Here is a 144179-nt window from a genome sequence, read left to right as displayed (position 1 = left end):
TGAATGACATCGCTAAAATTAAATCTATGTTATGTGCTAATGGATAATCCCGGCAGTTTTTTGATAATTCAGCATCTTCACTGAATACTGACGTCATGGATTTCCATAACTCTATACCCACACCTTTCCTAGGGAAGGAATCACTATCTAAATTTTTTAAACGCAAATTTAATATCGACATTGTTCCTCTGTACAAAAGTTTTAAAATAAATATTGGCTGAAATCTTTTGTTCCCCAGTCACTGCGTTCCAACCATAGTCTATAAATTCACTTGTTCGTGTGACACGAACATGGTATAGCCTACATAGGTATGCCCACAAGACACTTGGTTACAAGAGCAACGGAACACCTGAATTTAGCAGACATTAACAAACAGTGCAATCAAAGACCACATTTATGACTGCACAATAAGTTTTATTAAATTTACATTAGATTGATTCAAAATAATTCGAACCTGTCAATTAGAGTTTGAAACTAAAATTCACGAAGTACTCCAAAACTAAAGCAGCACAGCCCCAAGCTGAACAAGCAATTATTCGCTGGAGGGGCATCTTTCTTTTTAAATTTGTACTAAATTGCGTTTGTTTTATGTTTAGTGATTTTCCTTAATTGCCTTTACGTTGTACCGCTCGCCATTTTGTCTTAACAACGCAAAATAAGATTTGCAATGCATGAACGATTGCACGTTCAACGGCATAGTTTGCAGTCACCATTAAAAGAGCGGCAAATATTACATAATTAAATTCCCAGTGAACGGTCGTATTATGTTTGTGACGTTACCAATCAAAATCTGATTAAAACCAAATGATACCTGAGTAGTAATACAATTGTTTGCAGCAAAAATAAACACACCGATTCCTCTCAAATAAATGTGCTTGGCACCCGTCATAAGTTCACTGGTCAAACTCACAAATTGGAAACAGTGCTATGATTAAACTGCTTTCACGAAAAACAAATCAAGTTAAACATAGTCCACTTTAAAACATTCTGACAAGCTTCCGAGAAGAGTCGAGAAATTAGTTACAAACAATAAACCTTTTGTACCACTAATTAACTTAATAGGAAATAGGGTATCGAACCCACATCCAACCACTTAACGTTGTATTGCTCTAACTTCACAATAATTTTTTTCAGACAAGCACAACAAGCGATTTTTTTGTTATTAAGAACAGCACGTACATGACAAACCAAAGCTGATGCATAATCTCGATGCTTATGATGGAGATTGGTGAAATGTAAATGACTTTACATCCAAAGTAAAAAAAATAATTATCGAACACCAAACATGGACAGTAAGTTAAATATGTGTTGAGTTGTTTGAAACGACTTGTCCTTTTCGAATAATTGTAGCGTTGTAATAGCTCACATCCCAAGCAGCAAAACCCGTCATGTTTACTCAGTCAATGTGAAAATGGATTTTGCTGTCTGGGATCAAACTAAGCTGACCTATGGCTGGTGTTAACATTCTGAACTGATATAGGCTGCTATTAACTGATTCATTTAAGTGCTATATTCTAAATTATTGCTGATAACTAGTTTTGTTTTTCTGGTAGCTACAATTAATTTAACTATTTTTAGTACACAGTAAAATATCCCATGTGAGGGTGCCTTGACTTTGATAACCGCATGGTTTTTTTGGATGCCTCCATAGTGTAGCTTCCATATCAATACGTAATACATATTTTCTGCTATTTGTACATTGAAATAAATGTGTAGCTTTACTGAAATAAACTTGATTGATATTAATAGGCGTGTCTGGAATTACTAAAACGAAACATTTTTAAATAATTTTATTATGCTAGAAGTAAAAAATGCACAAACTCACACATACACATGGCCTAACTTTAAAGCATCGTTGACAAACGCATTCTAGTGAGGCTCAGTTGGTAGGCTATTGTGGCATACAACCTCCCCAGACAGCAAATCAATAGCTTTTTGCATTGATTGAACGTCTACAGACGAAAATATAATTAATGTTAAATCTGTCTATGTAAAAAAACATCTAATTTTCTCTCTGTGGTCTAAGAAAAGTTACTCCCATTCTCGATTAAAAATTTTTTTCAAATTTTGTTAACCTGTGTTACAGTTCATGATTTTAGAAACAATAACACATCAATTTCGAAAACTTTGTTTCCATCTGAAAGTCCTTGACAGGATTTTGTTTCGAAGTAAATTCCTTTATAAAGGAAGTTTTATATTATTAACACTTTCTTTATAAAAACGATTTATCGTTGATCGAAAAAACGTCACTCTGTTGCTGCAAAAAAGCTATTTCAAACAACTCACTAACAGTTATTTAATTTTTAGGCTGATAAAATCTTTCCTCTGTGCATTGATCCTTCAACGTCTGCAGAATGTAAAAGCAGGTTAAAGCAAAATTATTGCGTTTCCTGGTAATGTGACATATATTTGTTTTACTTTGAAATCTAAAGTAATTTTGTTTCATAATGATTAGTATTTGTAGCAGAAACGAAACACATAAAACCTCAAAACACAGAAAGCTTTAAAGTTCAAAGTGCCTGTTTTTGTGGCATGTTTTGACGATTGGTTAATTATTGTCGCTTATGATTCAAGAAACAACAACACATCAATTTCAAAAACTTTGTTTCCATCTTAACGTACTTTGACTTAATTTTGTTTCAAAGTAAATTTCTTTTTTAGACTTTATGATTAACTTTCTATATTTCTAAGACAAACAATTTATTGTTTCCAAATGTCATTCATCGAGCAAAACTTCCCTTCGTTGTTACAAAAAAGTCATTTCAAACAGCTCAATAACAGTTTTTCAATTCAGTTTGTTTTTGTCGTAAAAGAAACGCAATCCCTACATTATTCCAAAGAAAACTGGCATAGTGGAACGACTTCAGTAAATGTGGGCCAAATGTTGAACATTCCATTAGGGTCTGTATCATCAGGATGAATCTTCACATGAATTCCCATTTGTGTGCGTCGAGTTTCAGTTACTGGATGTGCAGGATACCACGAAGTGTAACTTCTCATTCCATTGGAAAGTATCACATTCCCATCCTGCAATGTATGGTTATGTAAGTTTTACATACAGAAAAAGAAAATTAAACTAAAAAAACAAATCATTTTATCAAAACTTGTGAAATAAGTTGCAACCATGCTGCTAGAAGCGAAACTCAATCTATTACATAATAAAACTGCAGAATTCTTCTCGATAGCTCATTCGGTTAAGACACGGATTGCGAACGTAGAAACTGCAAGATCACGAAACGACAGTTCAACTCTCGGAGTGTGCGCTTGAGCAATACTCTTCAAAAACAGTTTTCTATTCATTGGCACATAGTGGATGCAATAATTTACAAACAACAAACACTGCAACAAGCTGTTTATTTCGGTAACCAGGTTCACTTCAGTAGTGCAAAGCCTCTACAAGTATGCAAAACTGCCAGTTTCAAGGTTCCACAATACCATTCTCAGTCTGAAGATGAAGATAAACAGAATCAGTTAAAACTGTGTTTATTGTTTACTTTTGTTGTTTACAATGAAATTGTTATCAATCATATGAAAGTTTGTTTAAAACGTTAGATAACGTAATTTTTGTTTTGTGCTTTATTCAGGCCTGGTAGTTGGAAGATTCAAATAGCGAAATGGAGGACAAGAAACTAACTTTTGCTTTCATCTTCAAGCATGTCATTGCACTTGCTCTGAGACATATAGTCTTTGATTCAGCTGCTTTCTTTATTTAAGGTATGCCATTAAGTGTCTTTGCAGGAACACAGACACGTGCTCTTGAGCGAAGTCGAACCATCGTCCTTTGGAACCTCGCGCAGATGTTCTCTCTACTCGGCCACGCTTTCCAACAATTACGTAAGGAAACTCTGTATGACTTCAAAACAATAAATTAAATTTCACCTGATACATTGAACCGAGCCAAACTCGTACAAATCCTCGATCTTTGAAATTCACATCCATTGTAAACGTTGTTTTTACGTAATCATACACAGCATCGTAAGTTTCTTTTGTTGGTGTCTCTGCTAAGACACCACCATGGTACAAACATAGATTGCGTGCTTTATCGTAGACCACTCCCACACCAACACTGTAAAGTAGCCTGTAGCATATGTTGCCAACGATAACCCCGTCTCTGCATTTTAGTTGTCCTGCAAGTGCAAAATTGAAGTAAATATGACAGATGGATAATTTATTCAGAAAAGATTAATCAGACTAATAAACATCTGTGTTGGGGTATGCGTTGATTTTTCCAAAAACAATTCAAATTTTGTACAAACATAGCGCAGCTGATAGATACAGGAAACAAACCCAAATGTCGGTAACCAAACGGTGGTACGCCATCGTGCCAAATTGTTGGAGTAACTAAAACTCAAGCATGCGATTTTTAAATAGGCAATTGCTTTTTGAAAATTAAAAATATTTCATATATAAGTATTAGGCCTACGTTTTATTTCATCCAGTTCGATCCGTAATCTTGAATTGATTTGCTCATAATCCACAACCCCTGGTGGTCCAGCTGGTCCTTGCACGCCCTGCACATTGAACAAAGAAACCACGAAACTTTAATTTTTTGAAAAATATGTTTTGAAAGTTCCTTTACGTATGAAAGTAAAAAAAAACAAAAAAACTTCAAGAATGGCAATCTTTTTTATTCATTTTCACAATCCACAAACCCTGGTGGTCCAAGTGGCCCTTACACGTTGTATTGTAGTACCCTAGTACCCTACAATCAACAGTACATTAAGGTAGTGTCGTGGAGAAAGGTCGAGACCAATGAGCGTATAGGGTCCTATAAGCCACCCCTTTAGTTTTTTAAATAAAAAGTTTTGACACTACGTTTCAGTCGAAATCTTTTCTTCATGCTTGAATGCATTTCCCACAATTCCCAGGACAATCTCGTATGAGAATTCGAAGCGAAAGGAGAGTTTCTTTGTTCTTATGATGAAAAAGTAAATTTTGAGGGGTTCAGAAATTTTACAATAACTTCCTAGTTTTTCAGCAGATATTTAAATGGTTTAAATTGGTGAAAAGTAGTGTCCTTTTTAAAGGAATAATGAAAGAAATGCAGTATTAAAGTTAATAGTTTAGAGCATGGCGATCTGTATACACAGGCCTTGACAACGTACGAACTGGAGACCTGACTGAAGGCCGATGTATTTTCAATTTCGAAGTTTAAGCTAAATTCACTTTATATTCCTTTTAAATGATAATTTAAACAATTTAAATTGCCAAAGTGTGATCACTGAATCCCAAATCACTGCAAAACTCCTAAAATTATGTTGACAAAATGACAATATTTTCCGAAATACCGGTGTTGCCAGACGCTTTTTGGATTTACAGCACAAGTGCCAAAATCTATTCCGTTATTTGAATGGTAAAAACAGCACAAAAGTAACTCAAACTCTCACAAAATATAGACAAAGACTCTATTTATCAACTAATACTCAAACTATCAACTTATACTTGCGATTTTGGCTACTAACAGATCGGCCTTCAGTCAAATTTTAAGCTGCCTTCAGTCAAATTTTAAGCTGCACGTTGCTATGGCCTGTGTGCTGTGTATAAAGGTCGCCATGGTTTAGAGTCAATACATGTGAATTTGTCAATATGGAGAGTTAACACCTATGAGCCACCTTGTGTTTGGGTCCTGTGAGGCCAGCTCATAGGATCCTACTTGGTGGGAATTCACATCACAATTAGTTTATTGTTAGAAAGTTGTTTATTTTCTTCATATTTAAGCTAGTTAAGATGATAGTAAATTGTTTATGTGTATTTTTCAATTATTGTTTAACAGTTTAAGATACATTTGTAGGCTAGCCTATATCTATACATAAGCAATTTCAAAAATTAGTTCACAAAACTGACCATGATGCCTCAAACAACTGCTAAAAAAACTCATCGTGGTAAATGTGGATACGAAGAACGTGGTTGAAGATGTTATGGTGAGGAAAAAATCCATACGATCTGCAGCAACTCATAACAACGTTGATCGGATGACACTGGCAAGATACTTGAAGGAAGTCAAGCAAAACTGTTCTAAAAAACTTAATTCCTCAAAATCTTATTATACAATTCAAGCAGGGCCTGATTAAGGCTCACGGGGGCCCGAGGCACAGCTAAGTTTAGGGGCCCCTGTTGGCAATCGCTTTCAATGCAATGCCCTGTAGTCTCTGCGAATGATGAAATATGGGCTAACAAATAATTCAAGCAAAACTATAACTTCATAAATATTAATTTAGCCAATTTACCAACAACTTTCTAACAGTATGAACACTCTTATACTTGTTGCAAAAATTATTGGATGAAAAATCTCTCTAACAGATAGGAAATTGAGCTCATTTCAATTTTTGAAAATACTAGCAAAATATAGACTACATTTGAATTTGAAATAGCTGAGTTTATTAATGGTTCCTTGAAACCACTGCTGTGTTAAACCCTTTGTGGTCCCCGGGGCCAGAATAATTTTGGGCCCTCTATCGTCAAGCAAACCTATAATATTGTGCATATTTTCACTGCACCGACATGGAAATGTGGTTCATTTCAATAGACTTTCTCACCAGTTTAGAAAACAACACAAGTGTAAGTAACCGCAAACACAGGTCTATCATTTCTTAGCTACACCTTTGCTCGGAATGAAAGCCGAAAGTGTTCACAATTTCTAATAAAAAAATACTGGCAATGGAACATATCGGTCACGATGCGGTAATACCATCGTACCGCACAAAATTTTGACTGTTTGAACTTTGCCGCCCGGTACCGCGCAGATAAAATCTGACGATAAAACCAAAACTGTACAAATTATTAATTTCCATTCAGATTTGGTCATCTGGTAACATTATTGTTTTTCACCATTTTTATGTTTTATCTGGCAACATTACTTGTTCTGTCAACCAAGGTCAAAATAATAAATGTTGTAATTTGTAATAACAAAAGCAGTGTAAAGCGTTTTGAGAATCAGGTGTTCAATTATTTTTATTCAACATTATTTCATTCCAAGGCAAAGCTTTCATAATTTTATGCAGGCATTCAAGTCTAATTAAAATTTTTAGGGTATAGTAGCCTGGGTTAGTGGCAAGAATAAACAGGTCCCTTGTTAAGAATGATTTTTGTTTTGTACCGTACAACATGTGGTATGCCAGGCTTATAAGGTATTTGAAGATAAGAGCAATTTCATGTGCATATATTCAAAAAAGTAAATACAGAAGAACGTTTCTGCTAAAAGTACAGGACAGGTTTTTCCTGCTCGCAACATCACTAGTCAAGGATATTTATAATTACGGTATTGTAAATGTTAAAAATTAAAGGATAGCCTAATTAAACTATCTGAAATGCTATTTTGCTTACAGCTAACAATTTTTTAAAACAAAACACTTTTATTGGTGAAAATAAATTGAATATGTGAATTCACAAAGGGCCCAACCCTATTTTTTTTATTTTACTATTTGTGCTTTCCGATTTCTTTCAATGTCTTCTATATGATGCTTAAAAAAACAGCCAAATTTTTCAAACATATCGGTAAGCACATAAAAAATACCCTATCAATTTTTCCATTGGTTTTGAAATGGGCCCAACTACAGCAATTGCACTTCAACTTCTCTATAGTTTCACCACAGAATCCTCAATGAGTGAACTTTTTAGGTATATATGATGCTTCTTACCAGTATGTTTAAGCATATAATCAGTGCTATATTCGAGGGTATACGGGATACGGCGGTATACGCAGTATACCCTCTGCTTTTTCGAGCAACTATAGTATGCCCTCTAGTTTTCCAAAAAAAAAATTATTTTGCACCTCTCGTCCAATTTTGATGTTGATAATTTATGTTATGGTAGAATAAAGATTAGTATTTTGCAAGTTAGCCTATGTATTATTTATCATTTTGGCAAAGCTGACAGTATACCCTATGCTTTGTTTACGAATACAGCACTGCATATAATCATTATCGAAGCTTCACCACAAAAGTAAATGACTAAAATAATTAAAACAGTTGTGCCGAAAACACTTTGTGGCAATTGTGCCCTTGTTGAATTCATATATTCAATTGCATCCAACCTGTTATATGTTAAATACATTTCTTCAGATCATGTTACTAACGTTATCGCATTTTAACTTTGTGTTTTGATAGTAATGGTGTTTTTAGAGATGTTTCAGTGCATTTAGGGCCCAAATTTGTATCATCGGGCCCAAATTTGAGATGTTTTAGTATAATAAGGGCCTAAATCATTTTCTTAATGGACAAGTACACACAGTGAACTTTAGCAACTCAAAAAACACTTTACTGAAACGCAATGTTATGTTACTGAAATGCAATCTATTATTTGTGGGCCGTTTGAGATGGTGGGCCCGGGGTCCGGGGGTCCCTTGACACGGCACTGCTTGAAACCTATAAAAGTATTGACGCCTACGGTACTAATGTAAAAAAAATTGGGGGCCCCCAAAACCAGGGGGCCTGAGGCCTGTGCCTCGTGTGCCTCATGGTTAATCGGGCCCTGAATTCAAGTAAGGGCCTTTTGTTCTTTCAGTATGATACAGTAGTCCTCCCACATTCTCAATAGAACATCTCTTCCTGTCGTTTCACCAAAATTAATCAATTCCAGTAGGCCTAATTCTAGGTTAACCGTTAAAATGCGTGACTGTCCCGCCAAAAACGTGACGTATGATAACGCTACCTAAGTCTTACCAACACAGCATGTTCAACCAAGCGCGTTCGTATTAATATAGGAGAAGAAATATTTATTGTTGCTTAGCAAGACTACTTTATTTTCTCTATTTCAAAGAGTCAAGATAATTTAGTTATGATATTGTCGTTATAATATATATTTTAGTTATAGCCTATCTATTTTGTGAGTCGTGCAAGGCCTATGGTGCGTTGCGCTTGAAATGGCTTTGCCCGTGGTAGGATTTCTTTGTGGGGTTTTCTTTGCCTGCCTTGCTCTTCTTTGCTATGAGCTAAACACATCAAGACGTGTTCCCCTTACGACCATCAGCACTCTTGATAACGCACCATGGCCGATCTTCATAGCAACTGTCCATACAAATCTTAAAGGGGTGTAGTGTAAACTGTATATCAGCTAAAGCTATGTGGGCTAATAAAGCTATAGCCTAAATTTATTTGTTTTTGTTTTGTAACATTTTCTTTTTTTTTGTTTTCCTTTTATATCTTAAATTTTTCTGAAGGTGTTGCGACCGTGCCAAATTTTTTTTCAACTCAATAACGTACTTCGGTCACAAGCACGTTTTAACGTTCGCGTTTTGTCGCTTCTACCCTTTTCTCGACCTTTGCTATGTTGACGTGTATTGTTTTGATATGATGGTCAGAAATAAAAACAACTGAACTGAACCGAACTGAGTTATAATATCAATTATAAATCTTAGCTGTAGTATTGTCATCCTATAAATTAAGTTACTTTTACGAAAAAAAAAAAACTATTTCAGAACTTTCATACAATAAATAATAAAATTCAAGTCCACCAACCTGAAAGCCTCTGGCTCCTCTTTTCCCTGGACGAGCGTTTGATGAAGAACCACAATTGTTAGCTGGCAACACTGTTTTATTCTGCTGAGGTTCAAATGCGCTGGAAACTGGTTTGCAAAGCAAGTATTGGTCGCTTGTGTGGCTACTTGTAAACAGAACAAAGCATGACATTATCATCAACAACGACAAACACTTCATGCTTTCAGATAAGTTGAATTCAACCACAACTTCAATCCTGAAAACATAAGATTGATAAATCAATGGATTGACAATCAACAAATTTTAATGGTAGATACGCAAGATAGAAATGGTTGTTTTATTTCTCTGCAGACAACAAGAACTAGTCATTATACGTTAATATTGCGTTGTGGTATGGCTGTGTCAACGTTAGTTTTTGGGAAATTGCTGTTTGCTAGTTTTTAACAAAAGGAATTTTGTTAATTTCTATCAACAACATGTTCTTAAACAGTTTTGATTTCATCCGCAGCAGCATGTTCAACGTAAGCTCATCAGCCTGTTAGTTGGTGTTATCTGCAACTCGTCTAGAGCTATTTTCCATCCTCTTGTTTCAAGCTATTAAGTTCACATATGAACAATCTTTTACTTTAACCGACGTGCTTTTTTATTTGTTGCACGTTTGGCCACTAACTACGTATGGTAATGAATTCAACGTGGCAGTGAAAAAGTATTTCTAAATAAAGTATTTAACTTATAGCCCCCATTGTGTGGTGACAAACATCGTAAAAAAGCTCAAAGATTTGCACTTTTTCCTTTTCCCTCAATGCTGTGAGATCTGTGCCATTCATATGGCGATGCACTTGCATCAGTAAATTCTATGTTTCTGCTGAAAATACAAAGAATCACCTTTTGCAACTGTTACACAGTTTATTTTTTGAAGAATTGATTAGTGGCACAAAACTTGTAGATTGCAAGTAAAAGGTTGCTCCTTGTAACTCGAAGCTGTAGGTTTTCGAATGACTTTCTTCAGGAGCTAACGTCAGAATATAATAAGACTAAAACTGGTAAAGTATTTATAGCAGAAGAAAAACGAAATGTAAATTTGGCTGCTCAGTATAATTCAAAATTAAGGAAGAGGTTTTAAGCCTAAGGCATAAACGAATTCTTTTTAGCGGCATAAGATTGGATTGAGAGTCTTTGTAAAGATTGCTGCCACTTCGATTTTGACGTATTTCCGTTTTGGCAAACAGAGCAGTTAACATCTGTTTAAAATGCAAACTAAATTCTGAACTGGATAAAATTCGATTAAATATGAGGCAAAATGGCTACCTGGACTACGTCGTGAACACCACAATCTCTAAAACTATCTTCCAATCCTCGTCATTACCACAGTTTGGTCCACAAACATGCCCAGTTTACATGAAACTGCAGTGGTTAGGCTCTGTTTCCAGAAAATTTGAAACTCATATTTCTAAAACCGTCAACCAATATTTCTTTGCCGTCAAACCATGTATATTTTTTACGAGCAAATAAATTTACTAATTTACTTTCCGTTCTACCAACAAAGACTGCTTCCCTACCATAAAATTCAGTAACGCACTTTACCAATTTAAAAGTGCCACTGAGAGAGTCGGTACGTGGACCCCACATCCCAATGCTTGGAAGAACGAATCAAACAACATGTCCCAAAAATTAATAGAGAAGGAAACAATGCAACAAAAAATCACCCAAATCGAGCTTGCAGAAGTGTAAATGACAAAAACATATCCAGTGACTGCAATAGAGCAGCAGCTGCTGGATAACGAAGAATGTGCTTTGAACTTTAGACTAGAAATCAGAGATTTCTAGAATATGGGGCATGGGCTGTCCAACTACTTGCCAAAAAGAGGTTGTGTTAAATTTCAGCGTTGCCGCATGTTGTTCAAACTTTTCGGCTAAACTTTTTAATTGCTGCCCAAGTCTTACCTATATTGAAAATTATTCCAAAATTAAATAAAAGAAAACTTTCATCATCTTAATCAAATTCATTGAAACATAACAATGTTTGCAAATTTAACCTACAAGCAGAATTGTTGAGAAGGAGCGATCTTCCTGGCATCAGCACGACCTGACTACTACCTAAGCTACCTACAGTCGTGTCTATATTAATTGACTCAAGCAGGAAAAAGCATACAATTTCAGTTATTCAACGTTTTTATTATTTATTTTACACAATACATTTCAAAACCCGGTGTTAAAAATTTGTGTGACCACCTCGATTCTTCAGCACCTCTTTCACACGCTTTGGCATCGATTCAACAAGCTTGTTGCAGTTTTTTTGCTTTTCTGGGTCTCTATACCATACTTGAATAATGGCCTATATGAGTTTGATTTTTGCAGTGCAATCGATTTTTTGCAAACGAGATTTCAAAATTACCCAAAGGTTTTCTATTGGGTTGAGGTCAGGAGAGTTTCCAGGCCAATCTAGAACGTTTATCTTAAGTTGATGAAAACTCTCTTTATTTGCTTGGATGTATGGCATGGAGCAAGATCTTGCTGAAATACCTCCCCCCACCTTCAGGAAATGCCCTTTGCATGTCATGAGTTAAGGTTCGTGTTATCAATTCACTGTGTCAAGCTGAGTTCTTCATTCCTTCAGTTCATCCTCATTGAGGGAATGATGAACTCAGCTCGATACTCTGAATTGATAACACGAACCTTAACTCATGACATGCAAAGGGCATTTCCTGAAGGTGGGGGGAGGTATTTCAGCAAGATCTTGCTTCATGCCATACATCCAAGCAAATGAAGAGAGTTTTTCATCAACTTAAGATAAACGTTTTAGATTGGCCTGGAAACTCTCCTGACCTCAACCCAATAGAAAACCTTTGGTCAATCTTGAAATCTCGTTTGCAAAAAATCGATTACACTACACAAACCAAATTCATATAGGCCATTATTCAAGTATGGTATAGAGACCCAGAAATGCAAAAAAACTGCAAAAAGCTTGTTGAATCGATGCCAAAGCGTGTGAAAGAGGTGCTGAAGAATCGAGGTGATCACACAAGTTATAAACACCGGGTTTTGAAATGTATTGTGTAAAATAAATAATAAAAACGTTGAATAACTGAAATTGTATGCCTTTTCCTGCTTGAGTCAATTAATATGGACACGACTGTACACTACCTACAGGCAGAACTTAGAACCAGAAAGAAATTATGTGATTTGTCACTTGATACGTGAGGCTTCATATCCCTCACGTGCAGTTTTTATTTTTTCAGTTTAAAGGCCTTAGCAAAGTATTTTTTGAATTTGTAGTTTTTTTTATTATTAAGTAATTTTACAAATATCATTGCAGAATGAGTTAATTACAAGTAACTTCGGAACAATTTTGTTTTAGATCAAGTCAGATCAAGTTTAGGCTAATTTTGAACAGACAAGGTTTGGGGGATTACCACTACTTTAGAATAGCTTTTCTGCTAGAAATTAGAAAAATCATCTGGCAGCACTTTGTCTTGACACACCCTCTTCTTAGCAGTTGACATAACCTAGTTGGAAATCCCGTTCCTCTGAATTCTTGCTAGAAATGTTTCCGATTCATGCTAAAGGCCGTTCTTTGTTCCAAATGTTAATGTTTGCAAATGCAATGTCCATGTCAAAGATCTTCATGTCAACAAGATCCCTTGAACTCCCAACTTGAGTCAATTCTCGCTCCAGACGCATGGATCTGCATCACTGATGATCCCAAACAAGAGTGAAACTCGAGTGTGGTGTCTTCCATTTTCGTTCGATCGAGGCCTTAATGACTTTACAAATCCCCACATCCCCATGTTTCTGTTTTATTTTTGTAAATAAGTTCATGTATTTCCGATTGAAAGAAATGCTTCGGTTAAGAAATGAACCGAAAAACTAATCTATCCACTATGTGCTGCTGAATGGAGAGCAGTCCTGAAACCTGATATGGGCTTATCCATGGACTTCTAAATAGTAGAATCTGGACTGGAAACCGACTTTACGAAGTGTACAACAATTGGCCAAAAAGTTACCAGTTCTTATTTTAGTGCTTTTTCAGTTGCTGCCCCCACCCCTTCTCGTACAGTACCAGCACTGTACGAGTTAGGGTTATTCGCTGAGGAAGGTTTTTGGATACCTTAGTAACTAACCCTAAACTTGGCTGTTGGCCCACTGTTGTACCAACCGTTTGGCCAACTGTTGTACACTGCGTAAAGTCGGTTTCCAGTCCAGATTCTACTATTTAGAAGTCTATGGGTTTATCAAACGCACATCCCGAAAACTGAACCAGCGCCGCTTGATCTTGAGTCGGGCACTTAACAAGCAATGAGCTAACAAGGCGGACCAGGGATAGAAAGTACAATTATGTGATGTCTGAATCTGAGGCAATAAAATGGGTAGTTCAGTTTATTAAATGGTGTGATATTTTGTTGGTCAAAACATTTTTTTCAACCAAACGTTGTGCTGTGTGTTTTTATAATTTAAAATTATTTCAATACTAAAGGATTTATTTTTATGAGTTTTTTTTTGCTTTTTTTGACTTATCTCATTTAGCATACAGCACTTTAAAGAGATTGCAACTATGAGGCCTATGTAATAAAAACTTGAAAACAATTCCACAGAAATGCCGGTATACCTAAAAACATTTCGGGCTCGCTTCGCTCGCCTTTTGCGCCATCCCATTTTCAGAAGTCTGCAAGTGCGCCCTGAGGTAACACTGTTTTAGAGAATCGTGTCTGCTGCATAGCCGAGTGGTGAGAGCCCTGGAACGGCAATCGAAAGGGCGCCGGTTCGACACGGGTCAAGAGCATGCGGCTGTATATGGTAGAACACTTAAAGGCACGCCTGAAGGTGAACACGAAGATTGGCTTCCTTGCCTATCCGTCCACTCAATCTAAATCTTCAACCACCGGGTGTAAGCCTGGATACGACAAACAAAACAGAGAATCGTGCGTCGAATGTTGACTCCCAGGCACAAATCAAACATTTTTTGGTGGTTGTGGTTGATTTAATGTCTGGGCTGTTGGTTTAAGTTGTACATCGGTGGTTATCAACCACTTTTGTCTCGAATATGATTGTACAATTACTGCATGTAGTTTTGATAAGGGTTTATTTTGATCTGAATAAAACAATTCACGAAAAACTTAAAGCACAACAAAATGCATGCAACAAATACAGTGCATGACAGTTTTATTACATTTTTTGTGAACATATGCCAACTTCAACGAGCTCCATTTTCAAATGGTTTTATTGAGATATATCTCAAAGGTGCTATCCCAAGCTGAAGTGATATGATTCTTGCTATACCTATACGCGTGAACGTCGCTGTAACAGCATCTGGACTGGAAGCCAAACGCTGCTCTGCAAGATGAGGCCCGAAAGAATTGCCATATTGGCAGTTTTAACGCAACATTTTGTAAATTTAGCGTTAAAACTGCCAATATGGCAATCTTCTCAGGCTTTATCTTGCACGGCAGCGTTGGGCTTCCGGTCCAGATGCAATAGTAGCGACGTCCACGACCTACGTCTGTCTGTTTTTGGAAATAGTGCAAAAACGTACAATTTTCAATCTACAAAAATGACAATCAAGCTTTTCGTCATTCTTTTGAAAATAAAGAACGCTTGAAGAAGAAAATCCATTTTTTTCTACTTTCAACGAAAAATATCGTCGAATCAACATCAAGTTTCACCAACCACCACTGTTTTTGATTAGAAGTTGATAATTCTAATCGACATTAGAATGAAGATATGACATGGGTTATTGGGTTATGCCACTGTCCAAGGTTTGCGCACTTGCAGCCAAAATATTAAAAAAGAATGGAAATCACTTTTTTAAAAACGCTTTGCACGACGTTTGTTATTAACCTATTATATTATCTTCTTGCCAACTAAGCGTCGGCGACTTCCTTCCAAGTTCCGCCAACCCAGGAGTTGGCAATTCTATGGTCGGCTTTAAGATGAAGATATAACGTGGGAAATGCCATCATTCAAAGTTTGCACAATTGCTGCAAAAATATCAGGAACAAGAGAAATTTAAATCACTTAAAAACCGCATTGCACGACGGTTTTTGACGTTATCTTTTTACCAGCCAAGCGTTTGCTATTTTCTTCCGAGTTCTGCCATCCACCAGGAAATCCTGCCGCGTTGGCAGACTTGCTGAGCACAGAACGTTTAGCGATGATTTGTATCATTTCTAAAAGATGGAATTTGGGCATAGCATCTTTTCACAAATTGGGACTAGGTGGGCAAATTGTCAAAACAGGGCACTTTTAGCACGAGAGTTATGTTAAAAAGGGGACTTTTCGCGCGTAAGTGATGGAAAAACGGGCATTTTTTTCCGAGCGTAAAACATGTAAGCTTAAAAATGTAGACGTCTCAGACAAATTGTGGGTAAAAAGGCATATTATACCTGGACTAAACTTTCAAGACCCATAATTGATTCCTATATTCATTCTCGCCCACAACATTTTGTAAATAATAATGTAATAAAATTTAATGTAGCAACATTCAGTTGCAGAGGTCTCTTGCACTAAAGTAAAAAGAAACAACTATGGTAATAGCCTATGAAACACAACTGCTAAGATATTATAATGAGTTGAATCTTTGCAGAATTAGATGATTCTAAAGAGCTGGTATTTTATTTTGATGAAAATCAGGAAACAAACTTCGGTAATTCAAACATTTAGAATCTCACAGAAAATTTGAGTTATCGTACTCACCACACAAATTGATAATTAATCTGCTTGAATGGAACATTAAGGTTATTATAAGTAAGGTCAAAGATAGGCTCATAAGTTCTAAATGTATGCTAAAGCTTTCCATTTAGCTCAGTGCATGGCTACCTAAAGATACGGCCTGATTTGTCACATTTTTCAGAAATTTCCAGATTTTTCTAACTTTGGACGAATGTTTAAATAAACTTTTCTAAAAATTATATTTTTATGCTTTCTTTACTGCTTTCCCCAGATGACACATCAGGTTTTAACATTCTCGGATGTTGAAAAACAAAGAAAATTTGATTTCGAAGAGTTTAGTCAGACTCTTAACTTTTCAATAACAGTCTGATTGAGCGTTTTTCAACTCATTTTTTCTCATTTGCTACTGCTTCCACAAGGCAACAAAAAACTTTTATATCATTAGGAGACAGCAAAAAGTAAAAAAATCTCAGAAAATGTCAGTCAAACACTAGAATTAGCTGTAATCAAAATCTGTAAAATGTAACAAATCAGGCCGCATCTCTAGGTGGCCATGTTGAGTGGTTCCCAACCTGGGGGAAAATTAACTCCGGGGGGTAATTTGCCTATTTTGGGGGGTAACGAGACCCGATTTGGAAACAGTGAAGGTTGTGAACTTTATAAAAGCGAAGGAATTGAACAGCCGTCTTTTCAAGGAGCTGTGCAAGAAGATGGGAGAAAGATACGAAGCATTACTGTACCACACAGAAGTAGGCTACAATGGCTGTCTTGTTGCAAAGTGATAACCCGCCTGGTCGAACTTCGTAAGGCTGTCCATGTTTTTCTGATAGAAAAGAAATCCGACTTGGCTGAATATTTCCTTAACCAACAGTGGATTTCCCAGGTGTGCTACCTGGCTGATATCTTTGGTGAGTTGAAAAAAGGCAATCTTTTAATTCAAGCAGGAATGTAACTGTGATCGACACCAAAGTCGCCGTAGCTGCATTTATCGCGAAGGTTAAATTGTGGAACAAGCGAGTTGGAAGAGGCACAGTGGTCCCGTTTCAGACGCTTGACATGTAGCCTACTTCGAAGGCAATGGACTTGAGTTGACAGCGGCTTTGAAGGAGGACATACCGGTAGCTGACCACTTAAGCCAGCAAGACAAGAAGATGGACATTGGCCAACTACTTTCCGAATTTGGACACGGCTAGTCTCCAATGTTGCACTGAGCCCTTCACATGTGATGACAGCCAGGTGGATGATGACGATTTTCCGGCCAAAGAAGAATTTATCACTCTCCGAATAAACGAAGCGTTGAAACTTGATTTCAAGGAGAAAGGCTTGGAATCCTTCTGGTTTAACAGACTCCAGGACGCACCAACATTAGCGACAATGCATTAAATATCCTGACATCTTTTTCAACAACGTATCGTTGTGAACAAAGGTTTTCAACTGTCTTAGGAATGAAGACAAAGAAGAGCAATCGCCTGGATGTCGAAAGCGACACAAGAATCGCCCTCAGTACCACTAAGCCCAGGATAACAAAGCAGGCGGCTGAAGTCCAGGTCCAATCTTCGCATTGAATGTTTACCACGCATCGTTATCTTGCATTCAGCATTGTATTGCATTTTGATTGTCATAGCTAGCCCTTTGAAATACATAGCAATAAACACTTTGTTTTTGAAAATTGATCGTGGGGGTAATTGGCTCACTTCAGGGTGGAGATTAGGGTAACAGCCAAAAAAAGTTGAGAACCACTGATTTAGCTGTTCATTCTTCAACTTGGATCTAAATTAAACAAAAATTAAGTCTTAAAAATTGCCCACCTAGTTTCAAACTAGGGTGGCAAAGAAAGGGCTAGGGGGGCAAGCAAAGGGACTAGGTGGGCAATTGCCCACCTAGTTTATATGTGAAAAGATGCTATGAATTTGGGGCTAAATTGCTGTACAGTAGAAATCACAGGAACGAAATCTCCCAACTTTTTCCTTCTATATTGTCAAAGATTTCAGAACAAATAAAAAATCATACATAAAAAAAATGTTTATTCATTCTAATTTCTAATAGAATTATTTTCAAGCTAGTAAAACATATTCTTTGTACATCGATTCAACATCTGCAGATGTCATATAAATATAAATTTCATATAAGTCATATGAATTTTATTAACCTACATAATTTGTGTAAGCGCTTTAAGCGCTTTTAGACTGATGCCATTTAGAGCTTATAATATTTCTGTATTCATGTTATCTTTTTCTGCAGCTTTTTTCCATTTCAGATCTTGTATGGCTTTCTCAGCTTCAGCGTGTTCATGACCACCTATTTTGACGTAGGCTATTTGTCTCTTCACTCTTTTTAGCTTTATTTGGACTTTCATAATTATTATAGTTCATGATTTTAGAAACAATAACACATCAATTTTGAAAACTTTGTTTTCATCTGAAAGTCCTTTGACATGATTTTGTTTCGAAGTAAATTCCTATACAAAAAACGTTTTATATTAAAAAAACGATTTATCGTTGATCGAAAAAAAACTTAACTTTGTTGTTGCAAAAAGTTATTTCACACAACTCACCATCAGTTATTTAATTTAATTTGCTTTGTCGAAAAAAAATGCCACCCTTACATTGCTCTAATACAGTAAAAACTGGCATAATGGAACGACTTGGGTGTAAATGGGCCAAATGTTGATCATTCCATATTCGAGTGGATTATCAGGTTTAAACTTTACATGAATTCCCATATGAGTGCGTCGAGCTTCAGCTGCTGGATGTGCAGGATACCACGAAGTGTAGCTTTTCATTCCATTGGAAAGTATCACATTCCCACCCTATTTAAGAAATGTATGATTAGCTATGTTTACGATACAGTAAAAGAACGTTATTTAAAGTTTGGTTCAAACATGTTAAACTAAGACCACAAAATTTACAAATGTAAATGAAACAATCAGTTTCACACTAAAAGGTTTGCTGTGAAAAGCCGCCATTGGCACAGCAAACATGCAGCATAAGACGAAACTCAACCTGTTAGATCAAGGGTGTGCGAACCGTAGCCCAGGGGCCAAGTGTAGCGTGTGAGCTAAATTTCTTGGCACACAAAAAGGTCAATAACACATCAATTTCGAAAACTTTGTTTTCATCTGAAAGTCCTTTGACATGATTTTGTTTCGAAGTAAATTCCTTTGTAAAAGCCTAATAAAGGACGTTTTATATTATTATGACTTTCTTGATAAAAAAACGATTTATCGTTGATCAATAAAACTTCGTTTTGTTGTTACAAAAAAGTTATTTCAAACAACTCACTGACAGTTATTTAATTTAATTTGTTTTGTCGTAAAAAAATGCCACCCCTACAATGCATTACTTTAATACAGTAAAAACTGGCATAATAGAACGACTTCAGTATAAATGGTCGAAATGTTGATTATTCCATAACTGAGTGGATCATCAGGTTTAAACTCACATGAATTCCCATATGAGTGCGTCCCAAAATTTTCAATTAGTTTTATAAAAAAAACACCATTTATTGTTTTAAAGTTTTGTGCCTTTTTTAGGCCTGGTAGGCTAGTTGGAAGACTCAAACAGCGAACGAAAGGACAATAAATTCAATTTGAATCCCACCTTCAAGCATGTCATTGCCTTGTCCCAAGACATGGCTGCGTGTTTTCAATAAGTGTCAAAACAATGTAAAATTTTCAAACAACTCAGTAAAGAAAATCTGTGTATAATTTAAAAATAATGAATTTCACTTCACCTGATACATTGAACCAAGCCAGACTCGGATATGCCCACGATCTTTGAAAGCCAAATCTCTTGTAAACGTTGTTCTTATGTAATCATATACAGCATCGTAAATTTCTTTTGTTGGTGTCTCTGCTAAGACACCACCATGGAACAGACACAACCTACGCGCTTCATCGTAAACCATTCCGCTACCAACACTGTAAAGTAGCCTGTAGCATACGTTGCCAACTACAACCCCGTCTCTGCATTTCAGTTGTCCTGCAAGTACAAGAGTATCACTAATAAATAGTTGAGAATTGAGATTTTGTCCTACAAAAAAACTGACCAGACTAATAAACATCTTTGATGAAGTACGCGCTGGTTTTTCGAAAAGCAATTCAACTTTTTTAAACCATAAACAGACGTAACCCAGCAACAACACTACATTTAACATAATAAAAACAAAAAACAAAAACAATAAGCTAACGTTTTCGGCTACTCATACAGCCCTTTTCAAGCCTATCAGAAAAATATTTTTAAAAGAAATACTAAAGAATAATACACTATCGTTATACACTACACTATGTTTCAAAATATGTGTTGTCAAGCTTTAATTTTACAAGTTTCTTTCCAAACGTTTCCAATTTTCGAAAATCCTTAATCGGTATTCCTTCTCTGTATTCTTTCAATTCAACTTTTGTACATAATGACAGCTGATTGACATCAGAATCGAACCCGAATGTCGGTAACCAAACGGTGGTACGCCATCTTGCCACATTGTTGGAGTACATAAAACGCAAGCACGTGACTTTTAAACAAGCATTTGCTTTTTGAACATTGAAAACATTTCATATTATAGTATTACGTTTTATTTCATCCAGTTCCATCCGCAATCCTGAATTGATTTTCTCACACTCCCCAAACCCTGGTGAGCCAGATGGCATAGGCACGCCCTGCACATTAAATAAAAAACATGAAACTTTAATAAAATTTTATTCTTGAAAAACATCTTTTTCAAGTTCCTTTAAGTAAAAATGTAAAAGAAAAAACTTTTAATATGGTACCGTAGTCATGTTTATAATCCATAAACCCTGGTGGTCCGTGTGGCCCTTACACATTGCATTGTAGAATTACACAATCAATTGCACAACAAGCACTTCGGACTCAATAGAATAACCAATCATGTCCTTTTCTAAGTACGTCTTAACACTACATGGTCAACCAAGTCGTCTTCGTATCAAAATCAGAAAGAAAGTTTTTGTTGTTATTTAGCGAAACTGCTTCAATTTGCACTCTTTCCTTTTCTCAATACTTGTAAGATTTGTGCCATGCATACAGCAATGCACTTGCATAACTAAACTTTATGTTTCTGCTGAAAATATGGAGCAACACCTTTTGCAACTGTTACACTGTTTATTCTTTGGTAAAAGTTATCCCATATCAGAACTATTTTGTCACCACAAAGTACAAAGTCGATGTCTCGAATCCTCATATCAACAAGATAGTAAACATTTCCCATAACTTTCCGCTTCTTCTTGAGTTTGAGGCCGCCGCAGATCACGTTGTTACATCCAGGCGCAGCAGCCAATGGATTGTGTGTTCATCGAGCGTTGTGAGGTCCACACAACTTTCAGCTCAATCCTTATCTCTCTATTACCAAATGATGGAAATCTCACCTGATTTGTTGTAAATTTTCTGGATATTCCAGAAGAGGATCGTCTCGAAATACTTTCTCATCCTGTAGGTCATCGGTAAGTTGATCTTCTATTTTCCTTGTCATAAAAAGGTGCGGTGATTGAAACGTTTCTATTTTACATTTCTAAATGAGATCATGTGTTTCCGATGGAGAGAAATGCTTCGGTCGGGAAATGAACCAGTGACCGCCGAGTGACGACTCAATGCCATTCAGATGGCTGTGTTGTTGTCTCATCTACTGTCTACTGATGATAACATTATCGCTTCAAAGTCCACCACTAATGATTGACATGGATCGTCACAACTAGTGCTTGAGATTAAAGATACTTTTGCCCTGAAAACTTCTTATAAATTGGCAGCAGTATCAGGTATTTGGGGCACAGCGCATTGAAATTACTTTTGAATGAATGATCTAGTTTGTTTAATTAGGTTCGCACCAAAACAGACCGCTGTTGATGTGCGTGTTAAATAATTAAATTGCGTTATATTCCGCAGAATATCAATTAGAAGCTTTATGTTACATGATTTCATCTTATTCACTAATTGTCATGAAAAAATATATTATTCAAAAATCGTCTCCTTGCGTTTGAGCCGCGGCAGGTCACCTTGTTATTTTCAGGCGCAACAGCCTATAATATGGATTGTGTGTTCATCCAGCTATCTATTTTGGGGTCGGTACATTGGACATTGATATAAAATGTGGTATGCCGTCTGAAAGTCTGAGCCACATGTGTAAGATGGTGAGTCGGCGAGGCCCCATTGGAACATGTTGTTGTTGAAACGGCAGACCCCAGTTGGCAGGCGAATGAGCTTCACTCATTCCTTCCGAGGTAGTTCTGTTCCAGGTGGTGTATATTCAAAGTTAAAGGTCAAAGTGTCACTATTTTTTGCATTTTATCTTTAAGCCATAACCACACAGCAAGCAATTTATCCATTGATTCGTTGTTGTAGTGGTAGGCTACTATGTAATCAATCATATGGAGATTTCGCAAAACACTTAATGGCATGCCTGAAAAAAGACACGAAAAGACTTTAACTTCTTCCCACAATTCAAATCGTCAAAGGTCTTGAATTGATGAAACTGATTTGACTCTGTTACTTCCACTTGTCCGCCCCGTTAGCTCAGAGGTTGCGCGCCCGGCACACGATCACGCGGCGCTGGTTTGACTCTCAGGGTGTGCGCTTGAGCAACGCATTTCAGGACTGCTCTTCATTCAGCGACACCTAGTGAATGGAATAATTCCCCGGCAACAAGACTTCAACAATAGAAATCTTCACTCTGCCAATCTCGGTAACCGGCCCGGCGTCAAGAGCCTCTAGATTCTAGAAGTATGCGAAACTACCAGGAATAAACTATCAAGGCTTTATCAGTCCGAGGATAAAGATTCCAAACCAAGCAAAGTGTTCTCACTGGATATAAAATGCAATCTTTCAACCTTGTTATGTCTGGTCAAAGCGGGCAGCAGCTGCAAGTAAGCTTGTCATCAAAAGATGAATATAATTTCTGAAATACAGAACTTACAAAGCAGTCTATGAAAAACTCAGTCGATATTATGGAAACATTTTGGACATATTTTTTCTCACTAATGATTTGTTGCAACGCTGGGCAAGCCAACGCAACACGGCAACTTGTTACATTTTATCTGATTGATTGAATCTTCATTCTCAGAATGAGAAAGTTTCTTTGAGAGCTTAATCCTGGCTGCTTCGCGTGCTTGGAATTTATACAGCCTATAGTATTACATTGTTGTTAGATACCCAATGCCTTTTTCAGGGCGTTCTGAATGTTTGGCGCACACGCGTAAGAAGATGTATATCAATGGCGCCTGATGTTTTGCTGTGAAAAGTGTGTACTAGCATTGTTGAACAGCCACCAACTTAAAAAAAAACTACCTTCAGATAAAATAAATCTTGTTCCTTTGCTGAGAACAGTCAACGTTTCGTGATGATTATTTCATATCTAGGCGGTGTCTAGTCTGTGGCGAGTGGAAACACCACAAGAAGAAACAATCTCTTCAGACTTCATTCCAGAAGAGTTCACCATCGCCTTTTGCCTAGTGAAACCACACAAGTCTCCAAGGCCGGATAAGATCTGCCTGGGCTTGTGATCTATGCTGGCCCTGCCCACAATTCCTGGTTACGCAAAATCCTTTCTTCTGCTTGCACTACCACACAATCCTAAAATTCTAGAGAAGAGTTTTAGTGGCTGCGATCCTTAAGCCTCAAATGCCACTAGAGGACCCAAGGAGTTACCGCCCGATATTCCTCCTTTGTGTTCCTTTCAAAATCCTGGAAAGGCTGATCTATGCCCGCGTCAACCTAATTATCGACCTGCTCCCCCCAAAGGAGCAAGCTGGGTTCCCACGCGGAAAATCCACTGTGGATCAGGTCCCACTCTTGACCCAAACATCGAGGATTGTTTTGAGACGAAAAAGAAGGCCGGCGCTGGCTTTCTAGATCTTACAGCTGCCTACGACACCGTATGGCAAAGCGGTCTTACTTGCAAGCTGCTTCGCCTGCTTCTAGACGACATGCTGTATGGTCCACATGATCATGGAACTTGTCAGAAATCGAAGCTTCACCATCACCACCGGCAACTCACGGCGAAGTAGACTGAGACGCCTGAAAAATGGTGTCCCACAGGAATTGGTCCATGCTCCTCTTCTTTTTATCATCTACACCCATGACCTACCAAGCACGGTCTTCGAAAAATACGCATATGTGGATGACCTGGCAATTCTCCACTCCACAAAGTCATGGAAAAACCTAAAAGACACCCTGAGCCAGGACACAAAAACTCTCTCAACTTATCTCCAGAAATTACGACTGAAACTCAGCGAAACCAAAACTGTGGCAGTAGCTTTCCATCTACACAATCAGGAAGCTGATAGTGAGCTGAATGTCCATAACAATGGAAAACCTTTGTCCTTCTGCCCCGAACCAAAATATCTTGTGGTGACATCAGACACATCGCTCACGTACCACCACCATTTGGTTTCACTGCGCAAGAAACTGTCATCGCGCGCTGCGCTACTCAAGCGCCTGACAGGTTCCAGCTGGGAAGCGAGGGCTGACACTTTGCGTATAGCAGCCCTAGCCCTTGTCTACTCTTCAACAGAGTACTGTGAACTTATCTGGTGCCGCAGTGCTCACTGCCACAACAGCGCTCTTCGCACAATGATCGGATGCCTGTACCCAACACCATTGGACAATCTTCTTATTTTTGCTACCATCAAACCTGCTAAGCTTTGCCGCGAAGACATCCACTCTGTCTCTCGGTCCACTGGCATTGGAGTCCAACCACCTTCTCCACTCCAAGGTCTCTGCTCCTTTAAACGAGTACCACCGTCGATTGAAGTCAAGACACTCATTTGTGCCAGCCGCTCAACTTCTGATCAACGAAGCTGATAAATATGATATCTTTGCGGCTAATTGTGCGGACAATAAATGGAATTCTGAATGGAAGTCAAGCACCGCCAGACTCTACTCATTCACCTCCGATGCCGACAGCCGCCTCACGGGCCTGACGCTACCAAGACACCCGTGGGTCCGCCTCAGTGTAGTCCGGGAACATCTGGAATCTGGTGTAGAAAAAGAATAGACCCTCGCCCCCAGATGCTCATAGGACGACGACGAATTCATATCTTACAGATAGCATTTGGGGAAGAATTAGAAATCACAAGAACGAGATTTTCCAGTTTTTTATTTCACATTCTCTAGGTAGTTATTTTTAAGCTGGCAAAATTTATTCTTTGTATATTCATCTTTCAACATCTGCTGATGTTGAACTAATGTAACAAGGACGAATGTTGCTAGCTGGGTTGAAGCAAAATTATATCCTTTGTTGTTAATGTGACATATATTTGTTTTATTTCAAAATTTAAAGTAATATTGTTTCATTATGATTAATATCTGTGACAAAAACGGAGCACATAAAAACCTCAGCACACAGAAAAATAATCCCAAGGGCTTGTTTTGACGATTGGTTAATTATTATTGATTATGATATAAGAAACAATAACACATTAATTTCGAAAACTTTGTTTCTATCTAAAAGTACTTTGACTTAATTTTGTTTCTAATAGATTTGTTTTTGAGGCTTTATCATTGACTTTCTGTACTTCGAAGGCAAAGATTTTATTGTTTTCACATGTCATTTATCGAGCAAAACTTCCCTTCGTTGTTACAAAAAAGTCATTTCAAACAGCTCAATAACAGTTCTTCAATTCAGTTTGTTTTTGTCGTAAAAGAAACGCAATCCCTACATTACTCTAATGAAAACTGGCATAATGGAACGACTTCAGTATAAGTGGGGTGAATGTTGAACATTCCATGACTGTTTGGATCATCAGGATGAATCTTCACATGAACTGCCATGTGTGTGCGTCGAGTTTCAGCGATTGGAAGTGTAGGATACCACGAAGTGTAACTTCTCATTCCATTGGAAAGTATCACATTCCCACCCTGCAATGTATGGTTATGTAAGTTTTACATAAAGAAAAAAAACGTTAAACTAAAAAAACAAATCGTTTTATCAAAACTTGTGAAATAAGTTGCAATCATGCTGCTAGAAGGGAAATTCAATCTATCACATAATAAGACAACAGAATTCTTCTCGATAGCTAGTTTGGTTAAGCCACCGATTGCGAACAAAGAAATGGCAAGATCTCAAAACGACGGTTCAACTCTCTTTGTGTGCACTTGAGCAATAAACTTCAAGAACAGTTTTCTATTCATCGGCAGATAGTGGATGGATAATTTACAGACAACAAAAGCTGCAACAAGCTGTTTATCTCGGTAACCAGGTCCACTTCAGTAATTCAAAGCCTCTACAAGTAGGCTAAGCAAAACTGTCAGTTTCAAGGTTCCACAAAATCATTCTCAGTCTGAAGATGAAGATAAGCACAACTAGATAAAACTGCGTTTATTGTTTATTTTTGTTGTTGGTCGCAATGGAATTGTTATCAATCATATGAAAATTTGTTTCAAACGTTAGACAACGTAATTTTTGTTTTGTGTTTTATTCAGGCCTGGTATAGTTGGACGATTCAAATAGCGAACTGGGGGACAAGAAACTCAATTTGGTTTTTATCTTCAAGCATGTCATTGTGCATGTTCTATGACACATATAGTTTTTGAGTCAGCTGCTTTCTTTATTTAATGTAGCCATTAAGTGTCTTTGCAGAGACACAGACACGTGCTCTTGAGCGGAGTCGAACCATCGTCCTTTAGAACGTTGCGCAGATGTTTTCGCTACTCAGCCACGCTTTCCGAAAGTTACCTGAGGAAACTCTGTATGACTTCAAAACAATGAATTAAATCTCACCTGATACATTGAACCGAGCCAGACTCGTATAAATCCTCGATCTTTGAAATTTACATCCATTGTAAACGTTGTTCTTACGTAATCATACACAGCATCGTAAGTTTCTTTTGTTGGTGTCTCTGCTAAGACACCACCATGGTACAGACATAGATTGCGTGCTTTATCGTAGACCACTGCCACACCAACACTGTAAAGTAGCCTGTAGCATAAGTTGCCAACGATAACCCCGTCTCTGCATTTCAGTTGTCCTGCAAGTGTAAAATTGAAGTAAATATGACAGATGGATAATTTATTGAGAAGAGATTGACCAGACTAATAAACATCTGTGTTGGAGTATGCGTTGATTTTTCCAAAAACAATTCAACTTTTGTACAAACATAGCGCAGCTGATAGATACAGGAAACGACCCCAAATGTCGGCATAACCAAACCGTGGTACGCCATCGTGCCACATTGTTGAAGTAACAAAACCCAAGCATGCAATTTTTGAATAGACAATTGCTTTTTGATAAGTAAAAATATTTCTTATATAAGCATTACGTTTTATTTCATTCAGTTCGATCCGTAATCTTGAATTGATTTGCTCATAATCCACAACCCCTGATGGTCCAGGTGGTCCTTGCACGCCCTGCACATTGAATAAACAAACCACGAAACTTCAAGATTTTGAAAAGTATGTTTTGAAAGTTTGTTTACGTATGAAAATTAAAAACAAACTTCAAGCTTGGAAGTCATTTTTATTCATTTTCATAATCTACAAATCCTGGCAGTCCAAGCGGCCTTTACACATTGCATTGTAGTACCCCACAATCAACAGTGTACAGGTAGTGTCGTATCTCAGCATCAATAGAGCATCTTTTTTTGCTTTTCACCAAAATCAAACAATTTCAATAAATCTTACCAATGCATGTTCAACCAAGCGCGTTCGTATTAATACCAGAAAATTTTTTTTATTGTTGCTTGGCAAAACTACTTTATTTTTTCTATTTCAAGGAGTGAACACATTTTAGTTATGATATTGTCGTTATAATATAAATTTTGGTCATAATATCCATTATAAATTTTAGCTGTAGTATTGTCATCCTATAAATGAAATTACTCCTATGACAAAAATAAAACTATTTCAGAACTTTCATACAAAAAATAATACAATTGAAGTTAACCTGAAAGCCTCTCGCTCCTCTTTTACCTGGACGAGCGTTTGATGAAGAACCACAATTGTTAACTGGCAGCACTGTTTTATTCTGCTGAGGTTCAAATGCGCTGGAGACTGGTTTGCAAAGCAAGTATTGGTCGCTTGTGTGGCTACTTGCCAATAGAAAAAAGCATGACATTATCAACAACGACAAACACTTCATGCTTTCAGATAAGTTGAATTACAAGCATATAGGTTTAACCCTGAAACGCAACATTAATAAATCGGTTTTAAAGTGTAGATGAGCTTCGAATCGATTTTAATGTTTCAAGCTAAGTTATCACATAAAAAAACGTCATCTTGTACATAAAATAAATTTTTTTTAAAGTAGTCTAACATGTCTACATATCAGCAAGCTCTTACTTTATGCATACATTTCCTACTAATTGCAGCGTTTGACTAAAAAAAAAGCAATGAAAGTATCAATTTAAAATAGCAGTAAATAACGTTTTTCAAAATAAATGATATGATTTAAATAGCCGCTGTGTAAAGATAAAAATTGAAAAAAAAGTTCTTCCGCTGGAGGACTTCACCTTTTCCTCAATGCTACGAGGTTTATGTCTTACAAATGTGACGATGCATAAAATCTTCTTTTGCATTTGCAAGTGTTGATCATCTGGAGTATAATCCTTTACAATACCGTCATATCTTTTCTGGTATACCAGATAAATATTTTCCAGTTGCTTGAACAAGTTTCAAGAAAAAATCAAACCGAGTGAAGCAAACATAAAACCAAAAATATTTCTTGATATGCGCTGCAGACAACCCTAGTTTGCTTGACGGAAATGCGTCTCCAATCCTGCTGGCAATATTGAGCATGACCTGATGCACAACAGGAGGAAGAAAACAGGCTACAGAAATCCTAAAAGGATAGGGCTTGTAGACTAAAAAAATCTTGCCAATATTTAGATAACTCGTTAGCCGTAGAACCTGTATGCAAACAGCGCTGTCATAAAAACTTTCCTCAGCTTATGACAATCCCAGTTAAGGACAACTTGAAAATTGGGAGAAATAGGTTTTTATTGCTCGAAGCTACCTTCTCGTAACTTTCATGTTTTATACTATACTAATCTTTAAGGACAACTGCTGGCATGTTATTTTGACACATCTCTACATGTTCCTCCACGGAAGGCATCGTTTCCTCGTGGGCTCCAGAAAATGAAAAAAAAAACACCGACAAGTGACTAATAAAAGAACGATGTTAATAACACATCATGTAATGTAAAGTAATCACAGTGGTTAAGCTTTGTAGATAAAATTGTATAACTTACTTGTTATTTCTAAAGAGGACGTCATGTGATGTTAAAAGCGTTCATTGTGTAATTTGTTTTAATGCAGTTTTTTGTTTTCTGCAAATGTTTAAAATAAGCGTAAATATGTTGCTATTTTCCTGCTATTAAAAAAAATATTGGAAGTGCTTGTCTGACGTACTTAAATTGGTTTCATGCTGATTGAAAACTGTGCAGTGATGCGTATACAATTTGATTCTTCATGACTCATACGGTTCACTCTCTCCCGCTTTGCTGTTATTTAAGTTTCTTGTTGATTGATAACATTTACACACTCTTTTCTAGTTTCCAAATTTGCGCGCGATAATTTTTGTTTTGAAGTTGAATTTCATTTTGCATGTTTGGTTGGTTTACAGCAACATGGCCCTGTGTTTCACCATGCTAGGCAGGTAGTTACTACCTGACCTAACCCCCTGAAGAAGTCAGTAGTGCCTGATTGACAAAACGTCGAATTAAAAGCAGATTATCACTTTGTACATCTTGTGACAGTTCAGCTTTGTTTGCACCAGAAGAACGCATATCATGTTATTTAACTAAATGCCTGGTGAATAGCCTCATTCGATTTTTATGATCTGGTTATGTTACTCGGCTTCTTATGGTACAACAAGACAAAGTCTCTACCGAAGCAAGTCTAAATGGATAAAGTAAACAAATTTTCAATACAACGCCATTTTAAAAGTAGGCTAAAGATTTTGTCAATGCTGCAACAAGTGTCATGGGTTATTTTGTAAAGATGTTTTCAAACATTTTGGCTTCAAAAAATAAAAGTAACAATTTTTAAACCTTGGTTTTACGTTTTATTTCATCCAGTTCCGCTGACTGCTCGTAATCTTAAATCGATTCCTTCATAATCCACAACCCTTCGTGGTTTAGGTGACACTTTCACGCCAAGCATATTGAATAAAAACTATTCATCTAACAAATACAATGATACAAAATCCATTGTAAAGTTGTTTTTATTGAAAAAGATGTTTGAAAGTTCTGTTTCTCAAGAAATTAAATCAAAGAGAGATGAAAACAGACTGGGGTTTTGCCACCAGAAAATTTTGCCAATTTTACCCTATTTTTGTGAATTTTTTTTACTTTAATGATGTTTTTTGTTAAAATGCACACTTTAATTGTAGCTTATTTAGCTACAGTATAATTCAACAGATCAAAGCAGGGGTTTTGTAAGTTAGAGTTAAAATTCTGTATTAGATTTGCATTAACGTTTAAAATTTTCTGGGAGAGGCTCCCAGACCACTCGCTGTTGGATTCGCCTTTGGCGTACATGCAGCACCCCCATTGCTACAACCAGTGGCTCCGAGAGGGGGGGAAGTCGGGCTACTTTCCACCCTAGCATAACAATGTAAAGGAAAAACGAGTAGTTTTTTGTTTTGTCACTTTTGAGGGGGGCCCATTTTTACTACAAAATAAAAATTTATCCACCTAAAAGTAAACAAACTTTTGAATGAAATGTGTAGTTACAACTTTAAAAGTCGATGATTGTTATGTTGTTCTAACTCGAAAACTAGTGCTGCTTTGGCTAAGCGTGTATTATGTTGGCTTGATCAACTGTACCTTGACATGAAAAACTGCGTTTGCCAGGCATATGATAATGGACCCAACATATTTGGAAAAGTGTCCAAGTAAGATTGAAGAAAGTAAACCCTTCTTGCCTATTTTCTGCTTGTGGGTGTCATTGCTTAAATGCACTAGAGTTGGAGTTCATGGTGTGCAGTGTTGTCCAAATATTATATCATTTTTGATCGACTAAGCTTATGTCATTTTCAATTGCAGCCAAGTCAGATAGAAAATTCTAAAGAAAGTTATAGCCTACCATTTCCAAGCAGCCTACTTGAGCAGTTTCAAACCTGTGCTTCTCTGCATTATGTAGATCACAGTCCTAAGCGAGATTCACTCTAACTTATTTATGCAGCGATAAAGAACTGTTCAATGTTTTTCGGGACCAGAGGAGGCTCGCACGACGACGACGAATGGACAATAAGCTGATGAATTTAATGAAGTTAAAGGAAGATGTAACCAAAGTTACAGAAAGCTGAAAAGTAGGCTACTCGCAAGCTTAAGTTGTTATAGGAACTATAAATTTAAAAAAAAATATTTTTCTGGGGACTGAACGCTCTAACAACTCCGCTTCACCAGCTCAATCTTACAAACGAAATTTATTTTACTGTAGACTACGCTATGTTGCAAAGGATTCGCTAGCTGTGGGTGGTTTATTCACAAATGTATCAACAAACTCAGATATCATCGATAAGTTTGAAGTCCTATAGAAATATCATTGTATGTCTGATGTGTAGTTGTAGGCATGTGAAACAAACTTAAACAAGTTGTACAACAATGACATTTTGGATGAGTTGGTAGGCTACTTTTGAAAGAAAGCTACCCAGCTAACTTGAGCTGCAAACCGGAACACATCACCCCATGATATCTACTCAAGGAAATCATTGATTGCAACTTTCGAAACACTTTTCCAAATATTTTTGTTGCTTTGAAAATTTGTTACCGAAACCAGTATAGCCTACCTCCAACGGTTGCGAGTTGAAAACGTGGTTTTAGCACACAGAAATTTGCAAGATTTGTTTACGCACCATCACGACTCAAAACCGAGTAAACAGTTTATGCTATGTTGTGCATCAAATTAAACCTTGCAAAATCTTTATTATTTGATGCTGTGATCCGTAGCTTTGCATGGCAAAAGGTTCGGAATGGATTGAATGCTTTGTTGAGCTATTTTCATTGCCCGCATTGTGTGTTAACAATTTTTCCTTTAGGCCTATCTACTGTAGGTTATACTAAAATTACTACCTATAGCCAAGGGCGTCCGCACATAGGGGCAAATGGGGTCAGCTGACCCCACTGGAAAATTGTTGGATAAAAAATGAAAAAGCGAGAACATGCAAAATAGGCAATTTTTTGAAGGGGGGGGGGGGGGAGGGGTGAAGGTGATACGAGTGATGACTGGCTGGCCAAGCTTTCCGATTGTGATCATCACCCTTCTTCGGGAGAATCCCACTTCCTCTATTAATTTACGAAGATACCTACGAGCTACCCATAGTCGCAAAATTCGACAACTTGAGCTCTTGTACTCTCAGAACCACATTACTAGTGCGGGCACTGGCTTTATCTCACATAAATCTGAAGAAGGACAATTCACAGTTTCAGATAAAATCATCTCGTATTTCGTGAATTCAATGAAGCTGTTCGTAACATTGAATCATACAGAAAAGAACAATCAGCTTAGTTAGAACTAGTTTAGTTAATCAGCCTTTGAATAAAAAGTGAAGTCGACGTGGGTCTTTGCCGAATTTTTCGATGACTTTTTGGATGAACGAATTTTTGTCCGAGTTTATTCGGCTTCTGTGGACACTCATCATACACAGCCTGGATAGCCTGTCGTCAGACATGGTTGATCTGAGCCATGTTTTGACCCGCCTCATTGTGCTGAATGATCTTTCTACCGTACAAGTAGTGGCAGGGAGGGTCAGTAATGTTATCATCGCTTGACGTACAGCTGAAAAAAGTTCCATATTTTTCACCAAGTCCACAAATTCTAATTCTTCTTGGTCTTCGGACTGAGGAAATTTTCCTTTTATGGTTATGTCATACCACGACATGGCGTCCTGCTAAAAATTGTCAAAGTTGTAGAATTGGTGTATGGTTTTGACCAGGGCTTTGTAGTCTGAACGGTCAATTTTCTCCATCTGTCCTGGATGCAGTCGGTATAACATGAATGCCGGCATGTTCGTCTCTGAGAAGCAGCTTTTCAGAGACTGGATTGAAGAGCCCAGCATGTAAGGAACGTAAATGGAGCGGCGATAGTATTCCTCACTGGTGCCACCAGTATTTGCTCTGAATACTTGACGGACACATTGCTGTGGGACAGATATGGTGACACCGATTTCTTCGGCTGACTTCAATGCTGCTGTATAAATGTTTTCTGCAAAAAGTGTTTCTGCATTTTGCCGATGATCACAAAACAAGTGCATTATTACCCCAAATGTATATATTACACCTTACGCAAGGTTCACTTGAGCACAATAATAAGTTAGTATGCAATAAACCGATTATATAACTCTGATAATTTTTGCTCTGGCCAATTTTGATAAAAATCCGTAGAAATGTAAACACTGATAAAAATGATATATTGTCTGGATGGTGTAATGGTCAAATTTTCAAAAAATTTTTGCATCCGGCCGAAAGGGCAGAGTGAACCCACCTTGACCCCCCCTAACCGAAAACCTGCGGACGTCCTTGCCTATAGCAATTTCGATTCACAACATGACTGGAACCAAGTACCAACGCGACGCAGACTTGTCAAGGGAGGAGACGTTATCACCGACCCAAACGCGGCTCTTGCAGGATTCCACACAACGAACAGACAAGAATTCATCAAAAAACATGCCCGCACTGCCTTAACACTAGAGAGTTTGAACAAACTATACTGCATTCTTTGGATATGGTGCATTTTTCTTGGAAGTGTCTTTATTGGGGGCCGGAAAATCGTTTTGGTACTGGATCTAAATTCTCCTCTCAACGGTCGTGGCCAAAGGCACCATGTATGAGGTGTGCATGTGCACATCGTATAACTTTACTGCAATTCTTTCTTAGAGAAAATATTGAGCAACAATAGCAATTTTGCTGCAAGTGTAGTCGAGTGATTTTTGTTGTTTTTCATAATTATTGAAAGAAGTTTTTTCATATAGATAATATATAGGCTACGTTGTTTAAAATCGAAACTTTAAAGGAATTCAACTTCACGATGAGGAAAGTAGCCAAGTTCGGCTTAAGACACATGATGCAACGCATGATACAAATTCGTTCTACTTGTATTTTTGCTGAAAAATGTTTTTTTGGGATCCACTTTTAGTATTGTTTCCCGACCAGTCATGATTTTTCTCGGAGGCCCTGTCTACAACTCACCAGCAGCTGCCACTGCCTTCCAGGGCATTCTGAATGTTTGGCGTAGACGCATAAGAAAATGTATATCACTGGCACCTGATTTTATGCTATGAAAAGTTTGTACTAGCATTGTTGCACAGCTGCTAACAACTTTCAAAAAACTACTTTCAAAAATCCTGTTCGCTTGCCGAGAACAGTTAACGTTTTGTGATAATTTATCTTATATCTAGAAGGTGTCTAGTCTGTGGCGAGTGGAAACACCACAAGAAGAAACAATGTCTGGAGACTTCATTCCAGAAGAGTTTACCATCGCCTTCTGTCTAGTGAAACCGCACAAGTCTCCAAGGCCGGATAAGATCTGCCCTGAGCTTGTGATCCACGCTGGCCCTGCCCTCAAGTCCTGGTTACAAAGATTCCTTTCTTCCTGCTTGCACCACCTTACAATTCCAAAAATCTGGAGCTTTAGTGGTTGCGATCTCCAAGCCTCAAAAGCCATTAGAGAACCCAAGTTACCGCCTGATACCCACTCCTCCTAAAGGAGCAAGCTGGGTTTCGACGCGAAAAATCTACTGTAGATCAAGTCACACCATTGATCCAAAACATCGAGGATTGCTTTGAAGAAAAAAAGAAGGCCAGGGGTGTCTTTCTAGATCTTAAAGCTGCCTGCGACACCTTATGGCACCGCGGTCTTACTTGCAAACTGCTTCGCCTGCTTCTAGACGACATGCTGTATGGTCCACATGATCATGGAACGTCAGGAATCGAAGCTTCACTATCACCACGTCCTCATCGCGAAGTAGACTGAGACGCCTGAAAAATGGTGTCCCACAGAGATCGGTCCTGCCTCTTCTTCCTTTTAACATCTACACCCATGACCTGACAAGCACGGTCTCGCAAAATACGTATATGCAAATGACCTGGCTATTCTCCATTCCACAAAGTCGTGGGAAAACCTGAAAGACACCCTGAGCCAGGACACAAAAACCCTCTCAACTTATCTCCAAAAATTACGATTGAAACTCAGTGAAACCAAAACTGTGGCAGCTTTCCATCTACACAATCCGGAAGCTGATCGTGAGCTGAATATCCATAATAATGGAAAACCTCAGTCCTTTTGCCCCGATCTCTTGGGCTAATTGGGCGGATATTAAATGGAATTCTGAATGGAAGTCAAGCACCACCAGACTCCACTCGTTCATCCCCGATGCTTACGCCCGTCCCAACAGCATGACGCTATCAAGACAGGCGTGGGTGCGCCTCAACCTTCTCCGTACGGGCGTCGGGCTTTTCCGCTCAACTATGCACCAATGGGGAATAGTCTCTTTCTTCTCTTGTGAGTGTGGTGCTGAGGAACAGACCGCAAACCACATCAACGTCTGCAACATCTTCAGCCCGTCTAATGGAGTGGAAGGTCTGCGTGTCTTGGATGATGAAACCAAAGACTGGCTGCTCTCTAGCAGCCTTCAAGTGTAGTCCGGGAGTATCGTGAATCTGGAGTAGAAAAAAGATAGACTCTCGGCGCAAGATACTCATACGACGACGACGAATTCATATATTACAGATAGCATTTGGGAAAGAATTAGAAATCACAGGAACGGGATTTCCCAGTTTTTTATTTCACATTCTCAACATTTTCCGAATAAAGAAAAAATGGAATTTATACATAAAACAAAACAAAATGTTCATTAGGGTGCCACAGGCGCCCCTCAAAAATTAAAATTGCGTCCGATACACCTGAACTTTTTTTTATATGTGACACTTGGTAAAAAGGCATATGTGAGAAATTTCAATAAGTTTTGATAAAATTTGGACGTGCAGATTCAGTTTAAAGTTTTTAAAGGTAGATTTTCACAATTTCAATAGTAAAATCCTCTCTAGATCATCAAAACTCAGACATTTCTTCTCAGTTACGGTGTATTTGAACTTCGAACACTTTCTGGTGAACTTACTAATTTACAATCGTACAGACCATGTGTCAATTGTATATGTTCAACAATTTATGAAAAATGCCGAAAAATATGAGGTTTCATGCATTATAAAAAAGGATCCATGTAAAGAAAATGCCTATTGAGATGAAATTACTACAGCATTTGAAGAATCAAAAGTAAAATCATTAACTAATCGTTTTTGTTTATTGCAAACTTTTTGGTCTTTGAAGATCAAAATCTCAGCTATGTTTGTATGGAACTTGGACTCAAAAATACACATTTGGATCTTTACGCACTAAACATAGTCAGTAAAAACGTAACACAGAAAGATAAACACAAAGCACAATGCTTAGAGTCCAGACATCCACTACTTAACAACAAAATCACAATAGCGTAAAATTTATGGAGGCCTACATTTATTTTAACCCTTGCAATAATAGTGAAATGGAAAGGTAAAATGGCAATTAATAACACACAACTATCTAGTATCTAATTAAAAAGTAAAATGCAGCATAATAGGCTACTGGTATGCTATGACAGGCTGTTGCAAATAATGCAAATAATGCTGATTGCAACGTTGTGTAAGCTGACAACACTTTATGGAGTTATACAGTCAGTACTTTGACAATTACATGGTTAAAAACCATGTGCCCTCAGACTGTAGTTGTCGAGTACGTTGATTAGGTATAATACCTTCCTCGCATTTTCGATTACTTGGAGAATGTTTTGGTAGCGTTCTTCAAGGTTTGAAGTTGACAAGAACTCATGGGCCAACTTGACGCCTCGCTTAGCGGCATCATTAACGACTCTGAAAGCATCAACTTTTTTTTTCGCCTCAACATATGATTGCTCTTGATGCCACTCATCGGATGACTTAGAAAGAAATGAAGAGTTTCTCTTCATGAGATGAAAAAAGTTCCACGAATCGGGACCGACAAAATCAGGCAGGAAAGCATTTTCACTAAGTTCAGTGACATCTGAAAAAATTGGCTTTCCAAATCCAATTCCAAATCTTTTCAGGAAAATCCCATTATTGTTCTGTTGGTGTTGCAATTTCTGAGAAATTGCATCCTTGTCAGCATTAGAAAGATTGGCACTAAACAGTGATAATGGAATACCACAAATGTTTCTTAAAAGCTTTGAGTGCGCATTGAGAAACTGTTGAATCAATTTCTCTGTATGCAGACAATGCTTGTAATAATTGTAAGTCATTCAGCGAAGCATCACAGCTAATTGGGGATGTAAACCACTATGATACATAGAAATAAACTTACTGTAAATTGTAGAAACTTCTTTAACTTTTCGAGTTGAGATGCTTTCATGATGGCATTTTTTTGGAGCAATTTATGAATTTCGTCTTGTAAGAGCACAATTTTCAGTGAATATATAAGTTTGCTCATCCACCTGGCTCTGTGAAATGCACCAGGTCTTTGGAGAGACATATCCTTACTGGTACGTGGCTCAATGTTCAAGTACAATTGACACAAATTCAAAAGTTCAAAGTAGTCGCTTCTTAAAAATGTGGATGATTCTGGATGGAACTTCATCTGATTTATCAGCTCAGACAATTCTTTCCGCTTGCTGGCAAGCAGATCAATTTCCTCGTGCGATTTTGATGTATGAAAACAACCTGATGCACTATCAGAAAGAGTTTGAAAATTGCTTTTAAAGCGATGAAATAAGGAAATGTTGGGTCCACTGCTGCTTTCTATTTTGAGTTCTTCCCAAACATGCGTCAGTATCATCTTCCCAATATGATGCCTGCATGCTGCCTAAAGTAGGCCTTTTTCAAGATAATCTTGTATTTGGATACAGGCCGGTTTTGTGGCCCGTATTGCTACTTGTGGTGTCAAACACCATTGCAGCAAGACATGCAGTACAGTTCCAATTGTTTAACAATGCCATGCTTGCATTGGCTATTTGCTTTCCTTTTGGATCGGATGTTTGTACAAGCAAATAAGGAACACCAAGCAGTTTTGAGCCTCCAATACCTGATAGTAATATCGGAAGCCTATCAACTTGCTTATTAGGGTTTTTTATTGACTCCATCATTTTACCATCTCAATGAATGGTTCCAACTTCAGGAGGTACCCAACCTTTTTTAACCGCTTCAGAAATATTGAAAATCGTTTCAACTCTATACCTTTGAGCCGTCATGTGGTTTAAGTTTATGCGAATAGTTTCACCAGAACAACTCTTGATTAACGAGTGTAGTGTTGCAGATAATGCAGTTGGTGTTATTCTGTTTCGTAAACTTGTGGCCACTAAACCAGGTGATCGTAAAATGTCGTGTGGTACAAATATTGTGGTACCGGTTTTTACAACTCGACGGTGACTCCTTTTACTTCCTGTGGATGTAGAAGGCTCGGCAGTGTTAACTGCAGTCACTTCATCACTGGTATCATCGCTAGAAGAAAGTGAAATGTTACTTTTGCTGCTGGATTCAGCCTCTTGACGTTTTATTTTTTTTTCTTTCCTTTGCACTTCTGCTTCTTTTCTAGAATGTTTTCGTTTCAACGTCTTACGCAAAGCCTTGTCTCTCCCTGCCATTGACGCCTCTCTGGTAGTTTGCATGCTCCACAAAAATTCTTTATCTTCCTCAATTGATATCTTCTTCATTACATCGCGAGGCCAGAAAGGAAAAGTCAATTGAATTTCTTTTTAAATTCCTTAATCCTTTCCGATTGCTTTCCATCACTCCTATGGAAGTATTCCATCTGAATTTTGAAGATAAGACTCATTTCATCTCGAAAAGATTGAGTTTTTTTGAGCCATTTTTTTTGGATGAATTGTTGGAATATTAGCTTTGTAGTAAAACGTTAAGATGTCCTTCACTGTCTCGTTTGCTGCATCTACTGATATTTGGACTTTCCTTTTCGTGGGATTTTGAGATTCAAGCTCCTGCAGGCAAGAAAGCTTAAAATCACTTGATGATAAGTTGGCAGTTTACTTCCGTTGATTTTCTGATCATCTTTCGTTGGAATAGTAGAAAGAAGAAGATACTGTTTCTCAGCATTCTGGGACTGGCTGTTCATTATTGTAATACTAACTAGACCGATTTGTAAAAGCACTACCGTATCAATTATCATTAATAGAATAACCTAAGAAACAATACAACCATAGGTTTTGCAACATTATTAGCCTTTCCTGCAAGAAGCGAAAGTAACATAACCCTTTCTTACAGTAGGCTACCTGCCTTATCTTTGCTGTCTGCTATATTCTCCCAGATTAAGTCACAACTTGCATGGGTTTAATACTAAGCTTTCCTGGGCGCTGCAACACTGATTCAACAGAAGAAGAAATACTAAAGCCATTATTCCAAGACCCTGAGTGAGGTCAAGCCAGCTATGTTGATTCAATGTTGCAAGATGGTGAATCAATGTAACAGGCGCGGAGCTGTCATGCTTGACCTCAATTGAGATCTTGACATACTGGCACTGGTCTCCTAACCTAATTCTTGAATTTACCTTGTTTCAATGTTGAGAAAAAGATGAGAAATAGCAAAAAAACTGATGTTCAAACTGGGGAAATCCCCTAATTTTATTGTATTTCAGTTTAGACTTTCGTTTTCAATCTGCACATCCAATTTTTGTCCAATTTCAATCAAACTTTGCAAAGTGCCTTAATATGTGAAATGTCACACCAGAAAAAAAGTTCAGGTGATTTCGGCCACATGAGGGCGCCTGTGGCACCCTAATGTTCATTCTTTGCAATCAACGCTAGAGTTATTTTTAAGCAGCCAAATTTTATCCTTTGTACATTGATCCTTTAACATCTACAGATGTTGAATTAATGTAACAAGGACAAATGTTGCTAGCTGGGTTAAAGCGGAATTATTTCGTTTCTTGTTGATGTGACATATATTTATTTATTTCGAAATCTAAAGTAATTTTGTTTCATAATGATTAGTATTTGTAACAGAAACGAAACACATAAAACCTCAGAACACAGAAAGCTTTAAAGTTCAGAGTGCTTGTTTTTGTGGCATATTTTGACGATTGGTAAGTTATTATTGATTATGATTTAAGAAAAAATAACACATCGATTTCGAAAACTTTGTTTCCATCTAAAATTACTTTAACTTAATTTTGTTTCTAAGTAGATTTCTTTATGAGGCTTTATGATTGACTTTCTGTACTTTTAAGACAAAAAATGTATTGTTTTCTCATGTCATTCATCGAGCAAAACTTCCCTTGTTAAAAAATAAGTCATTTCATACAGCTCATTAACATTTCTTCAATTCAGTTTGTTTTTGTCGTAAAAGAAACGCAATCCCTACATTATTCTAATGAAAACTGGCATAGTGGAACCACTTCAGTATAAGTGGGGTGAATGTTGAACATTCCATTATGGTGTGGATCATCAGGATGAATCTTCACATGAATTCCCATGTGTGTACGTCGCGTTTCAGCTATTGGATGTGCAGGATACCACGAAGTGTAACTCCTCATTCCATTGGAAAGTATCACATTCCCATCCTGCAATGTATGGTTATGTATGTTTTACATACCGATACACAAAAAGAAAATTAAACTAAAAAAACAAATCGTTTTATCAAAACCTGCGGAATAAGTTGCAATCATGCTGCTAGAAGGGAAACTCAATCAATTACATAATAAGACAACAAAATTCTTCTCGATAGCTCATTAGGTTAAGCCATCGATTGATAACGAAGAAACGGCAAGATCACGAAACGACAGTTCAACTCTCGGAGTGTGCACTTGAGCAATACACTTCAAGAATAGTTTTCTATTCATCGGCACATAGTGGATGGAACAATTCACAAACAACAAAAACTGCAGCAAGCTGTTTATCTCGGTAACCAGGTCCACTTCAGTAACTCAAAGCCTCTACAAGAATGCAAAACTGTCAGTTTCAAGGTTCCACAAAACTTTTCTCAGTCTGAAGATGAAGATAAACACAATCAGGTAAAACTTGCGTTTATTGTTTACTTTTGTTGTTTACAATGAAATTGTTATCAATCATATGAAAATTTGTTTCAAACGTTAGATAACGTAATTTTTGTTTTGTGCTGTATTCAGGCCTGGTAGTTGGACGATTCAAATAGCGAACTGGGGGACAAGAAACTCAGTTTGGCTTTCATCTTCAAGCATGTCATTTCACTGGTTCTAACACATAGAGTCTTCGAGTCAGCTGCTCTCTTTAATTAATGTATGCCATTAAGTGTCTTTGCAGAGACACAGACACGTGCTCTTGAGCGGAGTCGAACCATCGTCCTTCAGAACGTTTGCAGATGTTTTCGCTACTCAGCCACGCTTTCCGAAAGTTACCTGAGGAAACTCTGTATGACTTCAAAACAATGAATTAAATTTCACCTGATACATTGAACCGAGCCAGACTCGTATAAATCCTCGATCTTTGAAATTCACATCCATTGTAAACGTTGTTCTTACGTAATCATACACAGCATCGTAAGTTTCTTTTGTTGGTGTCTCTGCTAAGACACCACCATGGTACAGACATAGATTGCGTGCTTTATCGTAGACCACTGCCACACCAACACTGTAAAGTAGCCTGTAGCATAAGTTGCCAACGATAACCCCGCCTCTGCATTTCAGTTGTCCTGCAAGTGTAAAATTGAAGTAAATATGACAGATGGATAATTTATTCAAAAGAGATTGACCAGGCTAACAAACATCTGTGTTGAGGTATGCGTTGATTTTTCCAAAAACAATTCAACTTTTGTACAAACATAGTGCAGTTGATAACTACAGGAAACGAACCCAAATGTCGGTAACCAAGCGGTGGTACGCCATCTTGCCACATTGTTGGAGTAAATAAAACCCAAGCATGCGATTTTTAAATAGGCAATCGCTTTTTGATAATCATATTCCTTATATATGTATTACGTTTTATTTCAGCCAGTTCGATCCTTAATCTTGAATTGATTTGCTCATAATGTACAACTCCTGGTGGTCCAGGTGGTCCTTGCACGCCCTGCACGTTGAATAAACAAGACACGAAACTTCAATATTTTGACAAATATGTTTTTAAAGTTCGTTTACGACTTTACGTTTTGAGGGGCGGCACTTTTCTTATCTGCCTAGGGCAGCACTTAAGCTAAATCCGGTTCTGTTTACGTATGAAAATTAAAAACAAACTTCAAGCATGGAAGTCATTTTTATTCATTTTCATAATCTACAAATCCTGGTGGTCCAAGTGACCTTTACACATTGCATTGTAGTACCCCACAATCAACAGTGTACAGGTAGTGTCGTATCTCAGTATTAACAGAGCATCTTTTCTTGCCTTTCACCAAAATCAAACAATTCCAGTAAGTCTAACCAATGCATGTTCAACCAAGCGCGTTCGTATTAATACTAGAAAAAAAATATTTATCGTTGCTTAGCAAAACTACTTTATTTTCTCTGTTTCAAAGAGTCAACTAATTTTAGTTATGATATTGTCATTATAATATAAATTTTAGTTATAATATTATTTATGAATTTCAGCTATAGTATTGTTATCCTATAAATGAAAGTACTCTATGGAAAAAATAAAAACTATTTTAAAACTTTCATACAATAAATAATAAAATTTAAGTCAACCAACCTGCAAGCCTCTCGCTCCTCTTTTCCCTGGACGAGCGTTTGATGAAGAACCACAATTGTTAACTGGCAACACTGTTTTATTCTGCTGAGGTTCAAATGCACTGGAAACTGGTTTGCAAAGCAAATATTGGTCGCTTGTGTGGCTACTTGCAAACAGAACAAAGCATGACATTATCATCAACAACGACAAACACTTCATGCTTTCAGATAAGTTGAATTACAAGCATAGCTTTAACCCTGAAAAAAGCAAGTTTAATAAATCGGTTAGCGTAGATGCTTCAAATCGACTTTAATGTTTCAAGTTTATCAGATAAAAACATTATCTTGTAGGCTACATAAAAAAGTTTTTTCAAAGTAGTCTAACATGTCTACAAATCAGCAAGCTCTTACTTTATGCATACATTTCTTACTAATTTACACTTACAGATAAATATTTTGCAGTTGCTTGAACAGGTTTCAAGAAAAAATCACGTTGAAGCAAACAAAGCATAAAAACCAAAAATATTTCTTGATATGCGCCCCAGCCCGCAGACAGCCCTAGTTTGCGTGACGGAAATGCGTCTCCAATCCTGCTGGCAATATAAAGTATGACCTGAAGCACAACAGGAGGAAGAAAACAGGCTACAGAAATCCTAAAAGGATAGGGCTTGTAGACTAAAAAAATCTTGCCAATGGCAATATTTAGATAACTCGTTAGCCGTAGAACCTGCATGCAAACAGCGCTGTCATAAAAACTTCCTTCAGCTTATGACAATCCCAGTTAAGAACAACTTGAAAATTGGGAGGAATAGGTTTTTTATTGCTCGAAGCTATACCTTCTCGTAATTTTCATGTTTTGTACTACTAATCTTTAAGGACAACTGCTGGCATGTTGTTTTGACACTTCTCTATGGGCGGAATTCAGATTTGCGTCTCAAAACAAGTCAGACTTATATAGACCAGGCTTATACGAGAAGCTTATTTGTGATGCAGAATCTCCACTTGTGCGCGACTTATATAAGAATGAAGCGTAAAACTGAAGGCTGTGTAGCTGAGCTACATTCATGCTGAATCGACAAATAAGGCAATGTTGTGCTTTAAACTCCAACTAGAAAAAGGTTCTTTCTTTGCGATGTTGAAATACGTTATAGTTGCATCAGTAAGTCGTTCGTTAACTATCGTAGATGCCAAGTAATCCATGACGCAACAGATCTGGCACAAAAAGTACATTCACAAGCTATTTAAAATAGAATTTTTATGCACGTTGATAATATCGGAGTTTGCTTTATTTGTTCGTTTTACGTATTTTTCAAATTCTCTTTTTTACATGTGCTAGCTGAAGATGCTATTACTATACCACAAGCAAGTAATACTCATTTAACAATGAAACAACGTAAAGCAACGTTATGCCAATATGCACATGGATTTCATTTACAATAATTCATCAATTCGAAAGAATCAGGTAACTCAGGTTATTTTGGATGCCTAAATAGGAAAGTTTTGACTTCGCTTGCACAATTTTATATTTACAAAAGTGATGTTACAAGCAATATTAACCTTAAACTTCCTGAAGTCCAAACAATATTATGTTGAGGCAAAATGAAAGATTATAATTAGGCTAAAAGCGCATAGCAGAAATTTTTATATTGCAAAATGTGCAGTGTAGCTTACATGACCTTAAAAAGGCACCATTGCCCCCTGCCCCCCCCATTCCACACAAAAATTAAAGCCAGGGGGCTTCCATCCCATAGCCGCCGACTTTTCAAAAAACTTTGGGGAGGCGAGAAAGGTAATGACGTCATAACTATAACGCTATTTTACTCAATTAAAATAGTCTTTGATTAAGTGTACTGTCTTGTTTATATTGACACCTAGGTCGCAAACCGAATTTATTAGAACCTCTGCTTGAAACGATTAGTTTTACGCATGCAGTAGGCTTACGCCTAGTCTTAAAAAAATTGATATTGTTAGCTCATAATGGGAACATTTGGAAAACAAGCCTATTAATTTCCTTTTCGTGCGAGTGAATAACAACGATCAAGACAGTGAAGTTATCGAAATAAAGCGCAAAAAGTCATGATCTCAAGCAGAGTGGAAAGCCGCTATCAGTTTTATTACCAACCTCGTTTCGCTCATTTTGCTAATTACTTATTTTCAAAGCGTTAACAACGGCGAAATGTTTTCTGTTTTTTATCGAAAGTCTTTATAGTCTTTTATCGAATACCGTATATACTCGAGTATAGGTCGAGATGTTCGCATTTTGCAAGTGATTTTCACCTCAAAAAGACAGGTTCAACTTATACACGGGACAAGCTGTGTTGTCTCCAGCTCGGCAGTTTTCAAAATGAACGCATTTTGCTGTGCCAAAATCATTGCCGACGTAGATTACGGAGTGTGAAATAGCATCGGCCGAAGTAAAAATTTTGAATACGTTTATTTAATGATTTCTCTTCAATTCTAAACTTTATGCACTTGTTGAGCAATATACAAAGCCCACGAGAGAAAACAGCAGAAAGAACTGTTTTAAGAGATTTTTATTTTTGCGTGTAGGATATAATTGTTCCACTGGGACAGTGTGGCTGGACATCGCATTGGAATAACTTTAAGCGACCACCACCTAGAACTACAATCTGATTGGTTGGTCGGTGGAATCGTATGCAAAGCGAAAATATGCTTCCCGGAAATTATTTTTTGCCTTCGTGTGTTTAACTCTTCAAGAAAAGTATTTTTGGTTATACTTGTGCGCTGATACCTTCTGCGGGCCGCACATAACAGCGTGGCGGGCCTCCAGTTGGTGACCCCTGGTTTACAGCAACATGGTCCTGTGTTTCATCATGCTAGACAGGTAGTCACTACCTGACCTAGCCCCCTGAAGAAGTTAGTAGTGCCTGATTGACAAAACGTCGGAATAAAAGCAGATTATTCCTTTATACATCTTGTGCCAGTTCAGCTTTGTTTGCACCAGAAGAACGCATACCATGGCCTGGTGTTGCTGCGCATTTGCGCAGTTACACACCCTTAAGGGAACACTGGACGCAGACCTTAGGTAATACTAGGTGACTGGAATCTTTGCTGAAGCCCGCGAACTAAAATAAAACACGGCGTATTTTTTAAAGTCTTAATAGTATAATGCCTTTACGTTACGGTAAATTTGTAATATAATAAGCCTACATTACATTATTTCTTAACAAATTTTGACTCGGTTTTGACATAAAAACACATCAAATAAAGTCCAAATTTTGACATCTCCAGAGTCCTGGTAAAACTGACAGCTTTTAGGTACAAAAAATTGGTATAAAAAAAATTGTTTACATCAAGAGTGTCGCAAATTCATTACACAAACAACATTGGAGCAATGCTCAGTAATCTAGAATATATGCCAATGCCTTCAAGCTATATTTTAGCTTTGCTTGACATTTGTTTGACCGCCGCGAGATGACGCTACAGAAACATATGTAATTATTTTTGTCCAAATTCATCCCCGAATAAAAAAAAATAAAAAAATTTCATCTCCGACTACTTTCAAGAACTATTGAATTTATAGTCCTCACAATCTAAAAACAAATAGGATAAATTCATAATCACCTGAAAAAGTTAAAACGTCTACTGTACAGTAGTTTAGAAAGCAAGAGGAAAACTTTAAATTTCTTTGAGTTTACACACTAACCCAGGGGTCACCAAACAGGGATGTCACCAAACTACAGCCCGAGGTCGGAACCGGCCCGCGAACTGATTTCATCCGGCCCGCCACGTGCTGCTGAAATAATTTGTACATTTTTCACCAGGCAGTCTACATGTTGGTGTTCTGTTTTTATCATTAGGCCACCACAAATGGGGACAGCCTAGGCCAAATTTGGAAAGATGTAATGTTTTTTCAAGAGCACGATGCCTTTGTATCACAGTAGGGGATAACTTTTCCAGCAACCTTTCGATTTTCATCACAACTTTGCTATTTCACCGCTGACTTTGTTGTTTATTGTGCTCAATTCAAGTCAATGGAGATTCTAAATTGTTGTATATCTTTTCGCAATTTGCATCCGGCCGCAGTTGTTAATCTCGCAGCAATCCGGCCCTCAGAGAAAAAAGTTTGGTGACCCCTGCTCTAGCCTACACTAAAAAGCTAGATAAGGCTGAAGCGAAATCTTATAAGACCGTTGTGGTCCCGAAGCCAAATGGCAACGCGTAATTCTGCCACAATAACGGGGATTAGTTCAATACTCAACTACATCACTTCCTCAATTGCAAAATCAAACTCATCAGGATTATCATAAGCGTAGACTATCTGTCCAGTCGAAAAAGGATTTAAACTCAACTGGGTGTCTTTTTTTTATAGGTTTGATCGGTGTCTTTGATAGGTTTGCGTACGGTAGGCCACAAATGTACTGCATTTATTTGTATTGTTTCATTTTTTAATCGGCAACAGTGGCCGAGTGGTTAGCGCGTTGGGCTCGCAGTCGAGAGCCTGCATGTTCGACTCCAGCCACCCGCACTTGCTGTTGTTTCTCTGGGCAAGAAACTTTACGATAATTGCCTCTACCAGTGATCGATTCGAGTAATGGGTAGTACCAAATTTAAGTCATAAGCAGAGTAGACAACCGGAAACAGACATTGCCGTCGGCTGCAGCGTGGGTCAGGTGTACGTCGGAAGGCGTACACCGATGCATAGCGCTCAAGTCCGCTTTCCCGCAATGCAGGATAAAGATAAACAAACAATTTTTATTCTTGCGTTACGTTTCGATTTTACACTTTTTTTCTCAACATGGTTTTGTCAGAGGCAAGTCCTAAATGCTGATGAGGGCTTAAAAACAGTCGAAAACGTTCGATTATTCAATTTATTTACAAATATGTGAAATACATTAATTGTAATGCTTAATCCAATTGTGTTGCTTAGCCTTGCTTGTCTTCGGTACAAGAAAGAAAACTAAATCTAATTAGAAACTAAAGAGCCCAAAATGTAGATAATAAACTCGTGCTCAGCAAACATTTCGAGAATATCCTGCCTTCATCTTCAGTGACTACGTGTTTTCATGAATTTAAATATGGATTCCGCAGTTGTGTATTGTTTTGATGCAACAACTGTTAGCGTTTTACTGTAAATGTTTTGTGCCACATTTTAATTGGATTCCTCACTGCAATGTCTCTACCAACAAATTTAATTCAGCTATTACCAGAAAAATGATTTCATAGATAACAAAATCAAGGTTTCATCACAAGAAACAACAAAACGGATTTTTATCTCAAGAAATGATGCAACTCACATTGGAAAGACCAATTTATCACCTGAGATAAAACAATAAAGCCAGTCAAAACCTATTCGCACATTTGTTGTTAGAACTAGGGCTTTGAACTCGGAGTCGTGGAGACAGAGTCGGGGGATTTCGGCGTGTCTAGAGTCGGAGTCGTTAAAAAAAAAACGACTCTGACTCTGGCTTGATACCAAACAATAAACAATACAATTTTTATTTGCAATCTTCTTTCAGCTTAATTTTTCTTCTTCATTTTCATTCTTGTTCTCCGTATTTCGCTCTATACCTGAAGTGAAAATGGAACTGTTTGTTCTTGTCAGTTTTTTCAGTTCGGAACCGATTAGTTACAGCCTAAACTAAGGAATCGGAGTCAAAGTCGTATATTTTTTGCACGACTGCAAAGCCCTGGTTACAACCACGCCTTCAATGATGCTTTCCAAGACAGCAAATCAACCGTTTTTACATTGTAAAAATTATTTGTATTTACATTGTAAATCCGTGTAAAAACGCTTGATTTGCTGTAGGGGTTGATACAACGACAATTTGCATGTTAGGCAAAGAAAGTTAAGATGAAGCAAAATCTGCAAACAGTGTGTCGAATTAGGCGTTACATCAGCTCTGTTATAACATTTTAATTCTAAAACGCTTTTGCCTCAAAGTGCAAGCAGTAACCAATGGTACAAAGTCTGTGCTTGTTGACACATTCAACAGGTTGCACAATGCACAAGGTTGAGCTGTTGTTTGAATACTAAATGTTTGAAAAGAGTATTAAGATTAGATTTGTCAAGTTAGTTTTATTTTTACACTAATCAGCTAATCAGTCATACAAGAACATAAAAATGAGGAAAGTCTTAAAACTTGTGCTTCTTGTGATCACATGACTAAGGTTTGACGTTATCAAAATGACGTAATTGCTGTTCATGCCATCATCGCAAAGGCAAAACACAAAGAGCAAATCAGTCCTCCGTTTATGTTGAAACATAACATCAAAACTGGATTGTACAATGTAAAGCAATTCGAGCATAAACTTTCGTAACTCGGGAAGTATCACACAAGTGATGGAGCTCTCTGCTGTTTGAGTGAAGAAACAAGAAGATCAAGCGGTGTTGGTTCCACTCTCGAAGATTGCGCTTGAGCAACGCATTTTTAAGAGCACATTTCCATTCAGGGGCACCAAGTGAAATAAATAATTTTAAAAATCTAACATTTTAATAACAAGGAAAAAAACTTCACTCTGCCAATTTTGGTTGCAGGGCCTGTGCCAGCAATATTAAGTCTCAAATGGTTTTCTCAGTTTGGTCACAAAGATGCTTATAATTTCACAAGTGTAGATACAAACGACCTGTTTTAGTCTGACGCTGCGGGTTTTAGTGGTTTGTCAACAGCTTTCGAAACACAGTCATTGCACATGACTAGGGAACTGTGTCCAAAAAGCTAGTGACAAACCGTTAAATCACAGTTACACTTACAGAACACGACGTTGTTACCAAACTAAAGTTGACTCAATTTTCAAGTCTGACGTAATCACCAATTGAAGAAAATCAGACCTTTTAAGTTTGCGGTGTGTTAGTAAAGCTAGCAAATAAAAAAAAATTACTGTAATACCAATTTTCCAGTGACTGTTTTATGAGTGACAACAATTAGCTTTACGAATTAAACTTTTGCAAATCTTGAAATTCAAAACATGGTTTGAAGGTATTGATTTGCATGCTTTTTCCCTTTTATTTTATGTTACAAATGTAGTTACCTGTGCAGTGCACCAACTGAGTGCACTCACGACTTTTATTTGTAATTTTTTTTACCACTCTACCCACATAAACAACTTGAAAACAGCAGCTCAATCGACACGTAGTTCATTTTGGTCAAAGGTTGCTGCTACGTGGATCTCAAAGTGTTATTTGCAGAGCAGTCAAATGTTTTTGTGTCTTTTAACCTTTGCTAGCACGACAGCATAATGCAAACGACAACAAAACGTGTCAAATGCAGCACACTCGGCATCTGCAGAAACTGAATTACATGCTACTTTGAGATTGGATCTGAGATTCAAATTTATTGATTTATCGATTTGCTGTTGATGAGGAATCAGTAACCTTTATTTGGTATTGTAATAAACGCCGACTATTAAATTTCATTTATTTACCATTGATTTCTTTCTACAGGCCAAGTTGCAAAGGCTACTATTTTATATCAGGACAACGTTGGCACCAGAGCTGGAATCACCTACAAGCAAGTAATCACGTGCTCGAAGCACCAAACCAATGGGAACCAACTGAACTAACTATCTCGTCCACCAGTACCTGAAGACCATTATTCCGAGGAAGAACTGTGTTTACATTAAGTTTAACCATTTCGTCCAAGTTTAAAATACGAAAAATTAATATCTGACCTTCATTATTGCATTGTACAGCAAAATTTTGACTTGTAGGCTACTTGTTTCTAACATAACTTACAAAAATTGCAAACTGTGAAAGGGTACCAGATTTTGTAAATGCTGAAGGCCCAAAAAAATTCTTAACCCTGGTCATAAGTTTGGCACCGTAATAAAGTGCAAACATTTGTTAGTCGTGTCGATTGAAACATATTGTAATGCTTGCGAATTGTCAACCACACGTTTCACAGATCAGTCGTGCAATGTTAGATTCAAATTTAACAAAATGTAAGGTTGCAGGTTTATACCTTTTTTCAATAAATCAAATTACGTTTGATAGAATACGAATTGAATTTATCAAGAGCAGTGAAACAGAATTCCTGTTTGTACGAAAAGCTAGTCTTGTGAAAAAAATACTCTTATCTTTTAATAAAATTGAAAAAGAGCGATACACTTTATTTGGCCATCTGTATCCACGAAATTAGACGTCTTATCTAAGACTATGTTCTTGCATCAAACTAATTTCCTTTGTTTTATCAGATGCATAAAGGCGTCAAATCAAGGCCATGCTTGTGTGACATGCTTTGCAGCAGCAAGTACATTCAGATTGAAAAGAAATCGATCGATTTTCAATTTGCTTTCACGAGAGACATATTTTGTTGCAAAAGTACTTTCAAGTATGCAATTCAATCTCTTTTACATTGATTCACCGTGCGCAGATGTTGAATCAATGTGAAATATCAATGACGTGCTGGTTGAATTAGTTTTTTTCACACGGAATACGAATTCTAATCTTCTTTGAAATTTACCCATGACCTAGCCATTGATTGCTAGTTGTGTAGAAAATTGCAAAATATTTTGAGGTTACTAATATTTTGATCAAAAGAAAAGGATCGGAGTGACAGACTGTTCAATAAGCTAGAATTTCCAACAATGATGAGCGTGTTAGTTTCCTAAAGCAGTTTATTCTACATGAACCCGACTTTACATAAGCATGACTGTGTTCAAAAGAAGCAATATCAAGATCTCCGTTGTTTTGATGCGATTCAGTTCACATCGGTTCGCCCGTGTCATGACGTCAGCAAAAGGTTTTATTAAAAAAATCTTGAGTCATTACAAGTCGGGAGGACGTCAGTGGCAAGAAAGTAACTGGATTGCTTCAAGGTTCACGGTTTCTCCTCTGTATGGAAAAGTAACTTTTTGTTTCATGTATGTCGGTCGCCGATTGTAGCAAGATTGACAACGATAGACACCAGTTTTCGCCCATGACGCTGGGCTCATCAGTATCGCACCACCAACTCATGTCACATAGTAATTGTTGTTAAACTTAGTCTAATTTTTCTTGCAAAGATGTCTGTATTGAAGAGGACAGGTCATGATTTTGGCGCCATTTTGTAGTTTGTTGATAAACTGAGACACAGATGACATCACAAATTGTATCTTGTAAAATGACGTCGTTACGTCGTAAAAGTGTCTCTTATGAGACGTAATTCTAAGCTATGTTTTACGCTAGATTGATCTGACCAGTAACCATGTGATATGCCCGCAACAACAGCGAAAATTCATTTAATTGCGCTGTGTCATCTTAATACTCAGCATTTTATATTTTCTGACCAATGGTTTCAAAAAGTGATTCATCTTTGACCATTTCTGTTATTAACTAAGTCACGTTATAATCTTGCGGTGTCAGTGTGTGATTTACCAAACCTTTTCATGAGTTTGCGATATGTATTTCGCTTGTGACCCTAACCCTCTACGTCATGTATATCTCACACTATACTGGCACCGCTCTTTCTTTTGCAAATTGATTTCTTAAACTGCTTTCTTTTCGTTGTCTTGTAGACTAAGACCACATTATTCTTTTTGAATCTTTCCAACAGTGCCATCGAAAGCTTTAAGGAAGTGAAGGCTGCCAGATTTTTTTTTTGGTTCAATGAGTTTTGTTGTTTTTATGAGGAGGCTATATGATTTCAACATGCTGAATATACAAAACTGGGGTTTTCTACGGTTGACTTGATTTGGAAAAACATAGTTTCAAGGAAGATCTATACAACGACCAATAAATCTTTTCTGTGACTTGATATTTTATGATTTGTTTTAAACAACAGATCCACATCAGGTCTACATAAAATGCACTATTTTTCAATTTTGCATTATGATGCATGAACTGCATTGCTTGCAGAAGTTTGCAAAAAAAGAAAGTCATTTTAACATCTTATTTTTTGTGTTTCTTGACTCGGAGATTATGCTGTCATGTGATTTTTAAAAAAAAGCTTGATTTTTTTTCTGTTGTTTTTTTTAAAGTTAATAGGTTGCAGAAAAATTTAGTAGCAAAATACACCGACACAAGTCCCTGAATTACGGGTAGGCCTACTGAAATTAAACTCTTTTAAACCACCAGGCTGTGGCTTAGATGAGGCGTCCAACGTCTAGGAACAATAATACTTTTTTTCTTCTTGATGAGCCGCAAAACATGATGCTTTACTAATATTTTTACTTTAATTTTTTTCACTTTTTTGTTCTGCACTCAGGAACTAATATCTTCTCTTCCTTCCCAGCTACGTCACAGATACCCGGTAAACTTCAAGATATATTTTTTTTTTAATTTTGAAGCAAAAAATATTTGCTTTTCATGAGTAAGTTATGACTCGATAAAGGAACCTGCAGACCACAAAAGGTAAATAAATAGAAAAGGATTTATCTCTGAATAAAGTGGTTTAGCGCATACAGTCAATCATCTTCGCTTTTTTGACACATGATTTTCGATTAGTTCTGGCTGTTCAGTATAAAAAGGCATGGCTATCCAAATAAATATCTATCTATAAGCAAACAATTAAAAACCTATGTTAAGTAAAAGGTATCACCCTAAATTAGTAATTGTAACTAATACAGCCCTCACTACACATGTGTTGCTTCATCAGCACACTTCTGCAACAAATTAGGCCAGGGGTGCCCATGCTCGCACCACTAAGTGCGTGAATGGCGGATCATTAGGGTTACCGTAGTTTTAAAACTGCAGTAGAAGCTATGACTTGATTACTGGAATTCTAACTTACATTCCAGATTGTGGGGGATTATTGCTTTTTAGACAATTTAGATTTTGGCTGTGATTTCCATGGCAGGCGAAACGTCAGCGAAACAATAAAAACAACTTCTACTTTGCTTTTGCATTCACACTCGTCAGATAAAAATTACAACTATTACAAGAGAAGTATATAATCCTGCTATAGGCTTACCATCAAACTTTTCACTGTTTGGGTTCACGCCGATTTTTGAAGATTTAGATTAAGTGGACGAGGAGACAAGAAAGCCAATATTTGTGTCCTCATTCAGGCATGCCATTAAATATTCTGTCAAAAGATACAACTGCATGCTTTTCAGTGGCGTCGAACCGGTACCCTTTCGAGCGCCATAACTGCTGTGCAGCCATGGCATTCAGAAAAATCAACTGCACTGTTCACAAAATCATTTTACATGGAAGCAGAATGAAGTGAACTGATGATTTTGTAGTAGCGTTGCGAGCAAAAGTGATTGGAAAACTGTTTGACAAAAGCCCAAACCATTTTAGCTACGACTGACATCATACTTACAGCAAAAAGCGTTGAGTTTTTGAAAACCGAGAGTGCTTAGCGCTGACACCGCACCGATAGAGAGAAACCAAAACAACGCTCAAGAAACTGGAGTGGCACAACTCCCTTTTTCTCAGAACAAAGTACGACGCGAACAGTTCAATGTAGCCAGACGCCAGAGCCGGGAGAGCACAAATCACAGTGACTCAGTCAACGAAAACTTGCCGTTGCTGAATTCAGAAATTAGAACGAGGCGTTATCAGCAGAAACATTTGGAGAGTATTCTTCCCTATTGTTTTATTCAAGCTGGTAATGAAAAGTCAAATTGTTTCTTGCAATTGACCAGCGAGAGAAACACTGTCATTGAATAGACTAGAAAACGTCATTTCGACAATTGTTGATTTTTCACGCATGCAATTGATATCGCAGCTTGATATGACGCTAAATATGCCAGTGAAAGCCGGATATCACCAAGTAATGGAAATTCATCGTTGAACGACGTTCAACGGGTATTTCTAATTTTTAAGCAAGCTGGGCAGCTCATGTGAAAGTAAGATAAGGTACGAGATGGATGTCGCAGCTTGACATCGTCACAGGCGGTAGAGGAAAGTTGTTTTCAGCAAACAGGAAAAGAAAGCACAGACTTCCATAGAGGGATAGTATGTATTGAAGTCCAAGCCGTATCAACAGCAAATATTCTTTTACTACTTTGCTACTATTGCGCTGACAAGCGAAAGATAAAAGTCAAAAAGCTAGTAGTTGAAAGGAAAGTGTTTTCGTGTATTCGTTTCATTCTTGATAAGTTCACTAAAAATATTTCTATCTTTCAGCGTATTTAATGATCAATTGTTGCGTTATTATGATCTTGTAAACCTTTAGTGGATTAATCGACGAATTTCATTTATGAAAGACAACTGGTGTTGTAAAAAATGGAACTTGTAATTCTTATCATGTACGTAGGCTACAGTCTATGTAAAATACAGCATAATAGGCCTACGATGAAAACAATTATTTTGAAGTGGTTAACTTTCATCAAGTAAATAAAGATGGCTATATAATATATATTTTTTGTAATATCTTAACTCTGAAAAATATAGTGTTGTGTGTTCGTAATAATGCTTTTTATTAAGAAGCGAACAGCTGAGCATGTTAAATTGGTCTCTTGCTAAAGTTTAGCAAATTCCCCCCTAAAAATTGCAAAATTCCCCCCTAGTGGGGAATTACCCCCGGTTGGGAACCACTGTGCTAAACGATCCTTTTCAGCTTTTACCTTTTTTCTAGATGTGCATCTTCGTTTTTTCAAGTATCTATTGCTTTTCCGGAAAATCTAATCCCTATATCGACATATGAAGGTTTGCATGTTTTTAACTTGAATCGTTTAATTTATATCCATGAGTAACATTGCCTGGTAGCCGACTTAAAAGTTGTTTCTATAGCTCGTTTGATTAATCTTATAAATTACAGTAGTTTTCCAAAGATAAATTAACTAAAAGACATCACTTTTTATAGCTGATGTACCGGCACTTGTATGGGAAATCTATATCCATGTATGTTTGGAGATTACAGTGGTTAGATAACATCCCTTCTGTACTAAACACGCTTTCGTTACACAGCAAATGGTCTGACATCCATATTGATAGTGGTGTGTATGCTAATGATAAGAATCAGGCCCCCACACTGGTGTTTGTCTACATGACTTCGAAAGTGATATGAGAGATTGAGAGTAAGCAAAGAGCTTTCGCTTTGTCCCGGCAACCACAGTGTCACGAAAGCCCATTTCGACAAGCAGCTTTGTGAAATGAAATCAGTCAAACAAATAAAAATCACGAGTTTCCTGCGAGATTAGCAGGGCGCCTACATGCTATGACGTCATGCGCCGGCTTCCACGTATTTTTTTCGTTTTTGTTTGTCAGAAGTTTGAATGTAAACAGAACGTTTGCAAAAGTGAAGTTTTACATAGATTCAAAAAAGAAAATTTGTTCTGTCGATACCCTTGTAATAATTACACAACTTTTTTCCGCAAATTATGATTTTAGAGGTCCTTGTTTTGTGATTTCATAACGGGCCCACGAGGGCCACGACAACGTTGTATTTAAGTCATTGTCGTTCGTTGTCATCATTATAATTACGTAACGAGCCACTCGAGAATCACGACTACTGCCAAACCTTCTAAAGTTTGCCTTCTGTCAGAGATAACCTTCGAACGTGTTATTTCAGTGATTTTCGCCCAACCGTTACAAACAAAAACCGTCAGTTGACAAACAATCATTTTTGACAGTTTGTTTACTCGTGCTGTTGCTCCAGAGTTTTGTTTGGATTGTCCAAATCCAACAGTAGTTGGGTTGGTTCCAAAACACCAGACAACTAATCGTTGATTTGCTGATGTTAAATTCACAAGAAATAAATTGCGTTATTGTGGTCCGTATGGGTATTACGATATTTGATTCGAACGACCCGGTGAAAGGATAATTTTGAGTTTTTCAACTAAACACTTTCTGAATATACAGTTTGGTCATGCGGTTTCAAAGAGCGTTTCAACTGTCTCGTCTGCCATGAACTCATAATGTTGTCAATGTGTTCGGTAAAACTTTGTTTTGAAAATAATTGTAAATGGACAAACAATTTTTATTGATCTCCTGTGCACTGCGTTCAAACTCTAATTTATAGTTTCTAATGTTAATTGATAGTTTCAAAACTTTATAGACTTGAAATACACACACAATTTATTGCCAGTACTACCCCGCGCAATAAAGGGCAAATCAACCAGTAAATCACACGTTTCAGATAGTCCTTTGAGACTATAAATGTTGAATCATTGCTAAAAAGATTGGTTTTTTAGTTGTAAGTGTTTTCTGGAATCATGGGTTCCTCTTGTTGTTAGTTGGCCCACACAAACAGTCTTCGACATTTGCTTCAAATGGTACAGAAGTAATCAGCATCTAACATTGATGTGACATTGCTGAAACAAAAAAAAGTTTAACTAAAAGTCCAGTATCAATGATTTGTTAACCGTGACTCCCCACCATTAGCTTAAACTTTTTAAGCACCTCTTATTCTGTCAACAATGATGTTGATAAGTCGTTTAAAACTGTTGATAGACATTATTCAAGTGTTTCTCCCAAGCCAACAATACAGTTCGCATGGCACTCTCACCGCCTCTTCAAACTCAAACCAATTTCGAGTTAAACATTGGTCTAGCTGAAAAGTTTTTATTATCATTGTCGCAACAGCTGCCCCCTTGAAAACAACTTGTTGTAAGCAATTACGGAAAACCTATTGTTCGAGTAGTTAAAGATTACTCAACCGGAATTATGAGACACTGTTACACATTTACTACCAAGATCTTTTAGGTTTTGCCAACTCGTAGTGACTTGCCTTCCTTTGTTATTGGCAATAAATTATTTTTACTTTCAATAGCCAATTTACGGTACAGTGATGCGGAATAGACATAAATAAAACATTTGTGTTTTTACTATGATTGCATTCGGCCTTGAGGGCTGTCATCAATGCTTACCGCTATTAGCGCTTTGTCGTACATATGGAAATCTCATTTTCACGTTTAGTACATCCTGCAGTAGCAAATTCCGTCATTTTGTTATTGATTCAACGTCTGTAGAACTTGTCCGTCGTCTGTACACGTTAACCATTTTGAGTAAATCGCTATTTCCCATTAACTCTCTCGTTTAATGCATTGTGTAACGTCATATTATAATAATGGAACGTTACAGACGTTCCTTTCCGTGTGTTCACTGGAGATGCAGCGAATCCGGAGAAAAAGTTGCAGTTTGTGCAAATGATGAAACCAATTGCTGTTGGAGGAGTGATGAGAATTGCAATTGCAGCAAGGTAGGTTTTGTGCTACAGGACTGTACGTTGTTTTTGCCTGCAAAGCTTGGCGTAAAGTCTTCTCAGTTTGTAGATCATTCCTTTTTCACATTGACTCAACTTCTTAAAACGTTGAATCCATGTGAAAAGTGCGGACTACTTTTTCGACTGGGATAGAACACTCCAACAACTTTGATGGAGAGTTTACTTTGCAATGCCGCAAGTAATCCTGCAAGATTTTGGGAAGCAATACGTGGAAATTTCCATGGAGTCCCGTTTTCAAGTGGATAATGGTTAGCTTTTCTGTTTGTTCAGAATAGCAGCGGTAACAATAAAATCACACTTGTCCAAACAAGACTGTGACTTAATAGCAGGACTGCGTTTCAATGGAAAGCGCTCAACATAGTGCGTTCTAATACCCCATCAATCTTTTGAATATAATGTTGCGGTTCGGCGCCATGTAGGGCCAAAATAGGTGGTGTTTGAGACGGCGAACATCTGATTATGACGTGACATTACTCCACATACGCGAATTGGTCAGGTGTTCAAAGTAGTGGAGTCAAACAATTTATTTTTGGCTTGTTATGATGTTAAATAGGTATGAAATAAAATTTATCACTAAATGCTCAAAAAACTTCAACAAGTAAAGTCTTGCATCAGAATCACTTGTACAGTATTTTGCGACTTGATACCAACGTCAGTGGCAATGCTAGAAACTCTCCCAACCTACCCCTTTTCACCGGTTAAAGTTATTTCATTCAGGTGGTATTCTAAACCCATTTGGCAGTGCAATGCTCCATTTAAAATTTTGTTGATTTAAAATACAGCACATTAGTGCTCACCAATGTGGTGGAGGCATAAAGCCATTTTTGTGTTCACTAGCACGAAACATCCTGTGGTACTGTATGGTTAAACTAAACTATGGTTAGTCTCTTTTTTAGAGTAAAGATGAAGAATCAAGATAAAATTCTCCACTTTTGTTATTAATTTTTGTTTTTTAAAAACTATGAAAATTAATTTGGAGGTATCACTGTATTAAATGATAGGAACTCAGGTTATTCCGTTATAAAGGTAGTTGGCTACTGATTCCACGACCCCAACCCGTACAAGATATGTAACAAAGCGAAGGCGATTGAATTTCACCAACCAACGTAAATAAAATAGTAATTGGCGACAAATAACCTGGTGTTACTCAATATCACAAGAATCAACAAGCAAAACAACCACCTGTGTCAGACCAGGAACATTGTTTCTTAACCTGCCACCCCATTGTAATTCAACCGCATTGATACAACGTTCACAATTGAAATTGTTGGTTAGATTACTAAAACGATTGGTATTTGGTAAATTTTGATTTCAATCGTCCATGATATCCGGTTTCTGGAATAGGAAATCAATCCGATTTCCGCCTTTGAGTTATCCGATCGGTACTTTATTTTATAACTCGATTAAAAAAAATGTCTTTACCACCTATCAGCAATACACACCCAAGCAATGATCTTTTATGCATCTTGTATGCAGTCTTCCTTTAATAATGACACCGTCTTTATAATTTATGACTCTTATAAATAATTGAGATATTGGCTCAGCACTGCATCCTGAGTAACTCAACTCATCCAAGCAGGATATGTCGCAAACGTTACGTCACTTTTGTCATGGGAATCGAAAATAAACAAATGTAAAGACCTGGGTGGAGATTCGAGTTTTCACCGTTTTTTGTTTTTTTTTCTTTCTACTGTAAAAAGACACCTAGATCAAGACGTAATTTAGATTATAAGATGTATTGATACAACGTAGTTAACTCGTGGTCTTTGTTTGGAGCCTCAGGGCGGCGGAAGGTTTATCGTTTTACCACCTCAGACTGGCATTGTCATTGATGCTACTGGGTGCTGACACCGATGGCAATGTAGAGAGAGTAAACGAAATACTAATTTGGAAACAGGAGTGGCACGACTCCCCCACTTCCCCAGATTGGTATTATCATTGAAATGCTGAAATTTTAACGCTCACGCTGCAGCCATGACGCTGTGTTTCAGCCAAATACTATAACTTTATTATTTCCATCCCGATGTCTGTTGAAAGGACAGTGGATGAGATTTTGCGCGGATCGGCAATCTGGTCTGCATACATAGCATGGTGATTCGGCAAGACCCCATAATAAAACACATTGCTATCAAAACGCTCCAACTCCAGTACGAAGGCGATTGAACTTTATACAGTCAGCTGGCGTCGAAATAATCGTAAACAGAAATCTCTTATTGAGGGTCTGCTTATACACATATGAAATGTGCGCCAAAATTTATTTGTTTTTTTGGGACGAAATTAAAAAGTTAATCTGACTTTGGTCACTCATGGTCCTTGACTTAATATTAGGTTACTCATCCATTAAGTTCTAGTTGAGTCTGCTAAACGCCTGTGGTTATGATAGAAACTTTTTCTTGCGTGAGCGGGCAAATAAATGACTCATCGAAACCTCCGCAGCTGGCTCTCTAGTGGTCACTCGTCCATTGTTCTGACTCAAAATTGTCGCCCGACGCGACTGACGTCAAATCGCTTTTCGAGTGTACCTCAAACGCGGGGAGCCTCGATCATTCGCAAGACAACTTCTGGTTTTTGTTTGGTGCTTTACTCATTTCTTATTATCCCTAAATGTGTCCTTTGTGAAGTTGTTTGGGTTATGACGCAAATACTATGTTCTAAAACGAAACTATAACGCTCAAAAATCTTCTTTTATGCAGAGAAAATTTGTACTTTTTGGAACCGAGACAATTTTCAGATCCAGACAACCAAGCAAACATAGCATATAGCGAAGTAAGTTTTAACACAATGTATAGTTAAAGCTACGATTTAGTGATCAATTCGAGTACAATAAATATGTTGAATGTATGTTCCTAAGCTTTTTAAGTGTACTACTTTTCACATCTACTACTTTTACTACCTTTACATCTTTTTTATTGCGCAATCGTACAAATCTTTGGCTTTCGTGATTTTGCTGTGAGGAGAAACATTTGCGTTTTGTTATTTATGCTATTATTGGTTATTATTACCATTAACTACTACTTTTCGGTATTACCAAACACGCTTCTTGAAAATTGAAACTAATTCGGTCATTTTCTCTAGATGCTGTCATGGAAATCTACCCCAAAAACAAGAGAACTCTGCTTATTGAAAGGCCAGTCAAAGGTATAATTATATCAATTTAATATGATCAAGATTTCAAAAAGCTATGTCATTTAATTGCTGTGTTGAACTTCAATTGTCATCCTCTGATCGGTCCCACTTAAACTGAATCAAAAGCGTGTAATTTTATCATAAACTAAACTAAGTATAAAACCGAACCCCTCATTTCATGAGAAGGCAAGAACACCTTGTAACTAAATGTATAAAATAGTCCAGTCTTTGAAATTGCACTAATTCAACATGATAATACAAGAAAGCGGTGCATCCAAGATTCACTTTGATTTGGGGCATTTTGCATCGGCTGGCAACTTAGTCGTATCTTTCCGGATGTGCCATACTTTCCTAAACCATTTGAAAAAAAAATCAATTAACCATCACCACGAAAAGATAAAGCAGCTACGTTTTCCATTCAAGCACCATCAAGCAGGCATGACCTTGGCTTTATAAGAGCACTTGAAAAAGATATGTTGTTCTACTATTGTAATAAAACGTTTTTATTAATTTTATAAGTTAGCCGCGAAAGATATTTTTTATTTTATTTAATGACAAATTGAAATGGCCTGCATTTTGTGGCAGTCTTATTTGACATTAACACACGGTTGGTTTTACTGTTTTATTCCAGGAGTCCTGTTACAACTACTTGAGTGTTTTAGAAAGGACCAGTGACAAAAACCTTATTCTTTGTGGTACTGATTCCTATGCGCCCAAGTGTGCCGATTACCAGGTAAAGACTATTGCAAACAAACTTAACTTGTTTTGCATCAGTTTTATTGCTTGCATTTTACCACATTAGTTTGTGGTATCATTGAGCAAACGTCATACTTGAGCACATTTGACTTGTTTGTATTTGCATCATATTTTCTCTGACTCAGCAGACTCATTGAAATTGTTATTCTAAAATAAACAAAAAGATTGGAGTTTGGAGTGTGGTGTTTACGAATATTTATTCCTAATGCATTTCTGTAGTGGAATGAACCTTAGTCATATTAGTCATCCACTTAAGTTTTCTTAACATGGCATAATCTGTGCGTGTTTGCAGATAACCGTAAATGGTGACAAATTATCTTTGACTCAAAATGGATCAGTTGTGTCAGGAAAACAACGAAGTCCCTTTGGCCCTGACCAACGAAGCGTTAGTTTATTTTCAGGTGAGGGGTTGTTCCCTTAATAAACAGTTGTTCCAAATTGGTTACGTTTGTCGATAGTTTTGCCTAACTTCGTTTCATTTTACAGCTCTTATAAATCAATTTTTTTTATTATTTATATTGGAAATACAGTGGAAGTAGTAGCATTTCTGAAATGAATTAGAGAGCCTGAACATAGTTTTCAGTCCAAACCAAGCACTTTCTAATCAACCGCTAGTTCATTCTGAATAAACTTAGACGGAAGTTTAAATAAAGATTTTGCAGACAAGAAAATTCAAACATCTCTTTTTTGCCAATGGTTACACTTGTCATTGCGGTTAGGCGCCGTTTTTGGATGTTGTATTAACATGACCGTATAATTTGTAAAACTGTCTCTGCAGCTACACAATGCCGCAATGCTCTCTCGAGCTTGCAAACACCGTGTCACCCCGAAAGCTTTTCGTGTCACACACGAAAAGCGATAACATCTTTATTTCTAACCGATTGGACATGTAACATTAACACAGATCGAACTTCCAGCTGCCATGACCAAAACAACAAATCAGCTTTTTTTCCATGCATTAAACGTTTGCAGACGTTAAAGCAAAGTAAAAAAGGACTGATTTGCTGGCTCATAAAGCGACCCCCGATATTTATTTTCTCCTGTAATCAGTGGTGTGATGCGTGGCCGATATCAAATTTGGTAACTAATCTTTTTTCGTGCTTTTCTGCGATTGCCTAAAGTTATCTATTAACCTTTTCCGCTGAGCAATATTATGTTTTATTGGAGTTGTGTTTGCTATGACGCTCAAGAGAAGCAAACACACATTCATGAATCTTTTACGGTTGAAGTTTAAAAGCCACATAGCAGCTATCTCTAGAACCAAACTTTAAGCAATTTGAATCTTTTCTGAAGATTCTTCATGTGTCCATTCCACTAATGTTATTATTATTCACTCAATGTAATATTTCGCTCGAGTTCTCGGTGGTAGATGTAGTTGCAACAGCCTACTCGAACTGCCCGATAAATTTATGAAATACTGACAAGAAATTGCTTATGGAAACTTGTTTTAGGGTAAGTGCTGGGAGAGGAATATTTGGATAGATCTAAACCACAGTTGGACATTTTATTAAGTTTTGTATTATTCTGGCATCATGACAAACAGTCACTAAATTCTGTATATTTCAAAACGTATCGTTAATGAAAGAATTTCATTAAAAAAATTGTTCTTTTGAAACAGAGCAATGAGCCTTGATATTGTTATTTTCACTAAAATTTCATATTCCAAAACTTAAAAAAACAACAACAATGAATTAAAGCTTCATCTCCCTCTTTCATCAAGCCAAGTAGCTCACTGAAAGTTGCCAGACCTACACAATGACGTCACAAGAGGCAATAAAACTTGGTGACAGCAATAATAAGAAGAAACGTTTGTGATTTATGACGGAAAAGCTTAAACTAAGAGCTTTTATTGACGTTGGAGCTTAAACCAACGAAGCTTCTCTCCACACTTTTATAGGACAAAGAATATATTAAAACTAGTGTTTGCTTTCTTTTGTGAAACTTTTTTTTGTTTACCTATACGTTTTATTAAAAGAGAACATAGGTAAAGTTTTAATCTTTTATTTCCAGGAGGTTCATTGTACTCGGCTACGTTTCAGTCTTTCTTCGGAAGCACACCAATGATATCTCGATGGCGAGGCGATCTGCCTCCACTGAGAACAACAACAACATCCGTTACTATGAAAGGTATAGGTTTTACATCACAGTTGCTTTTGTACTTTGTAGTCAATTGGACGGTGGGCTTCAGTGGTCAAGTGATAAAGGCGCCTGTCAGTCGTGTCTGAGGCTGCAAATGCGTCGGTTCGACGCCCACTAGGACCATGCGGTTGCGTTTTAACAAGACACTTAACATCCTTGAAGGGATATTGATTTCTTGGGCTAATTTTCAGTATAATCCGTATCTTCATCAGGCTTAAGCCTGGATACAGCAAAAGTCATATCCCATAACGCCTCAGTCTTAGTCATTTAAATAGTAGTTTTGTGTTCATTTAAATTCTTCCTATTGGTGCGTAATAACAACAGTTTGGAAATATCAAATTGTATTTACGTACAAGTTATCTAGTTACATCAGTATCTTCTCCATCTCTCGTATCTTCCTCCATCAGGCTGAAGCCTGGATACGGCAAAGTTATCTAGATACAAAAGGCATAACATATAGTGCTTCAAAGACAATCATCGTTACTACAGTTTGTTATTTGAGTAAATACACACAACTGTTTAGCCTGTAAAGTTACAAATAGTAATTTTTGTCCTACGTAGATCCCAAATTTGTGAAAATGTCGGAAGACGAAAAGCGTGTGCTTGTTTATTTCAACGAAATCCAAGAACTTGATGGAGGGGAGAAGCGCACGGTTGCTCAAGTGGCACAGGTAATTTTCATCATTTACCAAAAGTTTGTTCGCGTAGGCACTTATGACTTGTTGTCAAAGTGGTATTACGTGCACAATAATGGTTTGTTGGCTTAGTTGTGTTCACAAGTGATGATTCAGAGAGTAAATATAGAAATGTTGGGCATTACATTTCCAATTATTCATTATCATCGAGGATTTTTTCTAAGTGGTGCCTTAATTTGTATGTTTAAATTATCTGGTTTTAACCAAATAACCTACTTTTAATATGAAAGGAAAATTTTGTTTATCAAAACTGCTCTGTCCCAAGATCTGCTAAAACTATTCACTATTGAGTAAGCAGTTAATTAGTTGTTGGTGTATTTTGACTTTGTGGTTGTGACATCACCAGGTGTGCAAAAACGACATTGGAGGGAATCGGGCTTTGCTCCGTATGTTCACTACGTTTTTGAAATCTCGACTCAACTGCTCTTACCACGGTTTCTACCTTGATGAAGTGCGTGACGTCACAGACCCGATCATAGTCAATGGCCAGTCAGTGGTGTTCGCCACTTTTTCCACAGCTCGGTAAGCATAGGGTTAATTATTCTGACATATTATTCAAGATTGACTTTGTTTTAGCATTTAAGGACGTTAAAAGTCACTCTTAGTCAAAGAAAATTCATCATTTTTACCTCGCTTACGACGTTTAACCGGTATTAAAACACTGTAGTATTTGAAACTGGCTGCGCTGGGCCCTTGTGTTTTGTGGGGAACTTATTATGATTTGTTGTTTCATCCAGATTCGGATAACCATATGGTGACTAAAGTTTATCAAATTACGTCAAGCTAAATTTTAACCAAAGCTTTTAAAATTTTATTGTAAGAACAAAGCAAGACCATAAAGTGTATTGGCTATTCAAACCACTGAGTGAGATTAGAATGACTACGTTGTAGTCTGCAGCCAACTGGACAAGCCATCTGTTCTGTACAAGCTTGTTAGCTTGATAAAAATACGCCATTAATTTGACTGAAATAAAATCGTGCGTTTCAAAGCCTTTTATTGTGATGGGAAGACATCGGACAAAAGTTCGTAAATTGGTGTTCTGTTTGCCGAGTGATTTTATGTTTCCGTTTTATTAATATCTTGCTTTCTCGGAAAACCTCTTTCTTGGGAATCGTTCGTTATCTCAAGCGAGGAAAATTATTAAATTTTTTAGCTTCTATTAACGCTTGTTCAGCGCTTAGTAGAGTTGCTCTAGACCAGAGTGTTTTTCTTCAATTTAATTCTTTAACTCTGCAAACGTAACTATTTCTACGTCACAGTTTTACTACTTGAAGAAATGGTATCCGTAATAAAACAAGATTTTATGACCCTGAGCAAAACTGTTTTTCTTGTTTCAAACTGAAGTCGTTCATGTTAGCCTGGTCTTACTACAAGATTTTGTAAATAATTGTTTAATTGTGAGAATAGAAGCTTAAATTTGCAAAAGATAAATGTTTCTGCATTGAAAAGTGCTGCCTTGCAAGAATATCTTTTTGAAAACAATTTCATTTCAATGATAAGTAAAGAATTTTTGCATTGGCCTTTCATTTTTGTTCCGTTATAAAAGTTAAACCAGATTTGTAAAGCTAATTTGTTATTTCCAGCGACTCTCTTCCTGGTTCGGCAGTGTGTTCCTATACTCTCGATTCTATTCAAGCATCGATGTCCGGGCCTTTTGTCACTTCTTCCGGCTCCAAAAAACCTCCTCCTGCATCATCCAGGCATCCCGGAACTTGCTCAGAAGAAAGACCTACTGATGAAGAACTTGTGTTTATCAAAAATCACCCACAAATGGAAAAACTAGTGAGTCAACACTTTTGTTGTGTGGAAACGAATAAGCAGAATGTGTGTTTGCATTTTGCAACATTTGTCGATGTTGCTAAGAAAAACATTTCCTCTTGAAATTGTTACAATTACGAATATTGTTCTCCGTGCTGGTACTTTGTCATGTAAACTATTACAATAGACATTACCGGATAATCAAAGTTACCGCAATAAACAGTTGAGCATATCGCTTCAGGTTACTGGCTCACTGCTCATGACAAATCAGGGACAAAGATGGAGTGCTGTTGCGGTGGACAGCAACGCTGGCCCAAACAACGTTAGCGTGGTATTTGTAGGTACTGAAGCTGGCCATCTAATCAGATTTCTTCCACCTGCTGATATCAAGAAAAGGGGGATTGTTATTAGTGAACAAAGTGTGTTTGATGAAAAAAGGTAACTATGACTTGTAATAGGTTTCGAATGTTTTTTTATTGCTTTTTAATTATAAATGGCACCGTTAAAATATAAAGCAATCTTGTCGCGCAGACCTGCATTCGTTCAGGTCAGCAGACCATAGTCCTAAGAAGGGCCGTAGGCATTTATTGTATATTTCTAGAGCAGCGTACTGTTCATGATCATGAAAGAAATCTATGGCTATTGTCGAAGGGGTGCCACTCTGAAATTGACGACAGGCTTTTAAGTGTCTTGTGTCAAAGGCATAACCAGATGCTCTTAAGCGGTGTTGAACCGGCACCCTATCGAACGTCGAACCAAGGCTCACCACTTGGCTATGCAGCCTACTGGTGCATGTGTATCTGACTAATAGTCAAATCAGCTGCTAGAAATGCTGTATCAACTTTATCTAATGACAAATTTTGTATTTGTAGGTGCCTTTCAAACCGACCTGCAGAAGATGACAGAAAAATTCTCAAAATCATTTTGCAAGGAAGTTCTGTGGTTGTTGCTTTTAAACACTGCGTTGTTGCTGTTCCACTGCGGTCTTGTGAAGTTCATCGTTGTAGAAAATCATGTCTTGGTTCCGCAAATCCTTATTGTGGATGGAATGGGAAAGACTGTGTTCCATTTCTTCATTTTGACCAAGCTCTTGAGCAAAGTAGCAAAGCAGAAATTTCTGCTCCTCTCCAGTCTTGTGTGGATGATACTGGTGCCGTTGATGCAAAGTCCGTGATCAAACCGGAGAAAGATTTAAAAGTTACAAAAAACACTCCTATTCTTCCACAATCTGAGGCTTCAGAAAACAACAAAAATGAAGTAAATAAAATTGCTTCAGAACAAGCATCAGAAGAAAAGTATCCCTTCAGCGCATTAATTTGTGTTGGTGTCAGTACTTTTGTTGGAACCATTGTTTTGTTAATTATCGTGATGGTGATCCGCTGTTGTTGCTGCAAGAAACATCCAAGTGACGAAGAAGCTTTCATGAAAAAGCAGATGGAAGAAGCGCATTGTTTGGCTTTGGATTCAGATGAGAAACGCGGATCGTTGTCTCAGAAAGCCCGTCAAGCTTACCACGAGTGCAAAGACTGGTTTTACAAAACAACGACCCCTGTACAAACGCCTCAACTGAAACACGAACCCCAGTCGCTTCGTCGACGCCGTGAAAACAACTACACAGAGGCACCAACTTTAAAACAGAAACTTACTGCCCAGGAAAAAAGAAAAAGAAATTCTTCTCGGACAACGAGTGTTAGCAGCACTATTTCAAGACAATCTCGACAAGATATGGTCGGGTGTAACCCTGTGTCTCAATCATTGTTAACTTCCTCGATGGAAGCCTACGATCCCAGTAAGTATTATTGTTGTTTTTCAATGTTCCATAATACATAGATCAACTAAACCAGAGGTGACGAACCTGCGGCCCGTCAAAGAATTTTGTGCGGCCCGCAAAACAATTTGACAATCGCCTATGCGAACAGTTCTTTTCTAAAATGCACTTTACAAAAAGTCGTTACAGGTCCAGGCTGACAGATGAAAATCGTAGTATGCAGTTGAGAGTTACTAATATTGAACGCTTAGTCAAGCAAAAAACTCCAAAATTCAATGCTTCAATGTTATTTTTTAATATTTTATGCTTCAATGCTGCATAAGATAGCTTCAGCTGTATGATTCGCATGGGCTTTTGTTTGTTGTTTGAAAAAGAAATTTCATTAACTGATTTGTTACTTTCATCTGCCGTTTGTTACTTTTCAGGAATAATATCTTGAGTCGCTTCTAAAAGATTTCATAGTAAGTTACGATTAAAAAGTTGTGTGGCCCGATAACTCATATGAAATTGACAAAGTGGCCCGCAACCGCAAAAAGATTCGTCACCCCTGAACTAAACAAATGCTGTTTTTTGTAATTGCTGAGGCATTGATAACAAAATCATTTATTTATAAAATAATATTTTGCGTTTTTCAGGTGCCTTCAAAGTTCAAACTAGACTACCACTAGATGTTAAGATAATAATCATTTATTTTGCTTTTCAGGTTTAAATCCATCAACTCAGGAAGCTGAATTGTCAACGCTTCGCCATTCCACAAAACAAACCAGGATTTCGTCATCATCCAACGGCTCTCCGGTTCGATCTAGCGGTAGTTCACCCCATTACCCCGATGCCGGTGCTGGTGCTGCTGAGACAGGAGTTCTCCCCACCGCTTCAGCAAAACTCCGTCGCCGAAACGAACGAGTCGCTCATCAAACCAATGAAATTATGCGCGAGTCTGACACAGCGATTAGAGAACTAGAAAATGCACTTTTGCACATGGAGGAGCATGGATTCTCGCCTCTGCCAAGACCTCTTCCTGATCATGTCACAAGGCAAAGGCTTGATTCTACTGATAGTGGCAAAGGAGAAAGTCCTCGAAATTCTGTGCAAACAGAACAGGTAAAAATCATCTCAGTTGTACATTTCTACTTGTAAATACTTTTTATTGGCATTAATTTTATATGTTTGTTTTTTTTTAATACGGAAAAGAAACAAACTTTTTATGTTCTCTTGGTTTGTTTTCTAAACTTAAATTCAGTTTGGCTTAAAATTTAATACTGTTATCATATGTAGTTTTATACGTATTTTGCTTTAGATTTCTTAGCGCCAAAAAGCATCTTTTGGTTGCTTAACTAAAGTCAAGTAACTTTTATTTTACAGTCAGTCTCAGTGATCACCACACGTGCGCAAAGACCTACTTCATTAAACATTCAACAGAATGTATCTGGACGCCGGCAACGTTTACTGTCTGAAGGCTCCCACCCTAACGATACCAGTACGCCTGTTTTCGTTCCTCCAAGGACTGAACGTAATAGAACTGCAAGTGGACATTATTCTAACCGATCCCAGCCCACAACTCCAAACAGGGAGCATCAGAACCTATCATTGTATCAACCAGGTTGTCACCCTGGAGCAGAAGTGCCAGTATATGCAACTCTTCCTAAAAATGATTGTGGAAACAATGTTCCCATTAGGACGCAACAGCAACAAGTGTACAATCAACATCATTTTATTCCTCATCAGCAACAGCCACTTTTTATGCATCAACCACAAGGGAATGTTTATCACCAGATAAAATTACAGCGTCCTCACAGTATTGGTGAAGCAAAGCATCATGAAGTAGTACCCCAGCCTTGTGGTCATGCAAAAGTCCCACCTAACTTTTACCCCAGCGTTCAAGTAAGGGGTGCACACGCCCAAAAAGTGCCGTATCCACAACAGCAACAACAGCTTATAAGTAGAACTCCCCCAAAGAATCAGTTCACTTCTTTGCCCAGACGAAACTCGTCATCTCCCCATGTTAGCAACAATAATTCCCATGTAAGTGGATCAGGCTTTGAAAGACCCAACACTCTTCATAGACGCGAAAAACTGCCGGCTCTGATGCGACAGACGTCTGTTCCCGGTTCCACCAGACCTGGAGTATTTGTGCTCCCACCAACAGTCCCCAGAAACGAAGTCGCGTAAACGAAATATCGAATGACGAAGCGGTCGTTGCCAATAGATCATTAAAAATCACTCCGCTGAAAGAAAGATGGTTGGACTCAAACTGCTTATGACGTTTCAGCAAGAGCGTTGAATATGGAAGAAGTTAGTTAGCAATACTATTAGTTATGACGATTCGAAGCAAATGCTTAAGCAAAGGTGCACTGTGTATAACGATGTCACGAAAAGCTAAAGAAGAGTCCGTTCACTTGAAGAAGAAAGTAACACGAGTGAAGTATTTATGACAGACAAGAATGCGTCCTATTGGAGAACGATGAATAATGAGAAAGAGCTGCAAAAACTGGCAAACCCGCGCCAGAGGAGACAAACGCTATGTCTCATATATTGAAGACGGCAGAATTGAATGACGAATCAGTCAAAATTGATATTTTAACGTCTTGTGATGACACCATTGACAAGACGTCGCATTTGCGTTGTGCTGGTCATTTGTTTATGTTTGTCTGTTATTTGCAATGTTGTAAGAGTAGTCCATGTTTACTAGCTCTGGGTGCTTTTCGTTGGATTTGTGCAAGTTCTCATTATTGTCTGTTTGAACTCTAACGTGTTGTGTTGTCAATTTCACACTAATCGATCAAAATTGTTTTTCTTTACATCATTAAAAATTTCCATTCTATTATTTTTTTAGATGATTTAGATTTTATTCAAACGGTATTAAATGTTTAAATTTGAATGCACAAACATTTAAAATCATAAATAAATTTTGTATTAACATGTTCGATTTATTTCACTGTGTGCCTTTCAACATCTCGTGCTAATAAAAAATATATACACTATAATTCATGTTTAGTTTCTGGACTGATTGTTGTAGACACAAAGGCTAACAGCATACGTCAGATTTTCCAAAGGAAAAGAGATGATCAAACTGATCAGGCTCAGTTCTGACTGGATTAGGGTATTACCTCTGTTTTGGGATTGGTCATTTGTCACCGATGTGACAAAGACACCCCAATAAGATTTCATAATCTGTTGCTGACAAAATCAACATAGCAGCATTGATTTTGCATTTTGAAACTTGGTTCATGACAACAGAAAGTGTTTGAGGCAGAACTAACAAAAGACTTGGTCACGTGCTAGGCTACATTTGCAATTTGAAGTCCACTCTCTGATGATCTTAACCAAGTAAGAGAGTTCTTATTCGCTTTGTGATGTAACTCTCTAATTAGAACGCTTACGGGTTGTTACCAATACATTAAAATGTGATGTTGGTATCACTGCCGCACGACTTTAAAGTTAGAAGACATAGCTTACTCGTCGAGACGTAAAAGTAAACTATACCATATGTTGCTTGAAGATTCAAAACCAACCAAACCAAAAACTTTGCTTCAAACTTTGCAACAGTTTCATCTACTGTACAGTGTTTTAAAGTTTACAACTTAGGGCTACTATGAAATGCACTTTGAACAAGGTGATTGATTTATCTATTTCAGCGCTCTTCACCCTTTTTGTCAACACGGAACCCCTGATTCACTTTCGCGTTTGCCAAGAACCCCCCAATAACAAAGATTTGTAATGAAACAATAACGTTTTTTGTCGTCATAGCACATGACTAGGGAGCTGTGTTCCGAAAGTTAGTGCAAACCGCTATTACTACAGCGAACCCGCAGCATCAGGCTAAAACAAATCATTAATATCTAGTATCTACATTAAGAAGTAAATAACGCTTTTGTTAAACAAAATATTCAACAAGTGACCCAATAACTACATCAATGTTACTTTTTCGACTATTAACTGCACTTTACTTCTTGTTTCACTAACTGGCCTAGGTTACTTGGAGTGTAAATGAGGTACAGTGATCTAAAAATTCAGAATAACGCATCAATATACGGAAGCAAGAAATCAACTTTCCTAAAAACCGAGGAACCCTCCAGGAACCATTTAAACTCAGGGACCCCACCCTAGGGTTCCACAGAACCCTTGTTAGAGCACTGATTTATTTCATGCATTTGCTGCCAACTAGTGAATGGATTTATTGCACAAATTTCTTCGCTAAGTGGCGACACGAAAACGTCGATAACCTAAATAGCCCCCATGATAGATGAATTTTACCCATAAGCAAAATTACCTCCGGTCAAGCTAGCAAGCGGTAAGCTGAACCTTGTTGTATATCTTCACTATGGTCTAAGATTTGCTTTAAATGTTGGATGTCGTCTACTGTTTGTCGTATCCAGGCTTACAACCGGTGGTTGAAGATTTAGATTAAGTGGACGGGAAGGCAAGGAAGCCAATCTTCGTGGCATGCCTTAAGTGTCTTCTTACCAAAGACACAGCCGCATGCTCTGTAGCGTTGTCGAACCGGTGCCCTTGCAAACGTCGTTCCAGAACTCTCACCACTCGGCAATGCAGCCGACTTATGCCAACGCATGCGCATTGCTTGTCTAGTATTTTGGTTTTGCTTGTTGATGAAGTAAATATAATTGCTTTGCAATGCAAACAGAACTGAATATTGATTTTTGGTAACCGATCTGTATTAAAGAATCGAAGTATGAACACTTGCCGTTAAGTTAAGGCAATTGTATCCTTTTTCATTTTAAAACTGTAAAAACATGTACACAACTTCGATTGCACTACACTTTTATTCAGTAAGAAATAAAACAGAGGCACATGACACATAAGTTTAACGGCACTCGTATTCACACAAATATACTGCTACAACAAATAATATAATATTTTTAGGGAACAAGTGAAAAACTTTATTTACAGTACAAGTGACCTGCTTGTGAGTTTAATTGGCTTGTTCCATAATAAAAAATGAATGCTGTAACATCTTTATTTTATTTTACACATTTGTATGTTTTCTAAACGTTTAAGCTGTATGTTGTTTATAGATTTAATGTCACCGAATAAAATACATACAACAGAACATTGTTGCAACAATAAAACGCTTTGCAATAAAACAATAAAACGTCACAACTTAAAGCTGACGATGTTTGATTTAGGATCGCCAAACTACTTTCCCAGACAGCAAAGTTCGTCATTTTTACATTGATTCAACGTTAAATCAATGTAAAAATGACGGATGGTACTGTTTGGGTAATCCGCCACACAAGAAGGGTCACTTTTTATGATTTGCAAAAAATGTACTTTTTATAGGTTATACAAGGGTAGAAAAGTTAGCTTTCAGGCAATTTAATTCTTTACTTAAAGCAAGCGAGTTATGAAGCGAAAAAATGAGTCGAATTCAGGAACCTTTGTCTGGACAGAAAAAGAGGAGTTTTGCATTCAGTAATATAATTAGACTACCCTACAACTTAGCAACAGCGCTAAAGTCGAAACGTGCATATCAGCATATCATTATCATCAGGCGCGGATCTATGGGGGGCTCCCCCCGAAATTTTGTGAGAAATTGTTGAATGGTTTGATATGCTTCTAAACAGCTGATATTAGTCCCACAGCGGACTTACAACCCCTCCTTTGGCACGCGTGTGACGTCACGATATTGAGAATGATGCTTTCAGTCTCTATGACTCTAAAACAAGGTTTGCCTAATTTTAAGCGAAAATGCATTAAAAGAGCGAGTTTTGCCAATACCAAACGTTCAAACATCTCAGCCAGGAATTAGCAACAAGAAAACATAGAGACTTAGCTTTATAAACGAAAAAATGCCGAAGAAAACATGATCTTATCCTTTTGATATGCCGCCGGACAGCACCATTTTACAGGAATATTTATACCCATATTTTTGTTGAAAATGCTCTCAGAATGCACCAAATTCAAAGTAATTTTTCAAAATTTTCTGGGGGAGGCCCCCCAGACCCCCCGCCGCTGGGTGTCGCTTTTGGGGAACACGCCGTCAAAACCCCCCAAATTCTTGGCTAGTCACTGATTGTTCATATCTGTTTTATCTTTTTCTTACTTTTTAATTCATTTTGAAATTTTCTGGCCCCCCCCAAAAAAAACTCCTAGATCCGCGCCTGATTATCATCTATCCGTTTTGTTTGTATTTATGGGATGAATTGTCTAGCGACTACGACACTGGCTAGTGGCTAGTAACCATGGATTTACGGTTCGGTACACAGCTAAACAGAATACAGTGTCGCTGTAATGCATATACAGTTAGTAGCCTAAGTGGTTCTGCTGAGAAAAAGATGGATGGACGTAGAAATTGGCTACTTATTCTCATAAGTGCTGTAGTTCTAGTACAGTACAAGCCTTTTCATGATTACCACTACTACACTGGCAATATTGCCATTCTCTAGTTTCTTCAAACACGCTCATTTTGTGAGCATTTGATACCAATAAGTGGAAAATAAGCATGACTATTGTGCAGCAAAGTTAAAAAGCGAAAAATTACAGTGGAAGCAAAAATACAACACAACTGAATAAACTGGTGCCTGAAAATCAGTCACACCGTAACTTTGTCAATTCCACAGTTTTTTAATAAAAGTTTTTTACAAGCAATGTAACAAAACAAAATAGCGTAACGGCCAGTCGTATTAACAAAACACTAACTTGGTCACTGATACAGACAGTAGTTCCAGCTTATTAACACCACGGTAAATAGGCCCACCCGTTTATTCAGCCCGATTTGGTCCGGTCCAGAATTACCGAATGTAAAAAGAGTGGTAGAAAATCGTTCCTGCTTAATTGGCCTGCCGCTTAATCAGCCCAAAGTCGTCCTGTTCGGAGGTGAGCCCTTAATAAGTGGGTACTACTGCAATTGAATTTCATGATTACAATTCAGTAGATCTTTTTCTACTTAAAGCGACTGCATAAAAACCATAGCAACATCATAGCCATTACATCATTGAAAGGGAACAGTGATTGGTTGCATGACATTACTAAAATCGACAAATGACATCGGAACTGTTGGTGAAGGGGTGGTCACTGGAACGTACTGGTGGGGTAAGGCTGCTGCAGCAGGATTCGGATGAAATTGGATAGGAGGTGGCGCGTAGACATTCTGAAAAAAAGAGCATTGGTTTAGCAGTTCAACTTAGCAATTTTACGCAATAGCGTTTGTCTTTCGGCAAAAAGCTTTCGTTGTCACAGAAATCTTACACAATGCCATCAAGTTCTATACGATTGCTTTCGCAGACCTACACAATTCAAGACATTATGTTCATAATATTATCAAGGGTATTGCGGCGGTACGAAATTTTGAATTGATTATCCTACTTCCATCTCAAGATCGTTAAAACGTTCTCGTTTTGTCGCTTCTACTTTTTTCTAGACCTTTGCTATGTTTAACATGTATTGTTTTCGTTGTGATGGTCAGCAATAACAGTAAACTGCACTGATTATATTGACTGTTCAGTGTTTATGTGTAGTAGCCTACAAAGCTATGGAGTCGGGCAGGAAAAGATTTTAGTGTGTTCAGAATTGGTCATTAAAGTAGCTTATCTTCATAATGTTAGCCAACCTTCAAAAAAAATTCTAAGTTAGAGTCGCATGCTGTGGCCAAATACCACAGCCTTGGTAAAGTACAAGTAAGTTCAGATTTGCTCTAATCAAAAACTTTGACTTCAACCCGATCAGAAATGTAGTTCACCACATAATGTGACAAAGCTCTCAATTTCATACAGTAAACTTTTTTTTATTAGTCCTTAGTGTTTGTGTACTTTTTATTGTGATTGGTTTATGTGTGTATCAGATACAGATAGTAGTGTATTTGTAAAGCATGGTCGCTGTATTCTTTGTATTGCAATCATTAGATTATGGTGCATAAAAATGTAGCACCAGGAAGCTCCGTAGTTAAAAGTAAGAAACACGACGACAGTATGGAAGTGGCTTTGGAACTCATCATATCCATCTCACGACGTTGAATTGATGTTCTTATAGTCAGTTTAACTCATTGTCTTTCAAACAGTTTGCCTTTAAATGACAAACAATAGATTGACGCTTCCGAAACTGTCACGTGATTCCATTGTGCTGACCTGCTTCCGTGCGTGGGTATCGTGCAGTAGAAAGATTCAGTTAAGGATAGACTATGATAAATTGATGAAACTTTGATTAACCAATCATCCAGTAGTTCATCGTTATTGTCGTGTGAGCCTCTTGGGGCCGAAGGTCTATTGTTTTACCACCTCAGATTCATGATGTTCCCGGATTACACTGTAGTTTATGCTTGCGGTGAAACCATGGAAAAGCGGCTGGGTTGACAAAAAATTATGATAAGATTTGATAAAAAAAATCCTCAAAAGTAACCATAATGTCGACTGAATAACTGGGTAGTGAAAGTGCTTGCATGTCGCTCCAAAGTTGATCGATTTGAGAGCATGAGGTTGTGTCTTGGCAAGATACTGAATCATTATCACCAACTTTCTTCCTCTTGTCGAGACGATAACACGCGGGTTGGAAGCAATAAAATGCCAATTTTTGTCTGTTGTAATACTTTTCGATGCATTGTAGTTTTGTGATCGAAACTTGTTCGGTCTTTAACATAATTATTCCAAATTTTTGCTGGTCTGCTCCTATTTTGCTCTTATTCATTTTCTCTTCTAGTGGTTGTCTTTAAATAAAAATACTTCGAAACAGCCTACTGTCCAAAATATTTCAAATCTTTTGTTTTTATAGTTTCTAGAACCGGGCTACTCAACTGGCGGACCGCGATCCAAATCCGGACCTTCTGGGTGTTGATGGTGCACCTTAAGCTTTTGGAAGAATAACCTCTTTGCCACGTTTCAGGGCTTCTTTCAACAGATTTCTAATGGGAGAAAGCAATTTTTACTGTGATTATCCTAGTTGCTGGAAGGCTTCGACTCCCAGATTCCCCAAGACCTTCTCAGAAATCCAATTCGAGTTACATTTTACCTAAAAAATGGCTTGGTACAGATGGTTTAACTTTGTGGTTGCGTGTGAAATAACTTATTTACCGGACCGTTAAAAATATTCAACTTGTCAAACTGGACCTTTGTTAAGATTAGTTGAGTAACCTTGTTCTAGAACTTTCGTGTTGTTGTGCATTTTAAATAATACATTTTCGGTTGTAATTTTTCCTTCCATGAAATTTTAAACATTCTTCTACAGATTTAAATTTAAAATACAATTTGTTTTTCCATTCTTGATGATAATGCCCATGTTTCTGCATTGCGCAATAGCAAAATAGGCATATCAGGGTATGGCCTTTCAAAATAGTAGAAACTGACCAGATGAGTGTACAGTCCATCAATGCTTTCAGCTGCTTACTCTGCTGCATGTGAAATCACATTGTAGTCTACTGCATCACAATGAACACGACTTAAAAATGATTTTTAGAATTCTACTTTTTTTTAAAATAAAATCCTCAACAGTGAGCAATTGACGAAGCTTTCAAAGCACGATGAACCGACGACCTTTGAGAAAATCTCACTATGTGATGTCATAATAATGATGTCATAGCAATGATGTTATTTAACAGTTGTGCTAATTTTACATCACCAGACTGTGTTGAACAAACATTTACGAAAAGTATGCCCTCTTCCACAACAGTTAAAACAACACAAGCAAAAACGAGCTTATTATGCAAAACAGTTGTTTGCCATCTACTCCAGAATGGACAATTTATCACAATTTTAATCATTTTTATTAACTCTGTTCATCACCGGTCCATCACGAGATACCACCGAGTAATTGAAAGCAAACAATCGACAGGTTTTAGCAAACAAAGCTTGACGTTAAGTACAAAGGGCAAACAAAGAGTGGTCCAAAACTGCCAAATGCCAACAAGAAACCTATTTAGAAAAAAAAACCTTGCGTTATGAAATTAGAATGTATTTTTGGAATGGAATAAACTTGTTTTACATGTTTTAACATAAACTCCTATTTTGTTTTTTCGACAATACGAAAAGCATTATATTGCCACCGCCAAGTGAGACTAAAGACCACAATCTCTGCATCACTGTTCTGATCCTAATCCTGGTACACTGTACAGTGTACACTCACAAGTCCACAAATTGCTAACAGCTTACCGTAATTTACATATACACATGAACATGCGGTATGAAACCTGGACCTTCATTGCAAAACTTAAGAACAGCTTAATTCAAAGACCATTTTAATTTCTCCGACATATCACCCCAAAAGAAAAGTAGGAAGACCGGGTCCACGATTTGTAGGAGCAGACACGTAGCCTACGTACCTGTCAGGTAGGCACCAACGCTACGGCGCCGAGATATTTAGGGGCAGCCTCAAAGTGACTGTGGCACCGGGTGATTTCGGAGCGATTCCGAGTACGACATTCGATTTTGTTAGGGCTTGGTGGTTACGGTATAGACTACTTTATTAATGCATATGCCACTGGACTTAAAATTCGGTAGGTTGTTATCTAAAGGATTATTTTTAAAATTTTGTTATAGATTTACCATTTTGCAGGTTGGTATAAGCTAAAGAATGCTTAGTAGACGGAAGAAAGATATCAGTATCTGAATATTGACATACTATGCGGCCAAGAACCCACCTTCCAGTAGGCTACGCTTTCTTTGTTTGAAAATATATTTTTGTCTGCACAACTTGGAAACGCCAGAAACATTCAAGAACTTAAAATTTAGTTCATGAAAAGCCACATCGGCCATGACACATTCGATGATGATGAATATACACTATACAGTACATATAAATCCAAATAACTTTGCTAATTTTAAGTTTTAACAGTATAACTCAACCAATGCTTTACAATAGCTCCATCCATGGCCACCTAAAGATACGGCCTGATTTGTCACATTTTGCAGAAATTTCCAGGTTTTTCTAACTTTGAGCAAACGTTTAAATAAATTTTTCTAAAAATTATATTCTTACGCTTTCTTTATTCTTTTCCCCAGATGACACAATAGGTTTTAACATTCTCACATGTTGAAAAGCAAAGAAAATTTGATTTCGAAGATTTTAGTCAGACTGTTAATTTTCAATAACAGTCTGATTTTGCGTTTTTCAACTTACTTTTTCTCATTTACTACTGCTTCCCCAAGGCAACAAAAAAGTTTTATGTCATTAGGAAACCGCAAACAGTAAAAACATCTCAAAAAATGTCAGTCAAGCACTAGCAGTAGCTGTAATCAAAATCTGCAAAATGTGACAAATCAGGCCGCATCTCCAGGTGGCCATGCTCCATCTAATCATCTTTTCAAATGCTTTGTACCTTTGTGAGTATATGAACTCTTTGAAGTTTCGATGCAAATTTAGTTTGAAAGTATGGTTTAAAAGTTCGAAGAATGCAGTTATTTTGTGATTGTTACCAGCAACAGTTTTCATCACATACCTGGAAGGCTGTTGGAGGAGGAGGGGCCATTACTGTTGCCATGGGAACAACTGCAGGTGACCCGTCAGCTTGAAGGGCAAGTTGTGATAAAACGTATTCGGCTGCAGAAGCTTTAGCTTCTTCGACAGTGACACAGAGTTTATTCGACTGAAAAAGGTCAAAAAGTTTTATAAAACTTTCTCAAATCAAGTTTTCATGCTTAATTTATCATTGCATTCATAAATACAAAGTAGCCTACCAACGAGATTACCATTTGACAATGTTCAATGGCAGAGCTAGGCAAAACACCAGAAAAATTTTGTAACCAACTGTTAGGCAAATACCAGTCAATGTAGCATCAAGTAAGAAGAAATTGCAAATGCTTTTTAAAGATATCTTTTCAATGATATTTGATGAGGAAGGTAGTATTACAAGCTTAGATATTACGTTAATAGCTGACTCATACCAATTAATGCAGTGAGCAATTCATGCCTACCGACTTCAGTAAGCTGCAAAACTTACAATAGGCTTCTGCATTTTATTAATGGTACAAAGACGTTCAACTCAATTCATTTTACTTTTCCTAATTATGTTTTTGTGAAACTGAAAACCAAAAAAATAATTCTGGCACACGTATCACAAACAACCAACATCTGTTACCTGAAAATAAGGCTGATGCGGAAAAGCACTCGTGAGAGCAGGAATCGACACTTTGTATAGGAATAGCTGTCGCTTGTCCGGACCTGTTGTAGCCAATAGTTGATATGTCGGTGTTCCCCACATATATCTTTGACATATTTCTTCAAGTATAGATTCGGAACTTGTTTGAGCTAAAACTGCGGGAACTACTTGAGGAAGAGATGGTTGGGCCATTTGGGCTGCATACTGTGGCGGAATCACTTGTCCAACCGTGGCTGCCGTCGCTGCTGCCACAGCTGTGATACCAGAGTTGGGGTTGTACACGGAAGGAGATACTGCTAAGGGATCATTAATAGAAGCAGCTGTTTGATAAGGAATTTCTATTGCAGTTGTACCATTAGTTTCAGCCGGCCGGTCTAAATTATTCTTTGCGTAATATCGTCCGTAAGTCGCTTTACCAGCGCTGTAACCAAGGTAACTGCTTCTGTTTGTTCCTGCACGTGACCCAGTAGCCCCTCGTCCTCTATCGCTTCGAAGCGCTCCCCCACGGATAGGCCGTGCTCCAGTAGCAAGATTGTATTGTCCCAAAGAATAGTAAGCTAAATCAGTTCCATAAACTCCAGTGGGATAAATTACCATTCCGTTTTGATTAACAACTTGTCCTTGTACCTGAATGAAAAATAGAAGTGAAACAACATTTCTACCAACTCAATGACAAGTTTGAGCATACGATTTTGCAGTCAAACACCATCTGCAACATTACATAGCGACAGCTCTGCAAACGTAGAACTCAAGAAACTAAAACAAAAATAATAACATTACTGTGACCCTTAAATAAGCAGAGAAATATATCGTTCATGACTAGAAGTTCAATGTCTTCGTGCTGTATTACTCACCAAAGTTGTTGCCGTTGGTGCATCAGATCCTTGATTAAGAACTTTTGCTCCAACCTTTGCCATTCTGTTATAATCGTTCTTGTCAACTGGCTTAGCTAACGTCACTTCAACTTCTGCGTCGTCAATCTTGGTTCCGTTGATTTTATTCATTGCTTCAATACAAGTCTCTCGGGCATTGAAATGTACAAAAGCATAGTCTCTAATTTTTTTTACTCGCTCGACACAGCCAGGGTGGAACTGACTAAAGATATTTTGTAAAGTATCTTCCGTGGTATCCAGCATGAGATTACGAACGTACAACACCTTAACTTGTCCCATTATGTCTTCATCTACTTCTTGTTCTGGTTCAGCCCAATCGACAGCAATCGGATGACCCCAAAGCTGTATTCGACCAGGAATTAACTTCCGACGTGCCATAGCTGCAGCTCGATGGGTGGTGAACTCAACAAAAGCAAACCCTCTGTTTTTGGTTTTATCTGAAGCGCTGGGGTAGACAATGACATCTACAACCCCTTCGGTGACTTTGTTCATCTCGGTAAAAATGTCTTCCTTCTTTTTTGTTTTAGGAATTCCTCCAACAAACAATCTGCAGTTATCCACACTGTAGCAAACTCCCAAAAGTCGACCCTTACGAATTTCGTAATTGTTTAGTTTTTTAACAGCTCCCTTTGCTTCGGATTTTGTGTGAAACATTACAAAAGCGTATCCTCGATTCTTTCCATCAAAGTCCATCATCAACCGTAGCTCGTAAATCTTTCCTGCCGTTTCAAAAACCGGGACCAGCTCGTCCTCAAAAACATCCCGTGGTATTTTGCCAACAAACACTTCTGCTCCACGTGGAGGTGGGCGACTGCCCCATTCTGGTGGCGGTCCTCCGTATTTCCTTTGCCCATTTTCTTGAGTGATGTTGTAGCCAGTTCTTTGCATTAACGCCAGAAGATTAGGATCTGTCACAGGTATTTCACTGGTTGTTGCATTACTGGGGTCATCGATCATGTTGTCTATCGTCATCCTATAACAAAGAACACTTCTTGTTATAATTACGTGTTAAACTCACAAACCTTTGTTTACTTTTCTAGCAATGTTTTGGCAGCATACATTTTAGCTTTATTACTTTTGTTGCTCTGGTGAACCAAAAGTAACATTTTTAGTAAATTGAGATCGGTTTCAAAATATTTTCAGAAGCAAAGATTAAAAATTGATTTATTACATTTTTCGACGTAAATCAGCATAAAAAAGAACTAACTCGCTTGCTGAATATTTACATGCATACAGCATCGCTCTGTGAGCATTGATTGTTGAATCATACCGGTAATAGACATTGTCGTACATGACATCGATTTGCTCATATTGCATATTTATTACATGCTGTTTTGTCCATTAATATTGATGAGCAATCAGGGGTAAGTCAGGCACATGCTGAATTGACAGTAGGTATTCCCATTTCTGTACATGTACATATACTTGCTAGCTTAGTAGTTCAACGTATTTATGCTTAATTGCTTATATTCTACGGACTTGTGGAAAGTGACCCAAAAGCAACGTGGCCCATCCACTACATTTTAGCTTGATGTAATTCACAAAGTAACTTTAGTGTGAATAGTATATTATTTTTATGCAATGTGGTTAACAACAACCATACATAAATATCATTAAGATTGATTGATTGTTATATTGTAGAAACTGAGATCTCTGGTTACAGGCGCGTAATATGGAGTAATATACGTGGTAATATGTGCTTATTTGTCGTTCGACCTATGTTCCCTGCTTAAAGCAATACGAAGGGTACCATCTGAAAAGAAAACACTGATACGACCCATTTAAGATGCGAACCCGTTCCCCAATGACCACTGGGTGCTGAGCTAGTGTCGATCTGCTTAACTGACGCATTTAGTTTTCTTCCCAGCTAAAAGTAAGTTAATAGAACGACTTCAATATAAATCTCAATGCTTTTTGACCTGATAATTTCAAACCTTACAAAATCTTCATGCAATAAAATACATAATAGACTACTTGTCCCTGTATTGTGCTGAAAGTTTTTTAATTTGCTTTCTTGAAAAATACTGCAATGTCCTTTACAGCTTGAACTCTTCAATAGTACCCAATTCACATCAAAGGAAATTGCACCAACGTGGACCTGTTTCTTTCTATAACTCACACTGGGTGCGAACACATAAGCTGCACTTAGTTTCTGCGTTGGTATTTGACTTGTTTTAAGGTGGTTAAAAAAATCATGACTATTGACTAATGCCTTCAGCAACATATGCAAGTTGCACACTCAAATGCAAGACACAGATGGACACACGGGTAGTCATAAACTGCCCGTTCGTTAGACTGAAATGAACCCAGTAATTTGCGGTTGTAAAACCGCCATTCAGTGACTTCGGCATCCATGTAATTGTTTTCATATTTACTCCTTGACGTCATAAAACGATTTTTTCAAAGATTTAGAATTTACAAATGGCGCTCTGCTGCAATTATGTTGAGGCAACAAAAACCTAAAAACTATTGTAACAATACTTTAAGCAAAAGTACAATTTTGCTTGGCTTGTCAAATATTATTCTTAATAACAAACTCTACCCATTCTGAAGGTATTATTTTCATTGACTATAACGTGCGACCCAGTTTGTCAAAATACATAATAAGCAGTCCATCACTGACAAAATGTCATTTAAAATCCCTGTAACCAATATAAAAGTAAATATCCTTGCGGAAAACTGTACATCGCACTTTATCAGGTAGAATCTTTCACATAATGTACGGAACTAACTGTAACGTTTTATTACTCAGCATAGCACAATTTTGTCTTTCCACTCGCTCCACATGACGTGATTTCCTCAAAATGCAGCAATTCTATCAACGGAAAACGCCCTCTAAACATACCAAACAACGCTACGTAGACCCTTGCATATAATCTTTAGAGCCACAGTTACCCCATTTTTAATAAACAAGACTCGAGTGATTGTTGACCATGCAAAAAACACCCGCAATGGCAGATTATTATACATTGATACATTTTAGAATTTAGATGGACAAATTGGATAGGTTATTACTACATTACGTACAGCATATACAGATGCAGCTATGGATATTATATTACTAAAGGTCTTTATTTAAACTTGAAAGGTTTTAGCTCAAGGTGACCAGAGGACATGGAAAAATAAGTCAAATTTACTTATATTTTGAGAAAAATAAAAAAAATTCAACAGTTGGAAAAACGCACACATTCGACGCAGCTTACAAAGCACGCGTGAGCATCACACACACAATCACATTCGTGATAGCAAATTTCTAAGTATACGTATATGATAGCAAAAGGAAACTGAGTTAAAACCCTTGACTGACGAACCACTGTAGATAAAGTTTAATTCTTTTATGCAATTTCTTGCTTTTTTAAGTTTTGTAATTTTTTGATGCCTGTTTGGACACTTCCAAATAACAAATTTTACCATTGTACCCAACACACTAGAAATTAAAACGTTAAGTAAGTTTTTGAAAGATGGATGTCCTACTGCAGTATTATATCATCAGTCGTAACACTCTGCTACGTAAAAATTACTCTTAAATCATACTGTCCTATACTAATGCCGTGATACAGAGTTACTTAAGTAAAACAAGCTACAGGTAATTCACATTTATTCGTTTTCCGTGTCTCATTGCTCATGAATTTGTAACATCTACGAGAAAACAACAAAACAAGCTCTTGTGTTACACATACCAGAGCGGTTTATTTTCTAACTCATTTCTTACGTTGAAGAGTGCTACAGAGTCTTACTTTTTTGTTTTTAGCCCGTTTAGCAATAAATGTAAAAAGATAATTTGCATTACTAAGTCAAACTCTCATCATGTCTTATGTTTGTCGTCTGCGAAGTGCTAATGACTTGTCTCGCGGAAGTTTTTTCCTTAACTCACCTTTTCAAGTTTTCAGCTGCTACTTAGACCGTTTCAAAACGACATAGCTTGTGGAGCTGAATTCTCGTCTGCACATCAACATGTCTCTAAGACGCAACACAACTACAGTACTTACCTTTCAAAAGTGACGTCATCAGTCCGTTGGCATGACAACTTCTGCGGAGGAGAGCCGTTTGATGGGCCATCTTGCCAGTTTAATTTACGCTTTTTGTTCAAAGCAGGGTCCATTAGCATGCACTATACAGTTCTAAACTAAACATATGCGTGTGATTCAGAGCACAGTATTCAGCATCTTAAACGGCTTCCTGTCTCAATATACCACAAGCGTACTTTCTAGCTCAAACAGCTCAAGGCCTCCATTATAACCGAGTTTGGTGTGAGCACGCATATCAGTTGTCTCATATTTGTACAAGATCTTGAATAGCTTTCTATTGAGAAAGGTGTTTAGCCAAAACCACGGTCCATTGTCCTCTTAAACAAACAGCGATTCATATATTTTGGTATCGATTTTTGCTTTCATGAAAACACGACCAAAAAAAATCACACTAGGGTAATAATCAACCGTCTTGGATAAAAGGCAACATTCACTGCTTCAATGGAATTGGTAAAGGTCTGGTGATAGACAAAGCTATCTTTTTTGCTTTTATATCTATAACAGAATATAAAACGATTTTTGTTGATTCAACGTCAAGCGTCATCACATTTTTGTTTTTCAGTGACAAGCACCCAATCAACGATTGTACTATATTTGATCAATAACGATTTCTCTCAAATTAGCGACAGTGACAGCGTTTTCTATCACAGATCCACTGCGCAATCGTGAATCATAACTGAATTTAATGCAAGCGGTTTGCAGCGATAATCTAAAAGACTCAATCTCAAAACAGTCCAAAATGTGCCCAGCTCTGACTAAGACAAAGTCAGAGATACCATACTACTCACATTTAAAGAGATATCTTGTTGTCACAAATGACAGTTATGCAGGATGGCTGATATTTCTTTACCCAAGAAACGTGCTACAGCTACCCTTACCATCCAGCCAAGTACAACCAAGCCAGCAAATCACTACTTTTTGAATCAATGTCAAAAATAATTGACATGCAGACTGAAGATCTACTTAGATAAACGTCGCAAAAACTGCATGCATGACATTACTTTACCGTGTGGCGATGTTAAATAAACTCATGAATTTTTTGTTTGGCTTGCGCGTAGAACTTCACAAATTGTTTTCAACTGAAATAAAACACTCACAAAACCTTCTTTAAATGAAAACTAAACTTAACACACTCAGCTTCCAACAAAGTAACTCAAAATCCATTCTCTGAGCAGCGCAAGGTCACCACAACAACATACTAGTCATGGTATTTTGGTCTTGCGAAAATATGTGTGAACTTTGACCTTTGGCGATCTCTGTTTAGAAAAATTTGCAACGTTTACTTAACCTAATGTACTGCCTGCCTTTCGTTTACTCATACATCACTGCTTGCAACGCAGCCTTCTTGGTTGTTTTCAGTCCATAGTCTTTTGTTTGACCACTACTCCTTTTGTGTTCAAGCAGCAGACTTTTGACATGTTTAGTAGTTATGTGGTTACAATAAATCCAAATCCAGCGTACTGCTTCATAGTTTAGTTGTAGCAATTCTGAAAATGTCATGACGGTTATTACGTTAAATTACTTTTTGCCCTTGGATATGTGTTCGGAGCGCCAGGCAGACCCCATACGCAACAATCATCTTTTCATACAGCAATTGTACAGATTTATCGAAGCGTTGTAATTTTTAATACCACTATTTTGAGAATGTCGTATTGTGCAAACGAATAAAAAAATGAGAAAGTTCTACTTGTTCAATACAGAATTAAGCTCTATTGAGAACAACCTAAGTCTGTAGCTTGTTTATGAACTAAATTGGCCATTAAATTTTCCGGCTGGTACTTCCGAGTCTACATGTCCAGTAGTTTTCATCTGAGTATCATTATTGTTTGATTAGAATTTTCATCAACAAGTACGTCAGAGGTACAGTTTGTAATTTTTCCTACCAAATCGACAACGACACTTGCCATGACACAGCAGGGTTCTGGAAAATAAAATGAGATTACAACGTTCGGATTGTTCTTGTATGATTACTGTTGTACGGTAATAAAGCAAGAACGTTGTTCAGTGCTCATTCGGATGTTTTGCGGTTTATTACTTCCACGAAACAGTAAATTTAGTTTCGCTGCGCAATTCGATCAAGTTTCTTTTGAATTGTGAATGCTATACAGTGAATTTGTCACCTCAAACTAAACTTTGCTTGTGAAAAGAACGCTTTGGTTGTGTTGTCGGTGTTGAATAAACATTTGGTTAACCAAAAGTCTAGTGCTTTGTTACAATATTGGAAAGATATGTGTAAACACCTTCATTGTCGAAGGCAGAGTCAGATATCTCACAATATTTGGGAGTTAAAGTCGGTTTATGTGACATTTCAATGTTTTGTGGCAGTTAGTTAGCAACAAAGTCTTTGGTGGCAATTCCATATCATTCTAGCAGCTACCGAGTCATCAAAAACTGTTTTCTTTGCATCGTCCAGCGACGTTGAAGCGATGTAAGGAAACTTTTGGCAACTAGATACGGTCTTCTTGCAACTAACCCTTCAAAAGTTAGTATCATTGTTTTGTGAGGACCCACAAGATGAGCATAATACCACCTTGATTCAGGCACCTTTACTGGGATACGCAAGAAAATGCACAGCAGAGCCACTCAATTGCCAGCAATGAGAATATTTGAAATGAACTTAACAAGGAAAAATACCATTGTTTATCTAAAAAAGCGTGTTGTCTTTCTCCCGTAATAAGAAAAACTATAAAAAATCTTTTTTCATCAGTTTTTGAAGCTTAATATATTCTTCCAAGGAGACGTGCTGTGATAGCTTACATTCAAGTTATTGCCTAGCACATTGAATTTTTGCGTTGAGGAATAAACAACTTAAAAAGGTAACTTGTCAATAAACCGGTCACAGGAATTGATGGTCTATCACAAAAAGTTATTTTATTTTTACTGTTTTACATTGTGGATAAAGGTGAAGTGGCCAACTGTGTCGCCGGCAACTACCTTAGCTTGTATAGAGCATCGCTGTAGCGTGAAATTTTTCGTAAACATCTACATTCAACTGTGTGAACAACTTGCAAAAAAGCAATAATAGTTCTTTAGTTATTGATCTGGGATTTCTGTTCTACGAACTCAAGCAAAAACTAAGATCACACGGCTCATTCTTTGACTCTGAAAGTTAGCTGCTATTCGTTGTTCAAGTATCACCCGATAATAATACAAAATAAATTGCATTTTTTGTGCGGTACAATCCACGCAAGAGCATTTGTATTTACTGTACCTTGGTATTGAAGATGTGCCATTACTTTATTATATGACTGCGGAATGTTGTAAAAAAAGTGCATTCAATTATGCAAATTAAAGTGATGTTGCAGACTTGTATCTACATCTAAATACTTGTAAAAAGAAGGATAATCAAATCTCCTAACCTTATTAGTTAAAAATTTTATAGCGATTCAAACAAGTTCGCAGTGGAGAGCCTGCATGTTCGACTCCAGCCACCCGCACTTGCTGTTGTTTCTCTGGGCAAGAAACTTAACGATAATTGCCTCTACTTAGTGATCGATTTCGAGTAATGGGTAGTACCAAATTTAAGTCATATGTAAAGTAGACAACCGGAAAACAGACATTGCCGTCGGCTGCAGCGTGGGTCAGGTGTATGTCGGAAGGCGTACACCGATGCATAGCGCTCAAGTCCGCTTTCCCGCAATGCAGGATAAAGATAAACAAACAAACAAACAAGTTATATTTAATGAGGTCAAATTTTAGTTGTTTGTTCAGAAAGCATCTCTTAGTTTGGTTGCTGACCCGAAGAGTTGTCTTGATGGGAAGTTTTTCTTGAATCTTTTCGCACCTTTTCATTGATCAAAGCTTTTGGTGCATTATTGCTGTTGCAAAAGGAAATTAGTTAACGTCTTTTGAAAGTGATCAATATTTCCGCTTTCGAATGAACTCCGTCTATTCAACGCAGTCTGGAAAATAGACACCTGACCATTTGGTGACTTACAATGATATTTTAGCTCTTACAACAAGAAGAAATAAATAAAATAAAAAAACAACTATCTACCCGATATCTCTATACGCGGTTTAACTTTATAGTCATAGCAAAACATTAGACCTTCGTGGATCAAAGGGATTTAGTTGCAAATAATTGAAGAAGATTTTTTCAGATAAAATTACTAGATTTACGTCGAAGACATAAAGTTGATACGGCTCAGAAATTTTACATTATTGAATAAAATTAGGCGGAAATGGTCAACACTCATGCGGTTACCGAGATTACGTTTAATAACATCAATTAGTGGGTTATAACTCATTGTGACCAATTTATTATCATTTGTATCCTTTGATGAAACGTTTCTTCGCCTCTATTTGAAACTTTCAACACAAAAGAGTTTACGCAACGATAATTGATTGTGTACACTGGAAAGCTTAAAGTTTTATAAGTTTCAATTACATCCGTCTATTACATCCTTCACCAGAAAAAATATTTTAATATGTTTTTGACTTTTTCATTTACAGTGTTGAAAATGTCTTGTGATTTTGATGGACATTTCTCCCTTTACTTTCTCAACCACTTCAAAACTTTGCTGTGTGATGGAATGAGTTTGTATAATATATTTCTTGCATAAAAAAGTGAAAATGCAGCAATTCGAACCAGTACCTTTTTGAAAATCAAGCAGATGCTTATTAGTCAAGAGTGTAGAATCAAAACAGACTGAATGGTATTTCTTTCTTCTTGTTAAGTAGGCCTATTACGTATTTGCTGGACAATAGACATTTACTGCAAAAACAGTATGCAGACAGATATTCACATCTAAGCTACCAGCTAAAATAAAATCACATTAAATAAAATAGCTTCTGAAGATTGTTTACGAACACAGAAGATTCGTACCTTAAATGATTAATTGTTTGATGTCAATTATTTATACAATGGCATATTTATCACTGCTTGACCTTGTCGCAACCTTGTGCAGCATGTACATTAAGATTAAGAATTTTGCTTTTCATTTAACTCTGATAAATCATGGAAAATCGTCACATAAACATCAGCTCTCGTAAAAACGTAAAATATCACCAGCATTAGATCAACAAGAGTTTTAACAATCTAATCAATAACTAACTATATCAATAACTATTCCAAAAAGAGTTTTACAAAGGTTAGAATTGGCTATTTTGGAGAAACGTTTAGCTACAGCCGATTACCGATATCTTGTATCAGTTGCATGTATAGAAATCGATCCTTGCAAAACTCACGCAAATAAATACACTGGCCTTTACCAAAAGACATTGACAGTCACTATCAAACGATATTTTTTTAATCTTAGCTTCAGTTCACAACTTCACACATTGCTTTGACTGACAGCTTGTTTTAGGCACAGAAGCTATTTTTGTCAAGCCGATATTTAAAAGTAAAGAGAAAAACAAATTGACAAAAATACTGAACATCTTATCAAATTTGAGTTAATCATTCTTTAAGTAAAAGAAAATATTTTTTTCATGTATATTCTGTCGTGTTAATTTTCTTCTGATCTTGAGCGGCAAAGTAAAAGCATCAAGTTTTGCCAAAAATGCTAAAAGAAACGAACGGACTTACCTGTGACTTAGAAATGGCAACACTCGTCTTGGAAAAAACGATTTTTCACACCAGGGTTGCAGAAGACTTCCAAAGAAATTTACAAAAAAGCAATCTCTTCAAACAAGACAATAAAATGGCACTGCAAATGTAATATCCGATATTAGCCAACGAACCGAGTTGATTCTGACGCATAATATGTCCCCACATATGTTCAACAAGGGTGCAGTGAGGGGGGCAAGAAGCAATTGCCCCTCCGAAATATTTTAAATAAACATTTTGTACTCTGTTACAGCATCATTTGATAAAGTTTTATTATTGATAACTGAAAGTACTACCAGCATATTAGTTAAGGTATTTTTGATTTTAAGGTATTTTTTCAAATTATTTTTGGGGAGGCCTATCAAACTTCCCTGTAGGTACCGTAGTCCACCTTCGATGACTCATTGCCGGGCTCACTCACATATGCAAAAATACTTTTGCCTACCCCCGAAATTTCGTGCTGGCTACGCCCCTGATGCCCTTGTGGGCAATCTATTCATGATTGCTTGAGATACTAAAGTTTCTCCGTAAAATTATTATATATTTTCTTATTTGCGTGATACACAGCTTTTTATTTTGCCCTTAGTAGCAATAAACGTTATTACGTTTGTTTATTGAAGGAAAAAAGCCCTTCAAATGAAACGTTGACACAATATTACGAGAAATATTTTTTAGAAGTTTATTTCACTTTAAGGTTTGAGCTGGTGTCAATTTCAGTTTGAAATATTCTTGTCTAATAATTTTTAACGTGTTTTTAATTGTTCTATGAATTTTCTAAAGGTTGTTAATCCTCCGCTTTCGCTAGCCAACATAAAAACTTTCCACTTTGCCATTTACGGTGGCAGCACGAGACTTTATCTCGCATTTTGTGCATTCTGCACTTTGCTGTAGCTTACTGCAGTTTTAAGCTCCATATAGGCTAGTAAGCGACTTGCCTTCGTAGTAAAGTGCACAAATCAAATTATAATTAAAAGCTGTTGCTTTTGCCTGCTCTCATAACCTGTTGCTTTTGCCTGCTCTCATAACCTGTTAACCCCACCAGATTACATTCAGATTATGTGGGATCCAACGTAAGGTTTGCTTGCTACCTACAACACACAGATGGTTTTGTGGTTTTTCTTTCTAAATGATCAATGGCTTGAGCTTTCAGCTTTGGCAGCTTAAATTTAGAATCCAACATTTTAGCTTGATATATTGATCTTAAATCTTCTCGAATGCGCATTATACCGAAAACCAACCCACGCAACTTTTCGGCTAACTTCAAATAAAAAAATGTCAAATAAAAAAAATGCCTGCAAACGATTTTGTGTTGAAACCAGTCCAGATAAGTAATATCTGCATCGCCAAACGTAAAATACTTGTCATAAACAAAACAAAAGTCAGTATATTCCATATAAAGACATTAGTGTACCCAAGAAAAGTGATACCGCTGATTTTGAAGGTATTATCGTATTGTATTATCAGTGGCCAGTCATTTCCTTTTATGGATTGCTTCTTCTAACTAACAGACTAACCAAAAATCTATAATTCTTTCTTAATTCTCAACTACACAAATGAAAAATTGTCTGTTGTGAGATGATTCTTTTCTGTAGAATAGTAGCCTATATAAAGCTACATGCTAACTTTATAATAATTATGAACGATTTGCTGTCATATAGGCCTATGCTCTTTCATTGCATGTAAAAGCAACAGGTTAAAACACCGAGTAGTTTCAATATGTTGGTTAACACATGAAGAGATTTCTTTTGCTGTGGCAGTGCACACTTGTAAAATATAAATTAACATCTATTGAAACTTTCGATAAAATTTTATTTCCTCGGCTTTGTTGTAAAAGATAGTGCAAGCTTCAAATAAGGAAGTGAAGCATTGATCACACCTGAGTTCGTATGGTAGGTTACCTAAAGGTATATGGAAACTATCCATTATCACATTTTCACTGTATGAAAACTTTGTTTAATAAGTTAAATAATGTAAATAAACTTTATGCTAACAAATTTTAAGCTGTACTTTCCGTGCAATAATTGAATTATTTTTGATTGCAGTTGTTTATGTTTGTTCCATAAAGCATTTAAATGTCGCAGTTCTTCCTTTTTTCAATGCAATGGTCTGCTGGAAGCCAAAAAGCAACATCGACATTCATCTGTAAAAAGTGTTGCTTAGCTCCATGTGCTTATTCGGGCGTGACAATTGGACTGCAGATGGGCCCACTTAAAGTCTTAAAACTATGCTCAACAATTGGGTGGTCGCGCAATGAAATGGTTGTATTATTTTTCCAGTTATTTTACTTCACTCGAAGTTCATTGATTCTACATATCCTCCCAGATATTTCAAATTGGTTGCAGTTTGGAACATTCGTGCTTTTTACACGTCCAGCAACGTTGAAACAACGCTAAAAGTCGCACTTTGCGTACTGAGATATGCTTTGAGTTTATAGTCATTTTTCACATGTGATTGGTTTTAAAAATTGAACTTTTTCCAAGAATCTTCCATCTAACGGAACTGATGGTTAGCAACAGAAAATAATAGGTAGTTCATTTTGTTGTTATCTCAAATAAAAAAGGAACACCACAATTTGTTTTTACTTCAAACACATAAATAAATACAAAAAATAACTCGATATTTTTCGGCTATCTTCAATCCCTAATCAAGAAATGTACAGATACAAAGAAAATGATAGCAAGGAAGTAATTTTTTCTGCATTCAAACTCAATAAGGTGCTTTGGGAACTGAAGAGCCAACGCGACTTTCATCTTGTATGGGGTGAACACCTTAGTTTGTTACTTCGTTCAAGCTAAGATAACTATCAGAGTCCATTCAATTCAAATTTTTAGAAGAAAATTATTTAAATGTTGAAAAGTCTAAGATGCAATACAGTATTTGTATTTTAAATCCTGCTTTAGTGACATACAGTAGTTTGTTTCGAGTTTTTTTCATAATAAAAATAAGCATATACAAGTAGCCGAAAAAAGCTGTTTTTATCAGTGCATTGATTGCTTGAAACGTTTCACACTACGCCGAAAAGTAAGGCTGTGAAAGAACAAGTGTTTGGATATAGGATACTGTAAAGCAGTAATAAATTAAATTTTAATGAGCCAAAGCTAAACATTGATGCAACAGTTTTTACCATGTACAAAACAATACATGTGATATGCGTGTGGTCGTCTCAAGTATAAATGTTTATTTTCAAGAAGCTTGTGGTTAAATTTTGGATGTTTTTTTTAACACTAATGAATTCTTGTGAGCAGAAAAAAAAGTATATCACAAGACTTCCATTGATGAAAGACAAGCCTGTGCTTGATTTATCACAGAAGAGCGCGTATATGAGTTCCTTGTTTTGCAAATTCAACCTTTGCACACTGCACAGGTGACTTAAGCATTTGTTCACTAATCGATGTTGTTTGCTTACGGATATCGAGTTGCTGCTTTTCGCAACTAAGTGTTAAGTAAGTTATTTCTCGAAAATGCACCACACCGAAAAATCGAAAAGGTTATTTGAATTAAATTCCGGAAGCAGAGATAAGAAAGTTAAACCACTACTACAATTGTTTGAGTAGCTTTAAATGACCACTTGCAGCAGAAAATAAGTTACTTCCGTCCCCAATGTAAGGGTCACTGCGTTCAGTTCAAAGCGATATTTCGGTACATTTCGTCTCAATTGCGCGTGTTGATCCTGGATTTACCTCGTAGTTTGACATATATAACTTTTGCTTGAGAAAACAAATAAGCAATAACAAGCAGCATCTTTAAGGTACAAATTACTTAGCTTTACATTAATTCAACGTTGGACAAGTTTAAAAAAAGTTTTGTCAATAAATTGCACTATTGTCGTGTTACCCATCATTATTATTATTATATTTTGTAATTAATGGTCTACTAGGGCGAAAAATAGGCTACTTGCTACAGTCTCTATCATAATAGAATAAAAATAAACGCATAAAAAGTATGAACTACAAGCAAATGAAACCTTTGAGATGATCCAGCCAAGAAAAGGGTGCGTTTAATCATTTCAGACACAAGGATATCTTTGTCGGATGCAGATACGTTATTGGAGATAAAACTAATTTGAAAGAAATCTACCCCCAAGCAGATACATATTACAAATACAAAAGTTTGCCAAATAATACTTGACATATCTCTAAACATTGGCCTGCTGAATACCGCTGGTGGAAGTTAACGCATTTTCTCTCAGAAACTCGCTTCTGCCAATCACTTATATGATCACACCGACAAGATCCACTTGTTTCAAACGTCAGATTAATTATGGTGTTGCAACTCTTGCTACACCATAATTGTTTGTTGAACAAAGTCGTTTGCAACAACTCTAAAAATTGTTGGAACAGATTGACTCATATCTGTATAAATCTTATACTAACTTGATACTCGACAATGGTCCGACTACGAGAATGAAGATTCAAAAACCAAACCATTTAAAAAGATTTGATTTTGCGAATAGTGTGTCTATTGCATGGGCTCTATCCAACGGGGGTGATCACCCTCCCACTCATTGGAGTGGTTGGAATAACTAAGACGAGTTGAAAGTTGTTGTTGAAATGACTATGACGATTTTAGCCCACTGTCCAAAAATTCTAAAAGTGGATAGAGCCCCCCGAATTCTAAAAGTGGATAGAGCCCCTGGTATATTGGAAATGGGATGGACTCGGGTAATAACGTAAGCTGCGCCTCTACACGACTGCGCTGACACACTGACACTGTCTGCTTTGTAAACACTATTTGTATAACTTAAGACTTCTTTGCCGAAATTTGCAGCTTTACGGTTCTAATGACTTTACGGTTCCTCATAAATTTCAATAACATTATGCAAATCCATCTTACTACATTGCACATAAGGCTTTCTTATGCAGCATTGCATTCAAGCAAATGAAATGCGTGATAGGCCTACCATCATTGTACTGTATAAAAAATCTTCATTAACTTTTAGTGGTCTTCTTTAACTTTACGCAAACCAAAACGTGCTTTCGAACAATTGTTGTCATCGTCAATGCGGTAATGATGTTCATAGATATACCAGTATCTGCTGATCGATCGTCGATAAAAAAAATAAAAAATAAATCCAGATATCTCAATTTCCCTTTGTGGTAGTTTAACAACGTTACTTGATATTGCATTTAGGTAATATCACTCATTCTGTCAAATGAAATCTAAGCACCGTCGCTTGTGGTGAAATCAATCAAACGTAAATTCAACGTTAGTTGATTGCAAACACGCAACGTAAACATGCGAGTTCAACAAGACGTTGGCTTCACAAAACACAAATGTCTTCAGGAAATGTTCGCTCTGTCGCCACAACAAACTCAAAATTCTCCAAACCTGTCAAATTATCAAGTCAGACCACGTTGCGTACCTTACGTTGCTTCTACGTGCAATCGGCGTTGTTTAACGTTAAAATACATTATCAAGTTTAAATCTGCAATATCATTGTTTGAGAGTGAGAGCCATCTTAACAAATTTTGTCATCATACGTCATACAAGTTCATCCATTAACGCAGTTGTGCATCTTAATGTGTTGTCACTGGTTTTGCATTTAGAGGCATTGACGCACAAGTTCGCCGCTTTGCATCGCTTTAGCTTAAACATATAGTTACTGTAAAGTGATAAAGTATTCCGAAACATGTTACACTGGAAAATAGCCTACTCTTTTTTGTTTAAGACATGGTTGATCACTTTCACTTATAACATTTGGGTTATTTCAGTTTTTGTATGTCTTTGTAAAACGAGTTTTTACCCAAATGGATGTCCGAATGTGTTTCTTTCTGGTAGATGACATGAACGGCTTTCACCGAGTTTTCTCGTCCTTAGATTGTACTTTTCATGATGGATGTCACGGCAAGCCGCGTCGCATCGGAAAATCATGACTTTGAGAAAATCATAAGCAGAGTCATATGCACGTGAAAACACAACAGTGAAACATTTATGAAGAACACGTTTTGCTAAAATAAGGGACGGATGTTGAAAGAAATCATTCATAACAACAGTCTTATGTGATATGCTGGTAATATGCCATTTTTGTAAAAATTTCCCTGGAGGCCATATGTGAATGACGCGGCTTTCAGTAAAACATAGGTGTCATACTTGAATGCCATGGCCTCCAGTGAAACCCAGGTGTCATTCATATATGAAAGCCATGGTACATGGCAGTCAATGTGTTTTAACAAAAGCAAAAAATATTCTCGAAGAAAAAGCAATGTTGTGAAACAGAACTTGATGTAAAAATCAAAACTAAGGTACTCTGAGATTGTCATATCAATGACATTGTTTTAAACTTATTTTACCCTAATCTTGACAGTGCTTCCATTTAAAACGACATTGACTACATGTCTCAACGTTGCTTCCAGTTTTCCAGTTGTCTGTTTGGTTGCATTTGTGATCGCAGTGCACTGTACGTTGTCGCAATGGGCAAAAACCAAACCATGATTTATATTATTCAATAAATACGTTTTGGTGGTAAAAAGATAGTACAAAACTCCGTTCCAAGCGCTCAAACATCAACCAAGACATTTCATTGACCTTTGTTGCCCCCACGCGACTGGTTTCCATTAAATTGATTTTGGAAAGGGGTAAATTTTATTTGCATTAGTGGTAGATCAACCAACATACTATGTATGAAACATGGTCTCATTTGCTCGACTTGGAAAGCCTATACAAGAAAATAAAGTTAATTGAGTCCAGTTTTGGAAAAAAATCTGGAAAATTGAAAGCCTTGAAACATGCGGAATACGCTTCCATTGTTTAGTTTTAGTATTTAAACGATTAGTTTTATTGTGCATGAAAGTATTTGGTGTGTGGAGTGCAAATAACTATCAGCGATGTGTGAGTGTGGCAAGGAGGAACAAACTGCAGACCACACCTTCTGAAACTGCGCCATCTACCATGCGCCAAATGGTGTGCGTGGTCTGTGTGAACTGGATGACGAATCAATTCAATGGCTGCTCGACTCCTTCCCAAACATTCTAGACCGAGTGGCCGCCACTACCCAAGGGTAGTAAAAACAAGAGCTCCTCGACCCTTGGAGTTGCGAAGAAGGCTCAAACAAAGAAGAAGAACAATAATTGTATACCCTTTACCTTGTTTATTTTGTATGGGCTTTAAAGCAAACAAAAGTGTTTTTGTTTTGCTTTTACGTAGCCTACAATCAAATCTGTTTAATGATAAAAACGGTTACACCATGTAGGTCTAATATTACTTCGTGTTAGATAGCTTTGGGATACACAATTAAGTCTAAGCTTGATTTAAGAAAGCACTGCTGCAGTGTCGAAGTGCTTCAAACAATAAAGCTTTAAGCAAATAAATAGTCATATTTACTGTTATCAGAAACACTGTCCTTTGTGTTTAATAAGTCCATGAACCTTCATTTCCATAACAAAGAGATTTCATTTCTTTTAATAGTTTCGAGTGCATTGTAAATTATCAGTTAAAATCACCCCTTCTCTGTCGAATAGAAGTTTCGCAGAAAAATTTCCAAGTGGTCTACAAATTGTGAGTTGTTTGCTGAAGGTAAGGTCTAAGATTTGCTTATGGCTGAGTAGCAGGTTCAAACAGGATTTATTGCGTGGGCTAATCTCACCTATTCTTAATGAAATAATATTCTTTGTATTTGATTTTCAAGTTTTAACAATTTATTTATAAACTGTTGTTAAGGTGTTCTTAGGCTATCGTTAATGTGCTGTAGCGGCCCATGTTGCAAATATGCAATATATGATTTTGAGATTAAAAAGAATAGCCTACTAGTCAAAAAAACGGTTGTTTGGAGAAAAACATTTTCGCCTGATAAATTTTATCCCTAAGTTGTAAACAGTCCATGCAAATTTTACAGCTATTATTTCTGTGTTGTATAAATTTATTAGCCTTGCCAAACCTGTCATTTTCCCATTCCCAAAAGTATATCAAATTAGCAATATTTACACCTGGACATATTTTTGACTTGTCTAGCCGTAGATTAAGTATGTACGCTGAGCACAACATACGCAATAATAACGTAGAATATGTAAGACTTTCCAACTGCATCCTGGAAGTAGTCCTGGAAGTAAATTGCCGGATCTTTCACCAATAGCCACATTTTACCTGCAAATTTAAATTTGGCGAAAAAACAAACTAAAATTGCAAAGCATATAAAAAGCTTATTAGCCTACGTAGAATCTACAAAATCCTTGAATAATTTAAACAAACAATTGCACTAAAAGTAACATACCAAATGATGAGACTATACGTCCAGAATGCAATTGGAAAGTCTTACATTTTCCAATATTATTGCGTAAATTGTGCTCAATGTACATACCTAATGTCCGGTTAAACACGCCAAAACTATGTCTAGGTGCAACTACTGCCTTTATTGACATACTTCTGGATATGATAAGATGGCAAGTTTGTCAAGGCTATAATTGTAACAAATAAGACTCTTAGATTTTTTTCCAAATAGCAGCATATTCGGCGTGTTCTAGTAGGCAGTGGAGCAAGAAGGGCTGCTTTTCCGGACTAACATTCTAGTGGGAGTATTGTTTCCTCCAAAGACACAGAACAGACAGCAACATCTGTCATTTTTATATTAATTTAACCTTTGCAGTTGAATCAATGTGAAAATGACAGATTTTGCTATGGTAGACTTGGTATTGCAAGAGTTTGATTTTATACATGAAACCGTCAAAGTTGTAAAAAGTGGTTACTTTCTTTGCGATATTGCAAAATTTACTATTTTAAATTTACAATTTTGGTAGGGAGGTGATTTTTATACATGAGTATGGCCGAAAACGTTTGTAATTTTTAGTTTATGTTCATGTTATTATGTTAAATGCCGTCTGGTTGTTAGGTTTTATTTGTATATTTTAAATTTATAGTCTGCTAAGCTAACTCTCTAGGCTAGTACGTCTAAACAACAACAGCTTATTTTGGCTTCACGTTTTACGCTTCTGTACAATTTGAAACTGAGTCAAATTCAAAACTCTACATTGACGTTTAGCAAAGCAGATTATAGCCTACAATTTTAGAAAAAAAAGTAATGAAAAGCACCTTATGGAAGTAACATTTGGCTACGGTATTCTTTAGGCTGTGTTCAGTAAACAAAAAGTAGCTTACTGACAACAGGAGCGCTTTATAGTCACTCGTATTAATAATTTGTATTCTTTCTTGGAGTGAATTAATGGTGTATTCTTTTGAATTGTTAATTCTTCCAAGTTTAATTGAATGAAAAAAAGACTGTCATAATAATAATTTTAAATGTTTCAAATCGTATTAAAGTAAGCATTTTTAAAAGCAGAAATTTCCTGTAAACTACGTTAACTTTTCTTCCCGTTGGTGGGAAGATATATTTATTTTGTGACGTAAGTGAAATCGTAACCTAGAAAATAGCTGTCAAGCCGAAGTGAGAAATAACAGCAGAGGAATTATGAGCTTGTGCTCTTACAAAATTACCTGGTAATAAACTTCTCGCAGAGTTAGATCAACAAAGCAGCGTTGGATTTTATTGGGAAATAAAACCATGAAGCATGTTAGGACAAGAGTTGTCATTGTTGCCAAGGTTTTCATGCAGGCTATGGTATCTTCTGCTACAGCAGTGCGTCATGCTTCATTGCTCGCATCAAGTCAATTTCTCCTTTTTATGTTAAACAAGTACAATTAATTTTTATATAAAATGATCAGGTCGATTCTTTTATATATATTTGAAAGCAAGGCCAAGGTCAGAAGATGTAATATGAAATAGTGTATACTCGAAGTTGTAGCCTATCAGCTAAAAGTAATTTTTGTTCCCTGGTTTCTTTGTGAATCGCAGTCTACTTAGGTGAGGAAAGGAAAAGAATTAGATTTGCAAGCAGCAATAGTAGAAAGTAAAATGTAATTCGGGCAACATAATTATAAGGACATCTCGTATTGATATAAGATCGATATTAGTAATGTAAAGTAGACTGTAGAGTGTAGACCGCCTAGATCAGTTAATTTCCACGTAAAGCGTTCGCCCCACAGGTGAGCACTGGCACAAATTATGTGGGGCATGGCTGAATACATCGCAAATCAATTTATTGTTATCACCTCCACGAAAGCTTACTTCAAATCTGGCTGGTAGAAATATTAAGCCGTTCAGTTGTTGACAAACATATTACATAGGATGTTTTGCCATTACAAAGTAATAAATGGAAATTTAACTTTTATCCACAAAACCATCAATGGAAAAAGCAGCTTTTTAATTCATTCAGTCATTGCGGTATTTTGTTTGTTAGGTAGTTTTTTTAGTTAAATCATGTCATAGGTTGATTGATTAAATCTTTATCCTCGGACTGGAAAAGCTTCTTGCAGAGCTTAATCATGGACTTCTAAATAGTAGCATCTGGACTGGAAACTCAGTGGGCAACTTGAGGCCAAACAGTTGGTACAACAGTTGGCCAACAGGGTTAGTTACTTGGCTGTTGGTCCACTGTTGGGCCTCATGTTGCCCACTGAGTTTCCAGTCCAGATGCTACTATTTAGAAGTCCATGGCTTAATCCTGGCAGTTTTGCATACTTGTAGAGGCGTTGTAAATACGCCTCTACAAGTATGCAAAACTTGTAGATACTTGTTGAATCACTGACGCTGGCCAGGTTACGGAGATTGACAGAGTAAAGTTTCCGATTGTTGAAGTCTTGTTGCCGGGGAATTATTCCGTCCATTAAATGCCGCTGAATGGAAAGCAGTCCTCAACGTGCGTTACTCAAGCGCACACCCCGAGAGTTGAACCAGCGTCACTTGATCTTGAAGCTCTTTCGGTCCAGAAGTCACGCGCTAACCAACTAAGCTATCGGGGCGAGGCTCAGAAAAAGAAACAATTTCTTGAAGTCTATGACGTTTTGCATTTTCCCTACATAACATAGTTGAAGAGGCAATATGACAATTCGAAATCTACACCTAAAATTTCTAATATGTTAAGATAAATATTCACTCTTCTCGTGTAAATAATCATACAAAATGTTTTAAGACATAAAATTGATGTAAAATTATACACACAAGAATATTGCTATCGTCTTATGAACTGATAAGGAATTTGTATTAGGTCAACATGACGATTGATAAGTCAATAAACACAAATGATGGCATCTGTAATGTTGGAATTGAAACGATAGAAATATAAAATTAAATTTTCCAATTTTTCGCTTCAGTTTTTCAATTTTAAACAGTGTAGTAACCTAATTCCTGTATTAAGATTGCAAAAAAACAAAAGCTCAGTTAACCAGGATTTTACTGCATTAAAAAAGTTGTTACGTAACGGTATGACACAGAACCCGCGTCCAAGTAGTGGGGATTATCATGTAGTATAGAGTACGTCCGTTTTGAAGTTTACCTCAGCCAGTAAAATTAGTTATACTGTATTTGCATTGTTTTAACGTCGCACGATGTTGAAACAAAAAAGTGTGATGATTCAAAAGTCCTAATTTCATCTTCTCTTTGAGACCAAAGTCGAAAAAATACAGAAAGATCTCGTGTAGCAAACAATTTTAGAACGAAATAAAAGTGTAGGGCTGTAGGCCTAGAAACACCACAAAAAAATAAGTGAAGAAGCTGGACATGTGTCTTTTATCTATTTTTTCAGATGGTTTCTTTAAGAGCAGTTTGCTCAAACAGCATTTACAAATATAATAAACACGTTAATGAAAGTAATAAATATCGATTGAGTGGCAGTGACAGCAAAACTTAACAGTCGTATACTTTTCATAGGCTTCCAGGTTCAGATTAAAAACGTTATTAAATGAGTCGACGAGGCTGTCAGTCAATGACCAACAAGAGCATGAGGCTGTGTCGTTTACAAGACACTTGATGACATGCCAGAAGGTGGATCCGAACATCGGTTCCCTTGTCTTTCAGTTCACTAAATTTTTAACCACCGAGCCTAAGCCTGGATACGACAAAAAGAAGCAATAATTGGACTCCGTTTTGATTTATTTTCTTGACTTGAAATGATAAATACAATCTTTGTAAACTAGATATTTTGAGAATTTTGTGAATTGCATCACAATATTTTTTTTTAACACAGTGTAAGTTGTTAAAAAGCGTCAAATTCAAAAGAACTTGAGCTCATTAATAATCTCTATTCGGTCATGAAAGTGCAAAAGTAAAAGTGAAACTAAACGATTGTGACGTAATGGGATGCTCGTCATCGGTCCAAGTGAAACAAAATGGTGACGTAGCAACACAAGAACCTCTGAAGACAAAGCACACAGAAGGTATGACTAGTTGGCACGCGAGTCTATTCTTAACACATTAAAGACTTAATGACATTATTATTCGGTATATTTCATTGGTCATTTGCAATCCATATACAGCAGTTTGCTGAGACACCTTAATTCTTAGCTTTTTTTTTCTATTGCGAAAACCAACATCCTGGAAAACGAGGGATAGCCGTACCAACTGTTTAAACATACCGCTTCACACTTGTGCTGCACAATGCATTTTACAAACTCTGAAAATTTATTCAATCTATATGTTTGTATCTGGATGCGAAAGAAAGTAAGTTAGCTTCAGTTGTTAAACGTTTTGTAATGTCATTTTTTTTCTTCCGAAAGTCTGATCAATGCCAATGTTGAAACCCCATCGGAGACTTGAAAAATCACAAAGTGAAAATTCAATTTCCAGCAGTGGAAAAAGCAAAACAGCCCACATGTTGTCATCAAGATGGTGAATTCAATCGAAATGCAGAGCGTGCGTGATATTTTAGACTTCATCGGTCTTGGGACATAACAATAAGCGTAACTTGTTTTCGTTTAAATGTGCGTTGTTCTCGAAGAGGGCAAATGGTGTTGAATCAAAATATTTATGTTCCTTTGCAATTCGAACAGTAAATTTCCATGTCGGTGTGAATCACCTCAGTAATTTTAGTGATAAAAGTATAATTTCTATAAACAACAGCCAACAAACACATTGATCACCACTCATAGCTACCAGCTCGTGGTTATTATCTTCGGCTCTAATGCTTGTACAGTAGCTATGGGTTCGATTCCAGGTTAGGGCATCCCAAAGACTTTAAAAACGGTACTGGTTGTGGTGTTTTCTTACATAACGCGTTGGAGATAAGTCTGGCAATCAATGTGGTAACATAGTAACTATGATACAAAATTAAAAATGAGTCCTGTCGCTAAAAACATTTTGCAATTGTAGAGCGACAACAAATAAATAACCAAGTTATTGCTATGACTTACTTCAATCATTTGAAATTGATGCCACATAATTGCTTTAGTTTTGTCAAGTGTAACTGTAGCACAGGTGAGACCCTCAGTCTGCAACGGAAAAAGTAAGTGAGAGGCAGAAATTTGACCTGGCAGACCGTGTAGCCCAGGGGTGTCCAAACTTTTTCCTAGGCGGGCCAAATTTGATAATGCGGAAGTGCCCGCGGGCCAATAATTTCTGAGAATCTTGTTTTCCGGAAAAAAAATGCATATATAGTAGTATTGCGTTATTCAATGGTATTTTCAAATTTCATAAAGCAATGTGCAAGTTTATGTATTTTGCAATATAACTTGCATAACATGATATATGATAAGTTAGTTACAATCTGCTTGTCCATCAGAATTTGAAACACACTGAAACTTTGTCAAGCATGGCTTTGTTTTAGACCACAAGCAGTTCATGTTCATAACCGAGAACGCCTGCTCCCACAAATATGCTGAACCGAACAAGCTCAAAAATTTCTTTGCAAGCTTTCGCATTTCTGGAAATTTATTTTATCCAGCTGCTGGTAATAAGTCAAGAGAAAAAACGTTGCTGTCGACTTCGGCATCGCAGAAAAAGCTCAGTTAGCTGCAGGTTAGCTGGAGCCTCATCAGGATTCATGCAGAAAGAAGAGAATAGCAATAAATCCTTTACTATTGTGGTTAAATCTCGAAAGCGGTCGTTGAATTTGCTAGCAAGAAAATATACGGAATGCTCGACTGTTTCACTCATTGGTTGGCGTTGAATTTTTATCCTCAGACTGACAAAGCCTGGATAGGTTTTTCCTGGCAGTTTTGCATGCTGGTAACTTAGACGTTTTTGACGCAGGGCCGGTTGCCGAGATTGGCAGAGTGAAGTTTCTGATTGTTGAAATGTTATTGCCGGGGAATTATTTTACCTACTAGGTACCGCTGAATGGAATTCAGTCTTGAAATGCGTTGCTCAAGCCCACACCCCGATCGCAATTACGACGCATTCAAACTTTTCTCACCTGGCTCGTCTGTGAGAAAATACTGTTTTTATTAATTTTTTTTAAAATGCATGTAGAATTTGTATGATTTCTATCTGTCTGCGGGTCATAAAATATACATTGTGCAACAATAGGCACGGGCAATTCAAAAACGTATCGTGGGCCGGACTTTGGACACCCCTGGTGTAGCCCATAGTCACTCGAATGAAATATTATTCCGCCAACGCCGTCGGTAAACGTCAGATCATAAGAGAAGTGATGACAAATTGCTCACTTGGCTGTCATTTTCTTTCGCAAAGATGGCCACTAACTTTGTCAAATAGATCAGGTTGATAATAGCAGATTAGCTGTCATGATGTCAGAGATCTCAGAGAACAAAGCAAATTCACCGCTCAACAAAAGAGCAGCTGCTTAATAAAATCAGCTGGTTAATCTGACAGGACTAAAGAATAAAAACATTGACACTAACGCTTATACACACAGATGCATTAGATTCTGTGGACAATAGCCTACTTGGACTTGTTGGGAATCTTGCATAAAGTTGTTGTGTTGACAGAATCATTGAAGCAGAGAAAGCACGCATAAAAAGAACAAAACAAAGTATATTATTTAGCATTTAAAGCGCAATGCAGTGGTTATGCATTAGTTACGTTGTATGCCTATCTTTAAAACGCATTCCCAATGGGAAATATAGCTTAATTATAGATAAACGAAAATGCCAGCTCCTCTCAATCAATAAATTTTTAACAGTCAAGATGATGATGATGATGATGAAAAGATGGGATATCTACCACTGGCGCTAACGTCATTACAAGATGACCCATGATGACCTTTTTGGAAAATAGAAGTAGGGTAATAAAAGATAGTTAGAATAGTAGATATTTTCAAGACAATTTACTATAAACTGATTTAGACTTATATCAGTTATGTTGAAGCATTGTAAGAAATACATTTTTTTCCGATAGACTCAATAGTAGGCTATAATAACCTGATAGACAGCTTATATACATACAAGAAGATTTTTCATTAATTTTTTTGCTGTCAAATAAAAAGCTTTTAATTGTGAATTAACAAAAAAAATCATTACGAATATTTCTGCTTAGCACTACAGAAAGCGTGAAGAATTGGACTTAGATTAGGCACTAAAGCTGTGTCATTCATACAAACCAGAGTAAAAACTAGTTTGCAAACTGCAATGTTAATCAGTGGAACATAACTTGAATAAGAAATCACAATCGCTGATATGGGATTGTCAACGCGTTATTCGATCCGAACAATTTATTTTAAACTTTCTGTGTCAGTTCACGTTTTTCAGTGTAATATATCTAAATAGCCGAGAGTAGCCGCCTACTATACATTCAGTTGAAATTTTTTTGTTTTAAAGTGGATGTAAAAACAATAGAAAACTCATGAAGTTTTCATGCTTGTGAAAAACTGATTTTTAAATATATGAAGAACGTTGCAAAATGTAGGCTATACAAGAGTGTTTGCAAGACATATGATATAGGCAACTTTCCATTTGTCATAAACGATGACGTAAGTTGCCAAAACAGTTTCAGAACAATTAGTTTGCTTTTTAAATGTCGTATATGAATTTTCGCTTGTTTGTTATGACAAGTTCAAAGCTTTCAACTATTTGAACGAACCTATACTGGAAGAATTATTGCGCTGAATACAAGAGCTGATGTAGACGAAATGAAACATGAACCTAGACCAGTGGTCTATAAATTGTGAGCCGAGGCCTAATTGTGGACTTTTTAACATTTTTTAACGAGCCATGGGCTATTCATTATTATTTTACTTTTTTTCAATTATTGTTTCCTGCATATCATTGTTGTGTTTCCTTTTACCCGGTTTTGTTATTGAAAAAGCACTTTTGATAGTCTGATAAAATCTAAAAAACTACCAAATAGCAGCAGCATAGATAGTTATTGGGTTTTGCAAGCGATTGAGCTTTTTGTTTAACAGTATTATTTGTTTATCGTAGCGGTTTCAAACGTAGCAGGCTTTTAATAGCTATAGTTAATTATAATAAACATGTTTTATTTTTTACGAAGAATTTTATAGAAAGAGTTCTTTGAGCTACGATGAACAAAATTTACCGTAGTTTATCTGAACGAAACCAACTGCAAGTTAAAAATGCCAATAACTCTTGAAAACCATCATCTTATCTGAAACTTCAAGACAACTCTCTACTTTCGTTTCAATGCGCTGAAGAGATCAGTGAGATCGAAACATTGGCCACTGTCCGCAGTTAACAATGTCTTTTTAAACATTATTTTTAAAGAAATAGAAAAGAGTCAAAAGTCATATAATTTTCACTTTGTGTAGAGCCACATGTACTTCAGCGGTTAGTGATATTTTTTTATTCACTTGTTGATTTATGAATATCAATTTGTATCCTCAGTAGATCATTCTTTTGTATCATGGGCCAGTCTTATAGATATTTTCTGGTACACCTCTTCATTTTTTTGAATTTTATTTTGAGTTTATAAATATCGAGTACGCTACTTACCAAAAGTGTTAAGTTTAAATATCTTGAACACGAGATGGTAATATGTTTTAATAGCGTTTGAGGGAAAAGTCGATTGCAAACACCTTTTTCTGCTCGTTTTATTTTTAGTTATTAAAACCGTCACATCATGATCAAGTTAGACGGCTAGTTCAAACTGGAAATTGAAGCCTTGATTTTGGTTCAACCCGGACATTAAAACGATTCTCTTGAGAGTAACCAGCAATTATTTCGCACCTTGATTGAGGTATGGAGCCTAGAGCTTTGGCTCAAGGCAATTTAAGCGGACAAGCCTCTATCAGCAATCAGGAAACACACAAGCAATTATGTTAAAGCCACCAATCGTCAAATAATGTTTTAGTTTTAACCCACGATTTTAATTCGTTGAATTAAGCTGATAACAAAAAGTGTCTCAATTCAAATTGTAGACGCTTGTTGCTGTCAGCATAAAGTTAAGTTTGAATGATCAGTAGACTTGTCTGTCACGAATGTAGAAAAACTAAAAGCAGTGTTTTTATATACCAGTGTTTGGAATAAACACTAACTTTACCATATGGCAAACAATGCAAGCAGATTTTCACTATTTTGTTCAGAATAACCTTAAAGAGGAAAAAGTGGTTTATCAGTTGTCAGTAAATCGGTGTTGTGTGAGACGTAAAACGAATGGAAACATTTTGGGTGCAGTAAACTTAGAAATTTAGTCTAAAGTTAAGCAACGTTAAACCAGAAATTAATTTTATTTGAACTTGTAATGTCTAAATCTAAATTGTGTTACCTTTGATAGCACTTTGGTAGTGCTTACTTTATTTTGCCAACTAATCAAACACTGAAATTTTGTTAGACAGCATGTGGTACATTGTACATAAAAGAACACATAACCTAAGAGTTTGTATGTAGTTATTTTACTATGTGTTTTTTGTACCTTCAACGAGAGAGTTGCAAACGACCATTTGGTTATCAAAATCAGGCAGTACCACAATTGCTGCATAGGCTGCGTATAGAAACTATTCGACTTGTTCAAAAATATTCAAATTTTTTAGCTTCTCGCATTGTTTCTAATGATTTCGACCATGATAAATCCAAAAATAACAACCATTTTGCTCTCAGATGATGAGATACCTTGCCTCAAAAGGCCTAAACATTTCCATTTTCGCTAAAACCACCCATTTTTGACCTGTCAGCCATGATTCTGACGATGGAAGTCTTTCAGCTGAAAACACTTTCATCCAATGCCTTACTGATAGCTCACAAGTAAAAATCACCTTTTGGATATTTGGCATCATTTTGAGAAGTGTGGGGGAATAAGAAATTTAGGAAACAGCACTTAGCGCCATTAGTGGTGAAAATGCATTTTGCTTATTTCATGCAACCTATACAGTATACACATCTTTTGAAATTTCTCAATGGGTCTATCTAGTCTGATAGAAACAGACCTCAGATTTAATTTTGGCGATGACGTCAATGTGACGTCATAAAAGTCATGATGACGCCATTCTAATTTTTTAACTTGCGTTTAAATGATCTATTAAAGAGCAAGCGATTAGCTCATTATTCTGTTAGACAAGACAGCAAAATTAGTAAGCTGCATTGCGGTATTGCTACTTCCTAACCCTGTTACATTGCAAAAGTGAAAACTATTGAAGTGTGCATGTATGAAAGAACACTCACCCAGAAAGACAAGCTGTTGCTGCAATATCGATTATCCGTTTTTCAAAACAGACAAAATTTCCTGCAAAAAAATAAACCTCAGAAAATAAATTACAGCTGAACATTACTAAAATACAAATGCAAAAAACAATGGTATGCAATGTTACTGCTTGAAACTTGTCTGCTTTGTAACTTGATGCATGGTAGCATGATTGAAGATGAAGCCGTTGAGTTTTTCGTGAGTGAAGATAGAGATTTGACTAATAACCGTCGAGATGACTACGCTACAGAATGCAGGCATTCATATAGTTCAGAAACAATTGGATTGGCGTTCCTAAAAGCAATTATCTTCAATAGAAACATTTGCACCACAGCTGATCATCTTTCGATGTCAAACAATCAAATAGTGATGCACCGGAGGCAAGATTTTGGCCGTAGGCAGGATGTTCCGGCCAGCAGATGTCAACTTCGGCCGGAAGCCGGAGCTTCCGGCCTTTTTTATATCTGCTTCATATAATCAATGTTTCAACGAAGCGGTTGTTGGCAGTAGCAATGGCATGATGGCCCAGAGGGTATTTTTGGACCTGGGATGATTTTAAGAGCTGTAGGCCTAATCATTCCAAAGCGCCCGAAAACTTGAAAAAAACATCTCGTATTTATTGGATATGGTGCGTTTTTCTTAGAAGTGTCTGAACTTGGGGCCTGAGAGTCTCATTGATACTGAGCCCAAATTATCCTCTCAACCGGCCCTGGTTGTTAGTACTCCACTCTTATCAAGCAGTGAAGCAATAACCAGGCACTCTTAAAGAAATTGCTTTATGGTAATATACCTATACGGTCCTTTAAAGGTGTTATTTCATTCAAGAGTAAATATTTGGTTAGATTTCTAATTTGGCTGTGTTTTCTATCCGCCTTTTGAAGTATTGCTTAGATATTAAAATTTTTTATTGAATTCCTTGAACCGATGTTCAATCTTGCTTGTACATTTAATGCCAATGTTACAGCCAACATACGTAATAGCGTATTCTTGCATTACTGCAATATCACAATGAAATACAAAATTACATTTATCCAAGGTCATAAACTTGACCAAATCCATAAAGCATTAAAGCCTTCATTAAATTACTAAATGCCTTAAAGCATAATATGCCTTAAAGCTCTTTTGTTTGATTTGAATTACTCTAATCAGCCAAATTTGCATTTCGTTTTTGCTCTTTTCCATAAATACTTCATCGCATACGGTTTATTTAGTGGTGATACTTTGCTTAGAATGCAGCAAAAGAATTTCTGAGATTTGGCACACCCAGGAGTTTTCCTTCATATTTTAGTGCCTCGGAAACTGATATTACCAAAGTTTTGGAAGCTTGACTTGGCAACCTAATATATCTTTCAAGCGTTTGCCACCCAATGAAAAACGGTACCCGGACATTTTGCCGAAAGACATTTTGCTGAATGGACATTTTGCCGAAACTCATTTTTGTGTAATATGTATCGATATTCTCCACAATGTGTTTTAGTCTATCGTTCACAACCTTAGTCCTTTCTGCAATTTGTCCATTCGGCAAAATGTCCTTTCGGAAAAATGTCTTTCGGCAAAATGTCCTTTCGACAAAATGTCCGCGCACGTGAAAAACACAATGCTTTGCTGTCGGCTCCTCTCGAAATTGGTTCATGTAGGCTATGTTTGGCTGGAGTGTTACCTTAAACTGATTGCCTTCTTGTGGTCAATGTTGAGATTTAAAAACCGTCAATGCTTGAACCAACAGCCTTCAATACAATAGCGACTTTGGCGGTCTTTTGATTGTCTGACATCGAAAGACGATCAGCTGTGGGGAAAATTTTTTCAATAGCGATAGGCTACTTGCTTTTGTGAATGCCAATACAATTGTTTCAGAACTCGTTCATGGTCTGCCTTCTGTAACATAGTCATCACGACGGTTATCACTTATCAGTCAAATGGTTGGTTGGTTTTCACGACGGTTATCAGTCAAATCTCTATCTGTCTTGTCTTACAGAGTAATGAGCTAATCTCTTACTCTTTAATAGATCATTATAACGTAAGTTAAAAATTTAGAATGACGTCTACGTGACTTTTATGACGTCATCGTCAAAATAAAAGTCTGAGGTCTGTTTCTGTCAGACTAGACCCATAAGTCTGAGGTCTGTTTCTGTCAGACTAGACCCATTGAGAAATTTCAAAAGATGTGTATACTGTATAGGTTGCCTGAAATAAGCAAAATGCATTTTCACCACTAGTGGTGCTAAGTGATGCTTCTTAATCTTCTTATTCTCTCCACACTTCTCAAAATGATGCTGAATATCCAAAAGTTAATTTTTACTTCAATTCAATTCAATTTTCTTTTTCTTTGTCAGAATGCAAAAGAAATGATATTGTGAAAAAGAAATACGGTAACAAAGCCAACAAAAGGAAAAGGTGGCAAAACCATAATGGTTTAAGACGTGCATGAAAGGATCTAATATTGCGGTATATACATCAATAAATATAGTTAAGCACGGCCACCAAACCTGATACTTTAAAACAAGTAGATGAATTAGTTAAGGATCAGTCGCCTCCTTGTTCCTGAAACAACTGGAGCGCCAATTTTTAAAGCAATGAGAACACGACTGAACCTAACAACATCACAAAAACAAACTAATACACACACACATATTGTAATTACGTAACGGACTATCAAAACAAGGACTATTTACAGATTTTATACAGAAATAAAGTGTTCGCAGCAACGACATTAAGTAGCCTGTAGATTGCAGAACAAATACACAATATGGCAGCTCATTATCAAGATAAAAAAGCTTTGTTTTTTAAATTAATTTCCTGCACATGTAAGAGCATAAGAAGTATGATGATATAGCAGCGTGTTTTTGGTATTACCAATAAGAGTTGAATCATCTTTTATAGCGTCAGTGAGGGATGGAGTGTTTTTGGTATCGCTAATGAGAGGTGGAGACTCTTTGGTAGTGCCGATGAAGGATATTCTGTTTCTCGGCAGTCGAGTGTAGCAGGAACTCAGCGATAGACACGTGTTTCGCCATGAGGCTTGGCTCATCAGTGTCTATCACTGAGTTCGCAACACGTGTCTATCGCTGAGTTCCTGCTACACTCGACTGCCGAGAAACACATGTTTTTGGAAAAGTCTTGATGGCTAGTGTGGAGGCTACACCGGTATGATTAGCGAAACATAATGCTCGCTGTTCTATAGTGAGTAGTCAGGTAGTGCTGACGCCAGGAAGATCGCTCCTTTTCAACAAGGATATTCTGGCAAATATTAAATTATGCAATGCAGTATAGTAGCTTATTCATGGAAGAGTAAAGATAGTAATCATCATCCTTATCCATTCGGGTATAATATATGATAAGATATACGTATAGTAAGATATGTTAATATATAATATAGTAATATATGTAGGGTAAATTTTCAAAAGTGGCATTTGGAAAGGCATGCTATATACCAGGATTTGGTGCAACAATCAATAATACAGTCAGATAATTAAAGAGTTACAGCATAAGTTGTTAGAGGTTGATTTTTAGAACGCAAGTGCTTTTTCAGGTTACTGCAAAGTATTGAAAAGGTTTTAATTTCAGTGATGGTTTTCGGGAGATTGTTTTCTGTGAGCTATCGGTAAGGCATTGGATGAAAGTGTTTTCAGCTGAAATAAAGACTTCCATCGTCAGGATCATGGCTGACATGTCAAAAATGGGTGATTTTAGCAACAATGGAAACGTTTAGGCCTTTTGAGGCAAAGTATCTCATCATCTGAGAGCAAAGTGGTTGTCATTTTTGGATTTATCATTATCAAAATCATGGGAAACAATGCGAGAAGCTAAAAAAAATGAAAATTTTTGATTTTTAAACAGGTCTACTAAACATTGTAGCAATGCCATAAGCTGAGACTTAATTGCAGCTAAAAGAGTTGTGAATCTGGGCTGGGACGTATAGTTCTATGACTAGAACTTCTACTTTTTAATCTTATCAGATCTCATGGATATGATAAACAGGGCAATTGTTCTGGAACGTTTAGGCCAACAATGGCTGTTTACTCAGTTGTAACCTACTTTGGCTGAAAAATATCGTAAATCTGGCAATTAAAACTTGGCTAAAATATGGCAGATTGATGTATGGTTGGACAGGCGGACATAGTACGTTTAGAAATTTCGCAGTTGCTGAAAGATTTGACATCTCTATAATTAAGCGAAAGAAACGGTGACTTTTATTGAATTCATTTTTTAAATTGTCTGGTTACCGGAAACAACATTTCAGGTTGTTCTCAAAATATCGTAAAATGAACTTAAACATTAATTTATGAGAATCTGGTCAGTATTTTATTAATCTTTAACTAACAGAGGCCGAGGTCAAAATGTGAAGATGTTCTATTTCGATTGTTACCTACTTGAGGTTGAGAAAATAGAGACCAGAATAAGATTTCGAAGCAAGCTGTTGCATATTTCGTATCAGTACTTTTTGGAGTAAGAGGGTGCGACTTTATTTGTATTTGCTTGTGAAGGGAAAGCGTAACCATCTTCACACAGTTTGTCGTTTTTGTAAGTTTAGCCAAAACGAAAATAAACCAAACAAAAAACTTGTGTTGAGAAGAAATAAATTTGCAGCTTCAGTTGAGGTTGATTTTGAATAGGCCATAGCAGTCCGATTACAGACTCTTTGAACTTGCCACACGGACAAAGACATATTATGCTTTATGCAAATGTTAGCTATATCTCGACTCAAAAAGAAAATTATAAAAAATAATACCAAAACCTGCCGGTGGGCATTGAGTTTCACAAATTTGCATTTAACTTATGCAAAGTTAGCTATTTGATTAGCAAGTTCATGCAACTGCACACCGAAGGAAGATGAATAAAGGATATGTGAAGTTTTCAACAGCCAATCCATAACGGATGGTGATGTTATGCTTGTAATGCCGATGTCCTGTAGCAGAAAAACATGCCGTTCATGGCTATAGGTCCACTTTAGACCAGCGCTCTTCAACAAAGGGCTTCAATGCAGAACATGGCATGCTCTGCGACAACCACATTGTGGTTGGGTTCCGTGAGTTTAAAAGATTCCGCGAGAGTTCCTCGTTTTTTAGGAATCTTGATTTTTTGCTTCAGTATATTGATGCGTCAGTCTGACTCGTGGATCATCGTGCCGCATGCACACTCCAAGCAGGCCAGTTAGCCTAACAAGAGGTTAAGGGCAGTCAATATACGAGAAAGAAAAATTGATCGTTGTTGCGTTATTTGTTCATTTTTATGCTATTGACAAGAACGTTATTGTTTTGATTATATTTTTTGTTGGTGGAGGTTCCTTGACAAATACGAAAGTAAATTAGGGGTTCCACGATGACAAAATGGTTAGAGAGACGTGCTCTTGACGAGTAGATCACCTCGCAAACTTTTTGTCACAGCCCACATCGGTGTACCACGAAAACTCTGTAACATATGTCTATAATCTGTTGTTTCATTGTTGTGCTGAGTTTCTAACTTTAGTTCATTCAAGCTCATAGGAACGATTGATGTTCCAAGAATTCTGTAGTGGAAATTGTTGATTTTATAGGTCGGAAAGATTACATTTGTAGCCTATAACAACTCTTGCTTCATCATTACTTTAGCTTCATAATACACACAGAATAACAAAAAGATACGTTGTTTTACAGAAAATGAGGTGTTAGATCACACCCTCAATTGGACAGAAAGCAAAAACTTGATTGTACCAAACGTGAAATTTCGTGCTTCTGTTACACATTGTGATATGGAAGTAAAAGAGCAAAATGAGCGCACTCAAGGAGATGGGAGTTCTTCTCAACAGTCGCAAGAAGAAACTAATGGTGTCACGGATGACGAGCAGCAGAAAAAGGAAGAAGACTCAGAATCAACCAAAGAAGAAGCAGATTTTTTTAATGACTCGTTAAAACCAATTTCTCCCAAAGAGCATGCTACGCAAGAAACTCTAAATTTTGTATACAAGCACGGCTCCTCAGCAACTCCATCTCATTTATCAGCAAATTTTCCCGGTTTCAGCACAGGAAATTTCGTTACCCCAAACTTCGGACGTTACGATAACAATCGTAGGAGACCATCTGGGGTTCCACCACCGGCTAGGGAATTAAAACCAGGAGACTTTTTATATCAAAAAACCCTGAATGCAAAAACAGTTGTAAGCATGACAGAGGAGGAAGAAGGGGGTGATTCATAAACAACTATTTATTGCCAAAACATTTTGTTTTTCTGTCAAAAATTGTTACTTTTACTTCAATGAAACGCCAATTAGCAAATATGGAGCAGGTAAAGCAGAAGAATTTTTGTTTTTTTAAATGCTGTGCTTTTGAAGAACATTTTGACGCAAAGAAATTCTTGAAAGTTTGTTTAGATTATTAATCAGACAAGTATTCGTGTACTGTGTTTGTCTATAAGATGGGTGAGGCCGATGATGAACGCAATAATGGAATTTAAATCTACATACTTATTTACGACCGGAAAAAATACTCAGGGGTAACCAATAATGGACTGGTTGGGAACTATCCCCAGAAAGCTGAATTTAAAAGCTGGCACCCATTTTAGCTGTGTAGGCTATTACGCCGTGATATTGAAACATTCAGTTGCGTCACTAAAATGATTCTGATCCAAATGATATTTTTGTCACGTTTCAGAGTAAAACGCTAAACACTTTTGCATCATATTTTTGATCAGCAAAATGACCGATGAGGTATATGGACGGTAGTCTATTGAAGACGATGGACCATTTAAAACAAAAAAGGTCACATCTGCAGAATGAGCACAAAGTAAAATGTTCCAAACCAACTGCCCAGCCAGCAAATCATTTCTTTTTACGTTGATTCAACGCATGAAGACGTTGAATCAATGTAAAAAATACTGATTTGCTGACTTCTTAACAAGAAAGTGTATCATCCTGAAATTATCATTTTTTAGTCCTTACACAAGATGAAATCAAAACTATGATTTATTGCCTGTAAATGTTTTTATGTACAAGTCCTAAAAATTTATATCAGGCGGGATTGATACAAACTTTGCAGCAAACGTTCTTGTGTAAATATGTACGCATTCGCAATTGATAGAATATATTTTTCATCTATCTCACGTAAAAGGATGTGGATCAATCTGATAGAAGTGTTCAAACTAATGTTTTATGTGTTTGCCTTCAGCTTGATAAAGGCCAAAGCTTAACGTCTCGTTTTGCGTTCATAAATTAAGTCAGAGACAAGTCAAGCTTTTGAAAATAGCGAAGAGGATGAATATGACGACGCTGAATGGTTGAACTAAGTGTGATTTCTGTTGGAATACTCTTGCAATTTGTTTTGCCAGGCCAATGATCGGTCAATAAAATAAGTCTTTTTAATCTTTGTGTCAAGATCAAAACAAAATATAAAAGTGCTTTTTTAAGTTTTACATTATAAGGCAGTACTATATTAGATATTAAACAGGTACTTCAACGCAAAGCAATTTAAGTTTTAAGTTACTGAAGCTGCTGTGTGTAATATAAGTTACTTCTTCATACTTGACGTTAGTAAACGCCTCTAAAATTTGCGTTTTCAATCTTAGAGTTTATTTGAAAACTAAAATTGATAAGCTTTTGGTCATTTGCTTTGTATATTATGCAAATACTGTACATCCTGTTTAAAACTAGTAAAAGTTTAAGATAAAAAAGATATATGCACTCTCGAAAATCTGCATTCTTGTTTATGAATGTTTTAGCTGGTGACCACAAAGCGCTAGATCAGACAGAGACTACTACTAGTTAGCATGGCAAACTCGTTGTGCTGTATCTCACACTAGCATTAGATTTCGCTTTTGTTTTGTATTAAATTTAATTTTCTCATCAGCGCAATTCTCTTAGTAATTAGTTACAGTAATTCTTTCATTCTGTAAATGACGTGGGGTGACGAAAAATCACTTATCAACACGTCATGAGATTACGTTTACGTCAGTTTTACGTACTCTCTGAGGGCTCGCATTACCAGGTAATACAACCGACCCCATTTTTTCATGTTTACCAAAATCTGTAGTAGAAATGTTTTTCAATATCTTTACTACAAACCACATCAGTAAGAAAATGTTATTTGTCACATCTAACTTTGCCAAATGATCTTGGCCAAGATTTGTTTTAGTTGCTTCATTTCTAATGTTACGCGAAAAAAAATCTAATGTTTATATCGCAGGGATTTAACTATCTGAATGCCATTGTTGCCAACATACTAAACGCAAAATTTTGCAACATAAATCCTTTGTGATAAAACTAAATTAAAATAAATTATTTAAACTAAAGACGATTTGGTTAATGTATTGTCTTCTATACGTTGGAACGCTTTGTACCATCTTGGGTGAAGCAGAAGTCATTGTCTGGATTAAGTTCGTTTCTATTTGTAAAAAACCTACCCCTCCATTGAATAGCCATCGTCGAATGTAGGCTAAGTACGTTCACGTACGTACCTGAAACAGGCAGTTTTTGTTCAAGTGGCATAGGTAGTATAAACACACAGGTCTGCAACCAAGATTGCATAAATGTAAAAATTCAAAATTTATATATATTTTTTTGTTTCAAGACGAGTAGCTAACAGCGGTGGTCAGTGACGTAGCCAGAAAAAAAATGGGGGGGCCAAATATTTGATGAATTGAAGAGAACGACAAAGTGTTTGATTTAAGACATCGTCACCTGATGTGCAGTGGCGTATCCTGGTGGGTTGAGCAAGGAAAGCAATAAAACAGGGGGGAAGGCTTAGAGCGTTTCGAAGGCACGCGTATTCTAGGAGGGTCAGGGGGCATGCTCCCCCGGAAATTTTTTTCAAATTACACTCAAATATTGGATTATAGCGCTTTCTGGAAACACTTTTAGGCTAATATTCGTATGAAATTTATTTGCAGATAAACAGCTATTAACTTATTAAAGGTAGCTATTACACACGAACGGGCAAAAACTGCGGCTAAAATTAGAGAACACCAAAAACTCAGCTACTCAAAAACTACACAAAAACCCAACAGAGAAAACGATTCTGAAATTGCTTCCTCAGATTAGTTAAAAGAAGGGTAAATCGGGTAAACTTTGCGCGATTTACGATTTTCAAAATTTATTGGTATCTTTCTGTGTGTCTAAAACAAGTCCTGGGAGGTGTTAATAGCCAGATGTCATGTAGAACGATATAAATTTCTACAAATTTTATTATATTTTCAACAAAGGGCTCAACTTTGGAATCCAAACTTTGAAAATTGGGGGGGGGCACGGCCCCTTTCGCCCCTCCCTGGCTACGCCAATGGCGGTGGTGGGTGCATATTTACGTTAAATGGACTGAAAGGCAAACAAACAATTTTCTAAGCCACCCAACAAGCGTATTTTAAGTGCTTTACCAAAACACATGTCACATACACGTGCTTTCGAACCGACGTCCGTTTGTACGTCGTGCAAGCACTTCTAAATCACTACGCAGACGACAACGCCCACTCCTATAGAGAATGACTGACTGCTAGTGATGCAAACAAAGAAATGAAAAGGAACTGCCCCGGTGTAGATGGGATGCCATAACTTGTGCTAGTCTATTGTTGCAAAGTATTGAGGTAGCCTACAGTAAAAACGATAAAGTTTTGAAAAATTATGAAATGCAACTGTGCCACCATTCTCAGACTTACACACACGAAATTTAAACGAAAAACTTCATAGGTCCATTTCCTAAAAAATGCGCTGAAGCGTAAAGTTAGCTTTGAATTCTCATAATTTTGTTGTAATTTAATATTTGATTCAACTCCAGATTCACTTTTCCCTATGAAAATTTAGATTACCGACAGGAAGGCAGATAAGCTATCTTCATATCATCCTTTCAGCATGTCGTTATGCATCTTGCCTAATAGGGATTTCTGGACCTATTTTTTCAAGGACTGCTCTCTACAAATGAAATAATTCACAGACAACAAAATTTCGACAATTACAAATTTCACTGCTAATCTCGATAACCTGGCTTGCGTCAGTGGCTCAATATCTTGCCAGTAACATAGGCATCCTTGCACCTTGGTAGGTGATAGTCAAACCGACAACTGTTAAACGTAGGTTGGACGTTCTTGCCTGTTGTTGACGTATTAGTTTATTTGTTGTGGTAAGTCAACCTTACTAGTTAGATTTGGAGTGTAAGCCTGAGAATTGTGACTTGCTTACTCTACTTCTATTTAGAATTATTTTTACTCTACTTCTATTTCCTTTACTTACTTCTACTTCCAAAGTCAGATAACAGAGCCAAGACTTTATAAATATGATTTCTTGCTCAGTAAAGTTGTTGAAAATCTGCAAAGAAAAACTAACGCACAAATTACATAGATTTGGAATTTCTTATTTCGACTCAGCAATTTGAAGTGCAAAAATTTTAGTTATCCTTTACTTTTTCATTCAGGTTCAGCCATCATCGTTAAATTAAAGATAGACCTTGCTTACTTTTTTAATTTATCTACTGTAACCTTTTGTCATATATAAAGCATACTTGGATGCCCAAGCGTTTTGATTAAAATCTGACATTGCAACTTCTATCAAATGCGACTAAAATATGTATTTAGTCAAATGATATAATGTTACGATTTCCGTATGCTTTCTAGCAGGAAACACAAATACAACAAAAATAAAATTTTCAACTTTCCAAAAGTCAGGCAAGGGAGAAAAAACTTAGTTAAGATTCCGTTGGAGGCGCTAAGCAGATAAAGAAGTTTGTGAGTTCTGTGCAAGCATTGCGCCGTGACAAGCTATGTTGACCTTAGTTAATCATTAGCTGCTAGTCTTTTCAGACCAAACAGATTTTTATTATGTGAAGTAGGTAATTTGGGTAAGAGAACTAAAATTCATTTTACTGTATTATGAGGCGAAGATGTCGTTTTACGAGATTAGACTTAACAGTCAGTTAAGGTTTGTCGGAATAATATACTTTTGGCTAAATAAGGCTGCTTGCCCTTCGTGCACTTTTTTATTACAATTGTAGGAAGCCAAACTGGTAATCGTACTGTTGAAAAAAGTGAAATAGTTTGTATCAGATTTTTTTAGTTTCATTCAGTGGCTGAAATCAATTTTCTCCTACGATTTCAGCTAAGCAGGCTATAGCCCTAAGAAGGATCATAGATATTTCTCTAGAGCAGCGTACTGTTTATACATGACAGAAATCAAGAGCTAGCCAGCCTAGCCTATGGTCGAAGGGGCACCACTACACAATCGACGGCGTGCCTTTAAGTATGTTGCCAAAGACACAGCCACCTTAGCGGTGTCGAAAAACCTGCGGCCTTTCGAACGTTAAACCAGGGCTTTCACCACTCAACTTCACAGTAAGTTTAGCTCTGTTGTTACGATTTAGTTTCAAGGAAAAGCACGTTTTAATGTTATATGCATCAGACTATATAGGCTTAAAATAGTTCATACAAACATTAAAGCTGCCACTAGTTGTAAACTGCAGAGAAAAAAGAAGATAGGGGGAAATGTGGAAAAGAGAAGACCTGCCAAAAGGCAGAGAACTTATTTTGCTTAGGAGCTACGAACTACTGTAACTTTGCAATTGATTGAGTTTACTGTAACTTTGTTTGAGGAACAAAACGGCTGCAAACAGGACAACTATAAATTCTTTGTCTTGACTTTGTTTCCCTTTCAAAAACTATAAAATCTTCAAAAAGCATGATACAACGCTCTAAAGTGTGATTTTTAATAATTTTTTTGTTTTGAGATTCGCATGGATTTTGTTTCCAAAACAAAACTGATTGACAAAAAAAAATATAAATTTCTGCTGGTCTTACTAGGCCTACTGGTTGCGCTTCACATAATAGTGTTAAAGACGACTAAATGTTCATGATAGTGCAAAAGCAAAGGTTATAAATTTCCTTCATACGATTTAGTTATTATACGTCAATGTATGCTCTACTATGGGTGTGAACTCACGGTGATGTAAGATCTTCATTAATTCTCAAATGTGCAGTCGCTGAGACTAAAGTGACAGATGTACACAAAAGCCTAGCAGGCTTCATTTAACGTCGCCCTTTGTGACAAAAGCCTACATGCTGTTGATTTACTGAAATTGTTACTTCTTCCTGTCCCCCCTGGGATTTGACATGGCTTGATATCCTACAAGCTGTTGTAAAGCTGCAGCTCGACTTACTACGATTAGGTTTCTACATCAGCCATATTGAAAGAAGGTTGATAGCGTGGCTTGCAAGTAGTTTAGCAGAGATGTCCAACCTACTGTATCTACTAACAAGTACAAGCATTCCAACTAAATGCAAATAAACTACTGAATGGCTAAAAAAGTAAAACTGGGAAAGTTTATTAAGTTGGAAAAAAAAAACTTTTTAATGAATAGTTTTGAGCTTTTTTCATTAAAGTAAAAGTTCGTATTATGTTAACTTTAACCGTTTTTTTTCAAAGTGAGTTGATGGAATAGCAATTTGGCAAAAAAAACTCTCTTTCAATAGTTTGAAAACGGCAATACGATGCTGTGTAGTTTGACTGTGTTGTTTCTTACCCTTCTTTCTCTGGCTGGAACCTGCTTGTACATCATTGGAGGCTGGTTAGCTCTTAATGGAACACTCGATTTGTTCAAGGCGTATGGACCAGTGAAAGGTAAGTTTTCAGCAAATTATTCTAGAAAATAAAGGTTTTGGAAGATATTTGATTATAATTGATAAAATTTTGTGCCTTTATTAAAAACAGTACCATAAAACACATGGGAGGTTAATTCCTAGGATTAGTCTTTATGTGGCCAATATTTCAAGAGGTAAGCAAGATACGTTGAAACGCTTGCGAAGTGTACCGTAGCGTAGATACAAAATCAGTGAATACAAGTAGAAATATCTATCCATGATCTATCAAATTGTTGCATTTTATTTTGATATTGATATTATAAACGTGTTTTTATAATCGCTGTTTCTTCAGATAGAGGAAACCCTGCGTTGGACCCACCTCCCCAATATTGGATTAACCCAACCACTGGAAAATGGGGGCCAATCAACTACAACCAACGTGGAAACCTTGTCCCACAAGTGTGCGTATTGATGGTTTGATCTGGATAGCGGCCTTAGCGCAACACGTTTAACTGATAGCAGCACGACTAATTTAATTTGATGAAAAAATTCGCACATCATGAATAACATCGGGTAGGGACTATTTACCAAGAATTATACATCGTAAAATATCCACAAAGTAATCTGTTGATTTGCTGGAGACAGCTGCAGCCTACAGCTTTATGTAAAACATACGAGCTCAGAAAACAAAACTCACCCATTGCATCAATTTTCCGTCCATGATATACGTTACTGGACATGGACAGCATACTTAAAAAAAACTAATTTAAAGATAATAGAATGATCTTTGAGTTGAAAAACGTAACTTATATAACCCAAGAAAACTAAGCTAATGTTCGACTGCCGTCGTTGAAGCTGTGTGTAGAACATAATCAGGAAAAAATAATATTAAAGAACTCCCCCAAATCAGCAAAGTTCATTCAAGTGCTTACCCAAACTGTGCAGTTATAATGGTTACGTGACATGCAACACGGCTGCAAGTTGAGGTTAGTGTAGTAATTATGAAATTAGTAACAAGTATAACACAAAATTTACAGTAGAGGTAAGAAATGTGTGCAGCAGAAAGACGTCTAATAGTGATAAAAGTGTTCAACCGGTCCTGAATGTTTCTTTTTCTAATTTAGTCATCATTCTTTACTGAGAAATGCGCGCCAACGAACAACGTTATCTTCATATATGTTAGGATGGTTTTGTAAAATAACAATGACAATGAATTGCGGTTCTGTTATCAGCTTCGAGTGTGGTAGTTATTGCTAAGTGGAAACAGAATAAATCACACAATTGAAAGAAATTCTTACGTTGTTTGTGGTATCCATGCTTGTCCAGGACAACTAACACACTTTGTTTTACGTTGATGTAAAAAAAACGTTGAAAAATCAAATTTCTGAAAAAAGACAATATACCATGTCACATTGAAACCCCGAGCATTTTGCATTAGAAGCAGACTTCCACACAATTTTATTTCATATTGATTCCGATTAATCATAAATAACGTTGAATCGAGCGGAATAAAGCCATTAATTGAATGCAAAGTCATAAGTTGGCAATGAACGGGTACAGAAAGCTTTGATAACTTGTTTGTGGTTACAATTTGTAATATTTCTAAAGAAACGATGAAAATCCAAATTGTTTCATGAGAGTTAAAACTACTACCAGCCTGCGTGGATCCGAACTCATTGCTTATTACCCCTATCCGGAAAGAGCAGTCACAGAAATTTGTTTTTTTCTTTCAGGTTTCAAGGGATTCAATACTACTTAATAGCACTTGCGGTTTTCATGGTCTTCAATTCCATACTGTTTTTAGTCGATAGTGTACGGAGTAAAAAAGTGGTCAATAATCGCAATTACGTCGGAAAAAGAAATTCACAAACTTGTATAAACTGCACTGGTTGGGTAAGTTGAGTAGCCTAAACAAGCCAAGCTGATTTGCTGTTCTCACAGGAAAGTCAACGACATAAAGTGTTGATTTATTTTATCTCCGCGACCCTTCTGATATCGATCTTCATTTCATTGATAGCATCTGAACTTGGAAAACACATACGTGATTCAAATCTAAAAAGATTTTGATTAAAGTAAACCTTAACCTACTGAAACGTTTTGAATATAATTTATTTGAGTGCTGCAGAAAACAAACTTTCTTGGTCAAAACAACATTATTCAGCATTTACAAAGAAATTTCTCGGAACGAATAGAAATCGATATATTTTCATTTCGATAAAAGATCTTCAATAAAGTAATAAGCAAGCTTGTCAACATTTGATGTTTTTTTAGTAAGCTTAATTGCTTCTTTCAAGGCTACATGAGAATTAATCAACAATAAGATTAGGTAGGATGTGGGTGATCTTATACAAGCTAAAACGTTCATATTCCCATAACAAAACCGCAGTTAAAAAAAAAGTTAAAAAAAAGTTATCAAAAAAAAGTTAAAAAGTCAAAAAAAAGTTATCATTTGAGTTCACCGCAGTGAGACGTAGTTTAAGGACTCCATCAAGGAGACAAAGAATCAAAAAGAAGCCTACCAGCCAAATTTTGATACCAATGCCACATTGACTGCATAAAGCTAAACTCAAATAAAATAATTCCAGGCTCTGGTCTACACACTTCTTGCTAGGGGACGGTTCGCCTCCTTCTAGTTAGATACACTTCTCGCTCAATGTCAAGCGAATTTCATTCTCCTATACGTTTTTAAAACTATTCTTGTGACAAACATAACATTTATCTTCGAATTGCAGTTGGCTGGATATCTGGTGTTTTTAACACTCATGTGGTTAGTGATGGTTGGGTTTGGTGTTCTTCCTCTGGTTGAGTGGGTGATTACTATGCAAAGATGTTGGGATCTTAATAATCCAAACTGGAGCCCTGGGACCACTCAAGGAATATGTATCGATCTCGTACAATACGGTAAATGTTGGAGTGATTACATGCTGAAACATAATTATGTGGTTTTTAAACAATCGCTGAAAAGGAAAAAATCGGCCACCACCACCACCACCAGTGAAGACAAAACTGAATTTGGATGATGATGATAAACTCATGGTTTAGGTGGTAAGAGAAGAATGTCCAATTTTGAATCTGTAGGGTAATGGTGTAGCCCAGGGGTCACCAACTGGCGGCCCGCCACGCAGTTATGTGCGGCCCGCGGAAGGTATCAGCGTACAAGTATAACCTAAAATACTTTTCTTGAGGAGTTAAAAAGCGTGAAGGCAAAAATACTTTCCGCGAAGCATATTTTCGCTTTGCATACGATTCCACCGACAGACCAATCAGATTTTAGTTTTAGGTGGGGGTCGCTTAAAGTTATTCCAATGCGATGTCCAGCCACACTGTCCCAGTGGTTGATTAAAACGTCTATCTTCGAATTTCGAAATTGTCTGTGACTGTGAGCATAGGGTTGCTTATTTTAAGCTTATAAATGTCATGTAAACAGTATTGCGCGTTTCACCGTCATTGTGTTTTATGAGCAGTGTTTCGTTTATGCAAGTTTTTGTTGGCAAAATAGGTCGGTGTGCCAATTCAATTTATAATAAATTGGCAAAATATTATATATAAATTTAAAGACTTTTTCTGGTCGTAGGCTAATACGAAAATATTTAGCTTAGTACTGCAAAATCAACAATTCTTGCCATGCTGATAAGCAGTAGCCTAAGCACCGCAAGTGACAGTTGTCTAGTAATCAAATAAAGACGGTTTAGAGACTCTCACAAAAAGGATGAAGAACCGATTCATTGCTTTTTTAGAGAGAACACTGTTCATGAGTTACGATAGAAACGTTTTTTGGTGATTTTCACAAGCGTTTGTTTCATGGTGCTTGGTTTCTTTCTCCCTGTTATTGGAGCCTATTTTTCACTGATATGTTTGCAGGTCACTATTGTTGCCTGTATTGCGATGTGTCAAACATTTCCTTGTTTACTGAAACTGGGAATTGCAAGATATCTTTTGTGAAGCGAAGTGACGACACCACTTTTGCTTGGCGATGAATTTTCTGATGAAACCACTCGCCTCACTGCAAGTGCGCAAAACAAGTGGCCTCGTTTATTAGGCATTGTTAAAGAAGTCAAAAGTGTTGTTCAAGGAGTTTGGCCTGGCAGTAGCGTTGTTCGACTAATTTTGTTGCTGTGGTATTCTAAGATAAATATTAACAACATGTAACGCTGGATACTGGGTACAAAATGCATTCTTTTCTAGCATAAGAGTCAATCTACCTAAAATTTTATTAGTGCGGCCCGCCACAGCTCTCCTTAGTGCTAAAGTGGCCCGCATGCAAAAAAGGTTGGTGACCCCTGGTGTAGCCTATAATCGATTGCGCTTCTATGCGGCTGTACAGACATTGCCTGCTTTGTAAACTAAAGAAAGCAACGCACATCTGCGATGGACACGGCACTGTATGACAACACACATTATTATAAATAAAACCTAATTTTTAAAAGGACAAAGATTTATCTTGCTTGTTAAATGTTTCATCGAAAACAAAACGCTTCACAAAAAAAAAAATTAATTCGAAACAAAATCAAACCAAAAAGGTTCGTATCAAAACAAGTTCTTTTAAAACTTCCAAACTACATTCAGTAACTCATGTAGCCTAATTTCTTTTTATCAAAGCTCATCCCACAAAGACTGCTTCTTCAGTGGTTTTATTTAAATGCAATCATGATAAATTACACTGAAAATGTTAGCATTTTAATTATATTGCTCAGAAGCTGCCTTTGCGGTGGCAAAAATGTTAATACAAAATTATTAATTACTTTAAATCAATTAACTACATACGACAAAAACCTGGCTCATTTTATTTCGTTCATGATTTAATCATTTATTTGTATCGTACACCTAAAGCTATATATGACGTTATGTTTAGTTAAATTCTCGTAACTAAGTATTGTCAAATAGGCAATTCACTATTGGTATGATAAGATGGGCTACATGATTTTACATAACCCAGAAACAACAATAGAGTTTTGATGACATCTTTTGATTTATCTTATTTAATTGACAATAAGTTTATGATCTTGCAGTTTCGTAATTTTATTTTTGGTCAGGATTGGTTTTCTTCAAAGAAACTCAAGATGATGGTTATGGATTAATTTGTGGTCCAGGAGGAAGTTATGATCCGCCCCGGGGAGATTTAAAAGGTCTTTGCGAAAACGTACGTAGCCTATTCACAAAAAAAATGGCTTAGTATAGATCGAGACCTTAGCAATGTAGTCACAGACCCGAGGATAAAGTCCTAAAGATTAAGGTGCCGGGCTTTGGCTATAGTTTACTTTAAGCTTAGGCTTATCACAGTTTAAACTTTGAAAAGTGCAATACTCAATATCAAAATGGCTTCAGTCTATCGTTTCTATTCTTATTCAACAGTGAAACTTCATTAAGAAAAATTTGATTACGGTAGTTTGTGTAATCCATAAGTCGAAAACTGAGTTTATCGAAATATACTGATATCAAATTATGATGTCGAATTTGTATATTTCAGTACTATCCTAACTTCAGCCTCTACTTGGCTTCGTTCATTGGAGCTTGCATCACCCTGATGGCCATGGTGAGTTGCTTTCTTCTACCTCTAGTAATTAAGCAATTTAACATCACCGCTGTGAGGTAAGCAGATGAATAATAATCGTAGAAAAACAAATTTTTGGATAGTCTTGAACAGCCAAGAAACCTACCAATGGTAGCAGCGCAGTGTAAAACACATTCTTTTTGAGGGATAAAATATCTTAGTAAAAAGTTGGTGTTCGTTCAAACTGAACCAATGTTCGCATCAAATGAGGTAAGTGATGTTGATGCCTCGATTGGTGATATGACGCGGGACTTTTTACAAAAACCTCAGTAAACACAGAAAAGTTTTGTGACACGGTGGGGCTTTTAGTGATTGTACTTTAGCTCATTACAGTGCTATTAAGCGAAAATCGTAATGCTACACAAGCCCGAGCGCATGTGTGTTGTTAAGAACTATTCAAACTTGTTTCAGTTCTGTAATAGGTCATATAGTCTATGATTCTAAGCCGATATTACGCATCTCCCCATGTTTTCCACAGTTTGGTTATTGATTAACTTATTTATCACACCCTTTCTCAATAGATATGCGGATACGAAAATGTTTTGCAACTGGAATAGGCTTCAGTATTGCGTAGGCTGGAAGCAAACAAACACGTCGATGTAACAGTTTTGTAACACGACTCTCTTTGAAAAAATGTGTGTTTGATAGAAACAAAAACACCAACAATTGAACAGTTTTTACTTCATATTATGACTACACAATATTATTGAAACAAAACTTCAGACACTGTATTTGTATGTTTAGATAACAAAATCTCATTATCCTGCTTGAGATAACGTGACAATTAAATTTCCTATTTAAAGATTGGAACATAAACATAAGAGACTTAATTCGAGACACAACCAAAACATGAAATTTTAGGAGAAAAATTACAAAACTTTATTTCGTTTCGATTATTTTTCTTCTGTTTTTCCAACAATCCTACCGATGTTATCTGCAACTTCCAGGTTCTCTTTGCTATGCGCCATGTTTCCAATTTCGTTTATCTCAAAGTTCGGCGATGGGAAAGACCAGCGAATTATTATCCAGACCCACAGTTGGCACAGCCAATTGAGTATGCCCTACCCGCAAATCCAAGCAGCCTCGGTAACAGTATGTACAACCCTAATTACGAACGGAATGTTCTCTTGTCGGAGCCAGATCGGTTGCCAAGCAATGTGGATAGGGATAGCTATGGGCAAAGGTCGCGAGGTAAGCAGATTTGATTGTAAGTGTTATCCAATACTTTCTACAGCTACTCAATACTTGTAGACAAAATTTTAGAACGGAATCCATACTTTTTGAGGAATCAAAACACCAGAGATAAATGTAAGTTATATTTTAATTCAACCAAGCGCTACTACACTAATCCGGCCAAAAAATTTCTCAGCATACTTGTTTCTACCACAGCAAGTAAATAGCTTCTCATTTTTGAACATTCCAGGCCGCGAAAAAACATCACAAGATTAACTAAAGTAAACTCAACTTTATTTTATCATTTGTTTTTCTAGACAACGAATTTGAAACGAAAGCACGATATTATGAAGATGATGATCGAAGGAGTCGAAGAAATGACAGTAAGTTGAACTCGTTTGTATCAGGGATTGCTTACTGTTGTACACATTTTTATAGTCAAGACTAACATACCATTCTTATTTCTAAGATTTGTCCTTTATTTGGAGAACTAAATCTTAGAAAATATTAATGTTGTTAATTCCAAGACATGTCCTTATTTTCTACTTGCCTCCGTATTTTATCTTATTTTCAGCAATAACATCGTCAGTTTTTGTTTCGATAATTTCAGCTACCGGATTTCAGCCGGGGTTGCCAGATGGCCTAAATTTTAGACAAAAATGCTTAATTGGCCTAATTTCATAGTCTGTGTCTAACGGCTAGCAAATTATTTGTAAATTTACTCTTGCCAATGTTTGAGTTTCTCTAACATCAGTGAAGTGCTGGACCAACAATAAAACTTTTTTTTTTTGTCATCAAATGTCCAATTTCAGACTAATACTGTCCGAACTATTTTAGGATTACCTAGCAACTCTAGTTTCAATTCGCGGTTTCAATCTAGAGTAGAAATGCTTTGAAAAGAATTTGATGCTAAATTTTACAGAGGAATTGATTTGGATGTCAGTAAAATCGAATCTGTGATATTATGCTTGCTGTACTTTTCACAGGAAGGCGCAGTCGCTCTTCTTCTCCCAACCCAGAGGATCCAGTGGTCTTTCCCACATATCAGCGATATGATGCTAAACCCCGTGAGTCAAGCAAGAAGTATCGTCGTCGTAGTCATGACAGCTCAGACACACAACGCCGTAGAGAACATGAATCTGATTACAACGATAGAAGATCTCGTCGGCGAAGACGTCATTATGGCACATCCGAGTCCGACTCTTCGGCAGAAAGGCCACCGCGATATAGCAGTAGAGAGCGAGATGATGTCAGTGACCGCACAAGATCAACGGTGGCTCACAAGCCAAGAGCGCTGAAACGCAAAGACAAAGGCACTGGAAGTCTTCCAGACATTTCTCGTAGATCGGATCGACGTGGCCACACTTCTCGACAATCGTCAAGGCGCGACAATTCACCTCCAAGCGATTATTACCTCGACGAAGACGTAAACCGGCACACCAGCTCTAGAAGTAAACACCGATCCAGAAGTGATTATTAAAGCAGATTCCATAATAGTAAAACTGCATCTCATGTTTTCATAACTGTTTTTCAGCAATGTGTCACGTTTGAAGTGAGCAAGTAGGCTAGCCTATAAATTCATTTACGTAACATTTACGAGTTTGTGCATTTATTAATTCTACAGAAAAAACAACAATTTGTTATCCTGTTGAAAAAGATTTTGCTGCTGAACGTAGGCCTACCACAAAGACAATCACTCTACAAGTTCTGACTTGGTTTCGCAAGTTTCTTGACTACGTGAAAACAAATTTTGAAAACTTCCAACCACATTATAGCCTACATAGATTTATTGTAAAAAGTTTTTTGCATAGTGAATGCCAATAGTAGGCTATTGCCTGATGTAGGCTAATACAAATACAGAAGTTTAAAATGTGTATTTTTTTGCTATACTGCTGCACCTTGCAATTGCGCAAAGCCGCAAACACATAAAATAAAACCCAGTGAACGTGCTATAAGCTAACATAAACTGTGGGCTACTGAAGAATAAGCTATTTCATAGCCATTTAATGTCAATCTATTTCAATGCTGCTTTTTATATTTAATTAAACGTTTACTTGTTACCAATAAATAAAGTTTCAATTTGTAAATGTAGTCATTTGTAATTGCCCTTTATTTTGTATTCATGCGGAAAAACAGATACCAGTAGCAGTAGCCTACAACGATCCAGAAGTATCCACAGTAGTTGCCAAATTGTACATTTTGAAATTTCTAAAAAAGTCATCATTCACCAAAAGGTGTAATTAGTAATTTAACTGCTTAACTATTAATAACAAAAAATTATCATCGCTAATACGTAAGTTAAGAATTAATAACAAAAAATTATTATCGCTAATAGGCTACGATGAGCTGTCGCAAATCTCAATAATTTCGAGAAGAACACCTTCTAAGCATTCTAAAGCATAAAATGTGTATACCGAAAATGACTTCACTATATTTTTAAGAAGTAATGTGTAGAAAACCAAAACCAATGTGTAAAAAAATAAGTAAAAACATATTTTGCAAAAACTGCAGGCCAATTCGAAAAGAACAAAAAAGTGGAACAATTTTTGGAAATTTTGACCTTACGACAGTCGACAGTTAGGTGGGGTACAACGTTTTTACTGTATTTGAAAAGTGATCTTTATTAAGTAAAACTAATAAATAAATCATTTAGAACAAGGATGGGGAAATTGCGGCCAGGGTGATTAATACTTTTGAGGTATGTGACGTGTTAGAATGTGGTAACTGTAGCCTATGCAGTGGTGTTGGCAGGGGGAGTCAATAATAGTTTTGGATATGAGCTACAGATGGTAATAGAATAGTGGTCCCCACCTTTTTAAGACCAAATTTAGAAAAAAATGAAATCAGGTCTACACGCGACACCTTTTCATTTTCTATTTTGGTATAGAGAAAAATATTTCAAATACAGTAACGCTGAAGTCACAGTCGGCCAGTTATACACCGATGAGTCGGCGACGTATATTTTTCGCCCGATTCCACAGCCCTGGTATTGAAGAGTCATTCTGAATTTTTGGATCGCCGTGCCGCATTCACACTCTAATAAGCAGGGCAGTTAGTCTAAGAAAAGGTTGAGGCAGGCGCGAATCTAAGAGTTTTTTTCGGGGGGGGGGGGGCCAGAAAATTTGAAAATCAATTAAAAAGAAAGAAAAAGCTAAACAGATATAAACAATGATACTACGACATATACGATATGCTAGAAAATAGACATTAAAACAACCATTTTCATCAATTGTGATGCCGAGGGACTAATATCAGCTGTTTAGAAGCATATCAAACCATTTGATGCGGAAACATACAATTTTTCACAAAATTTCGGGGGGGGGGCCCGGCCCCCCCATAAATCCGCGCCTGGGTTGAGGGCAGTCAATATACGAGAAAGAAACATTGATCGTTGTTGGGTTATTTGTTCATTTTTATGCTATTGACAAGAACGTTATTGTTTTGATCTATATTTTTTGTTGGTGGGGGTTCCGTGACACATACGAAAGTAAATTAGGGGTTCCACCTCCACGACAAAATGATTGAAGAGCGCAGTTATATAGAATGAATACTTAAACGCTTTTCCAAAGCCGTGTTAATACATTGTAATACAATGTGTGTTTACTACCGTACGCAAAACGCTTTTCTTAAAACCTTAGCTTGCGTGCCTGATAATTATCTCAGTAATAACAACAATCGAATTGTAATTTTTCAACTGCTAGGTGCTTTCAGCGACAATCCCTAATTTAATTATAAGACGGTGTTGTCATTAAACATTCGCTTGCTCCACCGGCATTTCCTTATTCGTATTAGACTAAACCACACACAAAATGACATAGCCTTGATTTATAAGGTTTTGGTTCAATTGAAACAAAATCAATATCACAAGGGCCTAGCCCAGTGAAGTAAAAACTTTAAGACACGTACAAATAACAAATTAAAACAATTCTAGCACGGAAATTACGAGTAAAATCTTTGAAAAAGCACAGTGCAAAAAAATTACCTTGCTTTGTTTTTATGGATATTGTCTCCTTACTCCTTCCATTGGCATGCAGCAATCAAAAGACAGCTGCTTCCCGGGAATGACTGAAAGTGATACACTATTATAATTAAACAAAACATCATTTTACTTTTGAGGCCATGTGGCACAACCTTCAATAAAAAAATAGTTTTTAATAATTAGTTTTTTCTCACTTTTGAACCTTCAATAAATACGTTTATGACGTAATAAAACTTTGATGTAAACAGTAGCCTGAAGCAAAAGATGAAATTAGTGAGATGATTTGCTTGACTGAGCGTTGTTTAGAATTAGAATTCATTCCGTATAACCAGCTTACTAGCAACTACTTTTAAAATTGATCCAGGTCAGGGATGGTTAGATGACACCATCTTAAACATAGTGGTTAGATAGTATGTCTGCAAAAAGAGAATTGTTGGCGTTGAACCTCGAATTTAGCCATTCAATAGCGTTAGTCAAGCATGATTAGGCTATGGTTGGTCGCTGTCTTAAGCAAGGTCCAATTGGATTTTTATTGATTTTCTATATAAGGTTAACGCTTTCAGTTGAAAGATTTTTATTTTATTTTAGGTAAGATTTAGATTTTAACGACGGATTTGCTGAGTCTTTACAAAGCTGGAAGGATGAAGCAAAATGAGGTATGTCTTAAAACTTTAATGCTTACTTCTGTAAAAACTTGCAACACACTTATTTTTATAGTCTGTGGTGATTCCACAATTTTGTCCCTTTCTGTACAACCAGTAGGCTATTCTATCAAGACTCGTTAAAGGGAAACAAGACAGTTTATAAAAGGAAATTTATTGAAAGCATAATCAGATTAGGCTACAATTCTACGTATTTTTTTCCGGAGTGATGTTGCCCAAGCTTGTCAAAAATAAACCATGAATGCAGTGCGCTTTGCGTAGTAGTCCACATTGGATAATTTTGCCTGGTTTTTGTGATAAAGACAAATTCTTTGAACTGTTTGAACAGACTGCCATTCAAAGTTTGATGAGGCCTAAAATGAGATTTGACTGATGGAACAATTATCGAGATTGGGATTGTCTCTTCGAAAGCTCTTTTCTGGTAGTTTTACGTGGCCTACTTGAGGCTTTGAACCACCATTACAGGCTCAGTCAGCGGGGTTGATTGAAGCTTCCCGGCTGCGTAGCCGAGTGGTGAGAACGTCTGCGCAACGTTCGAAAGGACGTGGGTTTGACACCGCTCCATAGCACGCGGCTGTGTCTTGGCAAAGACACTTAATGGCAAGCCAAAATAAGGGGAGCAGCTGACTCGAAGACTATATGTCACTTCGCTGCTTCCTGTCGTCTGTTGTATCGCATCTGTGATCGCAGTGTACTGTATGTTATCGCAATAGGCGTAAATAAAAACACGATTATTATTATTTAGCCTGCAGTTGATTTTGTTCGTTACAAACCATTCCACCCATTTTTATTCAGCTGAATGAAGATCTATCACTTGCCTGCTCTGTTCAACTGCACGCAACGAGCTTTAAACAGTTGATGCAATAAAATAATACAGTATAGTCCCCGCTTATTAAGCCCACGGTTAATAGGCCTACCAGCTTACCAAACCCAATTAGGTATGGACCGGAATTACTGAATGTATATGAGTAGCAGAAAATTGTTCCCCATTTCATAGGCCCACCCATGAAACAGGTTCCTAGGTGAGATTATTAAACTGGGACTACAGCATATAAGTCATCATCTGTAACGCTTTGCTTCTCAATGCTTCATAGGACACAGTTGGTTGGAACAAATGTTTACTACACAGTGTAGATTCTAACGATCTGTTTTAGCCTGATGCTGCGAGTTCGTTGTGGCAATACACCACAACGAACTCGCAGCATCAGGCTAAAACAGATCGTTAGAATCTACACTGTGAAGTAAGCAACGATCATGCAATTGCAAATGTTCACTACCCATGACTTGGCACTGTAGTGTTATTTTCAAGGTTTGGCTTGAACATCACAGATTTAAATTTTATGTTGACTTTGGAATGTAACCGAAGGCAAAAACTTCATTTTGCTTCTACAAATGTTTAGTTTTTTTTCATTTATGGATAGCAGAAAGTTTATGTAATCGGAGGACAATTGTATTACACGACGCAGTGTGTGCTGCCTAAGGCTATTCTATATCGGTTGTAGATTACCAACATAGTTTTTTATCGGAATTTTATAATGCACCAAAGCACAACCTTTTTCAAGATCATTTGTGAATTTCCTGACGTCAAAACTGGAAGTAACTCCGATTTGATGAACATAAGGGAGAATTATAAAAAGATGTCCCGATTTGCGCAAAAGTAGATATTGAATACATAGAAAGATGCGTTGTCACCATGACATCTTACATTAATTCAACGTCTTTCGGTATCGCATTGGCGTTGTGGTATTGGGAAAAAGGATTGCACTTGTCAAAGCAAATTGGTATAAAAGTCCAACTCATGGTAACACAAGGCCTACACGGCACGAATGTTGTGCGGCTGAAAGACCGTAAGCTTCGATTTTCCTGATGAGAAGTTATGAAAGGTAGGCTAATGCTGCATGGATAAAATTAAATTGATTTTTACGTCCTCCTTTTGATATATTGATGAATTTCAATCTCAATTTATATGACTCAAAACCAAAGTGCAATGAAGAATAAAACTACTTTACGACACTGCTTTTTGCTGACCTTTTTTATGATTGCTTTCCAGCAACTGTTTTGAAGAACGGTGATTGACAGTTGACTTATAAATATCGATATGCCATGAAAACGGTGACATTTTAATCAGAAATACTTGCGTTTTGAGTACATTTAATAACTTTTGGCTACAAAATATCAAACAATTTATCCGGTAATTCTAGCGTTGGAAAACAATTGACAACGCATTGGACTAAGTAAAGGAATTAAATTGTCCAATGCATAAATAATGCATGCAAAGCTTGTGGTAAACATTTAAAGAAATAAGTAAATGTTCAGTAACTGTCATGTAAACAAGCTTATACAGTAGGGTAGTCTAAAAAAATTTTACAACCCAATTCAGCAGCCACATACAATAACGTTATAGGTATACGGTTGTCCAGCTAAGAAACCGCAACTTTAAATAGCTTACTTAAAACCTATAACATACTTTTCGTCACTCTTTGCATCCGGAAAATGACGTATCATTACGTGATGTTACGTCAGAGTTAAGTGGCTTTTTTAATAAGGAGAGATAATTAAATGCAATGTTGTGCTATTTGCCAATGCGGATTGTAGAATTGCAATGTACCCCGCACTTTTCAAAGCAACGTGATTTTAAGTGATTTGTTGAACTATAAAGTTAACTCGTCACCAGTAAAACGTTTTGCTCTTGGCGAAATGATGATTTTACAATTGACCCGAATTCTCGTAATAATCGTTGGTTGTATCTATCAACTTTGTGTGGACTGTGGAGTCGTATATGTACCTTGCTAGAGGCTATTTAAATATCACATAACACCCTGGCCTGGGAGGGGTGTCAAACCGACATTTTAGTGATGTTAAAGTATTAATCATGTATTATTTTATTAAATGTAGCATTATTTAGCACACAATTCAGCAACATTCAGAAACTGCGATTACAGAGGCAACACAACAGATAACTGGAAGCAGCGATGGTTATGTAGTCATCGAGTTAGCTACTTCCAATTATTTTGCCATACGTGCTTTTGCTGAGGCACATACACATGCTCTGAAGTGATGTTAAACCGTCGCTCTTTCGAACGACGCGCAGATATTCTGGCCATTTCGCCAGGTGACAAGCATCCAGATCAATTTATGACCTAACAAAGACCAGATTATATAATATATAAATTATTATATACAGATACAGTATAACTGCAGACAGGACGCCACTGTTTCGACCTTAAGGTCTCCTCAGTGCAGTAAATCGTACACAAGACAGGAGCGTCTTATTACTACATAACTAATGCAGCGTGGTGTGTATACTGTATATATATTATATATTTTCCATAGTTAAATCGAATTGTAGATTAGGGAATAGATTTATAGGTAAACATTATATTGGCGTCATATAGGAAGGTATGACAACAAACATGGGGATATACAGTATGATATGCTGTTCCAATAGCTTACACTTCAATGTGTGCGTTGGCTGCAAGCAGTGTCTACCTGAAGCTCGAGAGACGTCGGTTCGACACCCAGTGAGAGGATTTTGTTTTGGCCTGTAACTCACCGACATGCTTAGAAGTCGACGTGAATGTTGGCATCCTTGCCTTCCCGCCCACTTCATCTAAAATCTTTAACTACTAGGCATAGGCCTCTATAAAAAAAAAAAAAGTTGTGATGTTTGCCGACGAACTAACTTGAAACTTTTTAGCTAGAGTACTGTACCGTTTTCCACTAAGCCACTAGACCCAGTTTTAACACGTTAACCCAACAAGCAAATCAGCTTTTTCCTTTGATTTGACATATGTTGACCTTGAATCAATGTAAAAAAGGGTTCATTTGATGGCAGCCTCTGAGTGGATCATTCGATTTTACGTAGAAATACTTACGACGTCCGCCTGCGCTGATATCATCAGCAATCCGACATTCCACAAAATACTCAAGAGAAGAAAGTATAGTACCTTTATTACCCCTGACTGCTGATGCGTGAAATTTTTTCAAGCAAAAATAGCAACCATGTATAGGAAATATTGGGATACACGCATTGTTGCTTGTACGAGCCGTGCAAAGAATCTAGAAGTCGATGCACATTGTTGACTGCAGTGTAATGTTTCTGTTTCATATTGCAGAATCTATTTAGAAATCAATCCTTGACGAAAAGGAACAGATGGTTACCACTCAGTTTAAGTTTTACTGAGATTCTGCGTTGGCTGGTGGCATAGCTCTTAATAATGCTTCACTAAATTAAACTTTATAGGTCGAGATTTATTACTGAGACGTTTTTGTCCTAAATGCTAATCTAGCTTATGATGGGTTCGTTTTATTGCAGACAATTGACTTCTCACAGCGTTGCATTCATTTTATTGTGTTAATGTAGCCTATTGGTTAAGATGTCGCAACTTTTTTCAATCTAATCTTGTGAAGCTTGATGCACAAAAGACGTCAAACTGAACTCATCCAATGTAAATTTTCAATGATAAATTTTTATCGGGGGGAAACCTATGTGTATTTCAAACCTTGGTAACATTAAGTTTTTCCAGCGACAAGAAAAATGTGGATCTACAATACGCAAGGATTAGTTTTCGTGGATCTACAATACGCAGCGTAGTAGAAATTAGTTGGCCAAACACATAATCGCTTCAATATTTTATTGTAATTGCGGTAAATTGACTCGATTTTACGTCTTGCTAGCGTGCTGTGACATAACAATGTATGTAAAAAATGCAAGTCTTGTTCTCTATTATAGCAAGTAAAACAAATAAGCAGAGATAAGAATGAAGGACCCTGCGGCTGTAGCAAAGTGCCTACATCTGTGAAACAATGGCATCGGCACACCTCAAGCGCAGCTTTTTGTGCAGCATAGAAGGGCAATTGCAGTTGAGAAGGGTAATGGCGTTTTTGAAAGTCAGTCACTTTTAAAAACGTGTATTATGACATGAGCTGAAGCGTGTAAAATTATATTAAAAAAATCACAAGATCAAGATAAGAATTCTTGAAATGCGATGTTACCTGTGACGAGACAACGTTCTTCTGCGTTGTTTCCTTTAATTTTTCTGTGTTAGTGAGAAAACTGTTCGCAGTTTGTCTTTACTCTTTGGTATTCATCATGTTGAAAAATTCAACAAGAAGTTGAGTGTGTTGGATTTGTCTATTAACGTTTTTACGTTATACGTCGCTATGAAAATTTGACGTTGTTTCGTGTAGAAGGCAGAAAATATGATTTAACATTGCAACATTGCATTGTTGAATGGCAGTAGTATAGTAGTACGATACGCTGCTTAATTATTCATGTTATTGCGATTTAGTTCATAACTTGTGGTTCAGCAAAATTTAATCAAGTACAGATTCAAACTTAACTGGCCAATGGCCATGCCTGTATAACTGTGGGTGAGCTGAAATATGTAATTAAAAGCAAGAGATCGATCGCCATTGCTTTTTAAATGATTAACTTCATAACAGAAAAAAAGCGTTTTCATCTTGCACACGCGTAGTTGCTGGCTTGGCGGAAGTTTGAAGTAGCAACAGACAGTTGCACTTCTATATCGTTTGAACGTCTATAGATTGTGAAGTTTGCTAACTAGGCCTATACTTGATACCAGCGGCGGCTGGTGGTGTTTGTGAACAGTGAGGCTGCAATAAACAGTCCGGGGGCGAAGCCCGTTGCTGAATTCGCCGAAGGCGAACGACCTCGCGGGGGGTCTGGGGGTCCCCCAAAAAAATTTTGAAAAATTACATTAAATTTGGAGCGTTCTGAGCATGTTTTTAGCCCAAATTTTGAAGAAAAAAAATGCATTCAAACTTTGTTAAAAAGTTGATGTATTCCTAAGCTATAATTTAAAAAAAAACTAATAGTTGGCTATTGCTTTGGAGACAAACTTTACTAGTATAGAACTTAGTCTTGACTAGCCTAGCCGTTGCATAGGTTACAAGGTTCAAGTGATTTTGAGATGCCCTAGGCTGGACTATAGCGCTTCCTATAACCTGTTGAATACCCTAACTCTACAGCTAACACTTCTACATTCATGGCTCATCGCTACTCTGCGCAATAAAAACTAACTTTAAAAAGTCTGTAAAGTTATTCAGTTAAGTTGGGCTGTTTTCCATGCAGCCCCAACAGATTCAAAAATTGCTGCATTATACCAAAAGAGGTGGAGCTTCAAGGATAATTTTTAGTCAATCAGAGCGCTTGTCATCCAGAATCTCGGGCTGCAGAGTGCAGAGCAGTTTGCCCAATAGCGGTGTTGCCAAACGAAACTTTTAATAATATTTTAATTTTCGATCTGCATTTCTTAAGTGAAAAAAGTAACCGGGTCGGACAAACACAGAGGAAAACATACTTTTCCTCTTCTCGTTCTTTCAGGTGGGGCTGCAGCCCCATGGCACGAGCCGCCACTGCTTGATACAACGTCCTGAAATTTCTGAAGTTTAACAATGAGCTTTAAAACCAAGCATCTTTTGAAAATCTATGTCCATCATTCTCTTCCGCTTTGCCGTTTCGTTCTTTCAATTTCGATTTTTTTTTCGCCCTTTGCGTTTCTTTTTTCGATTTTGTGTATTTAGATCTTGTGTATGTTTTGTAATTTCAATTTATGTAGAACATCAGTCAGTCAGTTACTTGATAAGGGCTAACATGAGTAAGGCCGAAAACGTTTGTAATTTTTAGATTATTTTTATGTTGTCATATTATGTTAAGTGCCGTGTGGTTGTTTGGTTTTATTTGTTATTTGCAAAAAGGCCACCAGCAAAGAGTTATAAATTTTAACAATTTGTTTTTCGTCATTTAATATTGAGAATCATAACGGAAGTGTCAGTGTGTGATACTATAGCTCGCCGATAAATAGTAGTAATAGCATAACTGCAAATAATTGTAAAATTTCTCACCAAAAGTTATTTAAGTAGTCAAGGTGTACAACTGTACAGCATGTCTGTCGACTATGGCCTGAAAACGTAAAATATCAGCATTTCAAGTAAAAAAAGAATATTATGAAGCAAAATGATCAAGCTAAAGTGACTGGTTTTGGAATTTCAGTTACGATTAAAATATGCAAATGAGATGAATTTTTGCTGTAGATAACAAGACCACATTCAATACAGAATAAGACTGTTAACAAGGCATTAATTTTGTTTTGTGGATTTGCTGCTAAACGGATAGGTTTCTCCTGTTTCAGCCCCCTTGATAAAGTCAGTCGTGCTAACTGACGAAACGTCCAAAATAATTAAATAAAGCTAGTTATCATTTACAATATCTTGTAACAGTCTAGTATAGAATCACAGGAAGAACGCAATAAATTGTTTTGTGAGGCCACATTTAATTTATGTTGACAGTTGTTTATTTTTCAATCTTTCTAAACTGTGACAACTTTCTCATTTTACCAATCTCTTGTTTTAGGTTGATTCGTCGAGATGCCAACGAGAACCCCAATCCTTCCCAATGCTTTGGGAAATAAGATTTTAGTCAGAGCGTTGCATCATGAAATGCAAGAAAAGAAACTGTTAGAAGAAAAATCATCAACCAACCAATTAGTTTCTGCGACGTCATCATCTGGAATTCACAGCGATAGTTCAAGTGAAGATAACATTAAGGAAAAAAATCACGGAACCTTGACAAGGAATCCTAAAACTCTACTTAAAGCGATGGGAGCAGAAGCTGCTGAAGGGGCCGAAACGCGTAAATCAAAACGCAGAGACGACGACTCGGATAGTGAGGATAGCGATGACCGAAGTACCGATAGCGAACGAAGTAATGACACAACGAGTTCTTCGGAAGAAGAAAATGAACCTACATTGTCCAATCAAAGGCGAGATCGTTCTTGGCTGAATGAACATCGGAAGGAAAAGCTAAAGAGCGATAAGCCACCCAAGTATACACAGGTTCAACCGAGAAACAAACCCAATGGGTTTGTTGTCAATCAAAAGAGAGGCTTGGAAGCCCTCGAACTAACAGAGCGTGACAAGCAGGAAATACGAGACGGATACGAACGATTTGCTTTGAATGGCGAGCGTCCGCCAACTGGAACATCGTTCGGTGCAAAAATGTCGACTTTTAATAAAATTACGAAACTTCCAGCTCAAGCGCCAATGGAGAGCTCCCAGCCTCTTACATTTCCACTAGAGGATGCAGCATCTGGTGAGAGTCCTTCAATAGGAATAAAGGACGCAAAAAGATTTGAAAAAGCAGCAAAGCATAAAACAAGGATTGAAAAACGAGCAATAGCTGAAGCAAAGCTCACTGTTTCAGAAGCAAAGTTGACAGAATTTGAAGCGAAACTCCGGGCAAGGCAGGCTCGAATTGACGAACGCCATGCAAAACTGTGCCATCGACGGGCGATTATAAAACGCGCTGAAGAGAAACTTCAATCATTAGAAGCCAGACTAGATGAAGAAGAAGAATGCCAGCGTGAAAGAGAAAGAAAGGTAAAAAATCGAGAGCGTCGAGTGAAACAAGAAGAAGCTGGAATACAAATCAAAGAAGCAAGTTTGAGGAAAAGAGAAGCAAAAGTGACAAATGACATAAAAGATATTGAACGAAGAAAAAAACTCGTTGAAGAAAAAGAGTCGATGTCATCGACTATGGAAGAAATAATGTCCAAAAGGGAAGCCCTACACAACGAAGAGAGACGTGACAGGGGAAAATCAAGCAAAGTTAATGTAGGGACTTTGGAAAGACTACTTGGTAAACCTAAGAAATCCCATCAGGTCACCAAAAACTACGCAAGTCTAGGTCGTAAAAATGAGTCCAGTACAAATTACGCTCATGATAAATCACGGTATGAAAAGGCTTCGAGTAATCATAAAAGCACTGCGCCAATCCCAATTCCTCGAAAATCCCTCGAAAGCAGAGACTCAGCTACTGTGGGGAGAAAGAAAAGGTCGAACAGCTTAGACTCTGAATCAGTTTTCAGTGCAGAAGAATCATCAAGGTCCGGAAGACCTAACGGAGACTTAAGACAAGAGAAATTTCAAGTCGGTTCGCTGCCTAGGCAAAAGAATAGAAATAATGCAGTGATGGGGTTGTGGTTGTAAATTGTGATAACTTAGTGTTTTTTTGTTTGTTTTTTTTTTTTGATGAAAATTTGATATTTTCTACGACCATGTTTTGTGTTTGTTTTCTACGTTACCCTTATGTACAACCAAAGAGAAACAATAAAATACCCAATTCCGACCTTACAATATACTCACGACCGATTTTTGAAACGTCAAAATCCTTACTCTGACCACATTCCTGTATATAAAAGTGCAGCATTATTTTAACTTGTTTATGATTTGATGAAATTTGTTTTGATTTTCTTGATGTTTTTATTATTAGACCAATTGTATTTTGAAACAAGCAAATGATTTCATGAACTGAAACAAATTGAAAGTTTGCTTTACGTAGAATGTATATTATATAGCCTAAGAGTTATTTGTTACATTGTAGGAGACTATAAGGCACACAAAGTCTACATGCAGCCTATCTAGGTGTGTCAACCAAGTGTCTGGGGTTACTCAACTCACCCAAGTGTAGTAGGCCTACACCAGAAGCTGTGACGTATCGTCACAACGGATGTAGCTTACCAGCTAATCTTATGCAACATTATCACTCACACTGTAGCCTATAAAATGCAGGGCTGTGGAGTCAGAAGGATTGTGGCGTGTCCGGAGTCGTTAAAAAAGGCCGACGCTGGCTTGATACAGAACAATAAACTTTTTCAGTCTAAAACAAGTCGTTAATATCTTGTTGTGAAGTACTAAACTTTAAGTTTGCAATTTTTTTTTAAAATATTGCTTTTTGTTCGCCGTATTGAGTTCTACAACTTCACCAGAAAATAAAAGCGTTTGTTCTTGTTAGTTTTGATGAAAGTCGCCGTTTGAATTTAAAAAAAAATGTAGACAGACATTAAAAAAAAATCTGGCGACACTGAATTCAGCCTGTTAGAAAACGAGGGGTCGTACATTTTTCGCCCGACTCCACAGCCCTGATAAAATGTTACGCTTCATTTGTCACATCAGACAGTATTATAAAGTGGAAATTGAGCGCTGTAACACGTCATAAGTGTAACATATTGTTAGGCCATGCTGCATACTTTTTGCACAACCCTTGATACAATATTTTAATGTAGTCTCGCCTATTGATTAAATTTAACCATTCAATTGTGTGAGTGTGACCAACATATTTCAGTGTAGATTATTGATGCCTATTTAAGTATTCTATTGGCTGTGTGAATTTTCATCCTCAGACTGAGAAAGCTGTTTTGAGAGCTTGATTCTGGCAGTTTCGCATGCGTGTGTAGAGGCTTTGAACCGCTGACACAGGTCCGGTCAGAAAGTGAAGTTTCCGATTGTTGAAGTGTTGCCTGTGAATTATTCCACCCAGTGGCGGCTGGTGAGTTCTAGAAATGGGGGTGCTGCGTGTTCGCCGAATCCAACAGCTGGGGGAAGCAGAAAATTTTGAAAAATTGCATTTGATTTGGTGCATTCTGAGCGTATTTTTAGCTCTAAATTGTGATAAAAGTTTAAGATAAAACTGGCTTATTTAAGAGTTTCGCAAATGTGTAATATTTTAAAGGGGACGATTAACAAACAAATCTGAATAACACGTTCTAAATGGTAAAAAAGAAAACGTTTGTTATCTCTTTTACCATTAAGCTAATTTTCTTCATTAGCTTATCTACTCGGCAAAAAATTCTCCCTTGGCCTATGTCACTTTACATTTTACATATGTACATATGCTGCTTATTGCATGACATATCAAACTCGAGCAGTTTTCTTTAAGTGTGGAAAGTAGCCCTATCCTAAAAAGTAGCCTATCAGTTTTTCTAGTGCCTCCCTATTTGCGTTCTTCCGTTACTACGAATTTAAAACTGTTTAATAATAAGAATATCAGCTTTACTTTTTTTTACGTCAAATCTCCCTAACAAACCTAATTGCTTGCAACAACCATCGTCGTGAAATTTCACAACGTAACACTTGCCGTTCCATTTGAGACAGCATCCTGGTCTATTGTGCTGTTTGTACCCAGCACAAGCTTTGCTATTCGATTGTATTGGCAATTCAAGAAAACTTGCGGCTCGTTGATGTCACAATGAAGTGTTTCTTTTATTGTAACCATGTACAAAATATTTCACAGCCTGCAGAGTTTCCAAATATAATTTACACTTATAACAGTCAGCAATTTTGTGAACAGAAAACATAAAATACATTTTGGGCAGAAGAAACGCTAAGATATTTGAAAAAAATTTTGTGGGAGTGCTGCAGCACCGCAACACACTCTAGCGAGCCGCCCCTAATTCCACTCACAAGTAGGCGCTGAATGAAAAGCAGTCCATGAAATGTGTTACTCAAGCGCACACCCCGAGAGCCGAACCAGGGCCGCTTGATCTTACAGTTCGTTTATGAAGTTAGGCGTTTAACCAACAGAGCTTTCGCGACGGTACGTCGGGGAGACTGGAGTAAAGTGAGCAATGGGGGAAAATGAGCAACCCTT

At 37.0% G+C, this 144179-nt stretch overlaps 6 protein-coding genes across 17 annotated transcripts; 4 read left to right on the top strand and 2 right to left on the bottom strand.

Annotated features, from left to right (window-relative positions):
- Window positions 1-25367: 25367 nt before the first annotated feature.
- LOC145779770 (uncharacterized) lies at window positions 25368-28155 on the bottom strand. Its single transcript, XM_082591411.1, has 4 exons — window positions 27985-28155; window positions 27362-27449; window positions 26823-27070; window positions 25368-25960 (listed from the first exon to the last, which is right to left on the bottom strand). Exons 1-4 carry the CDS (start codon window positions 28153-28155, stop codon window positions 25763-25765), a joined length of 705 nt encoding a protein of 234 aa, XP_082447537.1. The 3' UTR covers window positions 25368-25762.
- A 26545-nt stretch (window positions 28156-54700) lies between these two features.
- Window positions 54701-70960, top strand: LOC145779362 (uncharacterized). 2 transcript variants are annotated; one of them, XM_082590924.1, is made up of 15 exons: window positions 54701-54821; window positions 55151-55221; window positions 57598-57715; window positions 60433-60505; window positions 60815-60877; window positions 61497-61598; window positions 61914-62022; window positions 63632-63748; window positions 64322-64431; window positions 64802-64977; window positions 66040-66238; window positions 66456-66652; window positions 67087-68003; window positions 68686-69083; window positions 69345-70960. In XM_082590924.1, the coding sequence occupies exons 1-15, from the start codon at window positions 54799-54801 to the stop codon at window positions 70149-70151; spliced, it is 3480 nt and encodes a 1159-aa protein (XP_082447050.1). In that variant the 5' UTR covers window positions 54701-54798; the 3' UTR covers window positions 70152-70960. The 2 variants fall into 2 exon arrangements, with proteins under 2 accessions (XP_082447050.1, XP_082447051.1); XM_082590925.1 differs by lacking the exon at window positions 57598-57715 and having other exon boundaries at window positions 54807-54821.
- A 1776-nt stretch (window positions 70961-72736) lies between these two features.
- On the bottom strand, window positions 72737-121425 carry LOC145779363 (APOBEC1 complementation factor-like). 10 transcript variants are annotated; one of them, XM_082590930.1, is made up of 10 exons: window positions 121308-121425; window positions 119030-119117; window positions 108825-108885; window positions 103665-103742; window positions 99915-100095; window positions 90471-90591; window positions 80877-81888; window positions 80002-80649; window positions 79363-79509; window positions 72737-75090 (listed from the first exon to the last, which is right to left on the bottom strand). In XM_082590930.1, exons 7-10 carry the CDS (start codon window positions 81885-81887, stop codon window positions 74932-74934), a joined length of 1965 nt encoding a protein of 654 aa, XP_082447056.1. In that variant the 5' UTR covers window position 81888; window positions 90471-90591; window positions 99915-100095; window positions 103665-103742; window positions 108825-108885; window positions 119030-119117; window positions 121308-121425; the 3' UTR covers window positions 72737-74931. The 10 variants fall into 10 exon arrangements, with proteins under 10 accessions (XP_082447056.1, XP_082447057.1, XP_082447058.1 ...); XM_082590931.1 differs by having other exon boundaries at window positions 119030-119104; window positions 121308-121324; XM_082590932.1 differs by lacking the exon at window positions 99915-100095.
- On the top strand, window positions 102507-117044 carry LOC145779366 (uncharacterized). The gene is made up of 2 exons (XM_082590938.1): window positions 102507-102692; window positions 114477-117044. The coding sequence occupies exons 1-2, from the start codon at window positions 102611-102613 to the stop codon at window positions 115013-115015; spliced, it is 621 nt and encodes a 206-aa protein (XP_082447064.1). The 5' UTR covers window positions 102507-102610; the 3' UTR covers window positions 115016-117044.
- On the top strand, window positions 121217-130163 carry LOC145779364 (uncharacterized). The gene is made up of 9 exons (XM_082590937.1): window positions 121217-121405; window positions 121718-121826; window positions 123099-123258; window positions 124098-124266; window positions 126399-126505; window positions 126833-126898; window positions 127864-128107; window positions 128407-128472; window positions 129076-130163. Exons 1-9 carry the CDS (start codon window positions 121276-121278, stop codon window positions 129567-129569), a joined length of 1545 nt encoding a protein of 514 aa, XP_082447063.1. The 5' UTR covers window positions 121217-121275; the 3' UTR covers window positions 129570-130163.
- A 2200-nt stretch (window positions 130164-132363) lies between these two features.
- LOC145780037 (uncharacterized) lies at window positions 132364-143821 on the top strand. Of its 2 annotated transcripts, XM_082591742.1 has the most exons (3): window positions 132364-132432; window positions 132657-132724; window positions 140106-143821. In XM_082591742.1, the coding sequence occupies exon 3, from the start codon at window positions 140120-140122 to the stop codon at window positions 141737-141739; it is 1620 nt and encodes a 539-aa protein (XP_082447868.1). In that variant the 5' UTR covers window positions 132364-132432; window positions 132657-132724; window positions 140106-140119; the 3' UTR covers window positions 141740-143821. The 2 variants fall into 2 exon arrangements, with proteins under 2 accessions (XP_082447868.1, XP_082447867.1); XM_082591741.1 differs by having other exon boundaries at window positions 132384-132724.
- Window positions 143822-144179: the final 358 nt, after the last annotated feature.

The sequence above is a fragment of the Aplidium turbinatum genome, chromosome 11 (genome assembly GCF_918807975.1).
Source record: "Aplidium turbinatum chromosome 11, kaAplTurb1.1, whole genome shotgun sequence".
Taxonomy (NCBI): Eukaryota; Metazoa; Chordata; class Ascidiacea; order Aplousobranchia; family Polyclinidae; genus Aplidium; species Aplidium turbinatum.
The sequence above is the reverse complement of the archived record's forward strand: the minus strand, read 5'-3'. Positions and strand labels throughout refer to the sequence as shown.

Coding starts and splice junctions, on each gene's coding strand:
- LOC145779363 (XM_082590926.1), bottom strand. CDS start 85,023: ATGCTAATGGACCCTGCTTTGAACAAAAAGCGTAAATTAAACTGGCAA. Junction 79,510..80,001: donor CGCATCAGCCTTATTTTCAG/GTAACAGATGTT, acceptor GACCTTTTTCAG/TCGAATAAACTCTGTGTCAC. Junction 75,091..79,362: donor CTCCTCCAACAGCCTTCCAG/GTATGTGATGAA, acceptor TCTTTTTTTCAG/AATGTCTACGCGCCACCTCC.
- LOC145779362 (XM_082590924.1), top strand. CDS start 54,799: ATGGAACTTGTAATTCTTATCAT. Junction 55,222..57,597: donor CCCTATATCGACATATGAAG/GTTTGCATGTTT, acceptor GGAACGTTACAG/ACGTTCCTTTCCGTGTGTTC. Junction 66,239..66,455: donor ACCCACAAATGGAAAAACTA/GTGAGTCAACAC, acceptor ATATCGCTTCAG/GTTACTGGCTCACTGCTCAT.
- LOC145779364 (XM_082590937.1), top strand. CDS start 121,276: ATGCTGTGTAGTTTGACTGTGTTGTTTCTTACCCTTCTTTCTCTGGCT. Junction 123,259..124,097: donor GTATAAACTGCACTGGTTGG/GTAAGTTGAGTA, acceptor TTCGAATTGCAG/TTGGCTGGATATCTGGTGTT. Junction 128,108..128,406: donor CTATGGGCAAAGGTCGCGAG/GTAAGCAGATTT, acceptor TTGTTTTTCTAG/ACAACGAATTTGAAACGAAA.
- LOC145779770 (XM_082591411.1), bottom strand. CDS start 28,155: ATGTCATGCTTTTTTCTATTGGCAAGTAGCCACACAAGCGACCAATAC. Junction 27,071..27,361: donor CGAACTGAATGAAATAAAAC/GTAATGCTTATA, acceptor TTACACTTGCAG/GACAACTGAAATGCAGAGAC. Junction 25,961..26,822: donor GGCTCGGTTCAATGTATCAG/GTGAGATTTAAT, acceptor CATACATTGCAG/GGTGGGAATGTGATACTTTC.
- LOC145780037 (XM_082591742.1), top strand. CDS start 140,120: ATGCCAACGAGAACCCCAATCCTTCCCAATGCTTTGGGAAATAAGATT.
- LOC145779366 (XM_082590938.1), top strand. CDS start 102,611: ATGGGATGCTCGTCATCGGTCCAAGTGAAACAAAATGGTGACGTAGCA. Junction 102,693..114,476: donor GAAGACAAAGCACACAGAAG/GTATGACTAGTT, acceptor GTTGTTTTACAG/AAAATGAGGTGTTAGATCAC.